A 143,854-nucleotide genomic window follows, 5' to 3' on the forward strand; every position below is an offset into this window, starting at 1 on the left:
CACAGGCAACACCGTTTTTGAACTTGGCCACAGCAACTTCCTGCAAGATACATCCATGAAGGCAAGAGAAACAAAAGCTAAATGAACTATTGGGACTTCATCAAGACAAAAAGCTTCTGCACAGCAAAAAAACAAAAACAAAAACAAAAACACACAAACAAAAAAACCAGTCAACAAAACTCAAAGAAAACCTACAGAATGGGAGAAGATATTTGCAAATCGCCCATCTGATAAAGGGCTAGTATCCAAGATCTATAAAGAACTTATGAAACTCAACAGCAGGGATCTCTGGGTGGCACAGCGGTTTGTTGCCTGCCTTTGGCCCAGGTTGCGATCCTGGAGACCTGGGATCGAATCCCACGTCAGGCCCCAGTGCATGGAGCCTGCTTCTCCCTCTGCCTATGTCTCTGCCTCTCTCTCTCTCTCTCTCTGTATGACTATCATAAATAAATAAAAAATTAAAAAAAGAAACTCAACAGCAAAGAAACAAACAGTCCATCCATTAAATGGGCAAAAGACATGAGCAGAAATTTCACAGAGGAAGACCTAGCCTTGGCCAACAAGCACATGAGAAAATGCTCCACATCACTGGCCATCAGAGAAACACAAATCAAAACCATAATGAGATACCACCTCACACCAGTGGGAATGGTGAAAATTAACAAGACAGGAAACAACAAATGTTGGAGAGGATATGGACAAAGGGTCACCCTCCTGCACTGTTGGTGGGAATGTGAACTGGTGCAGCCCCTGTGGAAAACTGTGTGGAGGTTCCTCAAAGACTTAAAAATAGATCTGCCCACCAACCCAGCAATTGCCCTGCTGGGGATTTACCCCAAAGATACAGATGCAGTGACATGCTGGGACACCTGCACCCTGATGTTTATAGCAGCAATGTCCACAGTAGCCAAACTCCAGAAGGTGACTCGGTGTCCATTGAAAGATGAATGGATAAAGAAGATGTGGTCTACATATACAATGGGATATTACTCAGCCATTAAAAACGACAAATACCCACCATTTGCTTCGACATGGATGGACCTGAAGGGTATTATGCTGAGTGAAATAAGTCAATTGGAGAAGGACAAACTTTATATGGTCTCATTCATTTGGGGAATATAAAAAATAGTGAAAGGGAATAAAGGGTAAAGGAGAGAAAATGAGTAGGAAATATCAAAGAGGGAGACAGAATATGAGGGACTCCTAACCCTGTGAATTGAAAAAGGGGTGATGGAAAGGGAGGTGGGCGGTGTGTTGGGTGACTGGGTGATGGGCACTGAGGGGGGCACTTGATATGATGAGTACTGGGTGTTATGCTATATGTTGGCAAGTTGAACTCCAATAAAAAAAAAAGCAGACAGATCAATTTTACAGAAAACCACCTTTCTAGTGGTTGCCAGAAGAGATATGGGCAAAATGAATGAAGGTCAGTGGGAGTTATAGATTTCCAGTTATAGAATGAATAGGTCATGAGCACAAAAGGTAGAACACAGGGAATATAGTCAATGATGTTGTCATACCATTATATGGTGACAGATGTTAGCTACTTTTGTGTTGAGCTTGGCATGACATATAGAGTTGTTGAATCACTATGCTGTACACCTAAAACCAGTGTAACATTGTATGTCATCTATACTTCAATAAAACAAAAATTTGGGGCGAGACTTCTGCTACTTCAAATGCAAAAAAAAAATCTATTCAAAACTTTGAGGAACATGAAATTTCAAGAAAACATGTCATCACAAAAGATAACAATAACTACTCAATAACTGAACTCAAAGGCATGGAATCTAGTGATCTAACATATAGAGAAATCAAAATACTGGTTTTAAGGTAACTCACTGAGCTATGAGAAAACATAAGATAGAAATGAAATGAAATCAGTGAAATCAGGGGGAAAAATTCATGAGCAAAATAAGAAATTTACAGAGATAGAAATCATTAAAGAAAACAAACTGAAGAATATCAAGTAAATACTAACAGATGTGAAGTGAAAAATAGCAACACAATAATCATAGTGGACTTCAATGCCCTACTTTCAGCAAAGGAGAGAACTTCCAGACAGATAACCAGCAAGGAAACATTGTACTTGAGCCATATATTACACCAAATGAACCTAACAGACATCCATAGAACATTCCATCTAACAGCAGCAGAATACATATTTCTCTCAGAGGCATACAGCATATTCTGCAGGATAGTTCTCATGTTAGGGGTAAGAGCCACCAAGTCAGTTACACGCATATGTTGATCCTCCAACTTCAGCTCAGATTTCTCAGTTCTCAGCTACTGGGCTTTATGAAAATCTGGCACTGGTGAGTATTGTAGAAAGGTAGGGGTGATCTCTGGACTTATAAAATGGTGGATACTAAGCACAAAACACTCAGATCCCACATTCCTCATAAGCAGAATGACATCATTCAGTTTACCAAGTTCTGTTCATGTTTTGAGTATGAAAGAGCAGTAGTGGACTTATGAAATAGCAGTGATTAATGAATATATGAATGATAATTAGTTCTACCTTAATAGGACCCATGGATGAACTACATGATTAGTAGAACAAAATAAACTTTCGATCTCCTAATGATTAAAAGAAAGCATTTAAGAATAATCAGATAGATGGGGAAGACTAACAAGTAGATCATACGAGTATGCCCTACAACAGAAATCATCAGATGACCCCCAGCATTTCAACAATATAAAAAGAACATATTGAGAATCTGATTGCCATTTTATCATCAGGCTTTTTTTCCCCTGCCACTAATACTATTATGATTGCATTTCTTACCTGGGGACATTGCCCCACAGGTGCTTGTTAAATTTTTTTTTTGTTTTTCTCTATTTTGTTTTGTTTGCCAAAGTTAAATCTACTGTAGATTCACTAGCGGTTCTAATATAGTCACTAAGGACATTTTCACTGTTCACTTAATTGTTCCCTGTGCACCAATAAAGCCATGCCATTTCTATTAATGAAAACTTATAGAGCAAATCATTTCCTTGCAGAGAGAGGTCAAACCATTTTGATTTCCATAGTCAGGGAGAGTTGCTAGCATTTGCTTGCCATGTTTGTTCATCCTTTCAGTTAAAGAATTCAGGAAAATATTATTTCATAGCTCAATGAAAGATAGGAACTCTCATTGACCCATGTTAGACTTGGTGATGATAAGAGCAAAGGATGCTATTCTCTATGCCCTTGCATATTACCTTGCATTTGCAGCCACTCTTACCCAGAAGAGCATGTGGAGTTTCAAAGTATACCAAAGTTAACTCAAAATTTTAACCACTAGCACCCAGTGTTTCTCATATTCAAGAAATAACTTTAGATTAAATTTCCCAAAAAGTGATGAGGAACCACCAGAAAGTAAGTATGAAGTGTTTGTCAGTTTTGTGCCTAAATGTTTGGGAGCTAGACTCATGGAAGGTGTATAAAATCTGTCCCTGAAAAAAGGCAGTGAGTTTATATATTTCTACTAAAGAATCTGAACACAAGACGTGCTTAAATTTTCAGAGAGGATTCGAAAAGTAATTGCTGAGTTTCCATTTTGTTCTATATAACATAATAATGAATCTGAACATGATTTTTAAGTGCTCTTGGAAAATATCAGAATTAAGAACAAGACTAGCTACAAACACAACTGGAGAGCATAGTCACTGTTGTGCTATAATGAGAAGGGCCAAAACAAGGATATCAAAAATTATTTCTCCCTTTTTCATAAGATGTTAGAATATGAGGGCTACAAATAACTTCAAAGATGCATCTAAAACATCCTGTTGAATGATTATTTAACTTATCCTTGAACATTTCCAGTCTATCTTGAGCTGCTTCAGTCCTAAAAAGAATCCATAATAATAATAATTAATGTCATGCTAATTAGATTAAACTACATTGTAGGATTTGGAGACTCTGATATTCACTGTTTCTTTACCAATACGTTGGTATAGCACAAAAATGTAAAAATAAGTACATTTGTTATTAATTTAAAATATTATAAGGTTTAGAAAACGTGGGACGCCTGGGTGGCTCAGTGGTTGAGCATCTGATCTGGGCTCAGGGCATGATCCTGGAGTCCCAGATTGGAGTCCCACATCGGGCTCCTTAGTGTAAAGTTGAGTCTTTCTAATAAAGGTCATGTGGAAGCTGCCAAAAAAACTATTACTTTTATCATTTTGTTCCTTATATGTTGAGATATGACAAGCAAGTAAAATTGAATTTTGAAGAATATTTAATAACATGAGGAAAATACATCATAAGTGCTTGAAAATAATTGAATGGATAAAGTGAGGTTAAATGAGAAAAGCATCAAATGCTATTTTCAATATAATATTATTTTTATAAAATATAATAAAACAAGTAAATATTCATTTACTAGGCTCATATTTTATTATGGAGGATTCAAACAAGTAATGTTTGAAGGAAACATTTAAGGAAAAAATAATGGGGCAATGGGTAGCCCAGTTGGTCAAGCATCTGACTTGATTTCAGCTCAGGTCATGGTCTTGGGGTCCTAGGATCAAGCCTCAGTAGAGCTCTATGCTCAGCGGGAAGTCTGCTTGAGAATTCTCCCTGTCCTTCTCCCTCTGTTCCTCCCCCTGCTTGCTCACTCTCTGTCTAAAATAAATAAATACTTTTTAATAAGTAAAGGGAAAAATAATAAATAACAACTCTCCATAATTTAAAATTATCCTTGATAGCACAAAGTAAAATAGACATGGCCTAAAACTTCAATATTTAATATAATTTCTTTGTGCTAGTCCTTCTTCTTAAAGTAGTCATCCAATGATGTGAAGGTATTTACAGATTTTATTTCAGCCATTTCTTCTGAATTTGGGGCACAAGATTATATATTTTTATGATACGTAATGGTGCGCCATCCAGTGATATTAATTGGGGTGTCAGTGTATTGGCCAACATGAAAAATATGTGTGGCTCTTAGGAAATTTTCATGTCTTAGTCCAAGAAAGCAATCTTGAATCAGCATGCATTATTTATTTGCTGACACTCTTTATCACATAAGTCTAGGTCAACAGCCTTCTATTATGGTGCATCTATAATGCCTGTCACACTGTGGCAACGCTTCTCAATGGAAAAAAAAAATGATGCCTTCTCTAAGCACAAAGGGAAACAACGCTTAAGACATTTTGTGAGGAGTATCTTAGAGCAGCACACTAAAAGAACATTTATATTACAATATAATTGGTGACTCATGGGATTTCATTCTAGTCATTTATTGAAGAAACCCAGATGCCCCAGACATACTTTTTGGCTAGGAAACATTAAAAAAAAAACCTAACATTTTAATTAACTTGTGATTATTAGAATGGTCTGAAGATAAGCAATTGCCCAAAATCCTAAAATTATCGATTTCCTGGAAACACTTTAATTTTAATCCGGTTTGACCTGGGTCAGTAATTCCAGCTCTGACACTTCTTAGTATTGCCACAATTGCTGGGAAGGGTACATGAATAGGTAGGGAATGTGAAAAATGAGAAAGTACTCAGTGGCTTCCTGGAAGGTGGTGACAATAGTTTCTTTGACAGGATTTTCAAAAGAAGCATCACAGGGAGACATCACAGGGAGTTTTGTAGGGAAACTCAAAAAGATGGTTATTTTTCAGTTTTTAAGAATATCCACACCTAATAACCATATTTCTTTATTCTTCATGTCATATTTAAGCCTTCTTAAGCATTAATGCCTGATAATAACTGTCCTTTGGGGAAATAAGTACAGGTTGAGTCTACCTTTGGGCCAGAGTGCTAAGGACCAACAATAGAGATAGCAATTCCCTTGGCATTCCCAAGTCTTCAGAGAATGGAACAAAGGCAAAGAAGTCAACTCCTCACCCAAGTGGTATTCCCTTATGTCTGATCACCTTGAAGGATCTAGATTTTATGTTATTAATGCAGATGGCAAGTAGACTTAGAAGGCATTTGGAAGCTGAAACATCTATGTGTAAGCTACACAACCCCAATATGGATCATGGAAGCCTAAGGACAAGACTCTGTTCTCTGGGAAAGACATCAGAACATCTTACTTGTCATTATTCTGGGAAGGCTTGGGATGGGTGGGATGCTAGAGAACAGATGGATGTTGAAAGTGGAATTCAGGAGAGGAAACAAAAGAAGACTGATCAAGCTGATACAGGGGAAGGACAAAGACTCGAATATTTCAGTCTATTATAAAAAGAGAGCAAAGAAGAAATTCTGGAGAAATATGAGACTCAAGAAATTTCATGGTAACTCTGTAATACTGCTCCCAGTTCACCCACACAGTAGAGACTTTTCCAGGATTTTGGGAAGATTAAGTAATTATTTGAAGGAACGAGTGTTGCAAAGCATGGAAATAATACAACTAAGCCACTGGTGGTATTATACTATTATAGCCTATGAGAATGACTTGCTGATATGTTGTCCTGACAGGTGGGAAATAAAAATTGTATACATATTTTTTCTATTTATTAACATTTATGAATTTCCTACTCTACACTGAGGACTAGAAATACCAAGATGGCTGGCCCTAATCTCAGGAGACTGTGAAATCCTTGTGGTATTTTCTGTATACTTTAAAATTAGTCCTATAACTGGAGTGGAAATTAAATTTCAGAGGGATGTTTTCTATAAACCATATTCTGAAGACCAAGGTAAAGCAGAGTCCAGGGAAATGAAGTATGATGCAATCACTTCTACACCAGATTACTGACAATCAAATAAAAGTTCTAAAATACGCTTCTACTAGCTTGCTGGACTACTTTTCTCTAAATAGCTTATTGATATATTACTTTTATATTCTATTCCTCAGATTCAAGGTTTGTATCTTAATAATACAAACTCATTATATATCTGAAGTCAGTAATGAAAAATCATTCTGCAATAACATTCATCCTACTAGGATTAACAGATGATCCACGACTACAGGTTTTTCTTTCATTATTTCTGTTTTTCACCTACATTTTCACTGTTGCTGGAAATCCAATCATTATCCTCCTCACTCTTGTAGACTCTCACCTCAAAACACCCATGTACTTTTTCCTTCGGAATTTTTCCATCTTAGAAATAATATTTACAACTGTCTGTGTTCCTCGATTCTTATACAGCCTGACAACTGAGGACAAAAGTGTTACCTATAATGCTTGTGTCATCCAATTATTTTTTGTTATCCTCATTGGAGCAACAGAATTTTTTCTTCTAATCGCCATGTGCTATGACCGCTATGTTGCCATCTGCAAGCCCTATCATCATGAATGAAAGGGTATGCACAATTCTTGTCCTTTGCTGTTGGCTGATTGGGTTAATTGTCATACTCCCACCACTTAGCCTGGGAGTTCAGCTAGATTTCTGTAACTCCAATCTCATTGACTATTTTGGTTGTGATGCATCTCCTCTCCTGAAGATTGTATGCTCAGACACTCAATTTGTAGAGCAACCTGTTTTAATCATGGCTGTGTTGACCCTCATAGTCACATTAGTCTGTGTATTTGTGTCATACACATATATTGTCAAGACCATTTTAAGACTCCCTTCAGCTCAGCAAAGGAAAAAGGCTTTCTCCACTTGTTCTTCCCATATGATTGTAGTTTCTATCACCTATGGAAGTTGCATCTTCATCTATATCAAACCTGCAAAGGAAGGAGTGGCTCTTAATAAGGTAGCATCATTGCTCAATACCTCAATACCTTTGATGAACCCTTTCATTTATACACTACGGAATAAGCAAGTCAAACAAGCCTTTAAGGACTCAATTAAAAATATGGCATTTCTTTCAAAGGATTAGAAAACTAAAAATATTTTTATATTAAAAACATCCATTGTTACTTCTCATTTTACCATGATTACATAACTCTTATGATCTATTCCCATAGATGTTCCATAAGTTTTAGTTGATATAAATTAGCTGTCATGAAATTCTTTTTTTTTATTTATGATAGTCACAGAGAGAGAGAGAGAGGCAGAGACACAGGCGGAGGAAGAAGCAGGCTCCATGCACCGGGAGCCTGATGTGGGATTCGATCCCCGGTCTCCAGGATCGCACCCTGTGCCAAAGGAAGGTGCCAAACTGCTGAGCCACCCAGGGATCCCTTATGAAATTCTTTTAGTGTGCATGTTACTTCCTTCTATATCATAATGTGTATCCAACACCCTGGAGTCTGTTTGAACTTGAGTCTGTTATTAGGTATCAAGCAATGAGAGATGGTGGGGTGAATCTTGACCAAGTTCAGCATTATCCTGCAAGAAAATTACTTCAAAACTTATATATTTTTCTTTTTTTTAATTTATTTATGATAGTCATACAGAGAGAGAGAGAGGCAGAGACACAGGCAGAGGGAGAAGCAGGCTCCATGCACCGGGAGCCCGACGCGGGATTCGATCCCGGGTCTCCAGGATCGCGCCCTGGGCCAAAGGCAGGCGCCAAACCGCTGCGCCACCCAGGGATCCCCAAAACTTATATATTTTTCAAGAAAGAGGAGATCAAACCCTTAAGAAGGATAATAAATGTCTGCTTTTCTGAGTCTTTCAGTAAAATCTACTCACATGTGTCCTCAAGTAACCCCTGGAGATTATGAATTCAATTTGCAACAACATGATTAGACTTGGGTTGGTTTCAAAAAGTTTCAATCCTGTAGTTATAGGAGATATAGGATTTATTTTAAGGAAGTCAGAGTTTTCTAACTCCTTTTTTCATACCTTGAGATGGAAATTTAAAATTGTGAGACAATCACTTCTCTTTCTCCAAGTTCTCCAGATACTTCAAAATAACCAGATATAGCTCTCATATCCCACTAAAATATTCAATGATAGTAGCTACTTGATAAAAGCAAGCCATAATGGCAGTACACACTCAAGAGATGACAAAACCCATCTACTAATATGAGGACAGCAAAGTATTATGGATATTTTTACAAATCGGCATTTAATGGGTGTTTGACTTGTCTAAGCTAGACTGCGAGATCTTGGATAGCATTTCATCTCCTACCTTCTCTGCCATTCCTGCCAAAATATCTACCCATAATAATAATAATAATAATAATAATAATAATAATAAACGTCTATTAGGTAGCAAACAGTATTACTCATTTTGTAAGGTGAGGGACAAAACATACAAAATACCCAAATAAAAAGAGTTATAAAAGAAAATAAAATTTAACCATAACTAAAGAAAATAAATGTTTACAGGAATATTTAGAGTAAGCAAAAAAGCAAGTTATGATTATTAATCACTCTAGATTTTCAAAAATCTAGAACTTTACAAAGTGTTTTATATTGAGGAAAAGAGCACAAAAATATAATAAGCTCAAGATAAAATGGAGTAACTGGGAGCATATATTCTCTTCCAATTCAAACCACTATAAATTTAAGCCAACATGTTCCAGAAAACTGACATCAGTCAAAAAAGGGAAGTGATACCTGAGAGGTGATTACCTCAGCTTGCATTCTGAAGATAGTGGTGGGCAGACCCATGCAAAGTCCATCAGTCTGGCAGAGTTAAGAAGATGTAGGTGGTACTTCAGAAAGTACCAAGAGATACCACTCTAAAGTTCATGAGAAAGAATACCAAGAGGTGGAATAGGCATACAAAAGGATATCTGGTGATCTACAGATGGCTCCATCATGATCATTCAGCTGAATACCTGTCAGGAGACTCAGGATCAAGTACCACGTCAGGCTCTCTGCACAGAGCCTGCTTCTCTCTCTCTCTCTCTCTCTCTCTCTAATGAATAAATAAATAAAATGTTTTTAAAAAAGAAAAACAAAATGTCATAATTTACTGGGTATTATTCAGAAAGATTTGCCTCAGTTTGGGGAAGGAAATGCTAGGCTAAATGCTACTCTAGTCCAATTGAACACATATGAACACAGAATCTGAAAGGACAAAACTATTTCCAAGTGATTCAAGTGATACCAGAATAAAGCTAAAGAATCTTCATAGGGATAAAAATACATCCAGCATTCAAGAAGGCAAATTCATAAAGCCTGACACAATTAAAATTCACCAGGCATGCAAATAAGCAGGAAAATACAACTTATAATGAGACACAGCTATACAAATAGAACACAAATGTAAAAGATAATATAATTAAAACAAAATACAGTTAAAACAGTAATTACTATACTTTGTATATTGAAGAAGAGTGAAGAAAGATTGAACATATTAAGTAAAAAAAGAAAAATATTAAAAAGATCCAAATCAAACTTATAGAGATGAAAACTACACTTTATAAGAAAAATATAGATAGAATAGTTGTAGCAATTTGAATAATAAATGAATAAATAAATAAATAAATCTTTAAAAAAAGAACTCCATGAAAGAGAGACAAGAACTGTGGAACAGATGAACAAAACCAGGAGATGGTTCCTTAAAAGAATTAATAAGATAGATAAACCATTAGCCAGCCTTATTAAAAAGAAGAGAGAAAAGACTCATATTAATAAAATCATGAATGAGAAAGGAGAGAGCACCACCAACACCAAGGAAATACAAATGATATTAAAAACTTATTATGAGCAGCTTTACGCCAATAAGTTAGGCAATCTAAAAGAAATGGACGCATTTCTGGAAAACCACAAACCACCAAACTGGAACAGGAAGAAATAGAAAACCTGAACAGGCCGATAAGTGGGGGGGAAATTGAAGCAATCATCAAAAACCTCCCAAGAAACAAAAGTCCAAGGCCAGATGGCTTCCCAGGGGAATTCTATCAAATGTTTAAAGAAGATACCATGCCTATTCTACTAAAGCTTTTCGGAAAGATAGAAAGAGATGGAGTACTTCCAAATTCGTTCTATGAGGCCAAATCACCTTAATTCCAAAACCAGACAAAGACACCACCAAAAAGAATTATAGACCAATATCCATGATGAACACACATACAAAAATTCTCAAGAAGATACTAGCCAAAAGGATCCAACAATACATTAAGAAGATTATTCACCATGACCAAGTGGGATTTATCCCCGGGATGCAAGGCTGGTTCAACACTCGTAAAGCAATCAATGTGACTGATCATATCAGCAATAAAAAACAAGAACCATAGTATCCTCTCAAATATGCAGAGAAAGCATTTGACAAAATATAGCATCCATTCTTGATCAAAACTCTTCAGAGTGTAGGGATAGAGAGAACATTCCTCAGCATCTTAAAAGCCATCTACGAAAAGCCCAAAGAAAATATCATTGTCAATGGGGAAACACTGGGAGCCTTTCCCCTAAGATCAGGAACAAGACAGGGATGTCCACTCTCACCACTGCTATTCAAGATAATACTAGAAGTCCTAGCCTCAGCAATCATACAACAAAAAGAAATAAAAGGCATTAAAACTGGAAAAGAAGAAGTCAAACTCTCCCTCTTCGCAGATGATATGACACTGTACATAGAAAACCCAAAAGCCTCCACCCCAAGATTGCTAGAACTCATACGGCAATTTGGCAGTGTGGCAGGATACAAAATCAATGCCCAGAAGTCAGTGTCATTTCTAGACACTAACAATGAGACTGAAGAAAGAGAACTGAAGGAGTCAACCCCATTTACAATTGCACCCAAAGCATAAGATACCTGGGAGTAAACCTAACCAAAGAGGTAAAGGATCTATACCCTAAAAACTACAGAACACTTCTGAAAGAAATGGAGGAGGGGAGGAGGGGCAAGATGGCGCAAGAGTAGGGTCCCCAAATCACCTGTCCCCACCAAATTGCCTAGGTAACCTTCAAATCATCCTGAAAATCTACGAATTCGGCCTGAGATTTAAAGAGAGACCAGCTGGAACGCTACAGTGAGAAGAGTTCTCGCTTCTATCAAGGTAGGAAGACGGGGACAAAGAAATAAAGAAACAAAAGGCCTCCAAGGGGGAGGGGCCCCGCGAGGAGCCGGGCTGAGGCCGGGGCGAGTGTCCCCAGGACAGGAGAGCCCCGTCCCGGAGAAGCAGGAGCTGCACCAACCTTCCCGGGCGGAAAGGGGCCCGCAGGGAGTTAGAGCAGGACCCAGGAGGGGGGGATGCCCTCGGGCTCCCTGGGACACTAAAAAACACCTGCGGCGCGCGCAGGAGAGTGCGCCGAGCTCCCTAAGGGCTGCAGCGCGCAGGCGGGACCCGGAGCAGCTCGGAGGGGCTCGGGCGGCGGCTCCGCGGAGGGGGCTGCGGGGCGGGAGCGCGAATGCAACAGCGCAGGCCCCGGAGCACAGGGCGCCAGGACACAGCCCAGGATCCGGCCTCCCCCCGGGACAGGCAGAGGCCGGGAGGGCCCAGGACAGCAAGGACGCTCCTGCCCGGAGCTGAGCAGATCAGTGGTCCCGCGCCGGAGCCTCCAGGCCCTGCAGACGGAGAGCCTTGGAGGTACTGTGGGAGCTGAATCCAGGGCTCCAGAGCTGCCTAGCCATTGTGGCTGTTCCTCCTGGGGCCTCACGGGGAAAACACCCCCACTGAGCCCTGAACCAGGCAGGGGGAAGAGCAGCTCCCCCAAGTGCTAGCACCTGAAAATCAGCAGAGCAGGCCCCTCCCCCAGAAGACCAGCTACAAGGACAAGTTCCAGGGGAAGTCAAGGGACTTAAACTATACAGAATCAGAAGATACTCCCCCGTGTTTTTTGTTTTTTCTTGTTTTGTGTTTTTTTCTTTCTTTTTGATTTCTGATTGCTTCCCCCACACCCGTTTTTTTCACCTTTTTTTCCTTTTCTTTCTTTTTCTTCTCTTTTTTTCCTTTTTTTCTTCTTTCTCTTTTTTCTTTTTCTCTTTTCTTCCCTTCTCTCTCTCTCTTTTTCTCCTGTTCCCAATACAACTTGTTTTTGGCCACTCTGCACTGAGCAAAATGACTAGAAGGAAAACCTCACCTCAAAAGAAAGAAACAGAAACAGTCCTCTCTCCCACAGAGTTACAAAATCTGGATTACAATTCCATGTCAGAAAGCCAATTCAGAAGCACTATTATACAGCTACTGGTGGCTCTAGAAAAAAGCATAAAGGACTCAAGAGACTTCATGACTGCAGAATTTAGATCCAATCAGGCAGAAATTAAAAATCAATTGAATGAGATGCAATCCAAACTAGAAGTCCTAATGACAAGGCTTAACGAGGTGGAAGAACGAGTGAGTGGCATAGAAGACAATTTGATGGCAAAGAGGGAAACTCAAGAAAAAAGGGACAGACAATTAAGAGACCATGAAGACAGATTAAGGGATATAAACGACAGCCTGAGGAAGAAAAACCTATGTTTAATAGGGGTTCCCGAGGGTGCCAAAAGGGCCAGAGGGCCAGAATATGTATTTGAACAAATCCTAGCTGAAAACTTTCCTAATCTGGGAAGGGAAACAGGCATTCAGATCCAGGAAATAGAGAGATCCCCCCCCCCTAAAATCAACAAAAACCGTTCAACACCTCGACATTTAATAGTGAAACTTGCAATTCCAAAGATGAGAAGATCCTTAAGGCAGCAAGAGAAAAAAAGTCCCTGACTTTTATGGGGAGGAATATTAGGGTAAAAGCAGACCTCTCCACAGAGACCTGGCAGGCCAGAAAGGGCTGGCAGGATATATTCAGGGTCCAAAATGAGAAGAACATGCAACCAAGAATACTTTATCCAGCAAGGCTCTCATTCAGAATAAAAGGAGAGATACAGAGCTTCCAAGACAGGTAGGAACTGAACGAATATGTGACCTCCAAACCAGCTCTGCAAGAAATTTTAAGGGGGACTCTTAAAATTCCCCTTTAAGAAGAAGTTCAGTGGAACAATCCACAAAAACAAGGACTGAATAGATATCATGATGACACTAAACTCATATCTGTCAATAGTAACTCTGAAACTGATCGGGCTTAATGACCCCATCAAAAGGCGCAGGGGTCAGACTGGATAAAAAAAGCAGGACCCATCTATTTGCTGTCTATAAGAGACTCATTTTAGACAGAAGGACACCTACAACCTGAAAATAAAAGGTTGGAGAACCATTTACCATTCAAATGGTCCTCAAAAGAAAGCAGGGGTAGCCATCCTTATATCAGATAAACTACAATTTACCCCAAAGACTATAGTGAAAGATGAAGAGGGACACTATCTCATACTCAAAGGATCTATCCAACAAGAGGACTTAACAATCCTCAATATATATGCCCCAAATGTGGGAGCTGCCAAATATTTAAACCAATTAATAACCAAAGTGAAGAAATACTTAGATAATAATACAGTTATACTTGGTGACTTCAATCTAGCTCTTTCTACCCTCGATAGGTCTTCTAAGCACAACATCTCCAAAGAAACGAGAGCTTTAAATGATACACTGGACCAGATGGATATCTCAGATATCTACAGTACTTTACATCCAAACTCAACTAAATACACATTCTTCTCAAGTGCACATGTAACTTCTCCAGATTAGACCACATAACTGGGTCACAAATCGGGTCTGAACCGACACCAAAAGATCGGGATAGTCCCCTGTATATTCTCAGACCATAATGCCTTGAAATGAGATCTAAATCACAACAAGAAGTTTGGAAGGACCACAAACACGTGGAGGTTAAGGACCATCCTGCTAAAAGATGAAAAGGTCAACCAGGAAATTAAGGAAGAATTAAAAAGATTCATGGAAACTAATGAAAATGAAGATACAACCGTTCAAAATCTTTGGGATGCAGCAAAAGCAGTCCTGAGGGGGAAATACATCGCAATACAACCATCCATTCAAAAACTGGAAAGAACTCAAATACAAAAGCTCACCTTACACATAAAAGAGCTAGAGAAAAAAACAGCAAATGGACCCCACCCCAGCAGAAGAAGAGAGTTAATTAAAATTCGAGGAGAACTCAATGAAATCGAGACCAAAAGAACTGTGGAACAGATAAACAGAACCAGGAGTTGGTTCTTTGAAAGAATTAATAAGATAGATAAACGATTAGCCAAACTTATTGAAGGAAGAGAGAGAAGACTCAAATTAATAAAATCATGAATGAGAAAGGAGAGATCACAACCAACACCAAGGAAATACAAACGATTTTAAAATCATATTATGAACAGCTGTACACCAATAAATTAGGCAATCTAGAAGAAATGGACGCATTCCTGAAAAGCCACAAACTACCAAAACTGGAGCAGGAAGAAATAGAAAACCTGAACAGGCCAATAACCAGGGAGGAAATTGAAGCAGTCATCAAAAACCTCCCAAGACACAAGAGTCCAGGGCCAGATGGCTTCCCAGGGGAATTCTATCAAACGTTAAAAGAAGAAATCTTACCTATTCTACTAAAGCTGTTTGGAAAGAGAGAAAGAGATGGAGTACTTCCAAATTCGTTCTATGAGGCCAGCATCACCTTAATTCCAAAACCAGACAAAGACCCCACCAAAAAGGAGAATTACAGACCAATATCCCTGATGAACATGGATGCAAAAATTCTCAACAAGATACTAGCCAATAGGATCCAACAACACATTAAGAAAATTATTCACCATGACCAAGTAGGATTTATCCCCGGGACACAAGGCTGGTTCAACACTCGTAAAACCATCAATGTGATTCATCATATCAGCAAGAGAAAAACCAAGAACCATATGATACTCTCATTAGATGCAGAGAAAGCATTTGACAAAATACAGCATCCATTCCTGATCAAAACCCTTCAGAGTGTTGGGATAGAGGGAACTTTCCTCGACACCTTAAAAGCCATCTATGAAAAGCCCACAGCAAATATCATTCTCAATGGGGAAGCACTGGGAGCCTTTCCCCTAAGATCAGGAACAATACAGGGATGTCCACTCTCACCACTGGTATTCAACATAGTTCTGGAAGTCCTTGCCTCAGCAATCAGACAACAAAAAGACATTAAAGGCATCCAAATTGGCAAAGAAGAAGTCAAACTCTCCCTCTTCTCTGATGACATGATACTCTACATAGAAAACCCAAAAGCCTCCACCCCAAGATTGCTACAACTCATACAGCAATTTGGTAGCGTGGCAGGATACAAAATCAATGCCCAGAAATCAATGGCATTTCTATACACTAACAATGAGACTGAAGAAAGAGAAATTAAGGAGTCAATCCCATTTACAATTGGACCCAAAAGCATAAGTTACCTAGGAATAAACCTAACCAAAGAGGTAAGGGATCTATACCCTAAAAACTATAGAACACTTCTGAAAGAAATTGAGGAAGACACAAAGAGATGGAAAAATATTCCATGCTTATGGATTGGCAGAATTAATATTGTAAAAATGTCAATGTTACCCAGGGCAATTTACACGTTTAATGCAATCCCTATCAAAATACCATGGACTTTCTTCAGAGAGTTAGAACAAATTATTTTAAGATTTGTGTGGAATCAGAAAAGACCCCGAATAGCCAGGGGAATTTTAAAAAAGAAAACCATAGCTGGGGGCATCACAATGCCAGATTTCAGGTTGTACTACAAAGCGGTGGTCATCAAGACAGTGTGGTACTGGCACTAAAACAGACACCTAGATCGTTGGAACAGAATAGAGAATCCAGAAGTGGACCCTGAGCTTTATGGTCAACTAATATTCAATAAAGGAGGAAAGACTATCCATCGGAAGAAAGACAGTCTCTTCAGTAAATGGTGTTGGGAAAATTGGACATCCACATGCAGAAGAATGAAACTGGACCACTCTCTTTCACCATACACAAAGATAAACTCAAAATGGATGAGAGATCTAAATGTGAGACAAGATTCCATCAAAGTCCTAGAGGAGAACACAGGCAACACCCTTTTGGAACTCGGCCACAGTAACTTCTTGCAAGATACATCCACGAAGGCAAAAGAAACAAAAGCAAAAATGAACTATTGGGACTTCATCAAGATAAGAAACTTTTGCACAGCAAAGGATACAGTCAACAAAACTAAAAGACAACCTACAGAATGGGAGAAGATATTTGCAAATGACATATCAGATACAGGACTAGTTTCCAAAATCTATAAAGAACTTATTAAACTCAACACCAAAGAAACAAACAATCCAATCATGAAATGGGCAACAGACATGAAGAGAAATCTCACAGAGGACGACGTGGACATGGCCAACATGCACATGAGAAAATGCTCTGCATCACTGGCCATCAAGGAAATACAAATCATAACCACAATCAGATACCACTTCACACCAATGAGAATGGGAAAAATTAACAAGGCAGGAAACAACAAATGTTGGAGATGATGCGGAGAAAAGGGAACCCTCTTACACTGTTAGTGGGAATGTGAACTGGTGCAGCCACTCTGGAGAACTGTGTGGAGGTTCCTCAAAGAGTTAAAAATAGACCTGCCCTACGACCCAGCAATTGCACTGTTGGGGATTTACCCCAAAAATTCAGATGCAATGAAACGCCGGGACACCTGCACCCCAATGTTCTAGCAGCAATGTCCACAACAGCCAACCTGTGGAAGGAATCTCAGTGTCCATCGAAAGATGAATGGGTAAAGAAGATGTGGTCTATGTATCCAATGGAATATTACTCAGCCATTAGAAATGGCAAATACCCACCATTTGCTTCGACGTGGATGGACCTGGAGGGTATTATGCTGAATGAAATAGGTCAATCGGAAAAGGACAAACATTATATGGTCTCATTCATTTGGGGAATATAAAAAGTAGTGAAAGGGAATAAAGGGAAAAGAGAGAAAATGAGTCAGAAATATCAGAGAGGGAGACAGAACATGAGAGAATCCTAACTCTGGGAAATGAACACAGGGTAGTGGAAGGGGAGGTGAGTGGGGGGATGGGGTGACTGGGTGATGGGCTCTGAGGGGGGCACTTGGTGGGATGAGCACTGTGTGTTATGCTATATGTTGGCAAATTGAACTCCAACAAAAAGATATTTTTAAAAAACTAACAAAAACAGAAGCAAAAAAAAAAAAAAAGCAAAAACCAACAGTAATAAACTCTCTAGGGAGGCAGGTTTTGGAGGCCAAATGTACCAGTTCTAGTGTACATAATAGAAGGTGATATGTCATAGACAAACAACAGAAAAGGCAGGTGGTGCAGCTGAATCTAGTTGGGAGTGGGAAGAAGTTTGAATAGGAATATCTTAGTTTAGAATTGCTAGACCCTTATTAAGGTTTAGATAATCTGTGGTAAAAAACTTGTAAGTGACAGACATTTAAAAATGAGAAGCTTTATCAGAATATCTCAGCAAAAACTTAGTGCTTTTACTTGGACATGTTTTAAGTAAAATCATTGTTTGGCTCATTAGTAGGATCAGAATAATCAGAATATTGAGAAAGCCTTAGTTTAAGTTATACTTGTACAGGTGACTATTGAACAACACAAGTTTGACTTGCATTGTTTCACTTACATGTGGATTTTTTAAAAATACATACAGTACTGTAAATGTATTTTTTATTAACATCGTCTTTACTCCAGCTTATTTTATTGTAAGAATTGTAAGAATTATATATTGATATAATGCATATACCATACAAAATATGTGTTAATAGACTATGTTACCAATAAGCCTTTCTATTAATAGTAGTCTTTCAGCAGATAAGATTTTAGAGAGTAAAAAGTTATACATGGATTTTACTTTCCAGGGAGGCAGTGCTCCAATCACTATGTTGTTCAAGGGTCAACTGAGTTAGACTGTCTCAATATGTTTTGTATAGATAGATAGATAGATGTATATATTTGCGTGTTTTACATATATATGTGTTTTATATACATATATTTGTATTTCAACATGCTTGAAATCACATTTGTGACTCAAATCTCTTTTAAGATGCAGTTCATTCTACAAGTTGTATCCAAACATATAATATAGTACAGTTGATTATATATTAATGTAATCATCCTCCTGCCTGTATTTTATTTTATTTTTTTTTAATTTTTTTTATTTATTTATGATAGTCACAGAGAGAGAGAGAGAGAATGGCAGAGACACACAGGCAGAGGGAGAAGCAGGCTCCATGCACCGGGAGCCTGACATGGGATTCGATCCCGGGTCTCCAGGATCGTGCCCTGGGCCAAAGGCAGGCGCCAAACTGCTGCGCCACCCAGGGACCCCCTCCTGCCTGTATTTTATTCTACTACTTAGGATGGTGTTATTCAAAAATGTTTTCTTCTAAATCACTGGTTCATATAGAACATACTTTAGCAAAACAATCATTTTTAATAGACAAACAATTTCAAAGATGAGCATCACCAATTATGGCTAATATCTGTTAAAATTTTAAATTAATTACTTTAAACACAATCATTATTACTAAACTATATTATAGAAATATAAATGAAAATTAATTTTAAGTAAATAAAATGAGTAAGTAAATAAACTCAGTATTTAAAAAAATATACCTGATTACAAATAAAGATGGTAATAAACTTGGAATAGTGTGTTATATTAAGTATAATTCAAATCAAACAACATTTTATAGTCTTGACTAATTACAAATTAAAGACAAAGGAGACATGTTGAAAACGTAGCTCTGGAGCCTGGGTGGCTTAGTCAGTTAAGCGTCTGCCTTCAGTTCAGGTCATGATCCCAGGGTCCTGGGATCCAGCCCTGCTTTGGGCTCCAAGCTCAGCGGGAACCTTGTTTCTTCCTCTGCTTCTATCTTTCCCCCTTCTTGTGTTCTCTGACTCTGTCTCTCTGTCAAACAAATGAATGGAGTCTTTTAAATTTTAAGAAAAATGTAGTTCAATTTCGTTCCTTTATTTAGAGAAAAAGGGAAATAAGATGTGAAAAAGTATATATCTAATAAAGAATATAGGGAACATTAACTTCTGTGGAACAAAGTGTTTGTGAATAAAATTTGAAAGAGATTAATATATTATAGGGATAAATGAAAAAAGAAGAGGAATCTGTGTATTGAGAACTACTATTGAATATGCTGGCACTATTTGAAACTTCTTTGCCCATTTCCAATATATATTATATAATAGGATACTCATTGTTTGAGAAAGAAACAATTTTGTGTACCATGTTCATGAAGGCTGTTTTTACTTGCTTGTTCCACAAAGTGTAGATGAAAGGATTCAAAAGTAGAGCAACGGAGGTGTTGAGCACTGCAATTTCCTTGGAATAAGATGTTCTTTGTTTGACTGATGGCTTAACATACATGAAGATGCAGCTGCCATAAGAAAGGGATATCACAATCATGTGAGAAGAACATGTTGAAAAAGCCTTTTTCCTCTGATTGACTGAAAGGATTTTTAGAATTCTTAATACAATGTAGTTATATGATATTATCACCATTACCAACGTGACTGTGAGTGTCACCAAAGACAAAGTATCCCATTGTCTCTAAGAGCTGTGTGTCTGAGCAGGAGATCTGCAGCAGGGGGGTTGTGGCACAGTAGAAATGATCAACAATGTTCTAAAGGCATAGAAGTCAAGATTTAAGCCTAAGAAGAGAGGTGGAAAGATGACAAAAGACCCAGCAAACCGACAACAGAAGACAACTTGCATGCAGATCTTACTGCTCATGATGGTTGTGTAATGCAGGGGCTTACAAATGGCAACATAGTGGTCATAAGACATAGCTGCCAGCAAACAAAATTCAGATGCACCAGGAAGGAAGGTAAAAAACAATTGAGCTGCAAGAAATTAAAGGAAATGGAGACCTGGGATCGAGTCCCATGTGGGGCTCCCTGCATGGAGCCTGCTTCTTCCTCTGCCTCTCTCTCTCTCTCTCTCTCTCTCTCTCTCTCTTTGTGTGTCTCTCATGAATCTGCAGCAAGGGGGTTGTGTCACAGTAGAAATGATCTACAATTTAGGGATGCATGTAATAGTATAGGAAATTTATGAGAAGGAAAAAATACATGGGGGTCTTGAGATGAGTATCCACCAGGGTGAGTGTGCTGATGGTTAAGTTGCCAGAGATGCTCAGCAAGTAGGTGAGAAGCAGGAAGACAACACAACTTTCAATTGTGTATCATCAGTCAGACCTGCCAGGATAAACACTATCCCTTGCGTGTGGTTTCCTACTACTGTCCTCTACTTTCCCAGGTCTAAATAGGAAAGAAAAAAGAGAGAAATTGATGATCCCAATGGAAAAATGACACTGATTTAAGTGTTTAAGGTAAAGTTAGCAAAATGATGTTTCAAATAGAATAACATAATGCTTATTCATGTTTTTAAAGATGTATATGCCGGGACAAACAATAGTTTGCATTTCCAGAGTATCTGTACAGAGAATTTCATCTTTAATTGGCAGTTCTACCAGAAAATAATCTATGTGATAATAGCAATTGTTGATTGTTTTTATATAAGAGGAAATATCAGAGGGAAATTAGACTTTCAAAGCATGGAAAAATTCTTCTTCTCTCTTGATTTTGTGCAGGAGTTGAGATGGATATCATTTCTTTTTCAATTAAGGGGTTTGCATTCTAGAACCAATATGATTATTGTCATTAAAGTAAATCAGGAAATGATTTTCATAACATATACACACACATACCTCCCAATAATCAATAAACAAGTTAATACAACTTTATCATTTTACTTAACTAATTATATTCAAATGCCTGATTTTTCTGTCATTTCTTTCATGGCTAATGAGATACAGTTTCAGAGAAGTGAATATGAAATATCATGACTAATTTTGTTTTGTGGCCTTAGTAGTATTTCCATCCCATCAATGTTGTTATCATCTCCGCTCTTACACAATGTATTCCCAAACAAAATCAGCATGTTGGTGTGTATAATAAGAAAGTGCAGTTTTACTTTAAAGGTTATGATTCTGGGGATCCCTGGGTGGCGCAGCGGTTTGGCGCCTGCCTTTGGCCCAGGGCGTGATCCTGGAGAGCCGGGATCGAATCCCACATCGGGCTCCGGTGCTTGGAGCCTGCTTCTCCCTCTGCCTGTGTCTCTGCCTCTGCCTGTGTCTCTGCCTCTGTGTGTGTGTGTGTGTGTGTGTGTGTGTGTGTGTGACTATCATAAATTAAAAAAAATTAAAGGTTATGATTCTGAAAAAAAATTAAATGAGAGTAATGAATACAGAAGGAGATATAAATATATAAGTATTTGTTCATATGAGTGGGAGGAAAATATATAGACAAAGCTTTATGGAAACCTAGAGAAGCATGAAGGGGTTTTTAGAAATAGGATAGTGAAGGGTGCCTGAGTGTCCGAGCCAAATAAGCGGTGGTCTATTGATTTTGGCTCAGGTCATATCTCAGGACCCTGGGATCAAGTCTCGAGTCTGACTCTGTGCTCAGTGCAGAGTCTGCTTCTCTCCCTCTCCCTCTTCCCTTCCCTCTGCTCTTTGTTTCTTTCTCTCTCTCAAATAAATAAATAGATTAAAAAAAGAGGATAGTAAGCTTAGGGAAAAAAATTGAAAGAAGCAAATTATTAAGTAAAGATTAAAAGAAGACTAAAGCTTCAAAATTAGTAATAATCTTAAAATTAAAGTATGTAAATTAGTCAGTATAGTAAATAAAAACTATAAGAGAATGTTTACCATAAAATTTCTCTCCATCTGCTTCTATGCTTTACACTTACTATTTTATTCTTTGTCTAAAATAAAGAAAAGAGGAACAATTTGTGATCAGCATGACCTCAAAGAAATGAAGAGGTATGTGGTAAATTTCAAACAGAGTGAGTCACAGACAAAATTTTAGAAGATGTATTTTCCCTATCATAAGAATATTCAAATATTTGGCTAACACATAATTTTTATTTTTTAAAATATTTTATTTATTTATTCATGAGAGACACACAGAGAGGCAGAGATACAGGCAGAGGTGAGAAGCAGGCTCCATGCAGGGAGCCCGACGTGGGACTGGATCCCGGGTCTCCAGGATCACTCCCTGGGCCGAAAGCAGTGCTAAACCACTGAGCCACTCGGGCTGCCCAAGCTAACACATAATTAAATAAATATAAACTATACATAAGTATAGTTATTACAATACATGGCATATATGAAATGAGATAATCAGATGATTTTGGTTTGCACAGCTATCAAATTAGAGATCAGTTTGAAAGAGTGTTTTTTTTTCTTAGTTGTCCTCTGAAAAGTACAATTTCTACCAATGATTATAGGTCAGTTTATAGTGCTTTTAAAAAAATTGATTCTAAGGGAGATTTCTTTCCTCGGTATCTTCATATCAAATACATAAAATGATTAAAATTTAATAATGGGCCCCAGATAAGACTATATTTTCTGCTCTGAGAATATAAATATAATTATTTCCAATCTCAAAAACATACATTATTATTTCAAAGACATATAAGTAAAAATACACATACAAGTACAAATAAAATTTGTTACCTAGAGGCATTTATAGGAGGATTCTAAGATAAAAAAGATCTGTTGTCAAAGTCATGTTACTAATTGAGTGAATAAAAGAGAGGACTGCTGTTTTTCCTTCACATTTCTTTTACATTCACGTCATTGTGAAACGATGAATCACACATTTTTATACATTTACAAAAATTACTCCAATGGCAACAACTGTAGGAATGCTTATATCTAAAACACCTACATCATACGTTTACTATGTCAGATTATTTCTTTGTCCACCTTCCACAGATACACACACTAACCATCCCCCCAACATGCACTGTACAAACATTAGCAAGGTCATGTTATAAAACCATTAGAAGTTAGGCCTAGGTTAGATCTTGTGAATACTAGCGAAACTTTTAAAAGGTAATTTTTCAATACTAAATTTTCATTGTATTCTGTTTTCTTGATTTCCCTTAAATCAAAATTTGAAGGTTAAAAAATAAGGTTAATAGCATAATTGTAAAAATAGGAGAAAATGGGTTAAAATATATCTAATGGAAATATGGCCTTTATTTTGTTATTATTTTTAAAATTTCTAAATTTATTTTTTCATGAGTGATAGAGGGAGAGACACAGGCAGAGGGAGAAGCAGGCTCTATGCAGGGAACCCAACGTAGGACTCGATCCTGAGTCTCCAGGATCATACCCGGAGCTGCAAGCAGAGCTAAAGAGCTGTGCCACTTGGGCTGCCCAAATGTGGCCTTTAAATTTGAGACATACCAATTACTTTCATCGTTTTGAGTCCTAAATCAGTCTACCAAAACTTAAACATCACACTTTTTTCTTGAAGATGTTAAACAAATTTATTCAAAGTAGCTCTATTTCAATATTTAACTCTTTTATTATCATGCTGAACAGACAACACTAGCATTCAGATCCTCTCTGAATAAATCCCTCTACCCCACAATCTATGATTGTTTTTCTTATCTACTCACAGCAACTTTGTAAATGGTTTTAGGGCTTTTTTCCCCAGATTTTTAGACTAGTATATTAAATTTCCCCATTACTACAACTTACTTTTTTTATATATTGAATGTTTTTCTTAGTATTATTCACAGTGGTGTATAAAACTCATCAACACTTAATCCCATTGAATATTTATGCTTTCTGTGCCCTGAAGGAAAATATCTAAAGATTAGGAAGAGTTCCCAGAGAATATGAGATCCCAGAACACAATTCCCAAAGGGTCACAAATTTATGCATTATACGTGAGTTCTCCCCAGGCACTAAATACTTAAAAGAAGAAATTTATATATATATTTTTTCAAAACTACTTTTAATTGTGTCTCCAAAGCTTTCAGTATAGATTTCCTTAATCTGTGTTTGGATTTCCACACAGATGTATTTTGATATCCCAAGTACAGAGAAATACAAGCAATAGGAGTTTGAAAAAGAAAAGATTATTTTAATTGGTAATACCAAGTGACAATATTAGTTGGAGAATTTATTAGCCTGTCATAGCCTGTCAATTGTACTTGAAATACCTGACATTTTATATCCTATGTACTACTTTTTTTCTATTCTGAATTCAGTCTTTCCTCCAAATAGTCTTTACAAAATGATCTAGTAGATCTTAAGCTGATATTTCATGACACTCAAGCATTCTCCACTTCCTCTGTATTAATGGAATATTTATCTATGTAAGCTACCCTTCCTTGCAACTTGTGACCATGTGACTAAATTATGAGCAAAGGATCTAAAAGGAGATGTTGTGCAACTTCCAAGTATTATCCCTTGATAAAAAGCGTTTGCCCTCTTCTTCCTCTCTACCTTCTCTCATTGTTGTGATGATATCAGCACATGGGATGGCAAGCCATTTGGAGCCATGAGTATGGGTAATGATACTAGGAATACACCGACTACTCAACAAGAGAGAGCACACCCAGGTTCCTGACACAATTGCAGGTCCTACCCACTTAGAAACACAGTGACTTCATGGAGGAGCTTCAACATACCAGCCTTAACATTTAAACGAGATAAAAATAGAGTCACTATTGTTTAAAGTGCTGTGATATTTGTCTTTCTCATACTCTACCAAATCCATGGTATTAATCAAAACCTGAGTAGGGTCTGAACTTTTACCTTGAGTCTAACAGGTTGACCCACCATCATTTTATAGATACTGACAGATATATCCTACTGAGTCAAAGACAGAAAACTTTATTATTTATTATATAGCAGGAAGCAGGAGCTTCATGTTCTCATCAGCTCCTTTTACCCCTAAATTCTCTGCAGGGAAGGACCCTAATGGATATTGTGGTTTACACAAGGCACCTACATCTAAGCCTGAGGATCCTCTAAGCGAGCAATTATCAGTCTTTTAAAGAGAAAAATATGCCTGATTTTGCCCTACTAGAAGACAGTATCTTTAATATTCTGCTAAGGGGGAATAATCTCCTAAGTCTGTTACAAACATTCTTGAATAGAGAGTCCAGAACAAAAACTATCAAAATATGTGGAAATGTTTCAGAATGTCCTCCCACCAAATCCACCCCTCATTTCTAAACCTCAGCTTCTGCTGCAAATTCACCAAGGTATGCTCCTCTGTTGACCTCTCTGATTAATCTGCTGATCTCTTTTATCACTCCCAAGATGCACTGACAGTGTTCTCTGAAACAATGCAAACCAATGACCAGCCTCACACAAGTAGAAACACAAGAGTACCCGAAGTCTTTTAGAAAGAATTTACAATTTTGGAGGTTAGCAGCCAAGTTAAACATGCCTCATTTATATTACAGGCTAGCAGTGCCTCCAACATAGCTTTCAGCTGGTTAGGAAGACTGTGGCCTCCCAATTCAATAACTTGTTCTTGGAGGGACTGCAGGTATATTTAATCCAGTCTGTCTTTTTTGTTCAAGCCATCAACCATGTGACATTTGTCTGCTCCAGTATATGACTTAAAATAGGAGTGAGGGAGATATTTGGAAGTGTTTTGCCTGACTAAAGTAAAAAACCTAAGAAAGAACACATATTGGTGAAGATGTGGAGACAAAGGAAACCTTGTACACTCTTGGTGGGAATGCAAACTGGTGCAGCCACTGTGGAAAACACTGTGGAGGTTCTTCAAAAAATTAAAAATAGAACTACCATATGATCCAGCAATTCCACTACTGAGTACTTACCCAAAGAATATGAAAACATCAATTTGAAAGGATATTTGAACCCCTATGTTTACTGCAGCACTTTTTACAATAGTCAAATTGTTGAAGCAACTACTGACCGATGAATGGATAAAGATATGATATCTATCTTCAATTATAATATTATACTTATATAAAATACAAAAATATAAATATAATGTAAAATAATATATCATGCATATTATGTATATTAATATTATGTGATATTATGTATTATTATGTAATATAGTAATATTTTATGTACATTAATATGTATAATAATATGTATGTAATAATATTGTATGTGTGTAATACATAATATTATACATATTTTGTATATTATATATATACATATATATATAATTGAATACTACTCAGCCATAAAAAAGAATGAAATCTTGTCTTTTGCAACAACATGGATGAATCTAAAGGATATAATGCTAAGTGAAATAAGTCTGAGAAAGACAAATACCATAGGATTTCACTCATAAGTGGAATTTAAGAAACAAAATAAACAAAGAAAAAAAGACATGGTTTGTCTTTTTTGGTTAAAAGTAGATTCTTAACTATTGAGAACAAACAAATGGTTACTAGAGAGAAGGCAGGTGGAGTGATGGGTAAAATAGATGAAGGGGATTAATAACACACCTAATATAATAACGACTGAGTAATGTATACAATTGTTGTTCACTATGTTGTACATCTGAAGTGGATATTGAAATGTTAATTTTATTGGAATTAAAATAAAATTTAAAAAGAAGTATTTTGCCTGAGGGTGAAAGAAGGTGAGAGAAGTGACAAGGGAGTGCTAGAATGGTCCCCTATTGTCTCTGTTACCTTCACAGAACCATCTGGTGGAGGATGGCTTACCTGACAGGCAAGTATTTTTAAGGCTTTTGCGCTGGAGTATTTGTCTTCTGCAGGTAGGCTCTAGGAACAGTTCTTAATGACAAAGATCATTAACAGTCTTCTGAGGTCTAAGGTGTCCTCCTGCCTGATGCTGGGTTTTTCTCTGTCTCCACTTCCACAAAATCTGAGTAGTCCATTCCAGGGCTGTAATTTCACTGGTTTCCAGTTATCCCCTACTGACACTCAGACCTTTCATCTTTGAAGGGTCAGGTGCATGAGGGACAAGGACATTTTTATAAAACTTATCCAGAATTAAGCTTAAATCTATTAGACTCCTTGTGACCATGTTACCACCTAGAATGTGTACCAACCAAACTAATTTGAGTTTGTTAAAGCAATAAGATAACAACGTTTTGGGTGATATCATTAAATTTATTGGACTTGTACCCTTAGGTTCCTATAGACTATGACAGTTTCTTAGACATTTCTTATTTTGATAACCAAGACGGTTTTGAGAAGTACTTGTCAAGCAACTTCTAGAATCTCACTTTATTGGAATTTGTCTGTTCTGGATACTCTCAGGTGATGAGCCAGGGAATATATGTTTATACCTAACCAGATCTATACACACAAATATGTGTTTGCATACGTATCCTTCTGTATCTATGTTAAGCTACTCATGAATTCATACTAATATATTCCACTTTAACCCAATATCACATGAATCATTCTACATTTGTCCTCTTGCTCATATGTATCACTCCAGCAGTGAAACAATGGCTTCTACCATCTGCCAATGACTCAATTATTCCATTACAATAGAAATGTATTATAGGAAGCAACTTCATCAACCAGAATACAGGAATTTTGACTTGAGTCTTACTAATTCATTCATTTCTACACATAGGTTAGCATCTTTTCTTCCCCTTCTCCATTCAGTGAGGTTGTTCCATACATTCATAATACTGTTAAATACTTCTGCATTATATTTTAAGATCCTGGATCTATTTTTAAAATTTGCACACATTAGAGTTATTCTTTGTGTTGTAATTTTCTTTCTACTTGTTTTGGCAATTGTAGTGTGATATAACCATGACAACTGTAGTGTCATATGCAATCGCTTTCCTACTCTAATAAAAAACTGTGCCTCAACTGTTCAACTCTCCAGCTCCCAAGTCCTGGCAATCTCTAACATGTTTACTTTCCCTATAAATTTGTCTGTTCTAGAACAGCCCTATCTCCTAATACCATCATCTTTGGGGGTTATGATTTCAACATATAATTTGGGGGTACATATTAAGAACATAGCAATAATTTATCAACTAAAATTGACAAAAGTCTCGGGAAATATATGTGAGAGTAGATTCTAAGGGTGACATACCAGGGGAAAGTAAATATAATTCTACATAAGGGTGAATTTATTGATATATTTTCAATGATTGTGATTTTCTTTTCTTTCTTTCTTCCTTCTTTCTTCTTTTTTTTTTTAAACTAGGCTGTTACTTTCAGAAAGCTAGCTTACCAGCACATCACAGGTCAGAGTGAGGCCTGAGTAGTGGTTGTGGATTTAATGGAATTCAAACTTCTGATGATTGCTATAATTTTTTGTTCAATTACATAGCAACTTGGATTTGTGAATGATTCATCCTGATTAAATTTGAAATATTAGAAAAATAAATCCAAAGATGTAAAATGACAAAACCTGGAACAGTTTTATAATATGCAATTATATATCCCTTAACTGTGTAAGTGTTGAAGATCCAAAAGAAAATTATTTGTACAAGGTATTGATTCACAAGGAGGTATGAACAACATTGAAAGGAATCGTAATTGCTGGTCTGAAATGAAAGTGGGATATTTATAGTGATTCTACTGCATCTGAAAAGTCATCCTAAATATATTAACACAGATATGCTCAGAGCCAAGTAGAAAACCATGGAGTTCACCCTCATTAACAAATAATACATCAAAGCATCTTTCCTAGGCAAAACTGTAGTATTTGGTACTACCATCAAATACTTTTTAAAATGATGTAGAAATGGTGATCCCTTCCACATAGCTATTTAATCAAAATATTTACCTGCCCTACCCCAGATGAATCTTAAAGCATGACAGTAGACTCATATACCAAATTAGTTGGTAACACCAATTGCAACTGTGTTTTAAATTATGGCTCATTTGTTAGTTTAAATCCAAAACAGTCTTGGGACTAAATACTAAGTTATTGAATTCTGAACCTATTTTTATGGACTACTAGAACATAACAGGTAGATTGCATCACCTTAATATATTAAAGTAGACAAGATAGCAGACCTTCATCCTGGCTTTAGGGTCATCTCTGGCCTTTTGATATAATTTAGACCATTGATAAGCAAACCACAACCTTCAGGACAAGCCCACAGGCTGTTTTTGTACAGCCTTCTCTCTAGGGATGGTTTTTAGATTCAAAGGGTCAGAAGAGGAAGTAGGGAGGATGGGGCAATGGAGGAAGCATTTAATGGTATATTTTCAAAAAATGTATCAGAGAATCAGAATTTCTCACACAAAGTATTTTTTAAATACACATTTTTAAATACACATTAAATATACATTACAAGTAGACAGATTCCAAATTTCTCTTTTCTATGATAACAGAACCCATCAATAGTATGCTTTCATCAAGACATTTCCCCCCACTCTGTCCCAAAATGCATGGAATTTTAATAGTATATAAAAAAGTAACAAGTTTTCAAAAAGAAATGTGTTAAGCTGAAGAAATTTAGAAATTGTTTGCTTGAAATTATTGCCATGGTTATTGTTACTGAAGATTACATAAATTCATTGAGTATGAAAATGCTCATGCACCCATTTGGGAAACCCGGAAATATTTTAATCTCTATTAAAATATTCCAAATAAAGACTTTCTGTCCACTTTAAAACTATTTATATAGAAAAAAAAATTAAACTATTTATATAGAAATAAAAATTTAGGCAGCAGATTTACATTAGAGAAGACAGAAATGTAGTAATTTAATATCAAGAAATTCAAATAGGTCAGAAGAAAAACTGTCATTTTCACTTCTTCTGATGTGACTGGCATGCATTGTGAAGCGTCCATTTTGAGCTATGAAGGCCCTTCCAAGTATAAAGATCAAATAGGCTTAGAATAAGACTTTCACATAATTTATCACAAAATTAAGCTGATATTTGCAAAGATAATAATATATGTTTTAACAAATTGAATCTAATAGTTGTACCATTAACATTAAAATTAATTTATATCACAGTTATACTATAAAATATATTGATTCTTTTGCCTAATTTCCTTGCTCAATTTCTATTTTTCTATTAACATGTTTAAATATTCTATACTATGGTAAATATATAATTTATGAACAAATATACATATAGTATGAAATTGAAGTGTTTTGTTTGAGTTTTGTTTTTTTTACTGGTAGAATGTGTGGTAAAGAATAATAATAACAAGGTAAAGAAATTTAGAAACTGATTGTTTGAAATGATTGCCATGATCTCTATTTACAGAAACAAAAAAAATTCCATATTATTTAAGGACATAGTGATTCAATTTTCCTCATAGTTATAGGTCTATTCCCATTTTTTTTATTTTAATTAATTTTTATTGGTGTTCAATTTACCAACATACAGAAAAACACCCAGTGCTCATCCCGTCAAGTGTCCACCTCAGTGCCCGTCACCCATTCCCCTCCAACACCCGCCCTCCTCCCCTTCCACCACCCTTAGTTCGTTTCCCCGAGTTAGGAGTCTTTATGTTCCCATTTTTTATTTTGCCTTGAGATATCTCCAGTGGTTATAAGTAATTACAATACAGCTAAAATTTCCCCTCTCTTTCTCCCTTTATTTCATTCTTTACTTACCTATTTTCCTTTCTTTCCCCCAGACCCTTCAATGTATTATTTTTTTGGTTTATTTTTTATTTATTTTTTTAATAATAAATAGACTTTTTATTGGTGTTCAATTTGCCAACATACAGAGTAACACCCAGTGCTCATCCCGTCAAGTGCCCCCCTCAGTGCCCGTCACCCATTCACCCCCAACCCCCCGCCCTCCTCCTCTCCCACCACCCCTAGTTCATTTCCCAGAGTTAGGAGTCTTTATGCTCTGTGTCCTTTTCTGATATTTCCTACCCATTTCTTCTCCCTTCCCTTCTATTCCCTTTCACTATTATTTATATTCCCCAAATGAAGGAGAACATACAATGTTTGTCCTCCGATTGACTCATTTCACTCAGCATAATACCCTCCAGTTCCATCCACATCCAAGCAAATGGTGGGTATTTGTCATTTCTAATGGCTGAGTAATATTCCATTGTATACATAAACCACATCTTCTTTATTCATTCATCTTTCTTTTTTTTAAGATTTTATTTTATTTACTCATGAGAGATACAGAGCAAGAGAGAGAGAGAGGCAGAGGGAGAAGCAGGCTCCATGCAGGAAGCCCAACGTGGGACTGGATCCCGGTCTCCAGGATCAGGCCCTGGGCTGCAGGCTGCGCTAAACTGCTGCACCACCGGATCTGCCCTCCATTCATCTTTCGATGGACACAGAGGCTCCTTCCACAGTATGGCTATTGTGGACATTGCTGCTAAAAACATCGGGGTGCAGGTGTCCCGGCCTTTCATTGCATCTGTATCTTTCGGGTAAATCCCCAACAGTGCAATTGCTGGGTCGTAGGGCAGGTAGGTGTTGGTGGGAATGTGAAATGGTGCGGCCACTCTGGAAAACTGTATTATATTTTTGGTCATCACTTTGAAAATGTCTACATTCTGGCCACTAAAGCACAATTTATTCTCAGTAATCAGGTTTTTGAAATCCAAATTTGGTCTATTTTCTTTTTTCAAGGTTGGTCTATTTTTGAAGGTCAAAAGCATAGGGAAATGTCAATCAGCAAAGGATGAATTTTATAGGGTGCCAAATTATAAAGTTAGAAGTGAGAATTCATACATGAATACTCCCAGGATAAATTTAAATAACAAAACAAAACAAAAATCAACAAAACAAAACAAAACAAAACAAAAAAAAACAAAAAACTATTGTAAACTGCTTGACATCGTTATTTTGCTTGAATTCCGAATAAAATACTTGGTAAATGTTGGTAAAATAGTCAATGTTTCTGACCATTTTTATAAATGCAGGGACTTCTGTAATTACTTTGGCAATTTATAGGTAAGAGAGAAATGATTCCTTTGGGATATGAAAACTGGATATTTCATGAAATGTTTAAATTCGATTGAATTCAATAAGAGGAAATTTCTCAAGTTTAGGACTAATTATTTTTTCCTAATATGTCATATTTTATATTCCAGTGTCGTATTTTATAATATTCACATTGACCCTGTATATTAAAGGCATATATAATTATAATTATCTCAGGAAAACAATATATTTATTTAATAAAATAAATTTCTGAGATGCTGTTGAATGCTGTGAAGGATATCTATTCAAAGCTTGATTCCAACAAAATGAAAGTTCAGAGATTTCTTTAAAGATAACCCAATTGAGTAAAAAAGATAGTTCTAACTTCATGTCATATATCTCAATGGCTTACAAAGGAATCAATTTTTTTGTCCAGCTTCATGAAATTAGGTTAGTATGACTAAAATAAAAATGTTCTCAAACCTTGTTATTGTCCTTAGTAGCAATTTCGTTCTCAACTGTCTTCTTTGATTCGAGTCCCGAAACAGAGGCAATTTCTGAATACTGCATATCCATCATATTTTTTATATTCCTTTAACCTGCTTTTTTTTTTTGACTTAAACAACAGGAATTTATTTTCTTACAATGCTAAAAGCTGGAAGACCAATATTAAGGTATTAGCAGAGTTGGTTTCTTTTGAGTCCTCTCTCCTTTTTTTTCTTTTTTTTCCTTTTTTTAAATTTTTAATTAATTTTTATTGGTGTTCAATTTACCAACATACAGAAAAACACCCAGTGCTCATCCCGTCAAGTGTCCACCTCAGTGCCCATCACCCATTCCCCTCCAACACCCGCCCTCCTCCCCTTCCACCACCCCTAGTTCGTTTCCCCGAGTTAGGAGTCTTTATGTTCTGTCTCCCTTCCTGATATTTCCCAACATTTCTTTTCCCTTCCTTTATATTCCCTTTCACTATTATTCATATTCCCCAAATGAATGAGAACATACACTGTTTGTCCTTCTCCGATTGACTTATTTCACTCAGCATAATACCCTCCAGTTCCATCCACGTTGAAGCAAATGGTGGGTATTTGTCGTTTCTAATTGCTGAGTAATATTCCATGGTATACATAAACCACATCTTCTTTATCCATTCATCTTTCGATGGACACCGAGGCTCCTTCCACAGTTTGGCTATTGTGGCCATTGCTGACAGAAACATCGGGGTGCAGGTGTCCCGACGTTTCATTGCATCTGAATCTTTGGGGTAAATCCCCAACAGTGCAATTGCTGGGTCGTAGGGCAGGTCTATTTTTAACTCTTTGAGGAACCTCCACACAGTTTTCCAGAGTGGCTGCACCAGTTCACATTCCCACCAAGAGTGTAAGAGGGTTCCCTTTTCTCCGCATCCTCTCCAACATTTGTTGTTTCCTGCCTTGTTAATTTTCCCCATTCTCACTGGTGTGAGGTGGTATCTCATTGTGGTTTTGATTTGTATTTCCCTGATGGCAAGTGATGCAGAGCATTTTTTCATGTGCATGTTGGCCATGTCCATGTCTTCCTCTGTGAGATTTCTCTTCATGTCTTTTGCCCATTTCATGATTGGATTGTTTGTTTCTTTGGTGTTGAGTTTAATAAGTTCTTTATAGATTTTGGAAACTAGCCCTTTATCTGATATGTCATTTGCAAATATCTTCTCCCATTCGGTAGGTTGTCTTTTAGTTTTGTTGACTGTATCCTTTGCTGTGCAAAAGCTTCTTATCTTGATGAAGTCCCAATAGTTCATTTTGGCTTTTGTTTCTTTTGCCTTTGTGGATGTATCTTGCAAGAAGTTACTGTGGCCGAGTTCAAAGAGGGTGTTGCCTGTGTTCTCTTCTATGATTTTGATGGACTCTTGTCTCACATTTAGATCTCTCATCCATTTTGAGTTTATCTTTGTGTATGGTGAAAGAGAGTGGTCCAGTTTCATTCTTCTGCATGTGGATGTCCAATTTTCCCAGCACCATTTATTGAAGAGACTGTCTTTCTTCCAATGGATAGTCTTTCCTCCTTTATCGAATATTAGATGACCATACATTTCAGGGTCCACTTCTGGGTTCTCTATTCTGTTCCATTGATCTATGTGTCTGTTTTTGTGCCAGTACCACACTGTCCTGATGACCACAGCTTTGTAGTACAACCTGAAATCTGGCATTGTGATGCCCCCAGCTATGGTTTTCTTTTTTAAAATTCCCCTGGCTATTCGGGGTCTTTTCTGATTCCACACAAATCTTAAAATACTTTGTTCTAACTCTCTGAAGAAAGTCCATGGTATTTTGATAGGGATTGCATTAAACGTGTAAATTGCCCTGGGTAACATTGACATTTTTACAATATTAATTCTGCCAATCCATGAGCATGGAATATTTTTCCATCTCTTTGTGTCTTCCTCAATATCTTTCAGAAGTGTTCTATAGTTTTTAGGGTATAGATCTTTTACCTCTTTGGTTAGGTTTATTCCTAGGTATCTTATGCTTTTGGGTGCAATTGTAAATGGGATTGACTCCTTAATTTCTCTTTCTTCAGTCTCATTGTTAGTGTATAGAAATGCCATTGATTTCTGGGCATTGATTTTGTGTCCTGCCACGCTACCAAATTGCTGTATGAGTTGTAGCAATCTTGGGGTGGAGGCTTTTGGGTTTTCTATGTAGAGTATCATGTCATCAGAGAAGAGGGAGAGTTTGACTTCTTCTTTGCCAATTTGGATGCCTTTAATGTCTTTTTGTTGTCTGATTGCTGAGGCGAGGACTTCCAGAACTATGTTGAATACCAGTGGTGAGAGTGGACATCCCTGTCTTGTTCCTAATCTTAGGGGAAAGGCTCCCAGTGCTTCCCCATTGAGAATGATATTTCCCGTGTGCTTTTCGTAAATGGCTTTTAAGATGTCGAGGAAAGTTCCCTCTATCCCAACACTCTGAAGGGTTTTGATCAGGAATGGATGCTGTATTTTGTCAAATGCTTTCTCTGCATCTAATGAGAGTATCATATGGTTCTTGGTTTTTCTCTTGCTGATATGATGAATCACATTGATGGTTTTACGAGTGTTGAACCAGCCTTGTGTCCCAGGGATAAATCCTACTTGGTCATGGTGAATAATTTTCTTAATGTGTTGTTGGATCCTATTGGCTAGTATCTTGTTGAGAATTTTTGCATCCATGCTCATCAGGGATATTGGTCTGTAATTCTCCTTTTTGGTGGGGTCTTTGTCTGGTTTTGGAATTAAGGTGATGCTGGCCTCATAGAACGAATTTGGAAGTACTCCATCTCTTTCTATCTTTCCAAACAGCTTTAGTAGAATAGGTATGATTTGTTCTTTAAACGTTTGATAGAATTCCCCAGGGAAGCCATCTGGCCCTGGACTCTTGTGTCTTGGGAGGTTTTTGATGACTGCTTCAATTTCCTCCCTGGTTATTGGCCTGTTCAGGTTTTCTATTTCTTCCTGCTCCAGTTTTGGTAGTTTGTGGCTTTCCAGGAATGCATCCATTTCTTCTAGATTTCCTAATTTATTGGTGTACAGCTGTTCATAATATGTTTTTAAAATCATTTGTATTTCCTTGGTGTTGGTAGTGATCTCCCCTTTCTCATTCATGATTTTATTAATTTGAGTCTTCTCTCTCTTCTTTTTAATAAGGTTGGCTAATGATTTATCTATCTTATTAATTCTTTCAAAGAACCAACTCCTGGTTCTTTTGATCTGTTCCACAGTTCTTTTGGTCTCGATATCATTGAGTTCTGCTCGAATTTTAATTAACTGTCTTCTTCTGCTGGGTGTGGGGTCTATTTGTTGCTTTTTCTCTAGTTCCTTTATGTGTAAGGTGAGCTTTTGAATTTGAGATCTTTCCAGTTTTTGAATGGATGCTTGTATTGCGATGTATTTCCCCCTCAGGACTGCTTTTGCTGCATCCCAAAGATTTTGAACGGTTGTGTCTTCATTCTCATTAGTTTCCATGAATCTTTTTAATTCTTCCTTAATTTCCTGGTTGTCCTTTTCATCTTTTAGCAGGATAGTCCTTAACCTCCACGTGTTTGTGGTCCTTCCAAACTTCTTGTTGTGATTTAGATCTCATTTCAAGGCATTATGGTCTGAGAATATACAGGGGACTATCCCGATCTTTTGGTATCGGTTCAGTCGCGATTTGTGACCCAGTATGTGGTCTATTCTGGAGAAAGTTCCATGTGCACTTGAGAAGAATGTGTACTCAGTTGAGTTTGGATGTAAAGTTAGATATCTGTGAAATCCATCTGGTCCAGTGTATCATTTAAAGCTCTCGTTTCTTTGGAGATGTTGTGCTTAGAAGACCTATCTAGTATAGAGAGAGCTAGATTGAAGTCACCAAGTATAAGTGTATTATTATCAAGGTATTTCTTCAGATTGGTTATTAATTGGTTTAAATATTTGGCAGCTCCCACATTTGGGGCATAATATTGAGGATTGTTAAGTCCTCTTGTTGGATAGATCCTTTGAGTATGAGGTAGTGTCCCTCTTCATCTCTCACTATAGTCTTCGGGGTAAATTTTAATTTATCTGATATAAGGATGGCAACCCCTGCTTTCTTTTGAGGACCATTTGAATGGTAAATGGTTCTCCAACCTTTCATTTTCAGGTTGTAGGTGTCCTTCTGTCTAAAATGAGTCTCTTGTAGACAGCAAATAGATGGGTCCTGCTTTTTTATCCAGTCTGAAACCCTGCGACTTTTGATGGGGTCATTAAGCCCGTTCACGTTCAGAGTTACTATCGAGAGATATGAGTTTAGTGTCATCATATCTATTAAGTCCTTGTTTTTGTGGATTGTTCCACTGAACTTCTTCTTAAAGGGGAATTTTAAGAGTCCCCCTTAAAATTTCTTGCAGAGCTGGTTTGGAGGTTACATATTCTTTCAGTTCCTGCCTGTCTTGGAAGCTCTTTATCTCTCCTTCCATTTTGAATGAAAGCCTTGCTGGATAAAGTATTCTTGGTTGCATGTTCTTTTCATTTAGGACCCTGAATATATCCTGCCAGCCCTTTCTGGCCTGCCTTCCCGGGGGGAAGCCACAGTGGCGGGGGCAGCTCTGGGACCCTGGAGTCAGCTCCCGCAGTAGCTGCCAAACTCCACAGGTCTGCTGTTACCCTAATATTTCTCCCCATAAAAGTCAGGGACTTTTTTTCTCTTGCTGCTTTAAGGATCTTCTCCTTATCTTTGGAATTTGCAAGCTTCACTATTAAATGTCGAGGTTTTGAACGGTTTTTGTTGATTTTAGGGGGGATCTCTCTATTTCCTGGATCTGAATGCCTGTTTCCCTTCCCAGATTAGGAAAGTTTTCAGCTAGGATTTGTTCAAATACATATTCTGGCCCTCTGTCCCTTTCGGCGCCCTCAGGAACCCCAATTATTGGTAGGTTTTTCTTCCTCAGGCTGTCATTTATTTCCCTTAATCTTTCCTCATGATCTTTTAATTGCTTGTCTTTTTTCCTTAGTTTCCCTCTTTGCCATCAACTTGTCTTCTATGTCACTCACTCGTTCTTCCACCTCGTTAGCCCTCATCATTAGGACTTCTAGCTTGGATTGCATCTCATTTAATTGATTTTTAATTTCTGCCTGATTGGATCTAAATTCTGCAGTCATGAAGTCTCTTGAGTCCTTTATGGTTTTTTCTAGAGCCACCAGTAGCTGTAAAATAGTGCTTCTGAATTGGCTTTCTGACATTGAATTGTAATCCATATTTTGTAACTCTGTGGGAGAGAGGGCTGTTCCTGATTCTTTTTTTTGGGGTGAGGTTTTCCTTCTAGTCATTTTGCTCAGTGCAGAGTGGCCAAAAACAAATTGTATTGGGAAAAGGAGAAAAAGAGAGAGAAGGAAAGAAAAGAGAAAACGAAAAAATAGAAAGAAGAAAAAAAAGGGAAAAAGAGAAGAAAAAGAACGAAAAAGAAAGGAGAAAAAAGAAAAAAAGGGGTGGGGTGGGGGCAGCAATCAGAAATCAAGAAGATAGAAAGAAAAAAAAAAGCACAAAACAAAAACAAAACAAAAACAAAAACAAAAACAAAACAACAACAACAACAAAAAACACAGGGGAGTATCTTCCGATTTTGTATACTTTAAGTCCCTTGACATCCCGTGGAACCGGTCCGTGTCGCTGGTCTTCTGGGGGAGGGGCCTGCTGTGCTGATTCTCAGGTGTTAGCACTTGGGGGAGCTGCTCTGACCCTGCCTGGTGCAGGGCTCAGTGGGGGTGTTTACCCCGTGAGGCCCCGGGGGGAAGCCACAGTGGCGGGGGCAGCTCTGGGACCCTGGAGTCAGCTCCCGCAGTAGCTCCGGGGCTCTCCGTCTGCAGGGCCTGGAGGCTCCCGGGCGGGGCCGCTGATCTGCTCAGCTCCAGGCAGGAGCGTCCTTGCTGTCCTGGGCCCTCCCAGCCTCTGCCTGTCCCTGGAGGAGGCCGGATCCTGGGCTGTGTCCCGGCGCCCTGTGCTCCGGCGCCTGCGCTGTTGGATTCGCGCTCCGGCCCCGCAGCCCCCTCCGCGGAGCCGCCGCCCGAGCCTCTCCGAGCTGTTCCCGGAGCTGCGCAGCCCCCTCCGCGGAGCTTCTTCCTCTGCCCCAGCCGCCGCCGCCGCTGAGCTGCTCCCGGAGCCCCGCAGCCCCCTCCGCGGAGCCGCCGCCCGAGCCCCTCCGAGCTGCTCCGGGTCCCGCCGAGCGCTGCAGCCCTTAGGGAGCTCGGCGCATCTCCCGGGGCGCAGTTCCTCTGTTACTGTCCCAGGGAGCCCGAGGGCATCCCCGCCTTTCTGGGGATCCTGCTCCAATTCCCTGGGAGCCCCTTTCCGCGGGGAAGGTCGGTGCAGCTCCTGCTCCTCCAGGACGGGGCTCTCCTGTCCTGGGGACACTCGCCCCGGCCTCAGCCCGGCTCCTCGTGGGCCCCTCCCCCTCGGAGGCCTTTTGTTTCTTTATTTCTTTTTCCCCGTCTTCCTACCTTGATAGAAGCGCGAACTCTTCTCACTGTAGCATTCCAGCTGGTCTCTCTTTAAATCTCAGGCCGAATTCGTAGATTTTCAAGATGATTGGATGGTTTTCTAGGTAATTTGTTGAGGACAGGTGACTTGGGGACCCTGCTCTTCTGCCATCCTGCCCCTCCCTTTAACCTGCTTTTATCTTGCATTCTCATCCAAAATACAGTAACCCCAGCATCTTACACTCAAGATGTGTTAGCTTAAGTTTCCAAGATCTATAAAGAACTTATTAAACTCAACACCAAAGAAACAAACCATCCAATCATGAAATGGGCAACAGACATGAAGAGAAATCTCACAGAGGAAGACATGGACATGGCCAACATGCACATGAGAAAATGCTCTGCATCACTTGCCATCAGGGAAATACAAATCAAAACCACAATGAGATACCACCTCACACCAGTGAGAATGGGGAAAATTAACAAGGCAGGAAACCATAAATGTTGGAGAGGATGTGGAGAAAGGGGAACCCTCTTGCACTGTTCGTGGGAATGTGAACTGGTGCAGCCACTCTGGAAAACTGTGTGGAGGTTCCTCAAAGAGTTAAAAATAGACCTGCCCTACGACCCAGCAATTGCACTGTTGGGGATTTACCCCAAAGATTCAGATGCAATGAAACGTCGGGACACCTGCACCCCGATGTTTCTGTCAGCAATGGCCACAATAGCCAAACTGTGGAAGGAGCCTCGGTGTCCATCGAAAGATGAATGGATAAAGCAGATGTGGTTTATGTATACAATGGAATATTACTCAGCAATTAGAAACGACAAATACCCACCATTTGCTTCAACGTGGATGGAACTGGAGGGTATTATGCTGAGTGAAATAGATCAATCAGAAAAGGACAAACATTATATGGGCTCTATCACTTGGGGAATATAAAAAATAGTGAAAGGGAATAAAGGGGAAGGGAGAAAAAATAAGTGGGAAATATCAGAAAGGGAGACAGAACATGAAAGTCTCCTAACTCTGGGAAATGAACTAGGGGTGGTGGAAGGGGAGGTGGGCCAGGGGTGGGGGTGACTGGGTGATGGGCACTGAGGTGGGCACTTGATGGGATGAGCCCTGGGGGTTATTTTATTTATTTTTTTATTTTTTTTAAGCATTCTTTTTATTTATTTATTTATTTATGATAGTCACACAGAGAGCGAGAGAGAGGCAGAGACAGGCAGAGGGAGAAGGAGGCTCCATGCACCAGGAGTCTGACGTGGGATTCGATCCCTGGTCTCCAGGATCGCGCCCTGGGCCAAAGGCAGGCGCCAAACTGCTGCGCCACCCAGGGATCCCTGGGGGTTATTTTATATGTTGACAAATTGAAGGCCAATAAAAAATAAATTTATAAAAAAAGATGTGTTAGCTTAAAGATTTTATCTGGACAGAAACCTAATTTCATTTCTTATTTTTTAAAGCCATACCTCCAATTTAGATTATATAAATTTGGAGAACATTTTTTCATCACATTTAAAATAAATATATTTATTTTTTTAAATATTTAGAAGGAGTGGTAAAAAAAGATTTCAGTCTCATTGTTTATTTTGTTATGTTTCTAGCCTGCATGAGAAGCGCAATTGCTTCTTTTGTAGGTTTTCAGATTGCCAGACCTATATCATTCTTGCATACTCTCCCACTGATTTCAAGAGGATTAACTGATGAAACTGATGAAAAGAAGGAAAGATTTCACTGGAGATCATTGTACAAATATGTTAAAAATATGTGGATTATTTATTAAGTGAGGAAACTCCAAAATCTATAAACTCAATTTTAAAACCAAGACAAAATCTTCTTTTTAAAGCAGCTATATATTGTAAGCCAGAAGGAGTTTTTGGAGGTTACAGCTTACATAACCATGACAAGTATACATTCCACACGGGAAATATGAAATCCCCCAACCCATATTGTGAAAGATTTTAAGGGGATTATTGCTAAAAGTTTGAATCCTGATTCAATAAGGATCTTATATTATATTTACCTAAATTAAACCTCTCAAGGCATCCTCTAGAGTTGCAGTTTTAGGGACTTAATTAGTTTCAGGATTTGAAAACCAAGACATGTCATCTTTGACAAAGGAAATAATTAAATGTGTGACATACCATGGAAGGGTCAAACTCATGAGATCTAGATTGAAAGGAGATGAGTTTAGGAGTCTAATGTTTGCAGCTGTTATCTGTCTACATCCAATCTGTAAGAAATTTGGCTGATTCTACAGAAAATTTTATTTCAATTCATTTTACCTTCTTTATTTCTACTGCTAAGTACCTAAAACAAATACTACTATTGTAACAAATAAACTTTAAAATATCGCAATGCTACATATTAGATATTTAAAGATATTTCAATGAAGTAAAAATGTATGTATAGAATGTACTATTATACTATATAACTTAGTCACTTTTCACAAATTTAACATACCCACATAAGTAGCCCTCAGATGAAGAAACAGAATGTTACCAATATGACGGAATCCTCCCTTTTTTCTCTTCTGGTCATTATCCCTCTCAAGGCTTAGCCACTGTGCTTACTTTCAAGGAATCAGTTCATGTTTTGAAAAGATTTAATACAATAGAAAATTATTTCCTGAAAATTTAAAGTCAAACATGCAGCATGGATGGCAGAGATTTTGTTTGTAGGATGGGATGTGCCGACCCTACTCTATCCAATCATTCAGAAATTGACTTTGAAGTTTCTTCCATCTTCAATGGGTATCTACAGTCAGCCAGCAGATGGAGGAAGAGAGAGTGCTGTCACATGGGAGGTTTTTATTGGTAAGCCTGGAGGTCATTTTCATAATCTCCATTCATAAGAATCCAATTATAGAGCACACCAAAATGCAAAATGTCCAGGATGTCCAGTCTCAATGTGTGTCCAGCAGGAAACATTTGTGATTAGACTCAGTGTCTTCTCCAGCTGTTAACATTCAAATCCAGTCTATCATTGCCTTCCACCTGGTCTAACTAGTAGCCTGTAATAACCTTCTGAAGAATCTTTGTTTCCTTCCCTCACCCAATCTATTTTATGTAGAGAAGATAAAAGTATGATCAAATCTCTAAAATTTAACTCATTTTTGCTACTTCTTTGCTAAAATTATGTCCTAAAACCTAATTGAATTTCAGGCAATGAGTAGCCAGTAAGAATCCTTGGTACAGCTCCTCACTGCTCATCTTCATCCTCTTTCACTCTTTTCTTATTTGCTGTTACCAGTTGTAACGCTGACCCTCTTTCCATCCTCAAGTTCTCTTTCACCTCTATCCTTACCTTTACTCCTACTCTACCTCCAAATTCCAGGACTCTAATTAAATGTATTCTCCACAAAAGAGTCATTCTCAAAAAAGACGATATGTGAGGAGAACTTTCCCTTCTTTATAGACTTTATCTAAGTCTTTTGTTCTTTATGACACCATTAATATTAATTTCTACATGTCTTTCTGCTCTCTCTCACTGTCTCTTTTATCCTTCTGTTCTAGATAACTCTTAGATAACTCTAAGTCATTTCAGGGCAGAAAGTTGTCTGCTATATTTTTCATCCCTGTATACTTAGGATCTGGGGTCTCTGGGGTATCCTTCAAACTAGAGACTGAATGTGTTGAAGAATTTAAAAATTGAGGTTTTTTTTTATATGAGATCAATTGGTGGTTATTCTGAAGTTTTGAGCGTGACGAAATAAGAAATAGACAATGTCATTAAGTAAATCATAGCATAATAAGCGAAATATTGGGAAATGAGCATGGAAGAAATTTGGAGAAGAGAGGAATAAATGATGAGCTATTTTTAAAAAAGATTCAATTCAAGGTGTCATCTCTATAAAAACCTTCTGGTGTAGTTCCTCCCAATTTTTAAATAAAATAAGCAGCTCTGAAAACGAATAATTCAAACTCACGCAATTCTGGAAACATTTGAAAATAACTTTAATACAAAATATTTCAAAATGAGGAAAATATCTGTTAAAAAACAATGTTATCAAGCCATGAAAAGACATGGGGGATTTTAAATGGATATTACTAAGTGAAAGAAGCCAATCTGAAACGTACATACCATATGATTGTAACTCTATGGTATATTAAATAGCAAAATTATGGAAATAGAAAAAGATCAGTAGTTGCCATGGGCTGGGAAAAGGGGTTAGGGATGAGTAGATATAGACAGGATTTGGGGGGCAATGAAAATTCTCTATATGATAACATAATGATGGATACATGTCATACATTTGTCCAAACCCGAAGACTCTACGTGGGAGTGAACTGTACTGTAAACTATGGGCTCTGGGTGATTATGATGAGTCAGTTAAAGTTCATCAGTTGTAACAAATATATCACTCTGACGGGGGCTGTTGATATTGGAGGAGGCTCCAATATCACTTGTGGGTGAAAGGTTATGGAAAATCCCTGGACTTTCAAGTTTGCTGTGAACCTAAATCTGTTCTAAAGTAGTATTAGTAATAATAGTAAAAGTCTTAACTTAAAAAAAGAAAGAAAAATGAGAGAAAAATGTAAGTTTTATATCACAAAACAAGGATCACTACCAATTGAATAAAATGAACTTCAATTCCTCTTTAGTTTCTTGTCTTAAAAAAACCAATACAAATTACCCCCAAAACTGCTCTTTATGACTCTAAGGAATTGTGTGTGTACCAAATGACATCATTTTTGTGTTGTTATTCATCTTTCTCAGAATATTAATTCAGTAAATTTATGATTCTGTTTTTATTAAAGGTATACATCTTTAAAGTTCAAAAAGTCAAGAATCTAAGAATCTTATTTATGGAAATTAGTAGTCCCTTGCTCCAGCCATCATCCACCCCAACTTCTTTTCTCCACAGCCCTCAGCTGTTAACAGTTTTGCTTCCTCTATTATATACATTACTACTTCTTAATATGTTGAGTTAGAAATTACTTACTGGCCTAAATATGAAAGATAAGCATTTTAAATTTTTACATTTCCCATCCCTCCTATACACATCTCTTTTTTAGCTTTTTTATGATTTTGAAAATAATTTTTATTGTAATTATCAGTTGGATTTTTATACTAATTTACATTATCTTGACAGTGGAAATTTTCTTCCATCTGAGCCACATGTTGGCCTGTACTCTGTCTTTTTTTAAACAATGTTCTGTTTCCACTGGGTTTCATTTCTCATTAAAATAAATGCATAGCAGATGGTAACTACATTTATTGTTGCAAGCATTTAGTAGTGCATCTAAGTGTCACATTACTATGTTGGTCACCTAAAACTAATATAATATTGTATGTCAATTGTATGTCAATTGTTAAAAATTGCATAATGTAAAAATTCAATATTCTTTGTTCAGGTAACCTCCCAAAGTGCAGGTATGCCCTCAGTAGACTCAAATACATTTGGCCAGCTCTCCCTTTTTTCTTCTCTTTTTCCTCAGCTCTAACAGTTTCTGATTTTTTTTGCCTTCCAGCCTTATTAGAATTCATTGCTTTCAAGGCCTGATGCACAACTTACCTTGTATTGATTGAAATGCTTCTTTACAATATGGCAACATGGAGATTCATTTTACCTTTCTCCTATTCCCAAGTGTGGATAGTTTGAGGATATTTAAGTTTCTGCACATTGCAGTGCTCTTTTTTAAGAAAACAACCCCCAAGTTATGAATGCACATGTATAAACATAGAATTAGGAACAAATATGAGATTTATTTAGGATGAAGACAATAATAACCAGTCACACATTTAATTAAGCTATTAAAATCATAAAGTCCAGAAAATAATATTTGCATTAACTATGTGATATAATTCTCTAATACTCTCTTTCCTTAAAAATTTTAATTGCATTTTTGATAATGTTGCCATAGGTTTTTTTTTTTAGTAGACTATTTTAAAGTGTACAGTTTAGTGGTGTTTAGTCCATCCACACTGTTCTACAACCACCACTCATATTAAGTTCCAAACATTGCTCACTCAAAAGAAAAATCTACCCATTTAGCAGTCATTTCCCATCTCTTCTCTCCTGAGACCCTGACAAATACCAATCTGTTTTCTATCCCTGTGGATTTACCAATTTTGGAAATTTCATGTAAGTGAAATCATACCATGTGTGACTTCTTATGTTTGGCTTCTTTCGCTTAGGATCATGATATCAGGGTTCATCCATATTGAAGCATGTATTAATACTTCATTGGTTGGATAATATTCCATTATGAATATATACCACATTTTCTGTATCCATCCGTCAATGGACATTTGAGTTGTCCCACTTTATTTTTTGGCTATTGCAAATAATGATGTTATAAACAATATTATACAAGCATTTGCAAACCTCCTTTCAGTTATTTGGGTCAATACCTAGAAATGGTGTTATAGAATCATGGCAATTTTATGTTTAGCTTTTTTTTTAATGGATCTCTGGAACTTTCCACATTTTACATTCCCCCTAATAATGTACTGAGTTTCAAATTTCTCTATAGCCACATCTGCCATATTAATTCACTATGGTTTTAATATGCATTTTTATGATAACTAATGATGTGTAACATCATTGCATGTCCTAGTTGGCCATTTGGAGAAATGTCTGTTCAAATCCTTGGCACATTTTAAAATTGGGTTACTTGTGATTGTTTTCACGTTTTTATTGTGGCTGATTTGTAACAGTCTTTATATAGTCTGGATACTAGAATCTTATCAGATATGTGATTTGAAAATATCTTTTCCAGATTTTCTCTGTAGTCATTGTAACCTATTTGAAAATTAATTGGCCATAGATGTATGGGATTCTTCTAGACTTAACAATTCCATGCATTTTTTTTCCATAAAGAACTGAGAGTTCTTTTCAATTCAAGTGTCTTTTATTTATGTATTTTTGTCTAACCCTTCTGGCTAGAACTTCAAGAACAATGAAGAATAGCAGTTGGGTAACTGGACATCCTTGTCATGTTCCTAATGTTTAGGGGAGAGTGACATTAGCTGTGGGGTTCTCATGAACATTTGTTAGCAGTTAAGAAGTTCCTTTCTACTCTGAGTTTGCTGTATTTTATCATGAAAGGGTTTTGAATTTTGTCAAAGGTTGACTTTTCCTGCATCGATTGCAATAATCAAGTTTTTCCCCCTTTATTTCATCTTCCATCTTTGATGTATTATGTAAACTGATTTTTTATGTTGGATCACCTTACATTCTATCCCACTTTATCATGGAATCTTACTTTTAAATGCAGCTAAATTTGCTTTCCTAGTATTTTTTGAGTATTTTTGCATCTATATTCATAAGGGATATAGATCTGTGTTATTCTTTTTTTGTGATGTGTTTAGCTGGTTTTAGTATCAGAGTAATGCTGTCCTCATAAATAGGAAGAGTATCATAATTTCCATACTTAGAAGAGTTTGAAAGGGATTAGTCTTAACTCTTTAAAGCTTTGGGAAAATTCACCTGGCCTTAGTCTTATCCAGAGATTTTGGATTACTGATTCAATTTCTTTAATAACCATAGGTCTACTAGATATTCTATTTCACCAAGTAAGTGGTAATTTGTGGTCATCTAATTTGTTTATACACAATTTCTCATAATTTATTTTGGTATCCATTCTATTTCTACAAGGTCAATAGTCATGAACGAACTCTGATTCCTGATTTTGCAATTTGAGCCCTCTTTCCTTTTTTCTTGGTTAATCTAGCTAAGAGTTTGTCAACTTTTGTTGACCTTTCAAAAGAACCAACTTTGGGTTTAATTGATTTTCTCCATTTTTCCTTTATCCTCTATTTAATTTACCTTCACTAGTATTTATTATTTACTTTCTTTCTGCTGGCTTTGGGTTTCTTTTGCTCTTTTTCTCTGTATCTGTAAGTTTGAAGTTATATTATTCATATGAGATCTATCTTTTTGGTTAAAGCAGATATTTAAAGCTATAAATTTCCTTTTGAACACTGATTTCACTGTATTTCATAGGTTTTGGTATCTTATGTGTCTGTTTTCATTTGTCCCCAGTGTTTTCTAATTTTCTTTGTGATTTATTCTTTGACCCATTAGTTGTTTATAGGTGTGTTTTTAACTATTACATGTTTTTTCATACATACAATGAATTTGGTCCAAAGCCACTGAGAAGGCAAAATGAAGAAGTAAACCACAAATAGTTTATATTGTCTAACTATGTTTACATTACTCGATTTGGTAGCCACTAAAAAATTGAGATGTGGTTAGTCGACACTGAGATGTGCTGTAAATATAAACATACATCATATTTCAAAGACAGTACAAAATAGTAAAAGTTCTCATTAATTTTTAAATATGTATTAGATGTTGAAATGAGAATAATTTGGATGTATTGGGTTAAACTATCTTATTAAAATTAATTTCACATGTTTTCTTTCACTTTAAAAAAATAAGGCTACTAGAAAATTTGAAGTTACAAATATGTCTTAAGTTTGTATTTCTATTGGACAATGCTGATTTATATCCTCTGCTTTTTAAAATTCACATTATGTATCTGTATGTGTGTTAAAGTTCTAATATATATGTTAGACCCTTTGATATCGTTCCTAGGTCATATAGACTCTTTATTAAATAAATATAATTTACTTTTTTTGTTTTTCAAAATGAGTGGTCTCTATTAATCATTAGGTTCACTGACTCTTGTTTCATAATCACCTTTCTGCTGTTCAGCCCATCCACTTTTATTCTACAAAGCATTTTTGTTATGGTATTTAAAATTTTATTTTAATGTACATATATTTAAATTTTTGTGAAGAATTCTTATTTCAATTTTCATTGAAAAAGATTTTTTTTCGTTGAAAACAATTTAGTCTTTGATATTTACCCCCATATTTACAATGTTTGGTATTTTTAATTCCTCCATGAAATTCCAGTTTTCCAGCTGGATTCTGTTTTCCTCAGCTAAAGAACTTCCTGCAGCATTTCTTGTAGTACAAATGTGTTACTGAAAAATGCTCTTAGTTTGATTATCTGAAAATGTCTTTTTTTAAATAATAAATTTATTTTTTTATTGGTGTTCAATTTGCAAACATACAGAATAACACCCAGTGCTCATCCCCTCAAGTGCCCACCTCAATTCACCCCCACTCCCCACCCTCCTCCCCTTCCACCACCCCTAGTTCATTTCCCAGAGTTAGGAGTCCTCACGTTCTGTCTCCCTTTCAGATATTTCCTAACCATTTCTTCTCCCTTCCCTTATATTACCTTTCACTATTATTTATATTCCCCAAATGAATGAGACCATATTATATCCATTTCATGTCTGAAGGTTAGTTTCACTGCATAGAATTCTAAATTAGCTTTTTTTTCAGCACTCTAAAGATTCCCCTATTTTATGGCCACCATAGCTTCTGAAAAGAAGTTAGAAATTGTTTGAGCCATTGTTCTCTAATATTCATGGTATATAATGTAGCCTCTTTCTCTAGCTACACTTAAGATTTTCTCATTTCTTTGGTGTTTATCAGTTTGATGATGATGTGTATAGGCATTTTATCATGCTGAAAGATGAGGTATCTGTAAGAGCTCCCTTCATAGATTTCATAGACTTGTCGCCAGGTTCTCATAGGGAAGAAGGGGTAGGGGAGCTCTCAGGACATATACCCTAGATATACAGAAGTGCTTGTTACATTTCAAACACAAAATGAATAGGTATTTTAGGAAGGAATAAATGGATTAATAAATTAATGAAGGTAAAGGGGGTACATGGTGCTTTACTATAGTATATTTTGTACAGTAGCTCCTGAAAACATAGTTGAAGGAGATAGGAAGGAGTCTGTATATTTTGGCATTTCTTGTGTAGTAAACAAGCCAAAGATCCTCAGGGAAATATTGCTTCCGAATCTGAATTCCTTGGAGAAATATGCACACAGTTTACAGCATTCCCTGGGAATAAACCATAATCATTTGATAGGATAAATAGTTGTTTAATTTTACTACCGTATTGTATTAGCTTAATAGGTAATCATGAAATGTCTATAAGTGTTAAAACTTATTTTAAGAATTACACATTTCAGTGTGATGTCTGGGAAGAAGGAAAAAAAGTAAACCTAAGGGCCTTATCCTGTGATGGAAATATAAAATGTATGAGCATCACCAAATGAAAACCTTTGCCTGAATAATTCTGTTTCTATGGCTTTAAGAATAGCAGTTTGTAAGTTTTAGTGTTTTGTAGACTGATTTATAATTCACATACTGAAAACAAATATAAAACTCTGAGTACTGGGATCCCTGGGTGGCGCAGTGGTTTGGCGCCTGCCTTTGGCCCAGGGCGTGATCCTGGAGACCCTGGATCGAATCCCACGTTGGGCTCCCGGTGCATGGAGCCTGCTTCTTCCTCTGCCTGTGTCTCTGCCTCTCTCTCTCTCTCTCTTTCTGTGACTATCATAAATAAATAAATTAAAAAAATTTTTTTTAAAATAAATAAAACTCTGAGTACTTAATTTATATTAATAATTTTTTATTCTAATTCATTTTAATTGTAGAGGATCTGAAATTGATTTGTTAAATGACACCATTTATGACTAAAAGTGTTCATGATTTTATAGTTAGGGAAAATTTTCTTTCAGTTTTTGATGTAAACATAAATAAAAGTAATAGGCTTGCTAAACATTATAGCACACTGTTCCAGTATATCTAGGGAACTGGGGAGCAGGAGTAAAACTAGGTCTGGTTTGATAAAATTATTACTTGTGGGGGTGATGGATCTGTTTTTGACTCAAATGACTGTAGCCATTGTAATACAATTAGTTGCCTCAGGAATTGTTCCTTAGGTTTGGGAGAATGTGTGTTACTACTAGGAAGATGCTATTATACTTTGGCACTAATAACCAGGATCTCTAGAACCTTAAATATTCCCTGGAGAAAACCGTTATTATATTCTCTCTGATAAATTTTTGTTAATTTATGAGTTTTAATTCTTAAACACCTTTTAACAGTGTTTACCCTACCTAAAATGCCTTACTCTGCTTCCTAAGCTATTTTCAATGCTTAGCTTTGGATCCATCTTTTTGTAAAAAACAAAAACATCTGTTCTTATTAATCTCCTTCCATCCATAAGCCCCATAGTAAGAGTGAATCTCATTTACCATTAAGTTTATGGCACATTGTACATTGCTGTATTCAAGCACAGATTTTGTCACCTCAATACATTGGTAAGCCACAATAGGCAGGGATATTGACATATACTTCCTTGACTCCTTGGTGTATAACAATGAGTTCTCCATGGACCTATGAAACAACTGGGAATGCAAACTGTACAGCCATTTTGGAAAACAGCATGGAGGTGTCTCAAAAATTGAAGAACAGAACTACTCTATGACCCAGTAAATGCACTACTAGGTATTTATCCAAAAGATGCAAACACTTGCCCCCCAATGTTTATATGTTTATAGCAGCAATATCCATAATGGTCAAACTGTAGAGCCCAGATGTCCATCGAGGGATGAAAGGATAAACATACGTGGTATGTATATACAATAGAGTATTACCTAGCCATCAAAAATAATGAAATCTTGGGGCAAGAAGGCGGAAGAGTAGGGTCCCCAAGTCACCTGTCCCCACCAAATTACCTAGATAACTTTCAACTCATCCTGAAAATCTATTAATTCCGCCTGAGAGTTAAAGAGAGAACAGCTGGAATGCTACAGTGAGAAGAGTTCACACTTCTATCAGGTAGGAAGACGGGGGCGGGGGAGGGGGAAGAAATAAACAAAAGTCATCCAGGGGGCAGGGGCCCCGCGAGGAGCCGGGCTAAGGCCGGGGCGAGTGCCCCGAGGACAGGAAAGCACCCTCCCGGAGAAGCAGGAGCTTCACCAATCTTCCCGGACAGAAAGGGGCTCACAGGGAGTTAGACAAAGACCCCCAGGAGGGCGGGGATGCCCTCAGGCTCCCTGGGACACTAACAGACACCTGCGCCTCGGGGAGAGTGCGCCGAGCTCCCTAAAGGGCTGCAGTGCGTACACTGCTTGACCAGGGAGCAGCTCGGCTTGACCCGGGAGCGGCTTGGAGGGGCTTGGGCGGAGGCTCCGTGCGGAAGGGCCTGTCCGGCCCCGGAGCAGCTCGGGGGGCTCCGGCAGCTCCGAGGAGAGGGGGCTGTGGCTGGGAGCACGAATACAAAAGCGCAGGCCAGGGAGCACAGGGCACCGGGGACACACCCCAGAATCCGACCTCCCCTGGAGGCTGGCAGAGGCCAGGAGGGCCCAGGACAGGAAGGACGCTCCTGCCCCGAGCTGAGCATATCAGCGGCCCCGCCGCGGAGCCTCCAGGACCTGCAGATGGAGAGCTCCGTAGTTACTGCGAGAGCTGAATCCAGGGCTCCAGAGCTGGCCTCCACCACTGTGGTTGTTCCTCCTGGGGCCTCACGGGGTAAACAACCCCCACTGAGCCCTGCACCAGGCAGGGGGCAGAGCAGCTCCCCCAAGTGCTAACACCTGAAAATCAGTACAACAGGCCCCTCCCCCAGAAGGCCAGCTAGACAGAAGTCAAGGGACTTAAAGTATACAAAATCAGAAGATACTCCCCTGTGTTTTTGTTGTTGTTGTTGCTTTTTGATTGCTGTTTGCTTCCCCCACCTTTTTTGTGTATCTTTCTTTTTCTTCTCTTTATTTATTTTTTCATTTTTTCTTCCTTTTTTCTTTTTTTCTTTTCTTTCCTTTCTTTCTTCTCTTTTTCTCCTTTTCCCGATACAACTTATTTTTCGCCACTCTGCACTGACCAAAATGACTAGAAAGAAAACCTCACCTCAAAAGAAAGAATCAGAAACAGTCCTCTCTCCCACAGAGTTACAAAATCTGGATTACAGGTCAATGTCAGAAAGCCACTTCAGAAGCACTATTATAAAGCTACTGGTGGCTCTAGAAAAAAGCATAAAGGACTCAAGAGACTTAATGACTGCAGTATTTAGATCTAATCAGGCAGAAATTAAAAATCAATTGAATGAGATGCAATCCAAACTAGAAGTCATAACGACGAGGGTTAATGACCTGGAAGAACAAGTGAGTGACATAGAAGACAAGTTGATGGCAAAGAGGGAAACTGAGGAAAAAGGAGATAAACAGTTAAATGACCATGAGGATAGATCAAGGGAAATAACTGACAGCCTGAGGAAGAAAAACCTTAGTTTAATTGGGGTTCCCGGGGGCGCCGAAAGGGACAGAGGTCCAGAATATGTATTTGAACAAATCATAGCAGAAAACTTTCCTAATCTGGGAAGGGAAACAAGCATTTAGATCCAGGAAATAGAGAGATCCTCCCCTAAAATCAATAAAAACCATTCAACACCTCGACATTTAATAGTTAAGCTTGCAAATTCCAAAGATAAAGAGAAGATCCTTAAAGCAGCAAGAGACAAGAAATCCCTGACTTTTATGGGGAGGAGTATTAGGGTAACAGCAGACCTCTCCACAGAGACCTGGTAAGCCAGAAAGGGCTGGCAGGATATATTCAGGGTCTTAAATGAGAAAAACATGCAACCAAGAATACTTTATCCAGCAAGGCTCGCATTCAGAATGGAAGGAGAGATAAAGAGCTTCCAAGACAGGCAGGAACTGAAAGAATATGTGACCTCCAAACCAGCTCTGCAAGAAATGTTAAGGGGGACTCTACAAATTACCCTTTAAGAAGAAGTCCAGTGGAACAATCCACAAAAACAAGGACTGAATAGATATCATGATGACACTAACTCATATCTTTCAATAGTAACTCTGAATGTGAATGGGCTTAATGACCCCATCAAAAGGCGCAGTGAGTCAGACTGGATAAAAAAGCAGGACTCATCTATTTGCTGTCTATAAGAGACTCATTTTAGACAGAAGGACACCTACAGCCTGAAAATAAAAGTTTAGGGAACCATTTACCATTCAAATGGTCCTCAAAAGAAAGCAGGGGTAGCCATCCTTATATCAGATCAACTAAAATTTACCCTGAAGACTGTGAGAGATGAAGAGGGACACTAAATCATACTTAAAGGTTTTATCCAACAAGAGGACTTAACAATCCTCAATATATATATGGCACAAATGTGGGAAGCTGCCAAATATATCAATCAATTAATAACCAAAGTTAAGACATACGTAGATAATAATACACATACTTGGTGACCTTAATCTAGCACGTTCTACACTCAATAGGTCTTCTAAACACAACATCTCCAAAGAAACGAGAGCTTTAAATGATACACTGGACCAGATGGATATCTCAGATATCTACAGAACTTTACATCCAAACTCAACCAAATACACATTCTTCTCAAGTGCACATGGAACCTTCTCCAGAATAGACCACATACTGGGTCACAGATAGGGTCTGAACTGATACCAAAAGATTGGGATCGTCCCCTGCATATTCTCAGACCATAATGCCTTGAAATGAGATCTAAATCACAACAAGAAGTTTGGAAGGACTTCAAACATGTGGAGGTTAAGGACCATCCTGCTAAAAGATGAAAGGGTCAATCAGGAAATTAAGGAAGAATTAAAAAGATTCATGGAAACTAATGAGAATGAAGATACAACCATTCAAAATCTTTGGGATGCAGCAAAAGCAGTCCTGAGGGGCAAATACATCGCAATACAAGCATCCATTCAAAAACTGGAAAGAACTCAAATACAAAAGCTAATCTTACACCTGAAGAAGCTAGAGAAAAAACAGCAAATATATCCTACACCCAGCAGAAGAAGAGAGTTAATAAAGATTCAAGCAGAACTCAACGAAATCGAGACCAGAACTGTGGAACATTTCAACAAACCCAGGAGTTGGTTCTTTCAAAAAATTAATAAGATAGATAAACCATTAGCCAGCCTTATTAACAAGGAGAGAAGATTCAGCGATTTAGAGATAAAGCGCCTATGATTGCAGACACATTTCTAAGCACTAAGATCATTGAAAGAATACAGTAGATACACTGTCTCGGTCTCAAGTCTAATCAGAGTGTCAGACAGTCAATCACTTGACCTGTCGTAGGCACGCACGTCCACAGTTGGTTAGACATGACATCTTCATGACCGCCGCATGGGAGGAATGGACCAACCCACATTTCGACCGCTCGGATGGACGATAAGATCAAGGAAGGGCACTGGGTGGCTCAGTCAGTGAGGCCCCTGCTTTCAGGTCAGGCCATGATCCCAGGGACCTGGCTTTCAGACCTCCATTGGGCTCCCTGCTCAGTGGGTAGCCTGCTTTGCCCTCTCCACCTGCATCTCACCCTGCTTATTCTCTTTCCCTCTCTCCAAGAATTTGAAAATCTTCCTTAAAAGTGTTTGTAAAATATCAAGTAAACTTTGGATTGGTCTTTGGATCCAGAAGGAGAACTTTGATGCCTCCACAGAGCAGGTTGGGAGACTACAGGGTTTGTCGCTGGGGAGCGACTGTCAGCCCAGGATCACATAGATCTCTTGATTGCCAATGGGAGGGCTTCATGTCAGGGTGTTCTTTTGAATAGACAAATGGGTCAAAGGGAGCAGAATGTGGGGTCCTTAACCTGGACCTGAACCCTGATCCTAAACAAACGTTATCCTCAACCTGAAACCTAACACTAACCCTAACCCGAACCCAAACCCTAACCCTAAACCTAACCCTAACTCTAACCCGAATCCTAACCGGAATCCTAACCCCAAGTGGAACACGGACCCTCACCCTTCCCTAACTTTCACAAACCTGAACCTGAACCCAAAACTGAACCGTAACCCTAACTCTACCCCAAAACCATAACCCTAATCCGTAAACTTAACAGTAACCCTTACCATCACACCAAACCCTAATCCTAACCTTAACCCTTATCTGAACCCTAATCCTAATGCTACACCGCAAATCTAACCCTAACCCCAACCCGAAGGCTAACACTAACATTAAGCATAGTTCCATTTGGAACTTAGGTGTGACATGCCATTGTGTTGGATGTGTCATGTTGGTCAAAACCCATCACAAAACACCTCACGGTGACACAGGGATATTTATGCCACAGGTCCTTATCGCTGGGAGTCATTGTGAGTGCTCCCCAGAGCACAGAAGGAGGCACCTCGGTCTCATTCAAAATAGAACAGGACACAATTGGACGGTTTGACTACAGAAGATAACCATGGCTGCATCTTGTAGCATTCCCACCCCATCATGCTGCCCCCATTGAAATGAGGTTGAGGTAAAGTGACCATTGCAATATTACTTTGCTGGGACCCAGGCCACTTTCAAGTGGTACCCCATGCCACACCTCACCCCTACATGTCAATGCACCATCCTTAAAATTGCGCCTCAGATACACAGGGCACCAGCTCACATGTGTACAAATATCATCCATAGACCCCTAATGATGTCCCTAGGAAGGAGATTCTGCCTCTTCTATCCCCGTGCAGGGTGGGACCCTGGGGACTATGTGAGAGACATGGTGGGTTAGATAGGTCACAGATCTGGGAAAGCAAGCACAGAAAGAAAGGTCTGAAATGAGCTCCGTCTCCAGAAAAGTAGGACCTTCCTTGCATTTTCAGAGAGTTCTGGCTATGGCATTTTTGCTCCTGATGTAAAGTTAACAAGATAACGTGGGGCAAGCCGTCATCTGCCAAGAAGGGGCTCTGGATAGGTCTGACTGAAGGGAGGGGCCCAAGGGCTGGAATCTTGAAAAAGTGACGTCACTTGCTTAGGGACAAGCATGTAATGGATTTAGAGCTCTGGTAACCAGGAAGCTGCATTGAACAATGTCCCTCTTTCCAGCTCACTTAACTGGAGCCAGTCAAGAGAAGATATTCTGTTGCTGTTGCCCTACTTTCAGTGGCTCTGGGCTTAGGAGAGTCCAGAAAGAGAGATGTTCATGTCGCTATGGACGTCAGGTCCGCCCATTCGCCGAATCTTATGGTTATGCGTGGGAGACATCATCAGGTACCGCAAGGCACCTGGGGGAAGCCACTGGAGAGCAGGCCACACTATAATCTCGCACCTCTTTCACCCTCATTGGGTGTGTGTCCATTTGTGTATGTGTAAGAGGTGTGTGTTAGTGTGAGGCTGTGTGTGTGTGTGTGTGTATGTGTATGTGTGTGTGTGTGTGTGTGTGTGTGTGTGTGTAGAGGGGACAGAGGAGAGGAACATGCCCTTCCTGGGCAGAAACCAGCTGCCACGGTTGGGAAGCCTAACACATCTTTGGTGTTCAGAAGCAAGGTCAAAGCAGGCAACATGAGAAGGGGAGTGCTGAGGGCCAAGCTCAACTTCAAGTATGTAAGTCATGAGCGCAAGAGTCTCCTTCATCTGGCTTCTCGTTGCCAGATGTGCCTTCAGCTGCCCCTGTGATGTGAAGTGGAGAACACAATTTCGAAAGGGGGTGTCCCCTTGTTGTGTTGTGGAGGGGGTACCCTAATGTCTCTTGGCCCTGTACATACAGGGCACTGTATTTGCAATGCTGCACCCAGGAGAATTTGGAGGAGATGTTCTGTGGCTTCAACTCTTCTAACTCCCTAGACAATGATCCGATGCACCAGGCAAACAAGGAGCAATGCTGTTCTGAGGTGAGAATGGGAAGAGGGTTCTCCACAGAGAGGTGGCCCCCACATAAACATGGAGAGAAACCTGGGCCCTCCCATTGTGTTTCCACACGAGTGCCACACAGGCCCAAATGCTAAGAGACTTGGATCTACACTCTTAACCTCCAGCTACGTCTGAGGTGATAAGACACTGTTGCCCTAGGTTGGAATGGTGCAGAATAGATTTCATGCTTTTGAGGAGTGGGGGTGGTTTGTTTTTTTCACTCAGAGCAATGAGTGTCTTTGCGTTTCACTACCATTTTCCTTATTTCACCCACACGCCCCAGGTATCCTGTGTAGAATGCAGCTCCACTGTCGTTGCACGTCTGCAGGCCTCACGAAAGATCACACTAAAGAGGGTGATTTAAGACAAAAGGAAGGGTGGGATGAAGCCATTCTCTATGTTTATCTCTTAGGTGTCATGTGCCAGAACACATCAGATCATTGGAGGCCCAACGGGTCATGGGCTGTGTCCTTAGAGGTCCTCGTCGTACTCCATCAATGGGGCCGTCTGCCACAGTGATTCAGCCATTTAAGGTCCTTGGCACTTGACATGATGCCATTCTCTTGCCATGTCTGCCGTGCTGCAAGGAGCACCTGTGTGTCCCCACAGACTGTTTAAGTTGCTTGATCTGCCATAACCTGGAAGCCCAGTTTGGGTGGAAGCCCTCTGATGCCTCCTGACCCAAGTAGCTGGCTCTGCTTTTTTGTAGAGATCCAGACAGGAAATCTAGGATGAGGCCTAACCATGACCCTGACCCTGACCCTGACCCCTAAAACTGAGGCCTAACCCTGACCCTATCCTTGAGGCCTAACCCTGAGGCCTAACCCTGACCCAATACCTAACCCTAACCTGACCCTAACCCTGAGGTCTATTCCTGAGGCCCAACCCTGACCCTAAACCTGACCCTAACCCTAACCCTTAGGCCTAACCCTGTGGCCTAACCCTGAGCCTTAACCCTAACCCATAACACTGAGGCCTACCTGAAACCCTAACCCTAACCACTAAACCTGATGCCTAAACCCTAGGCCTAACCCTGAGGCCTAAACCTAAACCCTAACACTGAGGCCTAACCCTAACCCTAACCCTGAGGCCTAAACCTAACCCTGAGGCCTAAACCTGAGGCCTAACCCTAAGGCCTAACCCTAATCCTAACCCTGAGGCCTAAACCTAAATCCTAACCCTTAGCCTAACCGTAACACTGACCCCAGGCTAACCATAACCTTAACCCTAAACCCTAACACAACCATAACCCCTAGGCCTAACCCTTAACCCTAACCGCTCGGGCTAACTGATAACACTTACCCTGAATCTTACCCCTAACCTCTAACCCTGAGGCATAACCCTAAACCCTAAACCTGAGGTCTAATCCTAACCCTAATCCTGAGGCCTAACCCTAACCCTAACCCCTTACACTAACCCTGACCCCAAGACCTAACCCCTATCCCTAACCCCTCAGCCTAACCCCTAACCCAAACCCTAACCGTAACCCTAACCCCTAACCCTGAGGCCTAACCCCTAGGGCTAACCCTGAGTCCCAAACATAAACAAAACCCTGAGGCCTAACCCTAACCCTAACCCTGAGGCCTGAACCCTAACCCTAACCCTAACCCTAATCCCTTATGCTAACCCTTACCCTGAAGCCTAACTCTAACCCTACCCTACCCCTAACCCTAACCCTAACCCTAACCCTGACTCTACCCCTAACCCTGACCCTAACCCTGACCCTGACTCTAACTCTAACCCTGACCCTAATCCTAACTCTAACCCTTACCCTAAACCTAACCCTGACCCTAAACCTAAATCTGACCCTGACCCTGACCCTAACCCTAACCCTAACCCTAACCCTAACCTGAGGCCTAACCCTAACCCTAACCCCAAACCCTGAGGCCTAATCCTAACCCTAACCCCTAACCCTGATGCCTATACCCTAGGCCAATCAATGAGGTGTAAACCTAAACCCTATCCCTGAGGCCTAAACCTAACCCTGAGGCCTAAGAAGAGGCCTATCCCTGAGTCCTAAACCTAACCTTGAGGCCTAACCCTAACCCTGACACTGACCCTAACCCTAACCCTGACCCTGACCCTAACCCTAACCCTGACCCTGAACCTAACTCTAACACTGACACTAACACTGACCCTGACTGTAACCCTAACCCTGACCCTAACCCTCATCCTAACCCTAACCCTAACCCTGACACTGACCCTAACCCTGACCCTGACCTAACCCTAACCCTAAACCTGACGCTAACCCTGACCCTGACCCTTACCTTAATGCTGAGTCTAACCCTAAACCAAACCCTAACCCGTTACCCTAACTGTAACCCTGAAGCCTAACTCTAACCCTAACCTTAACCATAACCCTGACACTGACCCTGACCCTAACCCTAACCCTAACCCTAACCCTAACCTGAGGCCTAACCCTAACCCTAACCCCAAACCCTGAGGCCTAATCCTAACCCTAACCCCTAACCCTGATGCCTATACCCTAGGCCAATCAATGAGGTGTAAACCTAAACCCTATCCCTGAGGCCTAAACGTAACCCTGAGGCCTAAGAAGAGGCCTATCCCTGAGTCCTAAACCTAACCTTGAGGCCTAACCCTAACCCTGACACTGACCCTAACCCTAACCCTGACCCTGACCCTAACCCTAACCCTGACCCTGAACCTAACTCTAACACTGACACTAACACTGACCCTGACTGTAACCCTAACCCTGACCCTAACCCTCATCCTAACCCTAACCCTAACCCTGACACTGACCCTAACCCTGACCCTGACCTAACCCTAACCCTAAACCTGACGCTAACCCTGACCCTGACCCTTACCTTAATGCTGAGTCTAACCCTAAACCAAACCCTAACCCGTTACCCTAACTGTAACCCTGAAGCCTAACTCTAACCCTAACCTTAACCCTAACCCTGACACTGACCCAAACCCTAACCCTTAACCTAACCCTAACCCTGACCCTAACACTGAACCTGACCCTGACCCTAACAATGACCCTAACCCTAAGCCTGACCCTAACCCTGACCCTGACCCTAACCCTGATCTTGACACTAACCCTAACCCTAACCCTGTCCCTAATCCTAGCCCTAACCCTAACCCTGACCCTAACCCTAAACCTGACCCTGAAACCTACCCTTAACCTAACTCTACCCTAACCCCTAACCCTGAGGCCTAACCCCTAGGCCTAAACCTGAGGCCTAAACCTAACCCTAACCCTGAAGCCTAACCCTAACCCTAATCTTGAGGCCTAACCTTAACCCTAACCCTAACCCCTTTCCCTAACCCTAACACTGAAGACTAACTCTAAACATCAAACTAACCCCTAACACTAAACCTAACCCTGAAGCCTAACCCTAACCCTAACCCTGACACTGACCCTAACCCTGACCCTAACCCTAACCCTGAACCTAACCCTAACCCTGAACCTAACCCTAACCCTGACATGAACACTGACCCTGACCGTAACCCTAACCCTGACCCTAACCCTCACCCTAACCCTAACCCTGACACTGACCCTAACCCTGAACCTGACCTAAGCCTAACCCTGACGGATATTTATGCCACAGGTCATTATCGCTGGGAGCCATGGTGAAGGCTGCAACCCCCAGAGCCCAGAAGGAGGCACCTCTGTTTCATTCAAAATAGAACAGGAAAAATTGGACGGTTTGACTACAGAAGATCACCATGTCTGCATCTTAGAGCATTCCCACCACATCATGGTGCCCCCATTGAAATGAGGCCGGAGGTAAAGTGAAAACTGTGGAACCCAGGCCACTTTCAACAGGCACTCCATGCCACATCTCACCTCTTCATGTCAATCCACCAACCTGAAAATTTGTGCCTCAGATACACAGGGCACCAGCTCATGTGCATTGCAGATATCATTCATAGACCCCTGATGATGTCCCGAGGAAGAAGATCCTGACTCTTCTATCACTGTGCAGGTTGGGAAACTGTGGACTATATGAGAGACATGGTGGGTTAGATAGGTCACAGATCTGGGAAGGCAAGCACAGAAAGAAAGGTCTGAATTCAGCTATTCGTGTGCGCTGAAGTTTCCAATACTCTGCCCTGCCTCTGAACCAAACAGTGGTACTTTGAAGCCTAAAAGCTTTTTCTGTGTGGGCCCTGAACTCCTTTTTCCTGTACAACTTCCTGAGGGGATGGGTGTCTCTGGGCTGAGCGCCAGACCCTGATCTTCCCAGTGGCTTGTGGTTTGGAAGCTGACTACAGTGCCCCTCCTTGTGTCTCTGGTGTGGAAAGGAATCATCTACCCTGACCCCGGGTGAGGCCTGGACCATGCAGACGGTCCGGGAAGGCAGAATGGATACTTTTGTACAGTCCCTGCTGCGATCCTTCCAGGAGAGGAGCCTCTCAGAAAACGCAGTCGTTTCCCGTCTCTACCAGGTGTTCAGCACAGCCCAAAGGGTCCTGGGCCAGCAGTTCCACAGGTGAGTGACCACCCCATACACAGCACAGGGCCTGAGGCTCACCTCTACTGCCAGCATGTTTTGGGAATGTCACTGCCCCTCTCTGAGCTTCCTTTTCCTCCTCTGAGAAGGGCTGTGGAAGAGGATGAACTTCATGGGGCTACTGTGGGCAATACTGACAGAAACATGGCCTAGACTTCTCTGATGCCTGGCCCTGTCGAAAGGGCTGCTGGGCATCTTCCTGTGGAGCAGCTGTCTCTCTCCAGCCAAGAAGCTCTCCACATCAAGCTTCATGGGCCTGTGGCACCTTGGGTGTACAGAAGCACGTGGAAAGCAGGCCGTTTTGCTGTTTGCAAAAGACTTCTGGGATTCCATCTAACTGGCCCTGCTCCTTGTCCTTCATGTGCCCAGAGCAGAGGTCACTGGGGAAAGGCAGAGCAGCTCAAGGTCCACTAAGTAGATGGAAAGTGCTGGTTGGGATTCCTTTCTCCAAGAATAGAGATAAAGCCCCTAGGATTGCAGACATATTTCTAAGCACTAAGATCATTGAAAGAATACAGTAGATACACTGTCTCGGTCTCAAGTCTAATCAGAGTGTCAGACAGTCAATCTACCTGTCATAGGCACACATGTCCACAGTTGGTTAGATGTGACATGTTCATGGCCGCCACATGGGATGAATGGATCCACCCACATTTCAACCACTCGGATGGACGATTAGATCAAGTAAGGGCACTGGGTGGCTCATTCAGTGAGGCCCCTGCTTTCAGGTCAGGCCATGATCCCAGGGGCCTGGCTTTGAGACCTCCATTGGGCTCCCTGCTCAGTGGGGAGCCTGCTTTGCCCTCTCCGTCTACAGCTCACCCTGCTTATTCTCTCTTTTTTTTAACTTTAATTTTAATTTTAATTTTTTCCCATTACACATACATAATTTATTTGTTTTATTTTATTATTATTATAATTTTAATAATAAATTTATTTTTATTGGCCAACATACAGAATAACACTGAGTGCTCATCCCTTCAAGTGCCCCCCTCAGTGCCCCTCACCCATTCACCCCCCCGCCCTTCCACCACCCCTAGTTCCTTTCCAGAGTTAGTAGTCTCTCATATTCTGTCTCCCTTTCTGATATTTCCTTCCCATTTCTTCTCCCTTCCCATCTATTCCCTTTACTATTATTTATATTCCCCAAATGAATGAGAACATATAATGTTTGTCCTTCTCCGATTGACTCATTTCACTCAGCATAATACCCTCTGGTTCCATCCACGTTGAAGCAAATCGCAGGTATTTGTCATTTACAATGGCTGAGTAATATTCCATTGTATACATAAACCACATCTTTTTTAAAATAATAAATTTATTTTTTATTGGTGTTCAATTTGCCAATGTACATAATAACACCCAGTGCTCATCCCGTCAAGTGCCCCCCTCAGTGCCTGTCACCCATTCACCCCCTACCCCCACCCTCCTCCCCTTCCACCACCCCTAGTTCGTTTCCCAAGTTAGAAGTCTTTATGTTCTGTCTCCCTTTCTGATATTTCACACACATTTCTTCTCCCTTCCCTTCTATTCCCTTTCACTATTATTTATATTCCACAAATGAATGAGAACATATAATGTTTGTCCTTCTCTGATTGACTTACTTCACTCAGCATAATACCCTCTAGTTCCATCCATGTTGAAGCAAATGGTGGGTATTTGTCATTTCTAATGGCTGAGGAATATTCCATTGTATGTACATAAACCACATCTTCTTTATCCATTCATTTTTTGATGGACACTGAGGCTCCTTCCACAGTTTGGCTATTGTGAACATCGCTGCTATAAACATCTGGATGCAGGTGTTCCAGCATTTCATTGCATCTGCATCTTTGGGGTAAATCCCCAGCAGTGCAATTGCTGGGTCGTAGGGCAGATCTATTTTTAACTCTTTGAGGAACCTCCACACAGTTTTCCAAGTGGCTGCACCAGTTCACATTCCCACCAACAATGTAAGAGGGTTCCCTTTTCTCTGCATACTCCAACATTTGTGGTTTCCTGCCTTGTTAATTCTCCTCATTCTCACAGGTGTGAGGTGATATCTCATTGTGGTTTTGATTTGTATTTCCCTGATGGCAAGTGATGCAGAGCATTTTCTCATGTGCATGTTGACACACACTCTTACATACACAAATGGACACACACACAATGAGCGTGAAAGAGTTTTGAGCCCCCTCAACTGAGATTACACTGTGGCCTGCTCTCCAGTGGACTCCCCCAGGTGCCTTGTGGTACCTGTTGAGGTCTCCCGCACATAACCAGAAGCTTCAGCCAAGAGGGCCGAGCTGACGTCCATAGCGACATGAATATCTCTGTCTGGACTCTCTTATGCCCAGAGCCACTGAAAGTAGGGCAACAGCAACAGAACATCCTGTTCTCTAGTTAAGTGAGCTGGAAAATGGGACATTGCTCAACACAGCTTCCTGGTTACCAGATTTCTAAATCCACTACACTCTTGTCCCCAAGGAAGTGAAGGCACTTTTTCAAGATTCCAGCCCTTGGGCTCCTTCCTTCAGTCAGACCTATCCAAGGCCCCTTCTTGGCAGATGACTGCTTACCCCATGCCATCTCCTTAACTGTACATCAGGAGCCAAAAATGCCATAGCCACAACTCTCTGAAAATGCAAGGAAGGTCTTACTTTTCTGGAGATGGACCTGAATTCAGAACTTTATTTCTGTGCTTGCTTTCCCAGATCTGTGACCTATCTAACCCACCGTGTCTTTCACATAGTCCCTAGGTTCCCACCCTGCACGGTGATAGAAGAGGCAGAATCCCTTCCTAGGGACATCATCAGGGGTCTATGGATGATATTTGTAATGCATGTGAGCTGGTGCCCTGTGTATCTGAGACGCAATTTTAAGGATGGTGCATTGACAAGTAGAGGTGAGATGTGGCGTGGAGTACAACTTGAAAGTGGCCTTGGTTCCAACAACAGTTCTGGGTTCAGGTTCAGGTTCGGGAAAGTTAGGGTCGCGTGAGGGTTCATGTTCCATTTGGGGTTAGGATTCGGGTTAGAGTTAAGGTTAGGTTTAGGTTTAGAGTTTGGGTACGGGTTAGGCTTAGCGTTAGGTTTCGGGTTTGGGATAAGCTTTGTTTAGGGTCAAGGATCGGGTCCAGGTTAAGGACCCCACATGCCGCTCCCTTTGACTTATTTGTCTCTTCTAAAAAACACTCCGACATGAAGCCCTCCCATTAAAAATCAAGAGATCTATGTGATCCTGGGCTGACAGTCGCTCCCCAGCGACAACCCCTGTAGTCTCCCAACCTGCTCTTTGGAGGCATCAACGTTCTCTTCTCTGGAACCAATATGAGGTTTACTTGATATTTTACAAACACTTTTAATGAAGTTTTTAAATTCTTGGAGAGAGGGAAAGAGAATAAGCAGGGTGAGCTGCAGGTGGAGAGGGCAAAGCAGGCTCATTGTGCCAGGAGTCCAATGGAGGTCTGAAAGCCAGGTCCCTGGGATCATGGCCTGACCTGAAACAGGGGCCTCACTGACTGAGCCACCCAGTGCCCTTCCTTGATCTTATCGTCCATCCAAGTGGTCGAAATGTGGGTGGATCCATTCATCCAATGCGGCGGCCATGAGTTCCTTCAATAATTTGGCTTTTGTGGACATTGCTGCTATAAACATCAGAGTGCATGTGTCCCAGATTTTCCCTGCATCTGTATCTTTGGGGAAATCCCAGCACTGCAGTTTTTGGGTCGTAGGGCAGATCTATTGTTAACTCTTTGTGGAACCTTCATACTGTTTTCCAGAATGGCTACACCATTTCACATTCCCACCAACAGTGCAGGAGGGTTTCCCTTTCTCCACATCCTCTCCAAAACTTGTATTTTCCTTCTTTGTTAATTTTCCCAATTCTGACTGGTGTGAGGTGGGATCTCATTGGGGTTTTGATTTGTATTTCCCTGATGACAAGTGATCCAGAGCATTTCCTCATGTGCTTGTTGGCTATGTCTAAGTCTCCCTGTCTGAGACTTCTGTTCATGTCTTTGGCCCATTTCATGATTGGATTGTTTGTTTCTTTGCTGCTAAGTTTAATAAGTTTTTTGTAGATCTTGGAAACTAGCCCTTTATCAGATACATCATCTGCAAATATCTTCTCCCATTCTGTCCATTGTCTTTCAGTTTTGTTAACTCTTTCTTTTGCTGTGCAAGACCTTCTTATTTTGATGAAGTCCCAATAGTTCTTTTTTGCTTTTGTTTCTCTTGCCTCCATGGATGAATCTTGCAAGAAATTACTGGGGCTAAGTTCAAAAAGGGTTTTGCCTCTGTTCTCCTCTAGGATTTTGATGGAATCTTGTCCCACATTAAGATCTTTCATCCATTTTGAGTTTATCTTTTTTTATGGTACAAGTGAGTTGTCTGGTTTCATTCTTCTGCATGTGGAAGTCCAATTTTCCCAGCAACATTTATTAAAAAGACTGTCTTTTTTTCCCACTGGATAGTCTTTCCTCCTTTATCAAATATTAGCCGACCATAAAGTTGAGGGTCCACTTCTGGATTCTCTCTTCTGTTACATTCATCTATGTGTCTGTTTTTGTGCCAGTACCACACTGTCTTGATGACCACAGCTTTGTAGCACAACTTGAAATCTGGCACTGTGATGCCCCCAGCTATGGTTTTGTTTTTTAGAATTCCCCTGGCTATTCGGGATCTTTTCTGATTCCACACAAATCTTAAGATGATTTGTTCAAACTCTCTGAAGAAAGTCCATGGTATTTTGATAGGGATTGCATTAAACGTGTAAAATGCTCTGGGTTACATTGACGTTTTCACAATATTATTTCTTCCAATCCATGAGCTTGGAATATTTTTCCACCTCTTTGTGTCTTTTTCAATTTCTTTCAGAAGTGTTCTGTAGTTTTTAGGATATATATCCTTTACCTCTTTGGTTAGGTTTATTCCGAGGTATGTTATGCTTTGGGGTGCAATTGTAAATGGGACTGACTCCTTAATTTCTCTTTCTTCAGTCTCATTTTTAGTGTATAGAAATGCCACTCACTTCTCGGCATTGATTTTGTATCCTGCCATGCTACCAAATTGCTGTATGAGTTGTAGCTATCTTGGGGTGGAGTCTTTTGGGTTTTCTATGTAGAGTATCATGTCATCAGTGAAGAAGGAGAGTTTGACTTCTTTCCCAATTTGAATGCCTTTTATGTCTTTTTGTTGTCTGATTGCTGAGGCTAGGACTTCTAGTACTATATTGAATAGCAGTGGTTAGAGTGGACATCCCTGTCTTGTTCCCGATCTTAAAGGAAAGGCTCCAGTGCTTCCCCATTGAGAATATTGGCTGTGGACTTTTCATAGATAGCTTTTAAGATGTTGAGGAATATTTCATCTATCCTTACGCTCTGCAGAGTTTTGATCAGAAATGGATGCTGTATTTTGTCAAATGCTATCTCTGCATCGACTGAGAGTATCACATTTTCTTGTTTTTTTCTCTTCTTTTTTTTTTTTTGTTTTTTTCTCTTCTTGATATGATCAATCACATTGATTGCTTTATGAGTGTTGATCCAGCCTTGCATCCTGAGGATAAAACCTTCTTAGTCATGGTGAATAATCTTCAGGTATTGTTGGATCCTATTGGCTAGTAACTGGTTGGGAATTTTTGAATCCATGTTCATCAGGGATATTGGTCTATATTCTCCTTTTTTGTGGGGTCTTTGGTTTGGGAATGAAGGTGATGCTGGCCTCATAGAACAAATTTGAAAGTATTCCATCTCTATCTATCTTTCCAAACAGCTTTAGTAGAACAAGTATGGTTTCTTCTTTAAACGTTTGATAGAATTCCTCTGGGAAGACATCTGACCCTGGACTTTTGTGTCCTGGGAGGTTTTTGATGACTGCTTCAATTTCCTCCCTGGTTATTGTCCTGTTCAGGTTTTCTATTACTTCCCGTTCGAATTTTTGTAAATTGTGGCTTTCCAGGAATGCGTCCATTTCTTCTAGATTGCCTAATTTATTGGCATATAGCTGTTCATAATAAGTTTTTAAAATCGTTTGTATTTCCTTGGTGTTGGTTGTGATCTCTCCTTTCTCATTCATGATTTTATTAATTTGAGTCTTCTCTCTCTTCTTTTTAATAAGGCTCCCTAATGGTTTATCTATCTTATTTTTTTAATCATATTAATCCTATCAAAGGACCAACTCCTGGTTTTGTTGAAGTGTTCCACATTTCTATTAGTCTCGATTTCGTTGAGTTCTGCTCGAAACTGAATTAACTCTCTTCCTTTGCTGGGTGTAGGATCTATTTGCTGTTTTTTCTCTAGCTCCTTTATGTGTAAGGTTAGCTTTTGTATTTGAGTTCTTTCCAGTTTTTAAATGGATGCTTGTATTGCAATGTATTTCCCCCTCAGGACTGCTTTTGCTGCATCCCAAAGATTTTGAACAGTTGTATCTTCATTCTCATTAGTTTCCATGAATCTTTTTAATTCTTCCTTAATTTCCTGATTGACCCTTTCATCTTTTAGCAGGATGAACCTTAACCTCCACGTGTCTGAGGTCCTTCCAAACTTCTTGTTGTGATTTAGATCTCATTTCAAGGCATTATGGTCTGAGAATATGCAGGAGACTATCCGAATCTTTTGGTGTCATTTCAGACCCAATTTGTGACCCAGTATGTGGTCTAATCTGGAGAAAGTTGCAAGTGCACTTGAGAAGAATGTGTTTTCCGTTGAGTTTGGATGTAAAGTTCTGTAGATATCTGTGAAATCCATCTAGTCCAGTGTATCATTTAAAGCTCTTGTTTCTTTGGAGATGTTGTGCTCAGAAGACATATCGCACATTGAAAGAGCTAGATTGAAATCACCAAGTATAAGTGTATTATTATCTAAGTATTTCTTCACTTTGGTTATTAATTTATTTAAATATTTGGCAGCTCCCACTTTCGGGGCATATATACTGAGGATTGTTAAGTCCTCTTGTTGGATAAATCCTTTGAGTATGAGATAGTGTCCCTCTTCATCTCTCACTACAATCTTTAGGGTAAATTTTAATTTATCTGATATGAGGATGGCTACCCCCTGCTTTCTTTTGAGGACCATTTGAATGGTAAATGGTTCCCTAAACTTTTATTTTCAGGTTGTAGGTGTCCTCCTGTCTAAAATGAGTCTCTTGTAGACAGCAAATAGATGGGTCCTGCTTTTTTATCCAGTCTGAAACCCTGCGCCTTTTGATGGGGTCATTAAGCCCATTCACGTTCAGAGTTACTATTGCAAGATATGAGTTTAGTGTCATAACGATATCTATTCAGTCCTTGTTTTTGTGGATTGTTCCACTAACTGAGCTTCTTCTTAAAGGGGAATTTTCAGAGTCCCCCTTAAAATTTCTTGCAGAGCTGGTTTGGAGGTCACATATTCTTTCAGTTCCTGCCTGTCTTGGAAGCTCTTTATCTCTCCTTCCATTTTGAATGAGAGCCTTGCTGGATAAAGTATTCTTGGTTGCATGTTCTTCTCATTTTGGACCCTGAATATATCCTGCCAGCCCTTTCTGGCCTGCCAGGTCTCTGTGGAGACGTCTGCTGTTACACTAATACTCCTCCCCATAAAAGTCAGGGATTTCTTGTCTCTTGCTGCTTTAAGGATCTTCTCTTTATCTTTGGAATTTTCAAGCTTCACTATTAGATGTTGAGGTGTTGAACAGTTTTTAGTAATTTTAGGGGGGTCTCTCTATTTCCTGGGTCTGAATGCCTGTTTCCCTTCCCAGATAAGGAAATTTTTCAGCTCTGATTTGTTCAAATACATATTCTGGCCCTCTGGCCCTTTCGGCGCCCTAGGGAACCCCAATTAAACATAGGTTTTTCTTCCTCAGGCTGTCATTGATTTCCCTTAATCTATCCTCATGGTCTTTTAGTTGTCTCTTTTTTCCTCAGTTTCCCTCTTTGCCATCAACTTGTCTTCTCTGTCACTCACTCGTTCTTCTACCTCGTTAATCCTCGTTAGGATTTCTGGTTTGGATTGCATCTCATTCAATTGATTTTTAATTTCTGCCTGATTGGATCTAAATTCTGCAGTCATGAAGTCTCTTGAGTCCTTTATGCTTTTTTCTAGAGCCACCAGTAGCTGTATAATAGTGCTTCTGAATTGGCTTTCTGACATTGACCTGTAATCCAGATTTTGTAACTCTGTGGGAGAGAGGACTGTTTCTGATTCTTTCTTTTGAGGTGAGGTTTTCCTTCTAGTCATTTTGCTCAGTGCAGAGTGGCCAAAAACAAGTTGTATTGGGAAAAGGAGAAAAAGAGAGGAGAGAAAGAAGAAAAGAAAAGAGAAAAAGAAAAAAGAACAAAGGAAGAAAAAAGAAAAAAAAGAGAAGAAAAAGAGAAAGAAAAAGAAAGAAAGGAAAAAAGTGGTGGGGGAAGCAAACGAAAGCAAAAAGCAAAAAGAAAACAATAACAAAAACAAAAACAAAAAACAAAAAACACGGGGGAGTATCTTCTGTTTCTGTATACTTTAAGTCCCTTGACTTCCCCTGGTAGTTGTCCGTCTAGCTGGTCTTCTGGGGGAGGGTTGTGTTGTGCTGATTTTCAGTGTTAGCACTTGTGGCAGCTGCTCTGCCCCCTGCCTGGTGCAGGGCTCAGTGTGGGTTGTTTACCCCAGCAGGAACAACCATAGTGGCGGCGGCCAGCTCTGAAGCCCTGGAGTCAGCTCTCGCAGTAACTATGGAGCTCTTGTTCTGCAGGGCCTGGAGGCTCCGGGGGCGGGGCCGGTGATCTGCTCACCTCGGGGCAGGAGCGTCCTTGCTGTCCTGGGCCCTCCCGGCCTCTGCCTGTTCCGGGGGAAGGCCGGATCCTTGGCTGTGTCCCAGGCACCCTATGCTCCGGATCCTGCGCTGTTGGAATCATGCTCCCAGACGCGCAGCCCCCTCCACGGAGCCGCCTCCGGAGCCCCTCCGAGCTGCTCCCAGAGCCATGCAGCCCCCTCCGCGTGGAGTCTCTTACTCCGCCGGAGCCGCCTCCGAACTGCTCCCGGGTCTCGCCGAGTGCGCTGCAACCCTTTAGGGAACTGGGCGCACTCTACCTGGGGCGCAGGTGACTGTTAGTGTTCCAGGGAGCCTGAGGGCATCCCCGCCCTCCTAGGGTCCTGCTCCAACTCCCTGCGAGTCCTTTCCGCTCGGGAAGTTTGGTGCAGCTTCTGCTTCTCTGGGACGGAGCTTTCCTGTCCTGGGGGCACTCGCCCAGCCTTAGCCCGGCTCCTCACGAGGCCCCTTCACCTTGGATGTCTTTTGTTTCTTTATTTCTTTTTTCCCGTCTTCCTACCTTGTTAGAAGCGCGAACTCTTCTCTCTGTAGCGTTCCAGCTGTTCTCTCTTTAAATCTCAGACCAAATTCGTAGATTTTCAGGATGATTTAAAGGTTATCTAGGTTATTTGGTGGGGACAGGTGATTTGGGGACCCTACTCTTCCACCATCTTGCCCCTCCCTGTATCCCAAAGATTTTAAATGGTTGTATCTTCATTCTCATGAGTTTCCATTAAATTTTTAGTTCTTCTCTAATTTCCTGGTTGACCCTTTCATCTTTTATCAGGATGGTCCTTAACCTCCACCTGTTTGAATTCCTTCCAATTTCTTGTTATGATATAGTTCTAATTGCAAAGCATTATGGTCTGAGAATATTCACCAATCATTGGTATCAGTTAAGAACTGATTCGTGACCCAGTATGTGGTGTATTCTGGAGAAAGTTTCATGTGCACTTGAAAAGAATGTATAATCAGTTATGTTTGGATGTAAATTTCTATAAATATCTGTGAAATCCATCTGGTCCAGTGAATCATTTAAAGCTCTTGTTTCTTTCAAGATGTTGTGCTTAGAAAACCCGTCTATTGTTGAAAGCGCTACATTGAAGTCACCAAGTACAAGTGTATTATTACCTAAGTATATCTTAACTTTGGTTATTAATTGATTGATATACTTGGCAGCTCCCACATTCGGGGCATATATATTGATGATTGTTAAGTCCTCTTCTTGGATAGTCCTCCCTCTTCCTTTAAGTATGATATAGTGTCCCTCTTCATCTCTCACTACAGTCTTTGGGATAAACTTTAGTTTATCTGATATAAGCATGGCTGCCCCTGCTTTTTTGAGGATCATTTTTTAAATTTATTTATTTATGATAGTCACAGAGAGAGAGAGAGAGAGGGCAGAGACACAGGAAGAGGGAGAAGCAGGCTCCATGCACGGGGAGCCCGATGTGGGATTCAATCCTGGGTCTCCAGGATCGCGCCCCGGGCCAAAGGCAGGCGCCAAACTGCTGCGCCACCCAGGGATCCCCTTTGAGGATCATTTGAATGGTAAATGGTTCTCCAACCTTTTATTTTCAGGCTGGAGGTGTCCTTATGTTTAAAATGAGTCTCTTGTAGACAGCAAATAGACGGGTCTTGCTTTTTATCCAGTCTGAAACCCTGCACCTTTTGATGGGGTCATTAAGCCCATTCATGTTCAGAGTTACTATTGAAAGATATGAATTTAGTGTCATCATGAGACCTATTCAGTTCCTGTTTTTGTGGATTGTTCCCTTGGATTTCCTCTTTCTTTTACAGTGTCCCGCTTAATATTTATTGGAGAACTGGTTTGGTCTTCACATATTCTTTTTGTATCTGCCTATCTTGGAATCTCTTTATCTCTCCTTCTATTTTGAATGAGAGCCTTACTGGATAAAGTATTCTTGGTTGTATGTTCTTCTTATTTAGGACGCTGAATATATCTTGCCAGCCCTTTCTGGCCTGCCAGGTCTCTGTGGATAGGTCTTCTGTTAATCTAATATTTCTCCCCATAAATTTAGAGATTTCTTGTCTCTTGCTGCTTTAAGGATCTTCTCTTTATCTTTGGAATTCGCAAGTTTTGCTCACTGCAGAGTGGCCAAAAACAAGTTTTACTAGAAAAAGCAGAAAAAGAAAAAAGAAAAAAAAAAGAAAAAGGAGGGGGGGAACAAGCAGAAAACAAAAAAAAGGGGGGGGGGAGTATCCTCTGATTCTATATACTGTAAACCCCTCGACTTCCCCTGGAACTTTTCCAGCTGCTTGGTTAATAACTTGCTTTTCCATTTTCCTTCCAGCTGGTCTTCTGTGGGAGGGGCCTGCCGTGCTGATTCTCAGGTGTGTGCACCCGTGGAACTGCCCAGCCCCCTGCTAGCTTTCCGCTAATTGGATAAGGCTCACCCACCTCATGGAGGGGAATCTATTTCACTCAGAGTTCACCAATTTCAATGGTAATCTCATCCAAAAATATTCCAGCCAATTGTCACATTATATTAATAATTATGTTTAGGAAATCTTTCCCTACCTCCAAATCAAACATTGACTGTTGGTTTTCGGGAGTTTCTCCATAATTCTTGTATTTACATAGTATCGTTGTACCCACATGATGACTGTATATGAAAAGAAAATGACATTGAAGCCTGTAAGTTACTTCTACAATTTTTCTTCAGCACTTATTATTGTGTGTTTTCAATAGAGAAACAGAAAAGTTTTGTCATTTCCTTACTGAAATGAAACAGAATTATCGAAAGCCTATATAGAAAAGAGACTTTTTACTATACTTTGATGCTGTCTTGGCAGTGAAATCCCATATAAATTGGGTTGTGCTTATATAACTGATATGGAATTGAACATCACGTGAATTGTGGATGTGATTATCATTCATCAGGAAATTCTAGGATATTATAACGAGACAATTATAAGAAATCTGCAAAATAACTCAGACACCAGGAGATTTCTTTATTCATGATCATTGAATCTGGAGAAAGCAAATATTTTGACACTTACAAATCTGATGCTCCAAAGTATTGTGCTTGATCAAAGTTACATAAAAAAATGTGCAAGGTCGGCAGATTTTCAGTACGTTTTTAAAATGTACTTTGTTAATTTTAAGTTTTTTAAAGATTTTATTTATTTATTCATGAGAGAGAAAAGGCAGGGACACAGACAGACAATTTTAATTTTTAATTTTTTAAAACGATTTTATTTATTTGTGTTAATTTCTTTATTTAAAGGAAAAGAACATTTTACAGTTTATTAACTGGATAGTGGTACACATTATTTTGCTTAAACTATTGAAATGAAATAAACTGTGTTCATAGATTCTGACATCTTTAAAATCTTTCTTCAGTTATATATATATATATATATATATATATATATATATATATGCTTATGTCTCTATATCTATATAACTTATATATCTTTTTCCATTCATCCATCAGAAAGGATGGATATCCACCATTTGCTTCAAGGTGGATGGAACTGGAGGGTATTATGCTGAGCGAAGTATGTCAGTCAGAGAAGGACAATCATCATGTGGTTTCACTCATATGAGGAATATAAAAAAATAGAGAAAGGGATTATAGTGGAAAGGAGAGAAAGTGAGTGGGGAAAATTAGACAGGGAGACAAACCATGAGAGACTCCTAACTCTGGGAAACAAAGAGTTGGGGAAGAGGAGGTCAGAGGGATGGGGTGACTGGGTGATGGGCACTGAGGGGGGCACTTGGTGGGAGGAGCACTGGGTGCTCCTGGCACTGGGTGTTATACTGTATGTTGGCAAATTGAACTTCAAATAAAAAATATATATATCTTCCTTTCTCACTTGTGGAAATGAACATGACTTATTAGCACATATTTCCACTTGAAGATAATTTATTCCCCAAGCTCCATGATGGTAATTGGCCATAAATGACCCATCTTTAAGGGATACTTAATTTTATGGCAGACAGAATGTAGATATTTACATCTAAAGTCTGAAGAAGGCTCAAATATGAAGTTCTCTAGCTTCTTAAAGTGATATTTTTCCAAATTATTTTCCAGGAGGAGGAGAAAGAGATTATTACATTGTTTATAGGAAACAAAGCATATATGTTTTCAAAAGTTCTAACCAGACATCATAGACTTGAAATACAAGCTGAAGTGTCAACAGCGTCAGCAGTGAGCATCCAACCCCAGGTTAGTAAATAGCCTTTGATAGACATTTAGTGAATCTGTTTCTGAACATACAAGTCAACCAGAGATCAATACAGTCTATTATTTTTTACATTAAAGTCATTGTCAGTTAAAGTCAAATTTTGTCATTGTTGTATTTGTTTCCTAAGTAGCATTTGTAGGTATGCAAAACCTTCCTCATTTGCTTCTGAGTATAAATTCAACATTTATCAAACTTTAAAATGCATTTGTAAGTCATGAAGTGTTCTCTGAAATCAGAACCCTGTTTAAATTAATTTCCTCCACTTCTTTTAACAACCTTTTTCAAAAGTGTATTGCTATATAATTTACATACCATTGCTATATAATTTACATCATTTCCAGTGTCCAATTAAATGGTTTTTAGCATATTTACAGAGTTGTGCAACTGTCACCAATATCTAATTTCAGAGCACTTTTAATTCAATAGCAAGTAAAACATTTCTTTTTTTGCTTGTTTCCCATGTTTCCATCTGGTTGCTTTGACGTTCTGTTCACCTAATCTCTAAAACACACTAAATGAAATGCAGTTATGTTTTAGGTTTACATGAGGAAAACTTCATGGCTATAGAGCAAAATATACCAATAAAAGAACAGCCATTATGGTCTGTAATATGTAAGTTAGCTGGTGTTAGGTCATCTAACTTAACTTGTGAAGAGATCTTGAGTTGTGATTATACCCATTGTGTCTTGGTGGTGGTTAAATTTAAATTTATAATCCCATCCTAAAGAGGGTTAGCGCCTACAGCCAAAGAGTCTTGCAATGAAATCTTTTAATAAAATCCATTTAGAAAAGTTTAAAAGGAACAAAAGGATTTTGAGTCCATTATCCTGACAAAAACCTGCCTGAGACTGTTGCCATTCGAGTGGGCTCAAACAGATATAATAGACATTAATTCCTCTAGATTTTTAAATTCTATTACTATATATTCCCATCATCAGAATATTTCAAATCCGATATATGTTACTTTAGTTCCCTGTAAGAGAAGCCTTACCAAACTGTTGTTTCATGTTATAGTCTTCAATCTTATAAAGGGCTAACATACTAAGAGTTCATACAAAGGACAGTTCTGCATCTTTTGTGAAATTACTCTGAAGAATTCTGTTCAGTATCTTTATAAAAAGGTTTATACAATATCTTCCTCTTAGTGAGAAGAGTGGGGTGTCACCTCATTTCCGTGATAAACTGATAATGAGACCTATCCATTCCATCCCAGTTCTTCTGGAAGTTCAGAACTACATTTTTAATAAAATGCTGAACTTATCAATCACTCATGTATATTGTAAAAACTACACCATCCACCCAAAAAATTATTGCATGGGTTCTATATTCTGGTCCTTGTTGAGAGCTCTTGAAAAATATTTCTTTCATTGAAACCACTCTAAAATCCTGTCATAAGTAGTCAGTTTATACACAGTAAACCTATAAATGATTGGATCATGGGCTCTTTAATCGCAAACCCAACTGATTGAGTTGGGTTGGATAAGAGCAGTAGTAAAATGTGGGAAGGAGGGAGCTTTGTGAACCTTATGTTAATAGGTTTAGTTTCCTTTATACTTAATGCTTTATTAACTGATTTAAGTGAGATTGGAAAACTGTCAGTGCTACATAGACACGGTCTGAATAGTGAGCTTGTGAATGAACAAATGAATACGGAAGGAAGAGATAATTTCACGGCTACCAGGAGAAGTCTCAGAAACTGTCTGGATTGCCAAGATTTCAAAGAAAGCATTGTGGACATGACTGCATAACTCCATAAATCTGTTTAAAAATCATTGTGTCTTACACTTAAAATGGGTGAATTTTAGTGCATAAGTACATTTTATCTTAATAAAGTAGATTTAAAAAATAACAAAAGGAAGATTCCAAGCAGCCTTAATATGAGAGAAGAGCAAATTCTATGGCTGGGCTTGGCTTTAATCTTCTCTGTATTGCATTTTGAATTAACATCTTACAAATTAAAATTACATTCAGATAAAATTTAAGGGAGACAGAACATAAAGACTCCTAACTCTGGGAAATGAACTAGGGTGGTGGAAGGGGAGGAGGGCGGGGGGTGGGGAAGAATGGGTGACGGGCACTGAGGGGGACACTTGACGGGATGAGCACTGGGTGTTTTTCTATATGTTGGTAAATTGAACACCAATAAAAATTAATTTATTTAAAAAAAAAGAAAGGAAAAAAAATTTAGGTGATCAATTTCATGTGCCTAATATTTGACAGGCCCCTTCATATCCACCTCCTTTCTTCATATAGATTCAGAACACAGCCTGAAACTGGAGATAATGAAGTTGCAGAATTATTCCTTGGTGTCAGAATTTGTGTTGTATGGACTCTGCACGTCCCGACATCTCCAGCATTTATTCTTCATATTTTTCTCTGGGATCTATGTGGCCAGTGTGCTGGGTAACCTCATCATTGTGGTCACTGTAATTTCTGACTCACACTTGCACTCCTCTCCTATGTACTTCCTGCTAGGAAACCTATCTTTCTTAGACATATGGCTTGCCTCCTTTGCCACCCCCAAGATGCTCAGGGACTTTCTTAGTGACCGAAAGCTTATCTCCTTTGGAGGATGTATGGCTCAAATCTTCTTCTTGCACTTTATTGGTGGGGCTGAGATGGTACTTCTGGTTTCCATGGCCTATGACAGATACGTGGCTATATGTAAACCTCTGCATTATATGACCATGATGAGACGGCAGACCTGCGTGGGGCTGGTGTTGGTCTCATGGGTCATTGGCTTTGTGCATTCCATCAGTCAAGTAGCCTTTACTGTGAATTTACCGTACTGTGGCCCCAATGAGGTAGACAGCTTCTTTTGTGACCTGCCTCTTGTAATCAAGCTTGCCTGCATGGACACCTACGTCTTAGGTATCCTTATGATCTCAGATAGTGGATTACTCTCCATGAGCTGCTTTCTGCTCCTTTTGGTTTCTTACACTGTCATCCTCATCACTGTCCGACAGCGCACTGCTGGTGGGGTATCCAAAGCACTCTCCACTTGCTCTGCACACATCATGGTTGTCACACTCTTCTTTGGGCCCTGCATTTTCATTTATGTGTGGCCTTTCAGTCGGTTCTCTGTGGACAAGCTCCTGTCTGTGTTTTACACCATTTTTACTCCACTCTTGAACCCCCTTATCTACACACTGAGAAATAAAGAGATGAAAATAGCTATGAAGAAACTGTGTAACCACCATGTGACTTCTCATTGAATCACAACTTTCCATAGGCCTACATGTTCTTACTCATTTACGGGATATAATTTCTTTAATATGATTTGTGCAAAGATTTCATTCTGATGTTTTACTGATATAATTTGTATTGTGTTATATTGCAGGGAAATAGTTGTAGATCACAACAAAAATCATGTATATACTTCTGTATAATTTTATGCTTTAAATAAAATTTTATGACATTATAATATCACTACCTGATATTGTATGGCTTATATTACATTACAATAATTATATTATTTTAATATAATTTTACTGGGTGATGGGCACTGAGGGGGGCACTTGACAGGATGAGCATTGGTTATTATGTTATATGTTGGCAAATCGAACTCCAATAAAAAATATACAAAATAAAATAAAAACAGTTAAAATAGTTTTATATTATAAACATAACTTGTAAGTATAAATGGCATTGTAATATAATATTAGTATACTTACATAGTAATTACTATATAACTTCATTATGAATACACATACATGTACATTCATACATTTAACTCCATACATTCCCTTCAGAATGCACTTGCAAATTATATTTCTTTCTTTGTTAAATCAGATTTCTCTTACAAGTATTTTGTGTAAAATATTAATAGGAAATGAATTTAATTTCCTAAATATAGTTCAATACAGCATGAGCTGATAATTCATAGGCATTCAAGATGTAAGACACTCAGCACAAGGAAGCTAGTTGAGATAAAATGCCTTAGGAATCTCCTGGCATTGAAAGCCTGAGAGAAGGAAAAAGACACTATTTAAAGGTCTTATTGATTTAAAAAGTATACTTTTTCTTATAAATGTGTATTATGCTTAAACTTTTTAGTGAAAAAAAAGAATGTATGCCAGTAAAATTCAATTACAGAAGTTCATTTTCTCACAGGAAAAAAAATCAGTATTTCTGGCTCTGTATTTCATGTTGTAAAAATAAGCTATTGTGTTACTATTTAAAGTGACTGGGTGATAGGCATAGAGGGGGGCACTTGATGGGATGAGCACCGGGTGTTATGCTATATGTTGGTAAATTGAACTCCAATAAAAAAATTAAAAAAAAAGAAAGGAAAAAAAATTTAGGTGATCAATTTCATGTGCCTAATATTTGACAGGCCCCTTCATATCCACCTCCTTTCTTCATATAGATTCAGAACACAGCCTGAAACTGGAGATAATGAAGTTGCAGAATTATTCCTTGGTGTCAGAATTTGTGTTGTATGGACTCTGCACGTCCCGACATCTCCAGCATTTTATTCTTCATATTTTTCTCTGGGATCTATGTGGCCAGTGTGCTGGGTAACCTCATCATTGTGGTCACTGTAATTTCTGACTCACACTTGCACTCCTCTCCTATGTACTTCCTGCTAGAAACCTATCTTTCTTTGAAATATGGCTTGCCTCCTTTGCCACCCCCAAGATGCTCAGGGACTTTCCTAGAGACCGAAAGCTTATCTCCTTTGGAGATGTATGGCTCAAATCTTCTTCTTGCACTTTATTGGTGGGGCTGAGATGTACTTCTGTTTCCATGGCCTATGACAGATACGTGGCTATAAGGCAACGCATAAACCTCTGAGCAACCCAGGGCTGGCCCCTAGACAATGTTTGCAATAAGGAGAAGCATGCTCCAGGGCACTTCTGGCCTTCTCTTATGGCTGTAATGTCACACATTTTCACAAACACTAAAAGAACACAGATTGAAAACTAGCTGCTTTAGGATAAATTTCTCAGGAGTCCTCTTGCTTGCCACTGTAATAATACTGTATTTTGATTTTATAAACTTTGGGCATAGTCAAATTCTATGATGAATTACACCCATCTATGCAAACATTTAAAGAGCTTAAAAGAGATATATGCTGTCTATTGCACTGCAGCATTATGTATAATAGTCAAGATAATAGAAGCAACCTAAGTGTCCAAATGTAGATGAATGGATAAAGAAGTGGTACCTATAATATCTTTTATATATCTGTATATTACCTATATCATGGAATATTGGAATATTATTTGGCCATTAAGAAAGAATGAAATGTTATCCATGTAAGACAAAATGCTGGACCTAGAGGGTATTATTGGAAGTTAAATAAGTAAGACAGAGAAAGACAATACCATATGATTTTACTTAAATGTGGAGTCTAAAAAAAAAAAAGAAACAGACTTACAGACACAGAGAACAAGTGGTGTATTATCATACGGGAAGTGGGTGGAGGATAGACTATAGGTGAAGGAAAATTAAGAGATACAAACGTTTGGTTATCAAATAATGTCAGGGATATGATGTACAGCATAGGAAAATAGTCGATAATATGGTAATAACTTTGTATGTTGACAGTAACTAGACTTGCTGAGGGGATCACTTTTTATTTTATAAAAGTTCTGATCACTGTGACGTACACCCGAAGTTCATAGGGTATTATCTGTCAGTTATAATTCAATTAAAACAAAGAGTGGATACCACAAGAGCTTTCAGGAAGATGACACCATATTCCTCTCTTAAACTGTTGAAGACAAAAAAAAGAAGGCTTAAAATCTGAAAGATAAAGTAATATTTATAAAATGCTAGAATACAATGAAATAAAAAGGAGGAGAGGGATCCCTGGGTGGCGCAGCGGTTTGGCGCCTGCCTTTGGCCCAGGGCGCGATCCTGGAGATCCGGGATCGAATCCCACGTCAGGCTCCCGGTGCATGGAGCCTGCTTCTCCCTCTGCCTGTGTCTCTGCCTCTCTCTCTCACTGTGTTCCTATCATAAATAAATAAAAAAAAATTTAAAAAAAAGAAATAAAAAAGGAGGAGAATATATTCTTAATAATTTGAATCCTATTAGAGATAGACATTATTTTATGGGACTCTCATGGTTTCCTCTTAATGCCATTATTTAAAAATTTTTCAGGGACGTGTGAATTTCCCTCTGAAGAAATGGGACAAAAGTATTGAGTGTCCCGAGCCTTCCCCTAGCCCTCCGTTCAAATAAGTCCCAGGTGGGAAGGCACTTCTGTTGCCTCTGAAATTTTGAAATAACATCAAAAGAGACAGCATCAGGTGTCAGTGTTGAGCTATGGACGGAGTGGGCCCAGAAGCTGTCCTGGAGCAGCACCGTCCACACCCTGCCAGCTGTGCTCATGTGCAGCGCTCAGTGCTTTGGGGGGTCCTGGGATCCTGCGCAGGGGCGACAGGGAGCAGGGCCAGGTGCCTGGGCTGCCAGTTTTCCTTCAGAGTTCTATGCATGCAGGTCGCCGGCATCCTCTGGCTGTGGAGGCTGGGGTGTCCAGAGGGCCTCGGGGTGGGATTCACTGTTGCTCAAACTGCCGGGGGGGGGGGCTGGCTGTGTGGAGCCTCAGGTGGGCGTGGGACCCCTCGAAGGGCAGTGAGGCCTGGGGGCAGGATCTGCTGCTACTTAACACACAAGGGTGGGGGCGGGGGCTGGCTGCGTGCATGGGACCTCAGGTGTGCATGGACCCCTCAAAGGGCAACGAGGACTTCCCATAGGCTCAGGGGTGCTGGCCGGCGGGGACTCCGCCAGGGGACCACCTGCTTCCCATTGAGGACTCCGAAGATGTCACGAGCCACTTGATGGGGACCCTGGATCTCCAACAGGTAGGTGGCGCCAGGTCACGGAGAAGATCCGGATGGCGTCCTAGTTTGGGACCTCCTTCGGGGAGGTTGCGCCTCTCCTTGTGTGCTGTGCCTACAGGACATGTCCTTGAAGGGCCCCACTTAATGGGCCGACTGAAGGAGTGTCCTCTGGACAGGCTTCTGGTGGCATCTTCTCTCCTCCAGCTGCGCAGTGGGGTGTGTGTTGTGGTGATATTTCCCAGTACTTACAGATTGAGAATAGGTCGGTGGTGCACCTGGCCTTCGTCCCAACCTTGGACAGCCACCTGTCAGGGATGTGGCGGTGATTTTGTAGTTGTGTGGCTCAGACAGCAGCTGTGGTCAGCCTGGTCCCAAAAATGATGGGGAAAATAAGTTATAAGGTGTCGTTGTTGCCTCAGTGAGGGGGTGATTAGTACTCTTACAGGTAGTCTTAATTAAAATGCCAAATTCGAGGGCTTCCAGAGAGTTCATTGAACAAAACTCAGAGAAGGGCCTAGTCTTTCAGTGTCTTCTATTTCAATTGAGGCGGCATTCTTTTGGGAGGAAACCACATCATAGCTACTTCAGATTCTGCAGTGGTTCCACAGTGCCTGTAATGTGGAAAAAATAGATTTGCTTTTAAATTATCTCTTTTCCATCTGTTTTGGATTAATTTCCTTAGTTTTATTGATGCAATTGACTTTGTAGACCTTAAGACATAGCCATTTTATATTAAGATATGTCTAGTACCATTTATACATTTATTATTCAAGTAATAAATGTCAAACACCTACTATAGTTCAGACTACATCAGCAGAACTAGGAGCAAACATAGAGTATTTAAGAACACATTCTTAGTTGAGTGGAATAAAAGCAAGGGAACGGTCACAAAATATGCTGTCATGTGAGATCTGTGATAGCGATAAACATGATATCTGAGTGCAGGAGAGGGAAACAATCCAGTCTTGTTGGTTAGGAAAAAGTTCCTTTCTTACATCAGTTTTTCTTTGATTTCTGAGGATTCTGTATTTTGTCCTGTTATTATACACACACACACGCACAGCATGTTCAGCACAGAACCAGTCCTGTAGTAAATGCTGAAGTAGATGCTAGATCCCGCAGGCATTTCCGACTGTTTAGAAGCATCCATGACTCTTATCTGCAGTCTCTTCTCACCACTCCATCTTGCTTTGGTCAGATTCATGAAAATGGATGTGGACCCTTGCACTATTTCACCTTAGGTGCAGAAATCTCTAGTTGTCTAGATTGAAGGAGTATGCCTGCCTGATTTGTTAGTGAAACTTGAGTTACCAAAGTCACCAATTTTCTCCAAATTGTGGGGTTTTGTAGGGAATTTGTCAGTCAGTGTACAGGCAGTACAGCTATAGATTTTAAGTGGAGGAACTTCTTTGAATTTTGAGGAAGCTTTTTATGAAACTCATTTTCCTGTTTTGAAATAAGATAAAATCCAAAATACTTTGTTTTCCTAAGTGTAATTTGAAGACTGCCCATGTTAAAATCACCTGCAATGCTTTATAAATGCAAATAATCTGGGTCCATCATTGCCCTGCTGAATTAGTATTCTGGGCCCAAATCCCAGAAATGTGCTTTTTACACCAAGATGTTTCAGATAATTCTAATTCACAATCATGACTGAAAAACCACTGGATATTTGTTGGCATCATCCATCTGCAGGGGTAGCTGCTTTAAGGGTCGGTTAGAAGGATTTGCTTATGTGAGAAGTCTCTATTAATGGACCAGGATATAGTCTCAGAAAAATGTGACTAGGACATATTGATTCAAAATTTGTGATCTCATAAAATGTGTTGTTTATGGACAGATGAGTCTATCACTGAGAAGGTGCTGTGAAGTTGAGGCATCCTAAACATTTCTTCTCTCCCTGCCGTCATGAAGGGATCAGCTCTTTCCTCTTTCAATTCTCTGTGAGATATCATTAACTGCCTTAAAAACTTTGAAATACAAAATGGCAAGCTTGGTTTTGCCACTTAGCTATTCAAACCACGCTGAAATCCAGAAAGCCCAGATTTCAGAAGGGCAATATTTAGAGAGCTATATCTCCTATAGTCACTGTATAATCATTATCTGGTCTCAGGAGTGTTTTTCTTTCATGTCAATATTTAAACAGCTTTTAAATCAAATGATTTTGTATAAAGAATTCTTCAATGTAAGTAATTTCTAAATGTTAAATTCTCAAAGGGGAGCCTCCAAATTTAAAGATTTCCATTGGAAGTAAAATTCCATTCCTATACATGGGGAAATATATATTTTTTTCATTTCTCTCTCTTTCTCCTTGATCTCAGATGCAGTTTGAAGATGAAAAGATTAGGGAGACTTTCACAGAAATAAATATATGTCTAATCATTGTATCTCCTCGTATTGCCTCCTTCATCCATTAGGAGGACCCAGATGATCTTGACGAAGGAAGTGACTCTTGCGGTTTTATGGTTCTGCCTAAGAAACACATTCACCACAGTTCATTTCTTTAAATTAATTACCAGAGTTCTATTTGTATTTAAAGCTATTTAATGTCTAGTTCCACCCTCAGCCTGTAAACCTCCTGAAGTCAGGATCACTGTTTTACCTCAGAACTTGACATAGCTCTATGCAAATGGTAGATATTCATTAGGAATATTAGTTGTACTCATTAAGTATATTAGCTGAATGGATAAGTCAATGCATTATATTTTTAAAAAACATCTTATGGCTGTTACTGGATATTTCTTCTTAATGCCAGAGTTAAGGAAAGCTCAAATCTGTGTTTTTAAATGATAATTTTTAAATTCTTGATTTATTATTATGGTTTTGGTATTTTAGGTTTTCACCAGGCAAAGCCAATGTATGAATCAAATTATTCTGATGTGTTTTGGTTTATATCCTTGGCACTTTCTACCTATAGACCAGCACTGAATTTTCTCCTTGCCTTTTCTCCAATGTTTTATGTAACAGTTATCCTGGGAAACCTCCTTGTTGTGTTTAGAGTGATGTTTACCCTTACATTCCACTATGCACTTCCTTTTAGCAAATCTCTCATTCATTGACTTGTGTCTTTCCACCTTAATGATTCCTAAGAAGATTCATGACCTGCACTCAGGGCACAAAACCATATCCTTCCAGGGATGTGTCATCCATTTATTTGTATTTCATGTCCTGGGTGGATCTGAGATGGTGCTGCTCATTGCCATAGTCTTGGATCGCTATGTGGCCATATGTAAGCCTCTCCACTATCTGACTATCATGAGCCCGCAGATGTGAATTTTGCTTCTGTCTGGTGCTTGGGCTGTTTGGCCTCATTCATTCAGTGGCCCAGTTAGCTTTTGTTGTCCACTTGACTTTTGTGGTCCTAATGAGATAGACAGCTTTTGCTTTGAACTTCCTTGTTCATCAAACGTGCCTGTGCAGACCCTTACAGGATGGAATTCATGGTGACTGCCAACAGCAGGTTCATTTCCATGGGCGCCTTCTTCTCATTGCTTATTTCCTAAGTTTTCATCCTGGTCACTGTCTGGAAACATTCCTCAGGTGGTTTGTCTAAGGCCTTTTCTACTCTGTCAGCGCACATTAAAGAAGCTGTGGTCTATGGTATACAATGGAATATAACTCAGCCATCAGAAATGACGAATACCCACGCATCTGTCTGGACATAAATGGAACTGGAGGGTATTATGCTGAGTGAAGTAAGTCAATCAGAGAAGGACAAACATTTATGGTTTCATTCATACAGGGAATATAAGAAATAGTAAAAGGGAATAAAGAGGAAAGGAGAGAAAATGAGTGGGAAGTACCAGTGAGGGTGACAGAACATGAGAGACTCCTAACTCTGGGAAAGGAACGAGGGGTGGGTGGAAAGTTTGAGGGGGGGGGGCGGGGAACGGGGTGACTGGGTGATGGGCACTGAGGGGGGCACTTGACGGGATGAGCACTGGGTGCTCCTGGCACTGGGTGTTATACTGTATGTTGGCAAATTGAACTTCAAATAAAAAATATATATATCTTCCTTTCTCACTTGTGGAAATGAACATGACTTATTAGCACATATTTCCACTTGAAGATAATTTATTCCCCAAGCTCCATGATGGTAATTGGCCATAAATGACCCATCTTTAAGGGATACTTAATTTTATGGCAGACAGAATGTAGATATTTACATCTAAAGTCTGAAGAAGGCTCAAATATGAAGTTCTCTAGCTTCTTAAAGTGATATTTTTCCAAATTATTTTCCAGGAGGAGGAGAAAGAGATTATTACATTGTTTATAGGAAACAAAGCATATATGTTTTCAAAAGTTCTAACCAGACATCATAGACTTGAAATACAAGCTGAAGTGTCAACAGCGTCAGCAGTGAGCATCCAACCCCAGGTTAGTAAATAGCCTTTGATAGACATTTAGTGAATCTGTTTCTGAACATACAAGTCAACCAGAGATCAATACAGTCTATTATTTTTTACATTAAAGTCATTGTCAGTTAAAGTCAAATTTTGTCATTGTTGTATTTGTTTCCTAAGTAGCATTTGTAGGTATGCAAAACCTTCCTCATTTGCTTCTGAGTATAAATTCAACATTTATCAAACTTTAAAATGCATTTGTAAGTCATGAAGTGTTCTCTGAAATCAGAACCCTGTTTAAATTAATTTCCTCCACTTCTTTTAACAACCTTTTTCAAAAGTGTATTGCTATATAATTTACATACCATTGCTATATAATTTACATCATTTCCAGTGTCCAATTAAATGGTTTTTAGCATATTTACAGAGTTGTGCAACTGTCACCAATATCTAATTTCAGAGCACTTTTAATTCAATAGCAAGTAAAACATTTCTTTTTTTGCTTGTTTCCCATGTTTCCATCTGGTTGCTTTGACGTTCTGTTCACCTAATCTCTAAAACACACTAAATGAAATGCAGTTATGTTTTAGGTTTACATGAGGAAAACTTCATGGCTATAGAGCAAAATATACCAATAAAAGAACAGCCATTATGGTCTGTAATATGTAAGTTAGCTGGTGTTAGGTCATCTAACTTAACTTGTGAAGAGATCTTGAGTTGTGATTATACCCATTGTGTCTTGGTGGTGGTTAAATTTAAATTTATAATCCCATTCTAAAGAGGGTTAGCGCCTACAGCCAAAGAGTCTTGCAATGAAATCTTTTAATAAAATCCATTTAGAAAAGTTTAAAAGGAACAAAAGGATTTTGAGTCCATTATCCTGACAAAAACCTGCCTGAGACTGTTGCCATTCGAGTGGGCTCAAACAGATATAATAGACATTAATTCCTCTAGATTTTTAAATTCTATTACTATATATTCCCATCATCAGAATATTTCAAATCCGATATATGTTACTTTAGTTCCCTGTAAGAGAAGCCTTACCAAACTGTTGTTTCATGTTATAGTCTTCAATCTTATAAAGGGCTAACATACTAAGAGTTCATACAAAGGACAGTTCTGCATCTTTTGTGAAATTACTCTGAAGAATTCTGTTCAGTATCTTTATAAAAAGGTTTATACAATATCTTCCTCTTAGTGAGAAGAGTGGGGTGTCACCTCATTTCCGTGATAAACTGATAATGAGACCTATCCATTCCATCCCAGTTCTTCTGGAAGTTCAGAACTACATTTTTAATAAAATGCTGAACTTATCAATCACTCATGTATATTGTAAAAACTACACCATCCACCCAAAAAATTATTGCATGGGTTCTATATTCTGGTCCTTGTTGAGAGCTCTTGAAAAATATTTCTTTCATTGAAACCACTCTAAAATCCTGTCATAAGTAGTCAGTTTATACACAGTAAACCTATAAATGATTGGATCATGGGCTCTTTAATCGCAAACCCAACTGATTGAGTTGGGTTGGATAAGAGCAGTAGTAAAATGTGGGAAGGAGGGAGCTTTGTGAACCTTATGTTAATAGGTTTAGTTTCCTTTATACTTAATGCTTTATTAACTGATTTAAGTGAGATTGGAAAACTGTCAGTGCTACATAGACACGGTCTGAATAGTGAGCTTGTGAATGAACAAATGAATACGGAAGGAAGAGATAATTTCACGGCTACCAGGAGAAGTCTCAGAAACTGTCTGGATTGCCAAGATTTCAAAGAAAGCATTGTGGACATGACTGCATAACTCCATAAATCTGTTTAAAAATCATTGTGTCTTACACTTAAAATGGGTGAATTTTAGTGCATAAGTACATTTTATCTTAATAAAGTAGATTTAAAAAATAACAAAAGGAAGATTCCAAGCAGCCTTAATATGAGAGAAGAGCAAATTCTATGGCTGGGCTTGGCTTTAATCTTCTCTGTATTGCATTTTGAATTAACATCTTACAAATTAAAATTACATTCAGATAAAATTTAAGGGAGACAGAACATAAAGACTCCTAACTCTGGGAAACGAACTAGGGTGGTGGAAGGGGAGGAGGGCGGGGGGTGGGGAAGAATGGGTGACGGGCACTGAGGGGGACACTTGACGGGATGAGCACTGGGTGTTTTTCTATATGTTGGTAAATTGAACACCAATAAAAATTAATTTATTTAAAAAAAAAGAAAGGAAAAAAAATTTAGGTGATCAATTTCATGTGCCTAATATTTGACAGGCCCCTTCATATCCACCTCCTTTCTTCATATAGATTCAGAACACAGCCTGAAACTGGAGATAATGAAGTTGCAGAATTATTCCTTGGTGTCAGAATTTGTGTTGTATGGACTCTGCACGTCCCGACATCTCCAGCATTTATTCTTCATATTTTTCTCTGGGATCTATGTGGCCAGTGTGCTGGGTAACCTCATCATTGTGGTCACTGTAATTTCTGACTCACACTTGCACTCCTCTCCTATGTACTTCCTGCTAGGAAACCTATCTTTCTTAGACATATGGCTTGCCTCCTTTGCCACCCCCAAGATGCTCAGGGACTTTCTTAGTGACCGAAAGCTTATCTCCTTTGGAGGATGTATGGCTCAAATCTTCTTCTTGCACTTTATTGGTGGGGCTGAGATGGTACTTCTGGTTTCCATGGCCTATGACAGATACGTGGCTATATGTAAACCTCTGCATTATATGACCATGATGAGACGGCAGACCTGCGTGGGGCTGGTGTTGGTCTCATGGGTCATTGGCTTTGTGCATTCCATCAGTCAAGTAGCCTTTACTGTGAATTTACCGTACTGTGGCCCCAATGAGGTAGACAGCTTCTTTTGTGACCTGCCTCTTGTAATCAAGCTTGCCTGCATGGACACCTACGTCTTAGGTATCCTTATGATCTCAGATAGTGGATTACTCTCCATGAGCTGCTTTCTGCTCCTTTTGGTTTCTTACACTGTCATCCTCATCACTGTCCGACAGCGCACTGCTGGTGGGGTATCCAAAGCACTCTCCACTTGCTCTGCACACATCATGGTTGTCACACTCTTCTTTGGGCCCTGCATTTTCATTTATGTGTGGCCTTTCAGTCGGTTCTCTGTGGACAAGCTCCTGTCTGTGTTTTACACCATTTTTACTCCACTCTTGAACCCCCTTATCTACACACTGAGAAATAAAGAGATGAAAATAGCTATGAAGAAACTGTGTAACCACCATGTGACTTCTCATTGAATCACAACTTTCCATAGGCCTACATGTTCTTACTCATTTACGGGATATAATTTCTTTAATATGATTTGTGCAAAGATTTCATTCTGATGTTTTACTGATATAATTTGTATTGTGTTATATTGCAGGGAAATAGTTGTAGATCACAACAAAAATCATGTATATACTTCTGTATAATTTTATGCTTTAAATAAAATTTTATGACATTATAATATCACTACCTGATATTGTATGGCTTATATTACATTACAATAATTATATTATTTTAATATAATTTTACTGGGTGATGGGCACTGAGGGGGGCACTTGACAGGATGAGCATTGGTTATTATGTTATATGTTGGCAAATCGAACTCCAATAAAAAATATACAAAATAAAATAAAAACAGTTAAAATAGTTTTATATTATAAACATAACTTGTAAGTATAAAATGGCATTGTTGTCCATCGAAAGATGAATGGATAAAGAAGATGTGGTTTATGTATACAATGGAATATTACTCAGCAATTAGAAACGACAAATACCCACCATTTGCTTCAACGTGGATGGAACTGGAGGGTATTATGCTGAGTGAAATAAGTCAATCGGAGAAGGACAAACAGTGTATGTTCTCATTCATTTGGGGAATATGAATAATAGTGAAAGGGAATATAAAGGAAGGGAAAAGAAATGTTGGGAAATATCAGGAAGGGAGACAGAACATAAAGACTCCTAACTCGGGGAAACGAACTAGGGGTGGTGGAAGGGGAGGAGGGCGGGTGTTGGAGGGGAATGGGTGACGGGCACTGAGGTGGACACTTGACGGGATGAGCACTGGGTGTTTTTCTGTATGTTGGTAAATTAAACACCAATAAAAGTTAATTAGTAAAAAAAAAAAAAAAAAAAAAATAAAATGGCATTGTAATATAATATTAGTATACTTACATAGTAATTACTATATAACTTCATTATGAATACACATACATGTACATTCATACATTTAACTCCATACATTCCCTTCAGAATGCACTTGCAAATTATATTTCTTTCTTTGTTAAATCAGATTTCTCTTACAAGTATTTTGTGTAAAATATTAATAGGAAATGAATTTAATTTCCTAAATATAGTTCAATACAGCATGAGCTGATAATTCATAGGCATTCAAGATGTAAGACACTCAGCACAAGGAAGCTAGTTGAGAATAAAATGCCTTAGGAATCTCCTGGCATTGAAAGCCTGAGAGAAGGAAAAAGACACTATTTAAAGGTCTTATTGATTTAAAAAGTATACTTTTTCTTATAAATGTGTATTATGCTTAAACTTTTTAGTGAAAAAAAAAGAATGTATGCCAGTAAAATTCAATTACAGAAGTTCATTTTCTCACAGGAAAAAAAATCAGTATTTCTGGCTCTGTATTTCATGTTGTAAAATAAGCTATTGTGTTACTATTTAAAGTGACTGGGTGATAGGCATAGAGGGGGGCACTTGATGGGATGAGCACCGGGTGTTATGCTATATGTTGGTAAATTGAACTCCAATAAAAAAATTAAAAAATAAAGTTCATTGGTTTAGAAAAAAATTTTTTTTTGGTTTAGAAAATTAATAAATTTTTACCCACAGACTGTAAATAATCACTACATTTACACTGTCTTACTGAGTCAATTCTGTCCCTTGGGGAATCATCTATTCAGAAGTGTGTTTGAGTACCACAGATTCAGATCTCATGCTGAATTTTTAGATGTCTTTGGATCTTAAGAAGATAATCATAAGCAAGAGGTAACTTTTGTATTAACTAAACTAATGGTTAAAGAGTTCAGTTTTCTTGTACTTCGATTCTGAAATGTCACACAAAAGGAGAGAATCAGGTAATGAGCAAATTACTTGAGTAACTGGATGAAACTGCCAATAATTTTAGACAATGTTTCCTTTTTTAAAGACTTTATTTATTCATGAGAGACACAGAGAGACAGAGACACAGGCAGAGGGAGAAGCAGGTTCCTCACGGGGACCCTGACGTGTGACTTGATCCCAGGTCTCCAGGATCACATCCTGGGCTTAAGGCAACGCTAAACCACTGAGCAACCCAGGCTGCCCCTAGACAATGTTTGCAATAAGGAGAAGCATGCTCCAGGGCACTTCTGGCTTCTCTTATGGCTGTAATGTCACACATTTTCACAAACACTAAAAGAACACAGATTGAAAACAGCTGCTTTAGGATAAATTTCTCAGGAGTCCTCTTGCTTGCCACTGTAATAATACTGTATTTTGATTTTATAAACTTTGGGCATAGTCAAATTCTATGATGAATTACACCCATCTATGCAAACATTTAAAGAGCTTAAAAGAGATATATGCTGTCTATGTGCACTGCAGCATTATGTATAATAGTCAAGATATAGAAGCAACCTAAGTGTCCAAATGTAGATGAATGGATAAAGAAGTGGTACCTATATATCTTTTTATATATCTGTATATTACCTATATCATGGAATATTGGAATATTATTTGGCCATTAAGAAAGAATGAAATGTTATCCTTTAAGACAAAATGCATGGACCTAGAGGGTATTATTGGAAGTTAAATAAGTAAGACAGAGAAAGACAAATACCATATGATTTTACTTAAATGTGGAGTCTAAAAAAAAAAAGAAATGAACAAAAGAAACAGACTTACAGACACAGAGAACAAAGTGGTGTTTATCATATGGGAAGTGGGTGGAGGATAGACAAAATAGGTGAAGGAAAATTAAGAGATACAAACGTTTGGTTATCAAATAAATGTCAGGGATATGATGTACAGCATAGGAAAATAGTCGATAATATGGTAATAACTTTGTATGTTGACAGTAACTAGACTTGCTGAGGGGATCACTTTTTATTTTATAAAAGTTCTGATCACTGTGACGTACACCCGAAGTTCATAGGGTATTATCTGTCAATTATACTTCAATTAAAACAAAGAGTGGATACCACAAGAGCTTTCAGGAAGATGACACCATATTCCTCTCTTAAACTGTTGAAGACAAAAAAAAGAAGGCTTAAAATCTGAAAGATAAAGTAATATTTATAAAATGCTAGAATACAATGAAATAAAAAGGAGGAGAGGGATCCCTGGGTGGCGCAGCGGTTTGGCGCCTGCCTTTGGCCCAGGGCGCGATCCTGGAGATCCGGGATCGAATCCCACGTCAGGCTCCCGGTGCATGGAGCCTGCTTCTCCCTCTGCCTGTGTCTCTGCCTCTCTCTCTCACTGTGTTCCTATCATAAATAAATAAAAAAAAATTAAAAAAAAGAAATAAAAAAGGAGGAGAATATATTCTTAATAATTTGAATCCTATTAGAGATAGACATTATTTTATGGGACTCTCATGGTTTCCTCTTAATGCCATTATTTAAAAATTTTTCAGGGACGTGTGAATTTCCCTCTGAAGAAATGGGACAAAAGTATTGAGTGTCCCGAGCCTTCCCCTAGCCCTCCGTTCAAATAAGTCCCAGGTGGGAAGGCACTTCTGTTGCCTCTGAAATTTTGAAATAACATCAAAAGAGACAGCATCAGGTGTCAGTGTTGAGCTATGGACGGAGTGGGCCCAGAAGCTGTCCTGGAGCAGCACCGTCCACACCCTGCCAGCTGTGCTCATGTGCAGCGCTCAGTGCTTTGGGGGGTCCTGGGATCCTGCGCAGGGGCGACAGGGAGCAGGGCCAGGTGCCTGGGCTGCCAGTTTTCCTTCAGAGTTCTATGCATGCAGGTCGCCGGCATCCTCTGGCTGTGGAGGCTGGGGTGTCCAGAGGGCCTCGGGGTGGGATTCACTGTTGCTCAAACTGCCGGGGGGGGGTGCTGGCTGTGTGGAGCCTCAGGTGGGCGTGGGACCCCTCGAAGGGCAGTGAGGCCTGGGGGCAGGATCTGCTGCTACTTAACACACAAGGGTGGGGGCGGGGGCTGGCTGCGTGCATGGGACCTCAGGTGTGCATGGACCCCTCAAAGGGCAACGAGGACTTCCCATAGGCTCAGGGGTGCTGGCCGGCGGGGACTCCGCCAGGGGACCACCTGCTTCCCATTGAGGACTCCGAAGATGTCACGAGCCACTTGATGGGGACCCTGGATCTCCAACAGGTAGGTGGCGCCAGGTCACGGAGAAGATCCGGATGGCGTCCTAGTTTGGGACCTCCTTCGGGGAGGTTGCGCCTCTCCTTGTGTGCTGTGCCTACAGGACATGTCCTTGAAGGGCCCCACTTAATGGGCCGACTGAAGGAGTGTCCTCTGGACAGGCTTCTGGTGGCATCTTCTCTCCTCCAGCTGCGCAGTGGGGTGTGTGTTGTGGTGATATTTCCCAGTACTTACAGATTGAGAATAGGTCGGTGGTGCACCTGGCCTTCGTCCCAACCTTGGACAGCCACCTGTCAGGGATGTGGCGGTGATTTTGTAGTTGTGTGGCTCAGACAGCAGCTGTGGTCAGCCTGGTCCCAAAAATGATGGGGAAAATAAGTTATAAGGTGTCGTTGTTGCCTCAGTGAGGGGGTGATTAGTACTCTTACAGGTAGTCTTAATTAAAATGCCAAATTCGAGGGCTTCCAGAGAGTTCATTGAACAAAACTCAGAGAAGGGCCTAGTCTTTCAGTGTCTTCTATTTCAATTGAGGCGGCATTCTTTTGGGAGGAAACCACATCATAGCTACTTCAGATTCTGCAGTGGTTCCACAGTGCCTGTAATGTGGAAAAAATAGATTTGCTTTTAAATTATCTCTTTTCCATCTGTTTTGGATTAATTTCCTTAGTTTTATTGATGCAATTGACTTTGTAGACCTTAAGACATAGCCATTTTATATTAAGATATGTCTAGTACCATTTATACATTTATTATTCAAGTAATAAATGTCAAACACCTACTATAGTTCAGACTACATCAGCAGAACTAGGAGCAAACATAGAGTATTTAAGAACACATTCTTAGTTGAGTGGAATAAAAGCAAGGGAACGGTCACAAAATATGCTGTCATGTGAGATCTGTGATAGCGATAAACATGATATCTGAGTGCAGGAGAGGGAAACAATCCAGTCTTGTTGGTTAGGAAAAAGTTCCTTTCTTACATCAGTTTTTCTTTGATTTCTGAGGATTCTGTATTTTGTCCTGTTATTATACACACACACACGCACAGCATGTTCAGCACAGAACCAGTCCTGTAGTAAATGCTGAAGTAGATGCTAGATCCCGCAGGCATTTCCGACTGTTTAGAAGCATCCATGACTCTTATCTGCAGTCTCTTCTCACCACTCCATCTTGCTTTGGTCAGATTCATGAAAATGGATGTGGACCCTTGCACTATTTCACCTTAGGTGCAGAAATCTCTAGTTGTCTAGATTGAAGGAGTATGCCTGCCTGATTTGTTAGTGAAACTTGAGTTACCAAAGTCACCAATTTTCCCCAAATTGTGGGGTTTTGTAGGGAATTTGTCAGTCAGTGTACAGGCAGTACAGCTATAGATTTTAAGTGGAGGAACTTCTTTGAATTTTGAGGAAGCTTTTTATGAAACTCATTTTCCTGTTTTGAAATAAGATAAAATCCAAAATACTTTGTTTTCCTAAGTGTAATTTGAAGACTGCCCATGTTAAAATCACCTGCAATGCTTTATAAATGCAAATAATCTGGGTCCATCATTGCCCTGCTGAATTAGTATTCTGGGCCCAAATCCCAGAAATGTGCTTTTTACACCAAGATGTTTCAGATAATTCTAATTCACAATCATGACTGAAAAACCACTGGATATTTGTTGGCATCATCCATCTGCAGGGTAGCTGCTTTAAGGGTCGGTTAGAAGGATTTGCTTATGTGAGAAGTCTCTATTAATGGACCAGGATATAGTCTCAGAAAAATGTGACTAGGACATATTGATTCAAAATTTGTGATCTCATAAAATGTGTTGTTTATGGACAGATGAGTCTATCACTGAGAAGGTGCTGTGAAGTTGAGGCATCCTAAACATTTCTTCTCTCCCTGCCGTCATGAAGGGATCAGCTCTTTCCTCTTTCAATTCTCTGTGAGATATCATTAACTGCCTTAAAAACTTTGAAATACAAAATGGCAAGCTTGGTTTTGCCACTTAGCTATTCAAACCACGCTGAAATCCAGAAAGCCCAGATTTCAGAAGGGCAATATTTAGAGAGCTATATCTCCTATAGTCACTGTATAATCACTATCTGGTCTCAGGAGTGTTTTTCTTTCATGTCAATATTTAAACAGCTTTTTTTTTTTTTTTTTAAACAGCTTTTTTTTTTTTTTTTTAAACAGCTTTTAAATCAAATGATTTTGTATAAAGAATTCTTCAATGTAAGTAATTTCTAAATGTTAAATTCTCAAAGGGGAGCCTCCAAATTTAAAGATTTCCATTGGAAGTAAAATTCCATTCCTATACATGGGGAAATATATATTTTTTTCATTTCTCTCTCTTTCTCCTTGATCTCAGATGCAGTTTGAAGATGAAAAGATTAGGGAGACTTTCACAGAAATAAATATATGTCTAATCATTGTATCTCCTCGTATTGCCTCCTTCATCCATTAGGAGGACCCAGATGATCTTGACGAAGGAAGTGACTCTTGCGGTTTTATGGTTCTGCCTAAGAAACACATTCACCACAGTTCATTTCTTTAAATTAATTACCAGAGTTCTATTTGTATTTAAAGCTATTTAATGTCTAGTTCCACCCTCAGCCTGTAAACCTCCTGAAGTCAGGATCACTGTTTTACCTCAGAACTTGACATAGCTCTATGCAAATGGTAGATATTCATTAGGAATATTAGTTGTACTCATTAAGTATATTAGCTGAATGGATAAGTCAATGCATTATATTTTTAAAAAACATCTTATGGCTGTTACTGGATATTTCTTCTTAATGCCAGAGTTAAGGAAAGCTCAAATCTGTGTTTTTAAATGATAATTTTTAAATTCTTGATTTATTATTATGGTTTTGGTATTTTAGGTTTTCACCAGGCAAAGCCAATGTATGAATCAAATTATTCTGATGTGTTTTGGTTTATATCCTTGGCACTTTCTACCTATAGACCAGCACTGAATTTTCTCCTTGCCTTTTCTCCAATGTTTTATGTAACAGTTATCCTGGGAAACCTCCTTGTTGTGTTTAGAGTGATGTTTACCCTTACATTCCACTATGCACTTCCTTTTAGCAAATCTCTCATTCATTGACTTGTGTCTTTCCACCTTAATGATTCCTAAGAAGATTCATGACCTGCACTCAGGGCACAAAACCATATCCTTCCAGGGATGTGTCATCCATTTATTTGTATTTCATGTCCTGGGTGGATCTGAGATGGTGCTGCTCATTGCCATAGTCTTGGATCGCTATGTGGCCATATGTAAGCCTCTCCACTATCTGACTATCATGAGCCCGCAGATGTGAATTTTGCTTCTGTCTGGTGCTTGGGCTGTTGGCCTCATTCATTCAGTGGCCCAGTTAGCTTTTGTTGTCCACTTGACTTTTTGTGGTCCTAATGAGATAGACAGCTTTTGCTTTGAACTTCCTTGGTTCATCAAACGTGCCTGTGCAGACCCTTACAGGATGGAATTCATGGTGACTGCCAACAGCAGGTTCATTTCCATGGGCGCCTTCTTCTCATTGCTTATTTCCTAAGTTTTCATCCTGGTCACTGTCTGGAAACATTCCTCAGGTGGTTTGTCTAAGGCTTTTTCTACTCTGTCAGCGCACATTAAAGAAGCTGTGGTCTATGTATACAATGGAATATTACTCAGCCATCAGAAATGACGAATACCCACCATCTGTCTGGACATAAATGGAACTGGAGGGTATTATGCTGAGTGAAGTAAGTCAATCAGAGAAGGACAAACATTATATGGTTTCATTCATACAGGGAATATAAGAAATAGTAAAAGGGAATAAAGAGGAAAGGAGAGAAAATGAGTGGGAAGTACCAGTGAGGGTGACAGAACATGAGAGACTCCTAACTCTGGGAAAGGAACGAGGGGTGGTGGAAAGTGAGGTGGGCGGGGGGACGGGGTGACTGGGTGATGGGCACTGAGGGGGGCACTTGACGGGATGAGCACTGGGTGTTATGCTGTATGGTGGCAAATCAAAATCCAATAACAAATACATACATACATAGATACATACATACATAAATATTTGTTGAGTTAAGAGAATGGAATTTTAGGGATCGTTAGTGATTTCATTATGAACTGAAAAATACTGTCAACATAGGTTAGATTTTTTTATTATTGAAGTATCATTAACATACAGTGTTATGTTAGTTTCAAGTTTAAAATGTAATTCTACAATTCTGTGCATTAGGCAGTGCTCATTATGAGATAAGTGTACTCTTAATCCCCTTTGTCGATATCACTCATCCCCCACCCATCTTCCCTCTGGCAACCAACCTATTTGTTTTTTTGCATTTAAGAGTCTGTTTTTTTAATATTATATATATATTATATATTTTTATATATAAATTTATTTTTTATTGGTGTTCAATTTGCCAACATACAGTATAACACCCAGTGCTCATCCCGTCAAGTGCTCCCCTCAGTGCCCATCACCCATTCACCCCCACCCCCCACCCTCCTCCCCTTCCACCACCCCTAGTTCATTTCCCAGAGTTAGGAGTCTTTATGTTCTGTCTCCCTTTCTGATATTTCCTACCCATTTCTTCTCCCTTCCTTTCTATTCCCTGGCTTCCCATTAGGGCTCTTTTATCAGCTTGAATGTAATTCTCCCTGTATTTGATTTTTTTGAATTTTATCTTAATGCATTCCATATATAGATTTGTATTAAAGTTTACTTAAAATTTTATTTAAAATCTGCTAAACAATTGGAAAAAACAGGATCTTTTGATTCTATTTTCCCACTTGCACTAACTTTGTCAAGCCATATGATTTGTCTATTTGTCTATTGTGGTTTTGAACAGGATTGGGGTTTCTATTCATTATTTATATTTTTCTGTTTTTTCTACTTTTATATAGCTTTTAGGCTTTTTATTTTCAGTTTTCTCCTCTTTCATTATCATTTCCCCCAAATACCTGCCACGTTGACAGCTTCAAACTCTTAGGTGTCTCTTTATTCAGGACATTCATTTCCTTTTTTGTTTGATTAATTAGAACGACTTTTGTATTTTACTATTAGACAATAATTTCACCAATCATTTCTAGTAAAGAGATTCTTTACTAAGTTAAATTCCTTTTATTTCTCTTTTATTTTATCAAGAATGAAGTTTAGTTTTATCTATTGCCACTATCAAGTGTTCCTATGTTTTTCTGTATTTAAAACATATTTATTTTAGAGAGAGAGATAGTAAGTGATGGAGGGGGTAATAATAGAGGGACAGGGAGAGGGAGAGAATGTCCAGCAGACTCTGTGCTGAGCACACAGCCTGATGCAGAACTTAATGTTTTCTTTCCCCAGCTTCAAAGCCCAGTTTTTTCTTGAGAGTTTATAAACAATTGTTACATTAAAATGTATTAGAACTCTTGAAGTAGTTTGCTAGTTCCCCATGTGTACTGATCTATGTAGGAGTTGGGGGTCCTAGGTCAGGGAAAATTCCAATAAGTGAATGTCATTAAACCTTCCTTCAATGAAACGTCAAGTGATAGATCATGACCTGAGCTAAAATGAATAGATCAATGCTTAACCAACAGAGGCACCCAAATGCCCCTATGATTTTCTCTATTAATCGGTAAATACAATATGTTATTTCAGTATATACTTTCATGTATACATAGTGATGGACCATTAAAGAAGCAAATTTTACTTGATCATATTGTATTATTTGGAGTTTTTATGATAGAATATGGTTTTAGTATATATTAGGTATCTTTGTTTTTTTAAGATTTTATTTACTTATTCATGAGAGACACGCAGAGAGAGAAGCAGAGACACAGGCAGAGGGAGAAGCCCACTCCAGGATCATGCCCTGGCCAAAGATAGGCACTAAACCACTGAGCTACTCAGGGATCCCCTATATTAGGTATCTTTATAACTATCATACCCATAGGCTCAACAATTAAGGAATAATCATGTAAAAAATTGTATATCCATATATACTAATGTCATACCATGAAATAATTAAAAGGTATTATCAAATTGTAATTAACTACATAGTAAGTTTTCATAGATATCTTTCTTACTTAAAACAATTTTACTCATACCTAAAGAATACATATCTCAAAACAGTGATGAGCTTGGGCTGGGGCAAACAAGTTGGAGTTACGATGAATAGTATGAAACAAAAGAAAAGAGTCTTTAATATGTGTCAGTGCACACACTCCTAGTATCTGTGTTAACCTATATTCCATAGACTTTTCTCTAAGCTTGGAACTAAGACTCATTGCCAGAGTCACCATTTTTCCTTTATCACCAGAGGGATTATTTCTTATCACACCTAAACCACAAATATGCCTGCCAAAATCATTTTATGTGTTTGTATTTCTCTTGTTGTTCCAAATAACAATTCTTGAGTTAAAGTAGGAAACATGTTTGAATTTGAAACAAATTTCAGCATGCTGAGTAAGGAGCAGAATAAGAAACCGGGTTCAGTGGGGCCATTGTGTGTTATAAATTCTTTCTCTAGAGAGCCACTCCCCAAAGATGATCTTCACAGAAAGGTAAAAGAGCTTAATATATCAGTTGTTCATTTGGTTCTCTGTAAATCATGAGACTATGATTCTCTTTTCAACTGTCAATTTTCCTCTTGCTTTGTCAGTTTATGTAAGCAAGAGAACTATAAAAGAGAAAGCCTGAAGAAGTCCATGACTGATTTAATCATGTTCTTCTCCTGAAAGGGTCAGCAGTTCTATGCATCCCCACTGTATTATATTTGTTTTTCTCTGAGATCTGAGATGAGAGTTCTCACTCTGATATAGAAGATGGTGTTCAACAATGCAGATTTTTCTGATAACCATCTGGTATCTTCAGGTAATGTAAAGCTCACCTGACTCTTAAAGCTCCTCTATTTCCTCCTTCCAACCCTCTCTAGTTTTATATTAGTTTAAATTCCACTTAATATGTGAATTATGAAACTATTCTTCCTCCAGAATCAAAGCCTAGTTTTTTCCTGAGCACTTATAAGCAAATGTTACTTTAAAAATGTATTAGAACTCTTCAAGTAGTTTGCCATTTCCCCATATGTAGAGCTCTATGTAGGAGTTGGGGGCCCTAGGTCAGGGAAAATCCCAATAAGTGAGTGTGATTACACTTTGGTTCAATGGAACTTCAAGTGATGGACTGCCTCTATTGTTACTTTCTGTTACTTGTAGGGGATCGAAGACAAGGAAATTTAATTCCTGCTTGAGATTGAAAAATTTGAGGAACAGCTTTTGTGAGCCAGTCAACTCTGATGTAGCTTTATAAATGATGTATATTTGACTTTGCTGTCTACTAGTATTTCATATCAATTTTGATCTTCATGAAAAGCATCACATAGATTAGGAATTGATTATGATGTATACAGCAATGTTTGATGTAAGAACAATAGAACTTAGCTCCTTAACTATCTTTGTAAATAAGGCAGATTGACTGTAACTCTTTTTGAGTGTATTTTTACTGAAGAGAGGTATTGAAGTGCATGATGTCTAGTAGATTTTTATTTTAATAATAGATTTTATTTAATCATTCTAAAATGAATATAGGGATATTTCACATAACCAAACACAATAAAACTAAAATCAGTCAAATTACAAACATCTGTATCTATTTATATTGTCCCCAAATAAGCTCAACATATTTGTCTCACAAATAGAGCAAGAATATTAAATATCAATAATATCAATATCTTTCTATGTTACAATTATTTAGCTGTGTTTATTCATTCCTTCTTCATTCACTGCTCAACCTAAAAATTGTAGATCTGGCACACTTGACTATTGTCACTCGAAATAACTTTGATTATAAACATTAGGATGACTGAAGATTTTTTATTTTATTTACTATGTTCAGAACAGACTTAGGAATATATGAAAATCATGGGAATATCACTGCATGCATTATGGTACTTTGTTATTTACTGTCACACAGAATGATCTGTCCCTAAGCAAGGAATCTGGCTAATGAACAATACTATAAGGCTATCTGTAATATGGAAATCTGTTATTTTTGCAGCTTTAAAAAAAAAAGAATATTCCAACGTAAATAATTGTTCTAGCTCTGTGAGTGAATTCATCCTTTTGGGCTTCCCTTATACCTGGGAAATTCAGATTCTCCTTTTCTCAATCTTCTGTGGAACTTATATTCTGACACTGACTGGAAATCTGTGCATTATCTGTGCTGTGAGGTGGGACCATCGCCTACAAACTCCAATGTACATCCTGCTGGCCAATTTCTCCTTCCTGGAGATCTGCTTTATCACCTCCACTGTCCCCAAAATGCTAGCCAACTTGCTGTCTGAGACCAGAACCATCTGCTTCTATGGCTGCTTCCTCCAGTTCTACTTCTTCTTCTCCGAGGGCACCGCTGAGACCTTATTCCTGTCTGCCATGGCCTTTGACAGGTTTCTTGCTATCTGCAGGCCCCTGCACTACCCCAGTGTCATGACTGCTCAGCGCTGCATCAGAATAGGAGCTGGGTGCTGGGTGTGTGGCTTCTTATACTTCCTCTTGCCTATTTACCTCATCTCTCAGCTCCCATTTTGTTGTTCTAATAAGATTGATCACTTTCTGTGTGACCCAGGACCTCTTATGAAGCTGTCCTGTGTGCCAGCTCCTGCTACTGAGATCATCTGTGCCATCTATAACTCAGTCCTCATTTTCTCCACCTTATTCTTCATTACCAGCTCCTATACCTTGGTGATCAGAGCTGTGCTCAGGGTCCCCTCAGCAGAAGGTCGGCATAAGGCCTTCTCCACGTGTGGCTCCCATCTGGCTGTGGTGTCCCTGTTTTATGGCTCTATCATGGTTGTATATGTAAGCCCCACAGCAGGAAATCCAGCAGGGATCCAAAAATATGTGACTTTGTTCTATTCTGTGTTAACTCCACTTTTCAACCCTTTGATCTACAGTCTTCGAAATAAAGAAATGAAGGCAGCTCTGAGAAAGATATTTAGAATTGTAAGATTTAGACAAAGGCATGAAAGAAATATTTGAAGAATTTGTTTACAACTGAAATGGTATAGGTAAATAAGTAATTAAAAATTTAACATTCACTTGTATTTATTGAATTAGCAAAATGTCTTTTGGTGAGAACAGATATATATTCAATTATAATTAAATGTTATTAAGTTAACCTGGAATCTGTCCCATTTTGCCATTAGAGAGAAAAATTTATGTTGAACATAAAATTTTTCAAAGCTAAGAAAAAATGATCACTCCTATTTCTGATATTTAGATTAAATACTAGTTAAAAATTTTCTGTCACTCTAATAGATGTATACATATCAATCTATACTGTATTTTACATTTATTAGTAATATTTTTCTGATGAGTCGAAACTACTATATGCTAAATTTACAAAAACCATGCAGATTTTTCTGATACCCATCTGGTATCTTCAGGTAATGTAAAGCTCACCTGCCTCATAAAGCTCTTCTGTTTCCTCCTTCCAACCCTCTCTAGTTTTTATATTAGTTTAAATTCCACTTAATATGTGAATTATGAAACTATTCTTCCTCCAGAATCAAAGCCTAGTTTTTTCCTGAGCACTTATAAGCAAATGTTACTTTAAAAATGTATTAGAACTCTTCAAGTAGTTTGCCATTTCCCCATATGTAGAGCTCTATGTAGGAGTTGGGGGCCCTAGGTCAGGGAAAATCCCAATAAGTGAGTGTGATTACACTTTGGTTCAATGGAACTTCAAGTGATGGACTGCCTCTATTGTTACTTTCTGTTACTTGTAGGGGATCGAAGACAAGGAAATTTAATTCCTGCTTGAGATTGAAAAATTTGAGGAACAGCTTTTGTGAGCCAGTCAATTTTGATGTAGCTTTATAAATGATGTATATTTGACTTTGCTGTCTACTAGTATTTCATATCAATTGTGATCTTATTGAAGAAGACCATTGAGTGTGTTATGAAGGACAATATTAGATTGTAACACTTGGTTCCTTAAGCTTCTTGGGAAAATATGGCAGATTGTGAGTAACTCTATTGCATTCAGACATTATTACCATTAACCAACTTTTCTAACATGCTGTCTTTTACTTATTGTTTTATGGGATATCTTTGTATAATGAACGCTATTTGTTTATTTGAAATTATTTTGGCATTTCTTTTCCCATAATTCATGAAATTTTTTGTTTTCCAGATTTTTTTATTTTTTTCAGATGTTTTTTAAAATTCAATTAAAATTCTTAATCCCTTTAAGATTTGCCTTTTATCTGCCTTGTTTAATGAAGTTTTCTAATCAGTAGCACAGCATTCTCCTATAAAGATTTCGGTATTTTTTTTATTCTGTATTTTCAAATCTGCTACCCATATTCTGATCTTTTGTAATCTTCAGAATATTTCTTAAATGTCAAAGAGGAGGATATTTTTATGAATGGCTTTTTAAAATTTATTTCCTTTTGAAGAAAGACACTATTCCACGTGTCAATTTTTCAAATTCAAAATATTTATAAAAACCCATTCGTATGTTCTCATTCATTTGGGGAATATGAATAATGGTGAAAGGGAATATAAAGGAAGGGAGAAGAAATGTTGGGAAATATCAGGAAGGGAGACAGAACATAAAGACTCCTAACTCGGGGAAACGAACTAGGGGTGGTGGAAGGGGAGGAGGGCGGGTGTTGGAGGGGAAGGGGTGACGGGCACTGAGGTGGACACTTGATGGGATGAGCACTGGGTGTTTTTCTGTATGTTGGTAAATTGAACACCAATAAAAATTAATTAAAAAAAACCCATTCTCTCTCTTTCCATGTATACATGTAACATGTATGTGTATATATGTAACATGTATGTGTATATGTGTGTGTACATATATAAAATAGGTTTTACTTTCTTCTGTCTTCAGTTACAGTGGAGAAACGGAGTAACAAATGGGAAGGTAAATAGAAAATTGAGGGAGAAGACAAGAGAAAAAATTTACTTGGATAGAAGGCTAGACTACAGGCAGCTATTAATATGAAATCTGGAAAAGATATAATCACATGTGAATAAATTATAGATAGGGAAAGAATTACAAAATGTTCACACATGCAGGCACACATGCATGCATATATTCTGTATAGAAAGACACCAAATGAAACAAGAGAAATAAGTAGACACTAAGATATTGAGACATTTCCACACACACATAGAAATAGTAGAATACATGAAGAAAAACATGAAGAGGGAAAATTCAAAGTTGATGGCAAACGTTATAGGAGATTATTGAGGGCTTATGTGGGGTACAACTGTGTAACACTGTGCCACACACTGAATCTACAGCATCAATATGTGTTCTTATCTGTGATTACTTTGGAATTTAGATGAAATTACTGGTTGTTCCTAAGTATGAATCCACTACTTTTCAAACTTCAAAGCTTATTATAAGAATAATCTTTAAGATGGTATATGATTCCATTCATTTAAAGAGTATATGCAACTGATATGTTATTGAACACTGCATCCAAAACGAATGATGTACTCTATATTGGCTAATTGAGTTTAAATAAAATATTTTAAAAAGAAACAATAAAGAGTATGAATATATGTGAATTCATAATTAAGACCTTAGTACTATGGTTTAATTTATTTTTCTTCTTTATTTGCTGTTCATTTCCAAGCCATCTTTTATAGGTTAATTCTTCGGACTTCATTGACAAATAAATGTTGCATATATTTAAGGGTACAATTATATGATTTGATATACATTGTAAAATGATGGCTATAGTAAAACTAAGTAACATGTCCATCACCTCCTATAGTTACTTTTTTCTTGATTCAGTTATAAGATGAATAAATTCTGTAGGTCTAATGTATAGCATGGTGACAATAGTTTATAATAACGATTTGAATACTTGATATACTGCGGTATTCTCACCACATTTTATTATTAAGTTTAATATGCAGGAGGCAGCCCCTGTGGTGCGCGGTTTAGTGCCGCCTGCAGCCTGGGGTGCGATCCTGGAGACGCGGGATCGAGTCCCACATTGGACTCCCTGCATGGAGCATGCTTCTCCCTCTGCCTGTGTCTCTACCTCTGTGTGTGTGTGTGTGTGTGTGTGTGTGTGTGTGTGTGTGTGTGTGTGTGTCTATGAATAAATAAATAAAAATATTTTTTAAAAAGTTTAACATGCAGGTATCTATGCTCTGTGATACCAAACCAGAAGTAAAACAAAACAAAAAATATCTCTTCAGTTCATTTATAGATTGATGTAATTCTTCCAAAGTAAGTCTTCATCATTCTGTAATGGTGAGTCTTGAAAAGGATTTCATTATTCTGCAAAAGGTAAGATTTATCTAGAGCAGTGGCTTTTAAACTTGTTGATTTCAGGACCTCTCCATAATCTTAAAATTTATCAAGGACCCCGACGTGGTTTTGTTTATATGAGTTCTAGCTGTTTATATTTACCCTTTAGGAGTTAAAACAAAAAAATGATGTTTATACGTAAATTCTTTTCAAAGTGGCAATAATAAGCTAATCACATTGCCATAAATGTCTATTTAGAAATAACTATTTCTGTCAAAGGAACAAAAAATAATGAAAGAAGTTATGTTTTAAATATTTCTAATAAATATCTTTAATGTTTATTTTAAGAGAAAGCAGTAGGATCTTGTCCAGTGTGAATCACCAAACTTTTGTTGTGAGATCAATTCGGTGTGAGATCACCCATTATGCAGCTTGGAAAACTTCTTTCAGTAATGAAAAAACTAGAGTGAATAAAGCAAATAGTATCTAGGATTATTATGAAAATAGTTTTGATCTAATGTCCTGAAAAATCTTCAGAGACCATCAGGAGTCCCTGACCACAGTATGAGAACCAGTATCTTCTAGAATATCACCTCTGATTTTTTTTGTCCTTTTCTACATAAAACACTGGAGAGTTGAATACCTAACCTCCATACCAATCATGTGGTATTGGAGGACCTCATTGAATCCCATCCTTTCTCTCTCATTTAAATTAATGGTGATGATAACTCTAAATATTAGATAACCAACTTAGAGAAAGTATCCTCACACAGTGTCATTAGAGCTGTATATGGAATATTACTCAGCCATTAGAAACGACAAATACCCACAATTTGCTTCGACGTAGATGGAACTGGAGGGTATTATGCTGAGTGAAATAAGTCAATCAGAGAAGGACAAACATTACATGTCTCATTCATTTGGGGAATATAAAAAATAGTGAAAGGGAATAAAGGGGAAAGGAGAAAAAATGAGTGGGAAATATCGGAAAGGGAGACAGAACATGAAAGACTCCTAAGTCTGGGAAACGAACTAGGGGTGGTGGAAGGGGAAGTGGGCGGGGGTGGGGATGACTGGGTGCCAGGCACTGAGGTGGGCACTTGATGGGATGAGCACTGGGTGTTATTCTATATGTTGGCAAATTGAACATCAATAAAAACTAAATTTAGGAAAAAAATAAAGCTGAAGTTTTAAAAATGGTATTTCCTCTGTATAGGATGATGAATAGGAAACATACCCATTTTCCTGGGCTGTTTTTGTTGGTACGGACTCAGTGATCATTTTCTCTTTGGCTTTCTGTGCAGCATCCCAAGTACTGAAATGCAGTGAACATTTTAAAAATTATACATATGTAGTATTTTTTAGGAGTGCATTTTAACCGAAGGGAGGAGTTGAAATTTAAAGTCTTCTAATAATTTCTCAGTTTTGTATTGACTTATAATCTGTTCTAAAATATATATATGAGTATAGCCCACAACCTAACAAAAACAGCAATTAATTATCTTGCATATAGTACTTAACTGGATAATGTCTTCTAATGAACTTGGCATTTTTCTCTAACAGAGCAATTATGGAATCTTATTATCTTAACATCTTTGTATGTTAGAAACACTGAGTTATCTCTTAGCTATATTCAGTCAATCTGTATCCTTTAACTGCTTAATCTTTGTACAGAACTGTAGATCTACATTGGAGATCTTTGTACAGAATTGCTTATTGCCAATACAAGCTAAATGTGATCGTAAACCTCAGGATGACAGGCAAGTACCTGTTCATTTTGTATTTGTTATATCTAGAATAGGACTATGAATGGGTATAAATGATGAAAATATTTCTGAAGGAGTTATGAAATTTCCTGACATGCAGAAGGAGTTATGAAATTTCCATGATGATGTAACTGTAATGAAGGCATTTGCTTTAATGAGGAATACTAAAAGGCCATTTATCATGTGGAACTTTATTGTTTCTGCACCTTTAAAAAAAAGAATATTCCAACGTAAATAATTGTTCTAGCTCTGTGAGTGAATTCATCCTTTTGGGCTTCCCTTATACCTGGGAAATTCAGATTCTCCTTTTCTCAATCTTCTGTGGAACTTATATTCTGACACTGACTGGAAATCTGTGCATTATCTGTGCTGTGAGGTGGGACCATCGCCTACAAACTCCAATGTACATCCTGCTGGCCAATTTCTCCTTCCTGGAGATCTGCTTTATCACCTCCACTGTCCCCAAAATGCTAGCCAACTTGCTGTCTGAGACCAGAACCATCTGCTTCTATGGCTGCTTCCTCCAGTTCTACTTCTTCTTCTCCGAGGGCACCGCTGAGACCTTATTCCTGTCTGCCATGGCCTTTGACAGGTTTCTTGCTATCTGCAGGCCCCTGCACTACCCCAGTGTCATGACTGCTCAGCGCTGCATCAGAATAGGAGCTGGGTGCTGGGTGTGTGGCTTCTTATACTTCCTCTTGCCTATTTACCTCATCTCTCAGCTCCCATTTTGTTGTTCTAATAAGATTGATCACTTCCTGTGTGACCCAGGACCTCTTATGAAGCTGTCCTGTGTGCCAGCTCCTGCTACTGAGATCATCTGTGCCATCTATAACTCAGTCCTCATTTTCTCCACCTTATTCTTCATTACCAGCTCCTATACCTTGGTGATCAGAGCTGTGCTCAGGGTCCCCTCAGCAGAAGGTCGGCATAAGGCCTTCTCCACGTGTGGCTCCCATCTGGCTGTGGTGTCCCTGTTTTATGGCTCTATCATGGTTGTATATGTAAGCCCCACAGCAGGAAATCCAGCAGGGATCCAAAAATATGTGACTTTGTTCTATTCTGTGTTAACTCCACTTTTCAAACCCTTGATCTATAGCCTCTGAAATAAGGAATATGAAGGCAGCCCTGGGAAAATTATTCAGGATTGTCAGATTTAGAGGCCTGGAAAAAAATTTGAAGCACTTCTGTGCACAACTGATATACTGTGTATGAAATAAATAATTGAAATCTTGATATTCCATTGTTTTAAATGACAGCTCATTAACATTTAGATGTTGTCTTGTGTCAATACTAAAAACAGAGCAATTTTCACAATATTAATTCTCCCAATCCATGAGCATGGAATATTTATCCATCTTTGTGTCTTCCTCAATTTCTTTCAGAAGTGTTCTCTAGTTTTTAGGGTATAGATCCTTTACCTCTTTGGTTAGGTTTATTCTTAGGTATCTTATGCTTTTGGGTGCAGTTGTAAATGGGATTGATTCCTTAATTTCTTTCTTCAGTTTCATTGCTAGTAAATAGAAATGCCATTGATTTCTGGGCATTGATTTTGTATCCTGCCACACTGCCGCATTGTTGTATGAGTTCTAGCAATCTTGGGGTGAAGTCTTTGGGTTTTCTATGTATGGTATCATGTCATCTGCAAAGAGAGAGGGTTTGACTTCTTTGCTAATTTGAATGCCTTTTATTTCTTTTGGTTGCCTGATTGCTGAGGCTAGGACTTCCAATACTATGTTGAATAGCAGTGGTGAGAGTGGACATCCCTGTCTTGTTCCTGATCTTAGGGGAATGGATCCCAGTGTTTCCCTGTAAAATAGTGAGAGGGAATAAAGGGGAAAGGAGATAAATGAGTGAGAAATATTAGTGAGGGTGGCAGAACATGAGAAACTCCTAACTCTGGGAAAAGAACAAGGAGTTGTGGAAATTTACACTATATTTTGTATAAAAATATACAAAAAAAGAGAACAAGGCATATTCTTATGAAAGATGATTCATCGTATACCACAACTGCATTTCTTCCTACATTATCACCAGGCTTTTTTTTTAATTTTTTTTATTGGAGTTCAATTTGCCAACACATAGGATAACACCCAGTGCTAATCCCGCCAAGTGCCCGCCTCAGTGCCCATCACCTAGTCACCCCAACTCCCCACCCACTTCCCCTTCCACTACCCTTTGTTCGTTTCTCAGAGTTAGGTGTCTCTCATGTTTTGTCACCAGGCTTTAGTGAAAATACTTTTAATATTTAGATCCAGGTGATTGGCATTTAATTTGTTTCCATTATGTATTTACTTCTAAGAAGTGTCTGTTTTTGTATATTATTTATGGAGTTCGATTTGCCAATATATAGTATAACACCCAGTGCTCATCCTGTCAAACTCCCCCATCAGTGCCCGTCACCCAGTCACCCCCCCCCCACGTCCCTTCCCACTACCCCGTGTTCGTTTCCCAGAGTTAGGAGTCTCTCATGTTCCATCTTCCTCTCTGATAGTTCCCACTCATTTTATCACCTCTGACTTTTAATCCCTTTCACTATTTTTTATATTCCCCAAATGAATGAAACCATAAGATGCAGGTGCACTGAAAAACCAAGACACTTGCACCCCAATGTTTATAGCAGCAATGTCCACAATAGCCAAACTGTGGAAGGAGCCTCGCTGTCCATCAAAAGATGAATGGATAGAGAAGATGTGGTCTATATATACAATGGAATATTACTCAGCCATTATAAATGAGAAATACCCATCATTTGCTTCAATGTGGATAGAACTGGAGGGCATTATGCTGAGTGAAGTAAGTCAATAGGAGAAAGAAAAACATAAGAAGTCTCTTTGAAAAGAGTTCTATTTAGGATGAACCTTGCTTTGACTTTTCCTGATGTGCCATTTTTGCCTGTCAATTAGGATGTAATGGTTACTAGCAGACAGGTGCTGCTGCAGTTATTCGATTTATCTCTACTCATCATCTCAAGAATACTATATCTCACATTCTCAACTAGAATATATTCCTTATCCCATGGAGAAAGCCTGAATGCAGTAACTCTCCCTGTATCTTCCTCTCCCGTCCCTCAAATACTAGCAACCACTTTCAATTTCTATGTATTTATGTATTGTGCACATCACATAAATCAAATCATACAATATGTGGCCTTTTGTGACTGGCTTCTATAATTCACTTAGGATAATGTTTACAAGGGTCATTTATGTTCTAGCATGACCCTTGCTTTTTTCTTTTTTGGTTCATTCTTTTTTATGGCTGGATAGCATTCTGTCTGTTGTATATAAAGCATTTTCTTTATCCATTCAACAGTGGGACATTTGAGTGGTTTCAGTTTTATGGCTGTCATTAGCATTTCAAGCTGTGAATAGCCATGGTCTTTACGTGAACGTTTTTTTCACTTCCCTACGGTATATCCCTGTGAATAGAACTGCTGGTTCATAAGTTAACTATAAGTTGAACATTTTGAGAAACTGTCAGTATTTCCAAAGAGGCTGCATTTTATTTGTTTAATTTATTTTTATTATTTTTAATAATAAATTTATTTTTTTATTGGTGTCCAATATGCCAACATATAGAATAACACCCATTGCTCATCCCGTCAAGTGCCCCCCTCAGTGCCCGTCACACATTCACCCCCACCCCACGCCCTCCTCCCCTTCCACCACTCCTAGTTCATTTCCCAGAGTTAGGTAGGAGTCTTCATGTTCTGTCTCCCTTTCTGATGTTTCCCACACATTTCCTCTCCATTCCCTTATATTCCCTTTCACTATTATTTATATTCTTCAAATGAATGAGAACATATAATGTTTGTTCTTCTCTGATTGACTCATTTCACTCAGCATAACACCATCCGGTTCCATCCACGTTAAAGCAAAAGGTGGGTATTTGTCATTTCTAATGGGTAATATTCCACTGTATACATAAACCACATCTTCTTTATCCATTCATCTTTTGATGGACACCAAGGCTCCTTCCACAGTTTGGCTATTGTGGACATTGCCGCTAGAAACATCGGAGTGAAGGTGTCCTGGCATTTAATTGCATCTGTATCTTTGGGGTAAATCCCCAAAAGTGCAATTGCTGGGTCATCGGGCAGGTCTATTTTTAACTCTTTGAGCAACCTCCACACAGTTTTCCAGAGTAGCTGCACCAGTTCACATTCCCACCAACAGGGCAAGAGGGTTCCCTTTTCTCCGCATCCTCTCCAACATTTGTGGTTTCCTGCCTTGTTAATTTTTCCCATTCTCATTGGTGTGAGGTGGTGTGTCACTGTGGTCTTGATTTGTATTTCCCTGATGGCAAGTGTTGGAGAGCATTTTCTCATGTACGTGTTGGCCATGTTGATGTCTTCCTCTGTGAGATTTCTCTTCATGTCTTTGCCCATTTCATGATTGGATTGTTTGTTTCTTTGGTGTTGAGTTTAATAAGCACTTTATAGATTTTGGAAACTAGCCCTTTATCTGATAGGTTATTGGCAAATATCTTCTCCCATTCTGTAGGTTGTCTTTTAGTTTTGTTGACTGTATCCTTTGCTGTGCAAAAGTTTCTTATCTTGATGAAGTCCCAATAGTTCATTTTTGCTTTCGTTTCTTTTGCCTTCGTGGATGTATCTTGCAAGAAGTTACTGTGGCCGAGTTCAAAAAGGGTGTTGCCTGGGTACTCCTCTAGAATTTTGATGGAATCTTGTCTCACATTTAGATTTTTCATCCATTTTGAGTTTATCTTTGTGTATGGTGAAAGACAGTGGTCTAGTTTCATTCTTCTGCATGTGGATGTCCAATTTTCACAGCACCATTTATTGAAGAGACTGTCTTTCTTCCAGTGGATAGTCTTTCCTCCTTTATCTAATATTAGTTGACCATAAAGTTCGGGGTCCACTTCTGGGCTTTCTATTCTGTTCCATTGATCTATGTGTCTGTTTTTGTGCCAGTACCACACTGTCTTGGTGGTGATCTGGCCCTGAACTTTTGTGTCTTGGGAGGTTTTTGATGACTGCTTCAATTTCCTCTCTGGTTATTGGCCTGTTCAGGTTTTCTATTTCTTCCTGTTCTAGTTTTGGTAGTTTTTGGCTTTCCAGGAATGCGTCCATTTCTTCTAGATTGCCTAATTTATTGGTGTATAGCTGTTCATAATATGTTTTTAAAATTGTTTGTATTTCCTTGGTGTTGGTAGTGATCTCTCCTTTCTCATTCATGATTTTATTAATTTGAGTCTTCTCTCTCTTCTTTGCGATAAGGCTGGATAATGGTTTATCTATCTTATTAATTATTTCAAACAACCAACTCCTGGTTCTGTTGACCTGTTCCACAGTTCTTCTGGTCTCGATTTCGTTGAGTTCTGCTCGAATCTGAATTAACTCTCTTCTTCTGCTGGGTGTAGGATCTATTTGCTGTTTTTTCTCTAGGTCCTTTTTGTGTAAGGTGAGCTTTTGTATTTGACTTCTTTCCAGTTTTTGAATGGATGCTTGTATTTCGATGTTTTTCCCTCTTAGGACTGCTTTTGCTGCAACCCAAAGATTTTAAACGGTTATATCTTCATTCTCATTAGTTTTCATTAACCTTTTTAATTCTTCCTTAATTTCCAGATTGACCCTTTCATCTTTTAGCAGGATAGTCCTTAACCTCCATGTGTTTGAGGTCCTTCCAATGTTCCTGTTGTGATTTAGTTCTAATTTCAAGGCATTATGGTCTGCGAATATGCAGGGGATGATCCCAGTCTTTTGGTATCGGTTCAGACCCGATTTGTGACCCAGTATGTGGTCTATTCTGGAGAAAGTTCCATGTGCACTTGAGAAGAATGTGTATTCAGTTGTGTTTGGATGTAAAGTTCTGTAGATATTGGTGAAATCTATCTGGTCCAGTGTATCATTTAAAACTCTCGTTTCTTTAGAGATGTTGTACTTAGACGACATATCGAGGGTAGAAAGAGCTAGATCGAAGTCACCAAGTATAAGTGCATAATTATCTAAGTATTTCTTCACTTTGGTTATTATTGATTTATATATTTGGCAGCTCCCACATTTGGGGCATATATATTGATGATTGTTAAGTCCTCTTCTTGGAGAGATCCTTTAATTATGATATACTGTCCCTCTTCATCTCTTACTACAGTCTTCTGGGTAAATATTAGTTTATCTGATATAAGGATGGCTACCCCTGCTTTCTTTTGAGACCATTTGAATGGTAAATGGTTCTCCAACCTTTTATTTTCAGGTTGTAGGTGTCCTTCTGTCTAAAATGAGTCCCTTTTAGACAGCAAATAGATGGGTCCTGCTTTTTATCCAATCTGAAACCCTGCACCTTTTGATGGGGTCATTAACCCCTTCACGTTCAGAGTTACCTGAGACATATGAGTTTAGTGTCACCATGATATCTATTCAGTCCTTGTTTTTGTGGATTGTTCCACTGAACTTCTTCTTAAAGGGGAATTTTAAGAGTCCCCCTTAAAATTTCTGGCATAGCTGGTTTGGAGGTCACATATTCTTTCAGTTCCTGCCTGTCTTGGAAGCTCTTTATCTCTCCTTCCATTTTGAATAAGAGCCTTGCTGGATAAAGTATTATTGGTTGCAAGTTCTTCTTGTTTAGGACCCTGAATATATCCTGCCAACCTTTTCTGGCCTGCCAGGTGTCTGTGGAGAGGTCTGCTGTTACCCTAATACCTCCCCATAAAAGTCAGGGATTTCTTGTCTCTTGCTGATTTGAGGATCATCTCTTTATCTTTGGAATTTGCAAGCTTAACTATTAAATGTCGATGTCTTGAACGTTTTTTTTTTAATTTTAGGGGGACATCTCTCTATTTCCTGGATCTGAATGTCTGTTTCCCTTCCCAGATAGGGAAGTTTTCAGCTGTGATTTGTTCAAATACATATTCTGGCCCTCTGGCCCTTTTGGCGCCCTAGGGAACCCCAATTAAACATAGGTTTTTCTTCCTCAGGCTGTCGTTTATTTCCCTTAATCTATCTTCATGGTCTTTTAATTGTTTGTCTCTTTTGTCTTCAGTTTCCCTCTTTGCCATCAACTTGTCCTCTATGTCACTCACTCGTTCTTCCACCTCGTTAACCCTTGTCGTTAGGACTTCTAGTTTGGATTGCATCTCATTCAATTGATTTTTAATTTCTGCATGATTGGATCTAAATTATGCATTCATGAAGTCTCTTGAGTCCTTTATGCTTTTTTCTAGAGCCACCAGTATCTGTATAATAGTGCTTCTGAATTCACTTTCTGACATTGAATTGGAACCCAGATTTTGTAACTCTGGGAGAGAGGACTGTTTCTGACTCTTTCTTTTGAAGTGAGGTTTTCCTTCTAGTCATTTTGCTCAGTGCAGAGTGGCCAAGAACAAGTTTATTGGGAAAAGGAGAAAAAGAGAGGAGAGAAAGAGGGAAAGAAAAGAGAAAAAAAGAAAATAGGAAGAAGAAAAGAAAAAAGAAGAAAAAGAGAAAGAAAAAGAAAGACAGGAAGAAAAAGGGTGGGGGAAACAAACAGAAATCAAAATGCAAAAGAAAAAAAAATAACACGGGGGAGTATCTTCTGATTCTGTATACTTTGAGTCCCTTGACTTCCCCTGCAACTTGTCGGTCTAGTTGGTCTTCTGAGGGGGAGGCCTGTTTTGCTGATTTTCAGGTGTTAGCACTTGGAGGAGCTGCTCTGCCCCCTGCCTGGTGCAGGACTAGGTGGGGTTTGTTTACCCCGTGAGGCCCGAGGAGGTACAACCCCAGGGGCGGCAGCCAGCTCTGGAGCCCTGGAGTCAGCTCCCGCAGTAGCTCCGGAGCTCTCAGTCTGCAAGGCTGGGTGGCCCCGGGGGTGGGCCGCTGATCTGCTCAGCTCAGGGCAGGAGCGTCCTTGGGGTCCTGGGCCCTCCCGGCCTCTGACTGTCCCGGGGGAGGCCGGATCCTGGGCTGTGTCCCGGGCACCCTGTGCTCCAAGGCCTGCGCTGTTGGATTCGGGCTCCCGGCCGCGCAGCCCCATCCATGGAGTTGCCGCCCGAGCCCCTCTGAGCTGCTCCCGGGTCCAGCCCGCACACGCTGTAGCCCTTTAGGGAGCTCGGCGTACTCTCCCCGGTGCGCAGTTCTCTGTTAATGTCCCAGGGAGCCTGAGGGCATCCCCGCCCTCCTGGGGTCCTGCTCTAACTCCCTGCAAGCACCTTTCCGCTCCGGAAGATTGGTGCAGCTCCTGCTTCTCTGGGACAATGCTTTCCTGTCCTAGGGGCACTCGCCCCATCCTAGCTCGGCTCCTCCTGGGGCCCTTTCCCCTTGGATGCCTTTTGTTTGTTTATTTCTTTTTTCCCCGTCTTCCTACCTTGATAGAAGTGCGAACTCTTCTCACTGTAGCATTCCAGCTGCTCTCTCTTTAAATCTCAGGCCGAATTCGTAATTTTCAGGATGATTTGAAAGTCATCTAGGTAATTTGGTGAGGACAGGTCATTTGGGACCTTACTCTTCCGTCAACTTGCCCCTCCTCCTGTAGACATCCTTATACCAGATAAGCTAAAGTTTAATCCCAAGACTTAGTAAGAATGCAGACGGACACTATATCATACTTAAAGGATCTATGCAATAAGAGGACTTAACAATCATCAATCTTTATGCCCGGAATGTGGGAGTTGCCAAACCTATCAATCAATTAATAACCAAAGTTAAGATATACTTAGATAATAATACACTTATACTTGGTGACTTCAATCTCGCGCTTTCTACACTCGATAGGTCATCTAAACACAACATCTCCACAGAAATGAGAACTTTAAATGATACACTAGACCAAATGGATTTCACAGATATCTACAGAACTTTACATCCAAATGCAACTGAATACACATTCTTCTCAAGTACACGTGGAACTTTCTCCAGAATAGACCACATACTGGGTCACAAATCAGGTCTGAACGGATACCAAAAGATTGGAATCGTCCCCTGCATATTCTCAGACCATAATTCCTTGAAATTAGAACTAAATCACATGAAGAAGTATGGAAGGATTTCAAGCAGGTGGAAGTTAAGGACCATCTTGCTAAAAGATGAAAGGGTTAATCAGGAAATTAGAGAAGAAATAAAAAGATTCATGGAAACTAATGAGAATGTAGATACAACCATTGAAAATCTTTGGGATACAGCAAAAGCAGTCTTGAGGGGGAAATACATCACAATACAATCATCCATCCAATCGCTGGAAAGATCTCAAATACAAAAGCTAACCTTGCACCTAAAGGAGCTGGAGAAAAAAACAGCAAATAGATCCGATGCCCAGCAGAAAATGAGAGTTAATAAAGATTTGAGCAGAACTCATGAAATAGAGACCAGAATTGTGGAACAGATTAACAAAACCAGGAGTTGATTCTTTGAAAGAAGTAATAAGATAGATAAAAGATTAGTCAGCTTTATTAAAAAGAAAAAAGAAAAGACTCAAATTAATACAATCATGAATGAGAAGGGAGAGATCACCACTAACTCGAGGGAAATACAAATGATTTTAAAAAACATTTTATGAGCAGCTATATGCCAATAAATTAGGCAATCTAGAGAAAATGGATGCATTTATGGAAAACACAAACTACCAAAACTGGAACAGGAAGAAGTAGGAAATCTGAACAGGCCAATAACCAGGGAGGAAATTGAAGCTGTCATCATAAACCTCCCAAGACACAAAAGTCCAGGGCCAGATGGCTTCCCAGGGGGATTCATCAAATGTTTAAGGAAGAAACAATACCTATTCTACTAAAGCTGTTCAGAAAGATACAAAGAGATGGAATAATTCCAAACTTGTTCTATGAGGCCAGCATCACCTTAATTCCAAAACCAAAGACCCCACAAAAAAAGAGAATTATAGACCAATATCCCTGATGAACATGGGTGCAAAAATTCTCAACAAGATACTAGCCAATAGGATCCAACAATACATTAAGAAGATTATTCACTATGACGAAGTGAGATTTATCCCCAGAATGCAAGGATGGTTCAATACTCGTAAAGAAATCCATGAGATTGATCATATCACCAGGAGAACAAACAAGAAACATATGATCCTCTTAAGAGATGCAGAGAAAGCTTTTGACAAAATACAGCATCCATTCCTGATCAAAACTCTTCAGAGTGTAGTGGCAGAGGGAGCATTCCTCAACATCTTAAAAGCCATCTATGAAAAGCTCACAGCAAATATGATTCTCAATGTGTAAACCTTGGGGGCCTTTCCCCTAAGATCAGGAACTGAAGACAGGGATGTCCAGGCTCACCAGTGCTCTCCAACATAGCAGCCTAGCCTCAGCAATCAGACAACATAACAAAATAAAAGGCATTCAAATTGACAAAGAAGAACTTAAATTCTCCCTCCTCGCAGATGACATGATACTGTATATAGAAAACCCGAAAGACACCACCCCAAGATTGCTACAACTCATACAGCAACTTGGTAGTGTGGCAAGATACAAAATCAAACCCAGAAGGCAGTGGCATTTCCATACACTCACAACGAGACTGAAGAAAGAGAAATAAAGGAATCAATCCCATTTACAACTGCACCCAAAAGCGTAAGACACCTAGGAATAAACCAAAGCAAAGAGGTAAAGGATCTATACCCTAAAAGTTATAGAACACTTCTGAAAGAAATTGAGGAGGACACAAAGAGATTGAAAAATATTCCATGCTCATGGATTGGAAAAATTAGTATTGTAAAAATATCCATGTTACCCTGGGCAATTTACATGTTTAATGCAATCCTTATCAAAATATCATGGACTTTCTTCAGAGAGTTGGAACAAGTTATCTTAAGATTTGTGTGGCATCAGAAAAAAAACCCGAATACCCAGGGAAATATTGAAAAATAATACCAAAGCTGAGGGCATCACGATGCAGATTTCAGGTTGTACTACAAAGCTGTGGTCATCAAGACAGTGTGGTACTGGCACAAATACAGACACATAGATCAATGGAACAGAAGAAAGAACCCAGAAGTATACCCTGAACTTTATGGTCAACTAATATTCGACAAAGGAGGAAAGACTATCCACTGGAAAAAATACAGTCTCTTCAATAAATGGTGCTGGGAAAATTGGACATCCACATGCAGAAGAATGAAACTGGACCATTCTCTTACACGATACACAAAGATAAACTCAAAATGGATGAAAGATCTTAATGTGAGACTAGATTCCATCAAAATACTAGAGGAGAACACAGACAACACCCTTTTGGCACTTGGCTACAATAACTTCTTGCAAGATACATCCATGAAGGCAAGAGAAACAAAAGAAAAAATGAACTATTGGGACTTCATCAAGATAAGAAGCTTTTGCACAGCAAAAGAAACAGTGCATAAAACTAAAGACAACCTACAGAATGGGAGAAGATATTTTCAAATGACATATCAGATAAAGGGCTAGTATCCCAGACCTATAAAGAACTTCTTAAACTCAACAGCAAAGAAACAAACCATCCAATCATGAAATGGGCAAAAGACATGAAGAGAAATCTCACAGAGGAAGACCCAGACATGGCCACAAGCACTTGAGTAAATGCTCCACATCACTGGCCATCAGGGAAATTCAAATCCAAAATAGAATGAGATACCACCTCACACCAGTGAGAATGGGGAAAATTAACAAGGTAGGAAACCACAAATTTTGGAGAGGTTGTTGAGAAAACGGAACCCTCTTGCACTGTTGCTGGGAATGTGAACTGGTGCAGCCACTCTGGAAAACTGTGTGGAGGTTCCTCAAAGAGTTAAAAATACGTGTGCCCTATGACCCAGCAATTGCACTGCTGGGGCTTTACTCCAAGATACTGAGGCAGTGAAATCCCAGGACACCTGCACCCTGATGTTTATAGCAGCAATGTCCACGGTAGCCAAACTGTGGAAGGAGCCTTGGTGTCCATGGAAAGATGAATGGATAAAGATGTGGTCTATCTATACAATGGAATATTACTCAGCCATTATAAATGACAAATACCTACCATTTGCTTCATCGTGGATGGAACTAGACGGTATTATGCTGAGTGAAATTAGTCAATCAGAGAAGGACAAACATTAAATGGTCTCATTCATTTGGGGAATATAAAAAATATTGAAAGGGAATAAAGGGGAAAGGAGAAAAAAATGAGTGGGAAACATCAGAAAGGGAGACAGAACATGAGAGACTCCTAACTTTGGGAAACGAACAATGGGTGGTGGAAATGGAGGTGGGCGGGGCGGTGACTGGGTGACGGGCACTGAAGGCGGCACCTGATGGGATGAGCAATTGGTGTTATGCTATATGTTGCCAAATTGAACTCCAAGGAAAAAATAATTTGATACTTACATGAGTGAGTCAACCAGGAGTCCCTAGAATAGTTATATTTAAATCCATGAATGAATTTCCATGGTACCTTCAATTGAGTCATTTATATGATGTCATTTTTTCCTTCACTAGATGGAAATTTCTGGCTCACTTCAGGAGGCTCACAGATTTACATCCCTTGCTATGTATTAGTCTTAGAGGCTCTTGAACATAGACTCTGCGAAATGTAATGAAATACACTGATATGTTAATATCCTACTCTCAGAAGACCATACAGAGTGATGGATAACTTTTTCAGAGTTCAAAATTTTGATTCCATTCCTAATTGTTTGTTTAGAAGAACAACCTGTTTCAGGGGTCCTGATTCACTTGGGCTTTAAATAGAGCATGGAATTGGTGTATACTTAAAAGATTCAAGAGAGAATGTAAAATGATGCAGTCACTATAACAAACAATACGGAAGTCTCTCAAAAATTTTTTAAAAATACAATATACAGCAGCATTACCTTGGGAAACATATCTCAAAGATGGAAATCTGAACTTCAGAGAGATATCTATGCATGTTCTGCACTAATCACAACAGGCAAGATTATAGAAAAAAATTCATGTCTACTCTGATCAGATGGATAAAGAAAATTGAGTCTACCCAGGAAACGGCATATTATCTCACCTTCAGAGGAAGGAAATAGTAACATTGTTGAAAACATGGATGGCCCTGGAAGCCATTATGTTAAGCGAAATGAGCTAGGAGCTGTAAGACAAATACTGCATGATGAAACGTACATTTGAAACCTAAATAGCCAAAGACAATAAAGCCAAACAGTCTCTAGGGGAAAGGACAGATGAGGAAATGTTGGTGATAGGACATTAAATGTGCTCTGGAAGTCCTCTTGACAAAATAGACCCCTTGATTAAACAAGTTGTATTATATTTCTGAATGTCACTGGGATTATATTTCCAAAGACGGGGCCTAAAGTCATGAAGATGACGAGGTCTAGCAGATACTGTGTGGGCAAATCCTTCTTTATGTGACACAAAAGAGAATGATGGAACAAAACATTCATTGACAGCATGATGTTGGTTACTTACCAAGAGTTACCAAACTGATGAGTGTGATGGGTCCAGAATAAGAATGGAGTTGTTTCAGTTTGGAGAAGGTTCTCATAACATCTGAGATGTCCCTAAGGCACCCGAGTTCAGGACAAATACACCTGAACCTGGAGCTCTGTCAGTATCTTCCTCAAATTCTCCTGCACTAGGTTCACTACAGGGGATATTCCATACCCTCGAAGAGGTCCTTGACAAAAGAGAAGAGTGAAAATCCTAACTCAGCCTCCCACCTTTCACCCTGAACCCAGCCACAATGCACTTCCCCAAGTAAAGCCTCTTTGAACAGCCTGAGAAGCCCAACTGTGGCCTTCTAACCCAGGATTCACACTACTAGCTGTTTCACTTAGAGTTCTCCCAGGGACCAGCTGACCACCCTCAGTGACCAGTGAGTGGTCTGTCCATCTCCCAGCCTGACTCAGAATCCATGACATTCCAAAGCAACTATCAAATGGCAGCTCTACCTGCAGTTGGATTTCCTTCAATTGACCAACTCTTGATGAGCACTTACTGTGAATTAACTAGGAAAGTGGTCACTTGGGCTATATATTGGGTGGCTTAATGGATGAAATCTAAGCCACACAAGGTTCCACTGACTGGGTCTCGGTGACTGTGTGAGCACCTGGGGATAAGACCTACCAGGCTGTGAGCATGGGCTGCACTAGCTCTGAGTGGGCCCTTTTCTGCTCCATCCTTGTTCCCCAGATCCAGTTGCTACAGACTTCTCATCCTTCTGTAGACCCTACTGTGGCAGGATACTAAGTCCAATTACTTTGCTTAGGACCCTTCCTGGAGGCCTGGGTGTCTCAGGAAATTAAGCATATGGCTCTATCTCAGTATGTCAACTCAGGTTCTGGGATCAAGTCCTGAATTGGAACCACACACAATTAGGAAGAGATGTGCCCACTCATATTGGGACATCTTTAAGCAGAGGGAAAATCCAAGCAAATTATTCACTCTTGCCATCATCTAAAGACTAAATTAACCCTAGCACTTAGTAAATGTACTCATGTGTCGGTCGGTATTTTAAGTGACCACATTGCTTTCCTAAAACAAAATTAGGATCTTATATAAAGGAAGAAGATGACATAGATAAAGGAGTAAGAATGGGTTATAAACTCCACCATTAGAAAATAAAACTACCTTTTTTATTTCCACATGGAGATATCCTGAAAATGCACTACCATAAAGAAAGGCAGTACCAACATACAGTCATTAAAAAGAAATAAATGCATTAAAAAAAAAGAAAAAGAAATAAATGCAAAGCAAATAAATTAAATAATCAGGTAATTAAAAGATCCAGGTAGACTAGGATATGACTTTCCATTTCATTCATAGGTTGAAAGAAGTGTTGTTGGAATAGTAATTCTTTCATCTCCTGCAGTCAACCAAGCTAAACCCAAAACTGGAGACTTCACTCATAAACATATATAAAAATGGAAACGAAGCCCTTACATGGAACATAACAAACTGGTAGATCTTTTGCAAAGGGCTTTTTTTAAAAAAAATAATTTATTTATTAATTCACTCATGAGACACACAGAGAGAGAGGAAGAGATAGAAGCAGAGGGAGAAGCAGGCTCCATGCAGGGAGCCCGACATGGGACTCGATCCCGGGTATCCAGGATAACGCCCTGGGCTGCAGGCGGCGCTAACCCGCTGAGCCACCCGGGCTGCCCAGATGGTAACATCTTAAAGAACTCTTAGGATATTACCCATGTTTTCACCAAGAAATTAAGGCAAATGTTCCGCAAATAGTCCTGGCTGCTTCTTCCTGCTCTTCAACAGGAGATGTTTCTGAAGGAAGAGACAAATGTGAAAAACTGCCCTGACACATCACTGAAAGGGAACTTATTGGGTCTTTTTAAAAACAAAGGAATGCAACTGTATTTTTGGAGTAAATCCCCAGCAGTGCAATTGCTGGGTTGTAATAAAGGGGAAAGGAGAGAAATGAGTGGGAAATATCAGTGAGGATAACAGAACATGAGAGACTCCTAACTCTGGTAAATGCACAAGGGGTGGTGGAAAGGGAGGTGGGCGGGGGTTGGGGTGACTGAGTGATGGGCACTGAGGGGAGCATTTGAGGGATGAGCACTAGGTGTGATGCTATATGTTGGCAAACCAAACTCCAATAAAAATATGAAGAAATAGAAATATGAAATAATAAAGAGCTTTAAAGACTGAAACAAAAGCAAAGAAAAGAAACTCTAGAAAGTTAAACCTTAAATTATTTTTTAAAATTCATAATTGGACAAAATAAGAAGGTTCTCAAATAGCCTCCTCAGAGGTCTTCTGGAAGCAGCGAGTCTTAGGAAAAGGCAGTTGATCCAAGACTTTTAAAACAGGCAAATCATGATAGATAGTGGGCAACTTCCACCCAAGATAATGGGCCAAGATTCTCATCTGAATCTTTCTCGTTTTCTATCCTCTCAGTAAAAATAATTCTTCTCACTTTCCACAGACCCCTTGTGGCCCTTCACCCAGAATGACCCCTTTCACCCCTTTTCTTCTTCTTCCACTTTCTATACAAATTATAATCATTCTAAGGTCAGAACATAGCCAAACAGGTGCCATGACTCCTGGATATGCCATCCATCACTATCTTTCTGACTGATGGATATGCCATCCATCACTGAAGCTCCTGGTAAATCCCTCGTGGAAATGTGGATTTCATCCAATGAAATGAATCACCAAGACTGGAATTTCCAACTTATGTGAGTTCCCAAATAGGAACACTTTTGTTAGTTCAGGCACGGTACTCAGAGGAATTATTCATTATGTCAAAGTTTAGAAAAATGTTCCCATGGGTGGAGATTGCACAAATCAGAAAGCCTGTATAACAGATCTCCAATTTTGGTACCTGGTCGCATGTTACTGATGATACAATGTATGTCCTATATGGAATAAAAATTCTGTCAAATCCTATTGGCATGAAAAGTGATGGACAGTCACATTGCCCTAGATTTCTTAACAGGTGGGAGTAGTGTCATGTGTGTCATTGTTAGCAACTTATATGCTTGGACCAATAAAAACACAGGGCAGAACAGGAAGTGAGGTGTCATGAGGAGAACCTGTCTGGCTTTCAGGTTGATTCTCATGGCTTCCAAGATTTGTTCTTTTGGTCTGGGTTGGACAAATGGGGTTCCTCAGTTTGAGGAGTTTTTCTGGAATCTTAACTTGTTATTTCTTTGTTTGTTTGTTTGTTTGATTTCATAGTAGTAGTAGTCATATTACTGGTCATTTTACTGGTCCTTTGCCTTCTATCTGGAGCCTTAAAAGCTTCTATACAGATGTGCTCGCAGGACATTAATGGTCAAGATCTTCCAATTAGAGGTGGAGCAAGATGGCGGAAGAGCAGGGTCCCCAAGTCACCTATCCCCACCAAGTTACCTAGATAACCTTCAAATCATCCTGAAAACCTAAGAATTCGGCTTGAGATGTAAAGAAAGAACAGGTGGAATGCTACAGTGAGAAGAGTTCACGCTTCTATCAAGGTAGGAAGACCGGGGGGAGGGGGAGGAATAAAGACACAAAAGGCCTCCAAGGGGGAGGGGCCCCGAGAGGAGCCGGGCTGAGGCCGGGGCGAGTGTCCCCAGGACAGGAGAGCCCCGTCCCGGAGAAGCAGGAGCTGCACCAACCTTCCCGGGTAGAAAGGCACCCGCAGGGAGTTAGAGCAGGTCCCCAGGAGGGCGGGGATGCCCTCAGGCTCCCTGGGACACTAACAGACACCTGCGTCCCGGGGAGAGCATCACACCGCGCCGCCGAGCTCCCTAAAGGGCTGCAGCGCCGCACGACGGGCCCGGGAGCAGCTCGCGGGTGGCTCCCACAGAAGCTCCATGCAGAGGGGGCTGCACACCCCGGAAGTGCAAATCCAACAGCGCAGGCCCAGGAGCCCAGGGCGCCGGGGACACAGCCCAGGATCCGGCCTCCTCCTGGGACAAGCAGAAGCCAGGAGGGCACAGGACAGCAAGGACGCTCCTGCCACCAGGCGGCCCCGAGCTGAGCAGATCAGCGGCCCCTACCCCCGGAGCATCCAGGCCCCTGAGACTGGGATCTGTGGTAGTTACTGCGGGACCTGAATCCAGCGCTGGAGGGCTGGCCGCCGCCACTGTTGCTGTACCTTCTGGGGCCTCACAGGATAAACAGGGTAAGACAACTTTCACTGAGCCCTACACCAAGCAGGGGGCTGAGCAGCTCCCCCAAGTGCTAACACCTGAAAATCAGCACAGCAGGCCCCTCCCCCAGAAGACGAGCTAGACGGACAGTGGAAAAACAAATTACTGACCAAGCAGCACCAGAAAGTTCCAGGGGTAGTTGAGGGATTTACAGTATACAGATTCAGAAGATACTCCCCCTTGTTTTTTGTTTTTTTGATTTCTGTTTGCGTCCCCCACCACTTTTTCTTCTCTTCTCCCATTTTTTACTTCTTTTTTTTCTTTTCTTTTATGTTCTTTTCTTCTTTCTTTTCTCTCTTTTTCTCCTTTTCCGAATACAACTTGTTTTTGGCCACTCTGCACTGAGCAAAATGACTAGAAGGAAAACCTCACCTCAAAAGAAAGAATCAGAAACAGTACTCTCTCCCACAGAGTTACAAAATCTGGATTACAGGTCAATGTCAGAAAGCCAATTCAGAAGCAAAATTATAAAAATACTGGTGGCTCTAGAAAAAAGCATAAAGGACTCAAGAGACTTCATGACTGCAGAATTTACATCTAATCAGGCAGAAATTAAAAATCAATTAAATGAGATGCAATCCAAACTACAGGTCCTAACGATGAGGGTTAACAAGGTGGAAGAACGAGTGAGTGACATAGGAGACAAGTTGATGACAAAGAGGGAAACTGAGGAAAAAAGAGACAAACAAAACATCATTAGGATAGATTAAGGGAATTAAATGACGGCCTCAGAAAGAAAAATTTACATTTCATTGGGGTTCCCGAGGGCGCCGAAAGGGACAGAGGTCCAGAATATGTATTTGAACAAATCATAGCTGAAAACTTTCCTAATCTGGGAAGGGAAACAGGCATTCAGATCCAGGAAATAGAGCGATTCCCCCCTAAAATCAATAAAAACCGCTCAACATCTCGACATTTAATACTGAAGGGTGCAAATTCCAAATATAAAGAGAAGATGCTTAAAGCAGCACAGACAAGAAATCTCTAAAGTTTATGGGGAGAAGTATTACATTAACAGCAGACCTCTCCACAGAGACCTGGCAGGCCAGAAAGGGCTGGCAGGATATATTCAGGGTCCTAAATGAGAAGAACATGCAACCAAGAATACTTTATCCAGCAAGGCTCTCATTCAGAATAGAAGGAGAGATAAAGAGCTTCCAAGATAGGCAGGAACTGAAACAATATGTGACGACCAAAACAGATCTGCAAGAAATTTTAAGGGAGACTCTTAAAATTCCCCTTTAAGAAGTTCAGTGGAACAATCCACAAAAACCGGGACTGAATAGTTATCATGATGACAATAAGCTCATATCTTTCAATAGTAACTCTGAACGATGGGCTTAATGACCCCATCAAAAGGCACAGGGTGTACGACTACATATAAAACCAAGACCCATCTATTTTCTGTCTACAAGAGACTCATTTTAGGCATAAGGACACCTACAGCCTGAAAATAAAAAGTTGGAGAACTATTTACCATTAAAATGGTCCTCAAAAGAAAGCAGGGGTAGCCATCCTTATATCAGATAAACTAAAATTTACCCTGAAGACTGTAGTGAGAGACACTATATCATACTTAAGGGAACTATCCAGCAAGAGGACTTAACAATCCTCAATATATATGCCCCGAATATGGCAGCTGCCAAATATATCAATCAATTAATAACCAAAATTAAAACATATTTAGATAATAATACACTTATACTTTGTGACTTCAATCTAGCACTTTCTACACTTGATAGGTTTTCTAAACAGAACATCTCTAAAGAAACGAGAGCTTTAAATGATACACTGGACCAGACTGATTTCACAGATATCTACAGAACTTTACATCCAAACTCAACTAAATACACATTCTTCTCAAACATGGAACTTTCTCCAGAATAGACCACATACTGGGTCACAAATTGGGTCTGATCCAATACCAAAAGATTGGGATCGTCCCCTGCATATTCTTAGACCTTAATGCCTTGAAATTAGAACTAAATAACAACAAGAAGTTTGGAAGGACTTCAAACACGTGGAGGTTAAGAACCATCCTGCTAAAAGATGAAAGGGCCAACCAGGAAATTAAGGAAGAATTAAAAAGACTCATGGAAACTTATGAGAATGAGATACAACCATTCAAAATCTTTGGGCTACAGCAAAAGCAGTCATGAGAGGGAAAGACATCGCAATACAAGCAGCCAACCAAAAACTGGAAAGAACTCAAATACAAAAGCTAACCTTACACCTAAAGGAGCTAGTGAAAAAACAGCAAATAGATCCTACACCCAGCAGAAGGAGAGGGTTAATAAAGATTCGAACAGAACTCAATGAAATTGAGACCCGAAGAACTGTGGAACAGATCAACAAAACCGGGAGTTGGTTCTTTGAAAGAATTAATAAGATAGATAAACCATTAGCCAGCCTTATTAAAAGGAAGAGAGAGAAGACTCAAATTGATAAAGTCATGAATGAGAAAGGAGAGATCACTACCAACATCAAGGAAATACAAACGATTTTAAAAACATATTATGAACAGCAATATGCCAATCAATTAGGCAATCTAGAAGAAATGGACTCATTTCTGGAAAGCCACAAATTAGCAAAACTGGATCAGGAAGAAATAGAAAACCTGAACAGGCCAATAACCAGGGAGGAAATTGAAGCAGTCATCAAAAACCTTCCATGATATAAAAGTCCAGGGTCAGCTAGCTCTCCAGGGGAATTCTACCAAACTTTTAAAGAAGAAACAACACCTATTCTACTAAATCTGTTCAGAACGATAGAAAGAGACGGAGTACTTCAAAACTCGTTCTACGAGGGCAGAATCACCTTAATTCCGAAACCAGACAAAGACCCCACCAAAAAGGAGAATTATAGAACAATATCCCTGATGAACATGGATGCAAAAATTCTCAACAAGATACTAGCCAATAGTATTTAACAATATATTAAGAATATTATTCACCATGACCAAGTGGGATTTATCCCCAGGATGCAAGGCTGGTTCTATACTCGTAAAGCAATCAATGTGATAGATAATATCAACAAGAGAAAAAACAAGAAGTGTATGATCCTCTCCATAGATGCACAGAAAACATTAGACAAAATACAGCATCCATTCCGGATCAAAACTCTTCAGAGTGTAGGGATAGAGGGAACATTCCTCATCATCTGTAAAGCCATCTATGAAAAGCGCTCAGCAAATATCATTCTCATTGGGGAAACACTGGGAGCCGTTCCGTAACATCAGGAACAAGACATGGATGTCCAGTCTCACCACTACTATTCAACATAGTACTGGAAGTCCTAGCCTCAGCAATCAGACAACAAAAAGACAATAAAGGCATTCAAGGTGGCAAAGAAGAAGTCAAACTCTCCCTCTTCGCAGATGACAGGATACCATACCTAGAAAACCCAAATGTCTCTACCTCAAGGTTACTAGAACCCGTACAGAAATTCGACAGTGTGGCAGCATACAAAATCAATGCCCAGAAATCAGTGGCATTTCTGTACACTAATAATGAGACTGAAGCAATAGAATTTAAGGAGTCAATCTTATTTACAACTGCACCCAAAAGCAAAGGATACCTAGGAATAAATCTTTCCAAAGAGGTAAAGGATCTATACCCTCAAAACTACAGAACACTCCTGAAAGAAATTGAGGAAGACTCAAAGAGATGGAAAAATATTCCATTCTCATGGATTGGAAGAATTAATATTGTGAAAATGTCAATGCTACCCAGGGCAATTTACACATTTAACGCAATCCCTATGAAAGTACCGTGGACCTTCTTCAGTGAGTTGGAAAATTTCATCTTAGGATTTGTGTGGAATCATAAAAGAATGTGAATAGCCAGGGGAATAGTAAAAATGAAAACCAGAGCTGGGGGCATCATAATGTCAGATTTCGGGTTGTACTACAAAGCTGTGGTCATCAATACAGTGTGCTACTGGCACAAAACAGACACATAGATCAAAGAAACAAAATAGAGAATCCAGAAATGGGCCCTCAACTCTATGGTCCAGTAATATTCGACAAAGCAGGAAAGGCTCTCCACTGGAAAAAGCACAGGCTCTTCACTAAATGGTGCAGGGAAGATTGATCAGTCACGTGCAGAAGAAGGAAGCTATACCATTCTCTTAAACCAAACATAAAGATAAACCCAAATTGGATGAAAGATCTAAATGTGAGACAAGATTCCATCAAAATCCTAGAGAAGAACACAGGCAACACCCTTTTTGAATTTGGGCACTGTAACTTCTTGCAAGATACATCCATGAAGGCAAGAGTAACAAAAGCAAAAATGAACTATTGGGACTTCATCAAGATAAGAAGCTTTTGCACAGCAAAAGATACAGTCAATAAAACTAAAAGGCAACCTACAGAATGGGAGAAGATATTTGCAAATGACCTATCAGATAAAGGGCTAGTATCCAAGATCTATAAGGAACTCATGAAACTCAACAGGAAAGAAACAAACAATCCAATCATGAAAAGGGTAAAAGACATGAACAGAAATCTCACAGAGGAATACATAGATGTGGCCAACAAGCACATGAGAAAATGCTCTGCATCACTTGCCATCAGGGAAATTCAAATCAAAACCACAATGAGATACCACCTCACACCAGTGAGAATGGTGAAAATTAACAGGACAGGAAACAACAAATGTTGGAGAGTATGTGGAGAAAGGGGAATCTTCCTGCACTGTTAGTTGGAATGTGAACTGGTGCAGCCACTCTGGAAATCTGTGTGGAGGTTCCTCAAAGAGGTAAAAATAGATCTGCCCTACGACCCAGCAATTGCACTGCTGGGGATTGACTCCAAAGATACAGATGTAATGAAACATCGGGACACCTTCTCCCCAACGTTCATAGCAGCAATGTCCACAATCGCCAAACTGTGGAAGGAGCCTCGGTGTCCATCGAATGATGAATGGATAAGGAAGATGTGGTTTATGTATACAACAGAATATTACTCAGCCATTAGAAAAGACAAATACCCACAATTTCCTTCTATGTGGATGGAATTTTAAGGTATTTTGCTGAGTAAAATAAGTCAGTCGGAGAAGACAAACATTATATGATCTCATTCACTTGGGAAATATAAAAAATAGTGAAAGGGAATAAAGGGGAAAGGAGAAAAAATGAGTGGGAAATATCAGAAAGGGAGACAGATCATGAGAGACTTCTAACTCTGGGAAATGAACTCAGGGCAGTGGGTGGGGGTGATTGGGTGACGGGCACTGAGGTGGGCGCTTGAGGGGATGAGCCCTGGGTGTTATTCTATATGTTGGCAAAGTGAATACCATTAAAAAATATATTTATAATAAAAAAGTTAGTTGTCAAGGTGATTTTATGCATGGTGGTGTAGAATACCATTCCTTTTACCTAAGTTTCTCCATTAATGTGCAGACGCATGCTAATTATGTTCTCATCATCCCTTTTCCCTCTCTTTGATCATTTTTTCATTCTCTTTCAAAGGTTCTCTGCACTTTCCTTTTGTCTTAATTACGATGCAGAATGGTTTGGCAAGAAAACAAGTACCTTGCTTTCTTAAAAAATAAAAACCTCTTTTTTTAGTCTGTATTTTTTTCACCTCCAGATTCATTGATCTCTTTCATCGTCTGGCTTTCTTAGGTTTATTTGTCGCGTGATTGTGTTTTCTCAAAGCAAGTATAAATACATACATACATACATACATACGTAAATTCATATAAATGTGTGTGTAGATCCAAGATATTTTCAAAATATTTTTCCAAATTACATTTAGTTATCCTCCGCGTTTTGCCTGTGTACCCCCAATTTTACAGCTAAAAGTTACCACCTTCTCTCCCACTGTCCTCCCCTCCGTTTTTAAAAAATATTTATCTTTTTAAAAAACATTTCATTTATTCAGAAGAGAGAGACACACACACACACAGAAAGAGAGAGAGAGAGAGACAGAGAGAAATAGTGAGTGCGGGGGAGGGACAAACGAAAAGATAAGTGAGAGGGTGACGGAATCTCAAAGGAGTCCATGCTGAGCTCAGAGTCTGATGTAGAGCTCCGTCCCAATTTCCAAATCTAGAGTCCAATGTTTGACCAACTGAGCCAGGTAGGTACACATCCCCTTCCGTTTTTTGCCCAGAGAGAACACTGGGATATTCCTGCAAGTCATCAGGTCCCAAGTCCCAAACCAAAAGTCTGATGTTTGACCAACTGAGCCAGGTAGGTGCGCCTCTCCTTCCTTTTTTTGCCCAGAGAGAACACTGGGATATTCCTGCAAGACATCAGGTCCCAAGTCTCAAACCAAGAGTCTGATTTTTGACCAACTGAGCCAGGTAGGTGCGCCTCTCCTTCCTTTTTTTGCCCAGAGAGAACACTGGGATATTCCTGCTAGTCATCAGGAACCTCATGATAATCAGATCCACTCTGGCATTTTGGGGTGTTTATAAGAGTTATAAATCAGTCATATTTCCCATTGGATTCATCATCAAATTGAACCATTCATTGCATCTATCTATTCTCTTTTGACATGTGAATTGAGCAATAGTTTTGGCCAGACACTATCATATCTTCTGGAGAAGGATCGGGGAAAGAATAGACCTAAGTCCCTTTCCTTAAGGCCCTTACATTCTGCTGGTCAAGAACAACCATAAACAGTGATGTAGACTCTATGATGCTCAGGAACAAATCCATTGCGTGTCCTGTAACACCAGTGAGCAGGAAGTGGTACAACTTTTTTCAACACATGAAAGACCTACCAGAAAGAGTTCCAAGTGCCATGAAGGGGTAGGTACTTACCAAAAGATGTATTCCAGGTGTGCTTAATGCATCTTCAGGAAATCTTTACGAAGAGCCTTCTATTTCTGAATACTGGGTTAGCCTCAGGGCAGGACATTCAACAAGCTCATAAGTGATCTCTTGGAGCAACTCATCTGATTTAGTATTCCAGAATTTTCTCCTCTGACCTCCTACTCTTCTCCCTACATCCTTTCATCTGGGTTGCCCTCCAACAAGCAAACCTAAATCTTGTTTCTTAAAGACTTTATCTATCCATCCATGAGAGAAACACACAGAAAGAAGCAGAGATACAGGCAGAGAGAGAAGCAGGATCTGTTGGGCCGGCAGGATCAAGGGGGATTGGGAGCCACCAGCAAAACGGCATTGGGCTCCTGACCTTGATGCCCCCACCTCAGAACTTTCCAATCGCCAGCAGATTACTTGAGGACAGGTCATCAGTGGGAGACAGGATCTATGCAGGCAACTGAAACTGTACCTTACCCAGACCCCTTAAAAGAGCATAAGGATACTGATTCCACCCGTAACAGACGCTAATATCTATCATCCCCTACAGACAGACAACCCCTTCCCCCTCCTCTCTTAAAAAGCCCGCTTGCAGTCCACTGACCGCAACGTCCATGCTCTCTCCCTCCCTTGAAGGTTATGGAACCTTGACAAACAGTGCGTTACATTAAACCTGTTTAGACCAACTTTTGCCTGGCCTCTCTATTTCATTTCACTATCAAACAGATTAAGCCTGACACAATCTATGCAGGGACCCTGATTAGGGACTTGATCCCAGGACTCCAGAATCACGCCCCGGGCAGAAGGTTGGCACTCAACTGCTGAGCCACCCAGGCGTCCAGGGAAACCAAAATCTTAAACAAACCAGAATACTCACTAGTTATGGCCACTATCCAGCAGGCACCTTGGCCATTTTCTACTGTGATATCTATACAGCAATCTGGACACACACAAACATCTTCCTTTGAAGCACTTATGAGCACAAGGGTTTTACAGGAAAATCTTAGTGAGAGCTCTGCAACTCAGAAGAAGTAAATTATTGTCTAAATTCAATCCAACCTCAAAGTAACAGGTCAATAGGATCTATTATATTGTGGATCTTAACGCAATAACTCTAAAATTCACTTGAATAAATAGCCATGGATTTTCACATGCTTTTTCATTTGGCTTTTCTAGTCTTTCGAATATTTTCCAGATAGAGCAAACAAAACATTGTGTTTTTGGCACACCAAAAAATGGAGAATTGAGTTTGGAATTATGGCTAAGGGAGCACACAGTTTTCTGTAGAATTATGATAGGACTTCAAAGCAGCAGGCAAGCTTAGGATTATTCAAGAAAAGGTTTCTTAATTAAAATGAGTGTCCAGTGGAATCTACTATAACACTGTATGCTAAATAACTGGAACTAAAATAAAAAAAATTAGAAATGAAATGGGCATGCAGTGTGTGCATCAAATATGTAAATGCAAAAAATGCAATTATAAAAACTAACGAATTGGTGATTTAAAAAATTTCAAAGAATGACAGAAACTTGGAAGCAATCAACAGAAATTACAGACAATAAATATCATTTTTAAAAAATGACTCCTTTTTATACATAAACCACATCTTCTTTTTCCATTTGAAAGGGAATAAAGGGGAAAGGAGAAAAAATGAGTGGGAAATATCAGAAAGGGAGACAGAACATGAAAGACTCCTAACCCTGCGAAAAAATGAGTGGGAAATATCAGAAAGGGAGACAGAACATGAAAGACTCCTAACCCTGGGAAAAAAACTAGGGGTGGTGGAAGGGGAGGTGGGCGGGGGGTGGGGGTGACTGGGTGACGGGCACTGAGGTGGGCACTTGGTGGGATGAGCACTGGGTGTTATGCTAAATGTTGGCAAATTGAACTCCAATAAAATTTTTTTTTAAAAAAGTATTCTTCCAATTAAAAAAAAAAGAATGTATTGTTGAATTTCTTTTTTCTTTCTTCCATGTTTAAAGGAGGTCAATTTTTTTGCTCTTTTTTATTACTTTCCTAGTGTATAAAAGAGAAACTGCCTTCTCTTTGCCCATCTTCTGGTAAAATTCTGTTGATGCAATTTTTGTCACTGAAAGCAAGATATTAAATCCAAAGACCATGAACTTTTTTGATTGGGTTTGTGTTAATATCTCTTTTACAGATTGTTTTAAGTCATTGCCAGTTAATTAGTAAGGACTGAAATATTTTCATGTTAAAATAGTGTTTCTAGGTTTGAATTCTCCCTACGACAGCGAATTATGAAAAGTTTCCCCTGGAGACTCCAATTTACTTGTATATGGCCTACTCACTTTAGTGTGTAAACTAATGTGTTGTTTTACTAATGTGGGACAGGTTGGCTCTAAGGAGCAAAAGCAGTTATCAGGATTATGAGACCTGACAAAAAGAGAAACTGGACTAGGTTCATGGGTGTCCTGACAGAAGACTTTAAGGGACTTGAGAGATACATTAAACTACTATGTTAGATCAAATCAAGATGTAGGAGAAATGTTTCCGCTGCCCATCTTCTACTTTCCTCCAACCCACTTTCTAATTTCTCAGCAATGCATATATCATAGCACGGACTAAACTTAGTCCTGTCACCATAGGATATTATCCTATGCTCTAAAAAGTTTTTTTTTCTTAGGTATCATAAGATATAATATAAGATTTTAAGAGGACTCCGTGAAATGTAACTACTTGGTTTTTGTTTATTCTACTTTCAAACATATATTTGACATGAATTTAAAGATCTCTAATGAGGATACAACTTTGGTTGATGTGTCGTTCTTTTGGGAGAGTGAGGGCATGCTTATACAATTATGTGAATATGTATCTTATTTTTTGATGTGAGATTGATGATACAAGTAGTATATTTCTGGATAGCTATCAAATTTTAATCCTTTTAAATGTCAGTATATTCTTGTGCATAAAAGTCCCTCAGAAAATTACATTTATATATCAAGGGCAGTCCGGGTGGCTCAGCAGTTTAGTGACGCCTTCAGCCCAGGGTGTGATCCTGGAGACCCGGGATCAAGTCCCATGTTGGGCTCCCAGCATGGAGCCTGCTTCTCCCTCTGCCTGTGTCTCTACCCCTCTCTCTGTGTGTCTCTCATAAATAATAATAAAAAAAAAAATCTTAAAAAAAAGAAAATTACATTTATATATCCAAAGAAACTATTTTCTCAAAAATGAAAAAAGTATGCTTTACCAAATATAGAAATCTATTACTCACATTATCAATTTTTAAAAGATAGAAAAAAACATGTTTTCCAGAGCATAATAAAACTCAAATGACATAAAAGTAAATATAATTAAAATGCATTTTATCTCACTTACTATTATGACTGTGACTCCTGATTTCTGTTGGTTGTTGAAACACACGAAGCTTTAAAACTCCTAAATTGGAAATGGTATTGAGGATGAAGATTTTTATTTGAACTTCTGGTCAGTTTTGCATATGAATCCACTGTCATATTCACAACTCCAAGATGCATAAGGCTGTGGAATGTCAGGAACCTTCTCCAGTTTCAGGAAAGTTGCAATTTTTGACTCACAGGGCTGCAAGCACAATTACTACATCTAACTTGGCATTTGTTTTATTTGATAAGAATGCAGCTAAGCGAATAAACAACGAGTCCCTGATGATTGAAGAACAGAGTCACTAATGAATCTTCTGAGTTATAAAATTGGGATTACAAAAAAGTACACTACCTATGGCTTCTTTGGAGACACTGTCTTTGGAGACCAGAAGGATGCAGCAGCAGTCAAAGGCCAGTAGGACTAGAGAAAAGTCTGGTTATAAAACAATGCTAGCTCCTTTTTACTGTCATATCACATAAACTAGAAATATCACAAGGGAGGATCATAAAGAAACCACATTTCTCATTTACTGGTTTGTTACATAAATTACTTATTTTATTTGGGATTATACTTAGACAAGAAAAAGGAAAAATATACAAAACCATATAATTCATACTGCTTAATTATAGTATCAAATTTCCAGACTTTTCCCCAAAATCTATCAATATACTTATAGGTATCATTTAATAATAAATGAAAAAAATAAATGTTAGTAACATAATTTGTATATTTGGGTACATACATCAAAGTTAAGCTTCTAAACATATTCTAAATTAATATATGTATAATTATATTTGAATCATTTATTTTATTAACTTATGTCCAATTTCTTAATGTCCCTTCAGATCTTGAAATCAAATTACTATAGATCCATGTCCTTCAAAGTTTGTCATGCTCCCATAGTCCATTAATTTATGACAAAGGAACCAAGAACATACAATAGGAAAGTATCCTTTTATCATTTATCCATTTATCAATGCTGTTGGGAAAACTGGACAACCACATACCAGAGAATAAAACTGGGCCCCATATCTTATACTATATACAAAAATCAACTTGAGGGATCCCTGGGTGGCGCAGCGGTTTAGCGCCTGCCTTTGGCCCAGGGCGCGATCCTGGAGACCCGGGATCGAATCCCACGTCGGGCTCCCGGTGCATGGAGCCTGCTTCTCCCTCTGCCTGTGTCTCTGCCTCTCTCTCTATCTCTCTGTGACTATCATAAATAAATGAAAATTAAAAAAAAAACTAAAGCTATGCTTTAAAAAAAAAAAAATCAACTTGAAATGGGCTACAGACTTGAGCATAAGACCTAAAACCATAAAACTCCCAGAAGAACACATAGGAGGTAAGCATCTTGATATCAGTCTTGGCAATAGTTTTTTTGGATTTCACACCAAAAGTGAAGACAACAAAGAAAAATAAATAAGACTACATCAAACTAAAAACCTTCTACATAGCATAGAAAACCATCAACAAAATTAAAAGGCAACCTACTGAATGGGAGAAAATATTTGGAAATCATCTATCTGATAAGGGATTAGTATCCAAAACATATAAAGAACTCATACAACTCAATAGCAAAAAATAAAAAGAAAAGGAAATATATTAAGTAAAAAATGGGCAATGGGTAGAAGACTAGAATAGACATTTTCCCAAAGACATACAAATAGCCAGCAGGTACACAAAAAGGTTTTCAACTTCACTACCATGGAAATGCAAATCAAAATCACAATGGGATATTACTTCACACCTTACAATGGCTATTATCAAAAAAACAAGCGATAACAATTGTGAAATGTGAAGGAAAGGGAACCCTGTGCACTGCTGATGGGAATGTAAATTAGTGCGTCACTATGGAAATACTATGGAGGTTTCTCAAGACATTAAAAATAGTACTACCATAGGGTCCAGCAATCCCAACTGAAGATATATTCCAAAGGAAATGAAAACAGTGTATTGAAGAGATGTATGCAGTTGCATTTTTGTTGCAGCATTATTCACAATAGCTGGGATATGGGAACAACCTATATCATTGTCAACATAGGAATGGATAAAGAAGATACACACACACACACACACACACACACACACACACATACACAGCAGAATATTATTCAGCCACAGGAAAGAAGGAAATCCTGCCTTTTGTGACAACATGGATGGGACTCTGGAGCACTCTACTAAGCAATATAAGTCAAAGAAAGATTGATACTGCATGGTATCACTTGTATGTGGAATCTAAAAACATAAAAAATAAAAATCAGAAACAGAGTCTAGAAAAGTTGTTGCTGGGACTTGGGGATAAAGAAAATAGGGAGAGGTTGGTAAAAGCATAGGTACTATAAGGTGAGTAAGTCTGAGGATCTAATGTATTACATGATGATTACAGTTGATAACACTGTATTATATAACTAAAATTTGCTGAAAGTAGAACTTAAATGTTCTCACAAGAAAAGCCAAACTTCCAAAAGCCTTGAAACCAAAACCAAAGAGCCAAACCAAAGCCAAAGAGCCAGATTTTATCGATTTATTTGAGAGAGAGACAGAGAGAGATAGTGACAGAGGTAGCAAACGAGAGCAGGAATGGGAGGAGAGGGAGAAGCAGGCTCCCCACTGAGGAGGGATCCAAATGCAGGGCTCTATCCCAGGACCCTGGGATTGGGACCTGAGCTGACGAAGATGCTTAACCAACTGAGCCACCCAGACACCCCTATGGATGTGTTAATGAACTAGATGGGAGGAATCTTTTCACATTGTGTGCATATATCAAATCATCACAATGTATACTTTAAATATCTTACAATTTTCCTTCTCAGTTACACCTCAATAAAGCTGAAAAAAATTTAAAGTGAAAAAAAAATTGCTCTAAAATGCATTACCATCAATTAGTTGTTATCTTAAAAAAAGTTAGATTTATGTCCATTATGTTACTCTGCCCATTTTTCCCATGGTGGGAACCATTTTTGAGGACACAGCCTTGAGAGAGCAGTGTATTGTTGAAACCATCTAGACAGTATATGTGACCAAACCCAGTTAAGCCTCTACATAAACTTTTACATTCTGGAGGATGGGTGTGGAGATTTACTCAACTTGCAGCCACTGATGACAAACCTTATATGTAATATATTCCCTTTCTTCTTAAAAACTGTAGTTTATCAATCTGTAGTGGCCTGCCTTTTTCATCTCTCCTTGCCCTTGTGTAATGGGACCATTATCAGATTTCACCTGGGAAGCTCCTGAAGTTGTGAATCAACAACTTTTTACAATGAAAAACTTGTAAAAGGGCATTCGTTTCCACAGTAATACGTTTGGATAATTTCAAGGTATATTTTTTATTTTTTTTTTATTTTTTATTTTTATTTTTTTTCAAGGTATATTTTTTAAAAAGCAGATTACTATATCTATACCATATTCTAATGACAAAGTATGAGTCCTTTTCACTTTTTATTTCCAATTTATGTTTTATCTGAACATTGGATTGGAATTACTTGTAGTTATATTTTATTGCTAACTGAAGATAAACCCTAAAGCTAAATCTTAAACTTTTAAAGACTTTGTAGTTAAAAAGTTACTTTTTTTAAAGATTACTTTTTTAGGTTAAAGGGTTACTTTTTGAGGTTAAAATGGACACTGATTTCCACCCAGTGAAACTGATTTTGCACTTGTCCTCAAACATTGTCCAGAGAATAAATTTCTGTTGATTCCAGTCACAAATAAACTGCAGCAGCCATAAGAAACTAAGAAAAAAAGTCACTTTTTTAAAAAGATTTTATTTATTTATTCATGAGGGACACAAATAGGAAGAAGCATAGAGAGGCAGAGGGAGAAGCAGGCTCCCTGTGGGAAGCCCAATGCAGGATTAGATCCCCATCTTAGGACCTCAAGAACAAGCCCTGAGTGAAGGCAGATGCTCAACTACGGAGTCACCCAGGTATCCCTGTAGTTTGGCTATAGGTAAAGTGAAAGTATAGCACAAATAGTTTGGGGTTTACTATATGGGCTTTCTGTATCCATTGCTTAAGATTTTGAGATCTAACATTATTTAATTTTTTTAGTTTAAGTTCAATTTTCTAGCATATTACATCATTATCACATCATTAGTTTTACACCTGTTATAGTTACCACATCCTCCCACACACCTCCCCTGCAGCACTCCTCAGTTTGTTTCCTAGAGTTAAAAGTCTCTCCTGGTTTGTCTTCCTCTGGATTATTCTAATTCTTGAACTCATTTTTTTCTCTCTAAACAACTTTCTCCTGACTCATTTCTTCTTGTGTACAAAGGACACAACAGTGTCCTTTATATGCTATTTGAAAAATTAAATTCTATATATCTGAAACTTAGAAAAGTGCCTAGCTTGTAATAACTATATGCTCCCTAATTCAGTGTCCTTGTTCACAGTAATTATCCTTTTATTTACCCTCCATTATTCACCCTATTGTAATCATACTTTTGCCTCCATTATTTTTTTTAAATTTAAAATATATTTGAGAGAGAGAGAGAGAGAGTGAGTGAGTGAGGGCCAAAGGGAGAGGGAGAAGATGAGAATCTTTGCTTGAGAGAAGAGCCCAACATGGGGCTCAATTTCATGACCTTGAGATCATGACCTGAGCTGAAACCAAGAGTGGGACACTCAACCAACCGAATCACTCAGGTGCCCCATGCCTGTTCTAATGAAACTGTTTACCGAAGTTTATCAAAGAATTCCCCCTTTTTGATATAAAATTGTAGAAGATTTCTATCTGGAATGGAACCTAATGAGATTCTGATATATGGGTTTGATGTCATTCAGAGTAATCAATTCATTATTATAGCACCACCCTGAAAATCTGCATTGTTTTGAGGCTTTTTATCTAGAATAGCATCTGTAAATAACACAGTTCTCTATATATTCAATGTCTAAAAAATTTACTGGCAAAAAAGTTTTTTTTAAGATTTATTTATTCATTTGAGAGAGAGAGAGAAGGAGTTGGAGAGGGAGAAGCAGACTCTGTGCCAAATGAGGAGCCCAACAAGTAGCTCCATCTCATGACCCTCAGATCATGACCTGAGCTGAAATTAAGGGTTGGAAATTTGACCACCTGAGCCACCTGGGTGCTGGCAAAAACTTTAAGTGAAATTTTCCACCTGAAGCTACATTATTCTTATTTGGGATATGCCTAAAAGTTGCTGGGATATTGAATTTACTTATTTAATTTGCTGTATTCTGAGTTTAACATTTTGACTTTTGTTTTTGAAGATTTTTTTTTCTTTGGCTAGTGTAGTAAGTCTTATCGTGAAGGAGCACTTCTCTGATGACAGTCTTTATATTCACACCTGAAAAAATGATAATTGCCTTCTCTTTGTCTTATCTGTCAAACAGAGGAATAGTAGTATGCTCAAGAGGAATAATTGTATGATCATTGATATTGTTTTCTTCTTTCCTGATGCATCTCTCATTAGAGCATTAAACACAGAAGCCAGGGACCTTTGAAATCCTAAATCTGTGGCATCATGTTGTCTGGATTTTCTCCCCTCAACTAACACAAACTAAAGACTATGCTAGCTTTTCAAATGTTTTCAGAATGGAATCCAGGTTTCCAAAAATAGTAGATTTCCTGCAATATGTCTGCAATTCATTTACTATGCAAAATGTTTTGCTATATAGTTTTATAATATTTTCTCTATGTTGAGAGGAGCCAGTACCAGCTCTGATCATGTGCCTAAATTTGAGAGTTGAATCCCAGGAATGACAGTCACTATCATAGGCAAGGGACATGGACTTGCTCATGTTTGCTTGAGAGCTAGAATGCTCTCATAAATGTCGGTCCACCCTTGACATTTACAGTAGATTATTTCTATGATGAAATGATCATTTCATCACAGTGAGGGACCATTTCTGCAGCCCACCCCATCCCTGAATCTATTCTTTCCAATGTACACAGACTTGTGCTTCTCTGGCAATAATGTAACCCATTGACTCTGAGAATCATTTTTATTCTAGTTATTACAACTATACTTCCATAATAACTCTGATACTACAATGCAAGTGTTAAGTATTGAATTGATCTGAATTTTTATTGACTGATTATTGTTTATATTATATGTAAAAGTTTTAAAATTTGATTTCTAATGAGATAATGCAATGTGAGCCAAGTTGTTTTTTCATTGATCTGTGCTTCTTCGTGTCCCTCAAGCTATGTTACTTTTAGAAGACTTCCTATTTATTGATGCATAAAATGATCACAGTCAATGAATATAAACTATCCCAAAGTAATATGTTTCAAAAATAACATTTCATTAATATCCAAATTAAAACTCATATATCCCAGCTTTATACAGTTAGGGAAAATCCATTTTCCAGAAACAAATGTGACTCAATATCACCAAAAAAGAATATAACTGAAAGGACAGGATTGATCATATTTATACTTTGAGCAATTAATCATAGCCTCTCTTGATGTTTATCAACAATTATTCTTACAACTACAAATTTGAAAATTAATGTAATGTTGAAAACCTGCATGGGAGCTTCTGCCCACTGCCTGATCAAATCCATGCTCACAGTTACAGAATCCTGAATGCCTTGAGCTTTTATCTTCAATCAATTACATAAATTTCCTCAAGATAGATGTGCTGTCATAAGCCCAGGAAATATTTTCTTTTACTTTCCATCACTAAAAAGAAGTACTAGTACAAAGGAACTTCCAGTAGCTTTGGAAAAATTGATGTTCTGAACTATCTTTGTTAGTGTATAGAAATGTAATTGATTTTTGCTATTGATCTTGTGTGCTGCAAACTTGCTGACCTTGTTTACTAGTTCTAATAGTTGTTTGTGGATTTTCTGTATACAGGGTCATGTCCCTTCTCCCTTTCCTGTCTTATCTTGTCTTTCTCTCTCTCTTCCTTTCCTTCTTTCCTTCCTTCCTTCATCTAATTATTCTGGAAAAAAAACCCTCTAGTACAATGTTGAATAGAAGTGGTACTTGACAGGATGAGCACTGGGTGTTATTCTGTATGTTGGTAAATTGAACACCAATAAAAAATAAATTTATTAAAAAAAAGAAATGAAAAAAAAGAAGTGATGAAAGCAGATATCCTTTTAGATATCCTTTTATTGTTACTGATCTTAGGCAGAAAACATTCAATCTTTCCCTCATTAACTATAGGTTACCCATAGATACTTTTATCAAGTTGAGGAAGTTCCCTTCTATTTCTAGTCATTCTAGTGTCTTTATCATAAAAGGGTGTTGGATTTTGTTCAGTGCTTTTACTATGTCTCTTGAGATAATCATGTGTATAACATGTACATGTACACAAAGAGACTTTCATTTTGAATTTTTATTTTTATTTAACTAGGGTTAACCAAAAATCCTGCAACTTTTTTTTTGGCTTGGCAGTAGACATTTAATATTCTACCATTTTGTAGATGAAAAGTTGTTTGAAAAAGATTCTTCTTTATTTTTACCCAAATACATATATACCAAAACTTTCATATATAAGTGGGGTTATGTGATCATGGTTTTATTTCAATTTTTTCCTTTGTCTTATTCTACCCATTCTTCTTTCTGATTGCATTTCTTAGTTTCTGCTTCAGATAACCTTCATTAGAATTTCTTTTTCTTTAAAACTTTATATGCTCAGTGATTATATAAAAGTAAATATACACAATTCTAAGTAAATATACACAAAAGTATATATTCTACATACTTGTATATATTCTATATACTTGTGTATATATACACAAAAGTATTCTAAGTAAATATATACAAAAGTAAATATACACAATATCTTTCTAAGATACACAAATATTCTATATATTCACCCAGATGCATGCTTATACAGAAATTTTCCAACCAAGAGTATTGGCTTTCTTTTGTTCTATTTTAATATTCTTTTAAGAGGTTTTATACTTTATATATAAACTGCTCCTTAAGTTAAATTTATCCTTTTGGCAATTAAACTTTTTTGACTTTTATGACCAAAATAACATTTGCTCATTGAGTTCCTGTTGCTTGTTGCTATTGCAGTCTATTAAATTTTAAAATATTTTCCAGTTTTTTTTCAACTAGGTTAAAAAATTCCTTTACTAATTCCTTTAGTTTCCTACTAGAGTTTCTTGAGTTTTCTATTATGTAAGAATGTCCTCAGTATAAAAAAAGATATGTCAAATTTCATCAATTTTAAGGCAGTGTCAATTGTAAGGCATACTATATAGCACTAAGTGTAAAGAAAATGTTAGTAATTAGCCTATGAACAATGGTCGATGCCATCCATTGCATGAAATATCTGCATTTCAGAAAAGCAGAATGTGAATAAGATTTTAAAATCAAGGGAATGCAATTGTTTTATTTATTCTTTCCCATATTTATCATGATTATTTTTTCTTATGTTATTGCATGTCCAAGATCTTCTGATAAAATATGGAGCAGTTCTGATTTTTACTTATTACATTCATTGGGATGCGGTTTATCTATGCTATTGAACTTTTTAAAGAACTGGCCTTTGAGCGTTTTTTCAAAGATTTTATTTCTTTATTCCTGAGAGACAGAGAGAAGCAGAGACATAGACAGGAGGAGAAACAGGCTCCTCACAGGGAGCCTGATGTGGGACTCCATCCCTGGATCAGAATCATGCCCTGAGCCCAAGACAGACGCTCAACCGCTGAGCCACCCAGGCTTCCCTGGCTTGTAAATTTTTAAAACTTATTTAATCCGTTTCATTTTCTACCCATAGTAAGTTACATTTTCCATTTACTTCTGTTTTGTTTTCTCCTTTTTAAAATTCATTAGTATAGATTCCTCGCTTTTTGGCTAGTTTATATATTTATTTTTTCTAATGCATATATTTAGGATAATAATTCTAACTACAGCTTTTTTAGTGCTCCGAATAATTTGCGATGGCATGTCTGCATTTCATTCTTTTCCAGATAGCAATTAGTTAATTTGATGTATATTCCTTAATTTCCAAGGAATTATATCAATGTGGATTTTTCAATTCTTTATAAGTAAAACTCTTTACATTTCAGGTATTATTAGAATTTGGACTATAAGAGTTTAATTTGTATTGGATGGAGGCACAGGCTATCGAATACACTGGGGAATGTTTTCTCCTTGACTCACAGCTCTGTAAGTAGCAAATGGTATTTTTAAGAAAAAAAGTATTTTTTCTGTGAAAATGGGCTTGGTTTTCTAATTCAAACTTTTGCCGAATGTGCAGCTATTTTGTCTTTCCAAGTACTCTCACCACATTAATCCTGAGACTTTAAACCTAAGCCTTTGTGATCCATAATGCAATCTCCTGTTCCCACCCTCCAGTCTATGCTCACCTCAAGACCCACAAGTCACTTTATAGATTATTACTCTACTTTTGGTTGAATCTTTATTTCTGATACTTCCTGTTTACAACTTTGTAATGATTTCAGCTATAGATTTAAGAGAATATTTATTACATTTTATCCAGTGTTTCTGTGTGTTCATAGTAGCGAATTTTGTC

The 143,854-nt window shown here is 38.8% G+C and overlaps 5 protein-coding genes and 2 pseudogenes across 5 annotated transcripts; 6 read left to right on the forward strand and 1 right to left on the reverse strand.

The window, feature by feature from the left end:
• Window positions 1–6,849: 6,849 nt before the first annotated feature.
• Window positions 6,850–7,768, forward strand: LOC121483841 (olfactory receptor 6C2-like). Its single transcript, XM_041742360.1, is given in 2 exon segments — window positions 6,850–7,226; window positions 7,228–7,768. Coding segments are annotated over 2 exon segments (918 nt in total).
• A 12,073-nt stretch (window positions 7,769–19,841) lies between these two features.
• LOC121483834 lies at window positions 19,842–63,553 on the reverse strand (annotated as a pseudogene).
• A 12,942-nt stretch (window positions 63,554–76,495) lies between these two features.
• LOC121483835 (olfactory receptor 4K14) lies at window positions 76,496–77,428 on the forward strand. The gene has a single exon (XM_041742355.1). It carries the CDS (start codon window positions 76,496–76,498, stop codon window positions 77,426–77,428), a length of 933 nt encoding a protein of 310 aa, XP_041598289.1.
• A 1,183-nt stretch (window positions 77,429–78,611) lies between these two features.
• Window positions 78,612–86,440, forward strand: LOC121483836 (annotated as a pseudogene).
• Window positions 86,441–87,685: 1,245 nt separating this feature from the next.
• On the forward strand, window positions 87,686–88,618 carry LOC121483837 (olfactory receptor 4K14). Its single transcript, XM_041742357.1, has one exon. It carries the CDS (start codon window positions 87,686–87,688, stop codon window positions 88,616–88,618), a length of 933 nt encoding a protein of 310 aa, XP_041598291.1.
• A 7,293-nt stretch (window positions 88,619–95,911) lies between these two features.
• Window positions 95,912–101,685, forward strand: LOC121483838 (olfactory receptor 11H6-like). Its single transcript, XM_041742358.1, has 2 exons — window positions 95,912–95,957; window positions 100,706–101,685. Exons 1-2 carry the CDS (start codon window positions 95,912–95,914, stop codon window positions 101,683–101,685), a joined length of 1,026 nt encoding a protein of 341 aa, XP_041598292.1.
• A 4,994-nt stretch (window positions 101,686–106,679) lies between these two features.
• LOC121483839 (olfactory receptor 11G2-like) lies at window positions 106,680–109,328 on the forward strand (the record flags this gene model as incomplete). Its single annotated transcript, XM_041742359.1, has 3 exons — window positions 106,680–106,686; window positions 106,912–107,668; window positions 109,313–109,328. Coding segments are annotated over exons 1-3 (780 nt in total), but the record flags the coding sequence as incomplete, so codon positions are not given.
• Between the last annotated feature and the right edge of the window lie 34,526 nt (window positions 109,329–143,854).

The sequence above is a fragment of the Vulpes lagopus genome, unplaced genomic scaffold, assembly GCF_018345385.1.
Source record: "Vulpes lagopus strain Blue_001 unplaced genomic scaffold, ASM1834538v1 ctg180, whole genome shotgun sequence".
In the NCBI taxonomy this organism is placed as follows: domain Eukaryota; kingdom Metazoa; phylum Chordata; class Mammalia; order Carnivora; family Canidae; genus Vulpes; species Vulpes lagopus.

Bases quoted from the DNA above. Each gene is read 5' to 3' on its own strand.
- LOC121483835 (XM_041742355.1), top strand. From the start codon at position 76,496: ATGAAGTTGCAGAATTATTCCTTGGTGTCAGAATTTGTGTTGTATGGA.
- LOC121483838 (XM_041742358.1), top strand. From the start codon at position 95,912: ATGGTGCTGCTCATTGCCATAGTCTTGGATCGCTATGTGGCCATAT. The intron at 95,958-100,705 runs GTAAGCCTCTCC...TTATTTTTGCAG, and splicing joins GGATCGCTATGTGGCCATAT to CTTTAAAAAAAAAAGAATAT.
- LOC121483837 (XM_041742357.1), top strand. From the start codon at position 87,686: ATGAAGTTGCAGAATTATTCCTTGGTGTCAGAATTTGTGTTGTATGGA.